This window comes from Taudactylus pleione, unplaced genomic scaffold (assembly GCF_031769625.1).
Source record: "Taudactylus pleione unplaced genomic scaffold, aTauple2 ptg000810l, whole genome shotgun sequence".
Lineage (NCBI taxonomy): Eukaryota > Metazoa > Chordata > Amphibia > Anura > Myobatrachidae > Taudactylus > Taudactylus pleione.
In genome coordinates this window covers 991,725-1,135,903 of record NW_028285212.1, presented here as the reverse complement: position 1 = coordinate 1,135,903, position 144,179 = coordinate 991,725, and the positions used below count along the sequence as shown (strand labels likewise).

The window sequence follows — 144,179 nt, the reverse complement described above, 5'->3', positions numbered from 1 at the left end:
GTGTCGTGACCCTCCAGTGGTAGTAATATAGTGAAAAGGAGAGAGATAGAAAAATGTAATAAACTATTGTAAATATGTCACTGTAAGGGATGCGGGGGGGGGGGATTGTAAGGGCAGAGAGCAAAAAGATCATTAAGAAGTTGGGTATAAAATACACAGAAATAAACATTGAGATAAGAAAAAATAATACACCCACTAAATATACATACTTTAACAAACAATTGGAGTCCCTCACAAGTTCGCTATAAGTGAATCAATAATACACATATGTAAGCTAGGCTAAGCTAAATCACTGAGAAATTATAGAATTGTTTGAATTTACACAAACTTTTGTAAATGTAACTATTCGTTGGAGGTACTTCCTTACAATAAAACATTGAAAATAGCTAATATACATCCAGAAATAAAATGATAATATTATTAAAAAGGATATGAAATGGTCGTTAGTGAAGAAACAAAAATGTGTGTTGTGTGACCATTAAAAAAGGAAAACAGGGTGAGATGATGGCAAGTCTCAGATTTGTAAAGTCCCTGGCAAACATGTATTGGAGTCTGCAGAATAAAGGAACAGTTAACTTCTTCAGGTAGCAGATGATGTGTTGGGAGAAGGGCCGGAGTCCTCCAAATGAGTGAGAAAGTCTTTGCCCTCTCTGGGATCTCTAATGATAACTGTTGTCCCATTGAAGTCGATCAGCAGTTTGAAGGGGAAGCCCCAACGGTAGCGGATACCTTGTGAACGTAGAGCGCTAGTCAGGTCTCGGAGTTCCCGTCGTTTGATGATTGTGAGGGAGGCTAGGTCTTGAAAGAACTGGAGTTTAATGTTGTAGAATAGGATATGAGGTTTATTGCGCGTAGGGGCAAGGACTCTTTCCTTATCCTTAAAACTGAGAAAGCGCATGATGACATCCCGTGGGGGTTCACCATCTCGGGGCTTGGGTCTAAGGGCCCGGTGGGCTCTCTCTAACGGTAGTTGCTGGGGACCCAAATCAGGGATAATAAAGGCGAATATTTTGTGCAGATAGTTCTCCAAATTGTCCGGGGTTACAGATTCTGGTATATTCCGGATACGAAGATTATTTCTTCTTTCCCGGTTCTCTAAATCCTCATTTTTAGTGTGAAGATCAGCAAGGTCTTGAATAATGTGATCGAGATCTCTGTGGGTTTCATTTTGAGATTTTTGGAGAGTATCTTGATATCTTGACGGGACTCGAATTTAGAGGTTCTGGAGGACAATGAGGAAAGATCGGATTTAATGGATGAGACCGCTTTATCTAGTTTGGATTCCAGACAGTCCTTGAGGTCTGTGATAAGGGTTCATAAAGCCATGATGTCTTCTTTAGTGGATAGAGCTGGAGGGGGGAATCATCATCATCTGTCTGGTGAGGGCGCGGTGATGAGGGGTCGGCGGCCGTCAAGGACTTATCCCCTTTGGAGAAATGTTGGACTATGTCACCGCCCACTTGTTTTCTGGAGTTTGCGTTGGACCTATTCATGGTGATATTGTATGAGCAGTAGTAAGAGGGAGGTGGATTAGTGGGGGGAATATTTGGAATGAGTTTGACAGTGACAGGAGACCTGTTGTAATAGTGAGTTGGAAAAAATTGCTGTGTAGAACTATATACTGTAGCCTAATTTAGTACCACCGGAGGGAGCAACAACGGTGCGTTCAGGGACTCATTGTTGTTGTTATAGCAAATAAAGAGAGTTATAAAAGCTATAGGTTGTTGAAGGGGAACAGACAATGCTGGTAGGAGTCCAGGAGGTCACGGACCAGGATACAGTGAGTTTGGACTAAAATTTAGTACTGCTTTGGAAAATGATAATTCCAGGTAAAAGAAACTGTAAGGTAGAGAGTCCTGTAAGGTATACAGTAAATCTTGAGTTAACTTGACATCCCAGCAGGGGGTCACCACCACCCGCAGGGTGGCACCTTTATAGGGTAGTAATTGGGCGTTTCACAGTGTGAGGAAGCCACCCCCTGAACTAGCAAAGATTGCATAGGGGATCACTTGGGTTTTAGGTGTTATGGTGAGGGAAATGATCCAGTCAGCCATTTTTGCAGAATTTTAAAATATCATTTTAGGGACTTGAAAATATGCTTACCCCCATTTTCATGTACCCCAGATTTGATAGGAATAGTTATTTTTACAAATAAAAAATAAGTGCTATTCTTCACCCCTTCTTCATAGCCGCAAATATGCACCTGCCGCGGCTATTAGAAACCCCGACTTCCTTCAGCAGGTAAAATTGGGGGAGCCCATAGTGATCTCCCATGTCTAGACACCTTTAAGGGGGGTCCCTGGAGTATTTCCCAAAAATTCCTGTTTTTTTGGCAATACTTACCTTTCCGCCGGCTCCTGTTTTCGTTGATTTGTAATTGAATACGGGGATAAAGTGGGCACGCGCCCGATACTTTATCCCCGGGAAAACCTGCGATGTGGAGCGAAAAGTCCAGCATACTTTTCACTCCCAAATTGAATACCCCCCTTTATATTTATTTGTCATCTCAGTAAGTCTATCTTCCAGCACTGTCAGTGTGTCTGTCCCTCAGTTCTGCTTGTTTCTGTCTATCCTGTCAGTGTGTCTGTCTCAGTCATGTCTGTGTGTCCTCCAGTCCTGCCAGTAGCCTCTGCAACCATGAAAATGTAAAACAGTAGCATTTTAGTTGCAGTTCAGTTAGTGGCATCGACCACATGGTGGAGCAGCAAGAACACATCACATCTCGATGGTAAATGTGTCTTGCTGCATACTTACTGCATTACTGAAAGCACCTGAAATATACAGGTGTGTCCAGTGTCCTCATACACTGTTGCTCAAGTCGCAGCAAATAGCTCTTCTCAGCACGCCAGATCGCAGTGACTCGGGCATGATGAGTGTCTTACTCGCTGAAAATGTGCAACTTATTTGCATAAGTAAACAACTCGGAGCGACAAAACTACATTGCTAGCTGGCATTGATCAATTTGATGTGCGACATTTGTACATCTGTGTGAATGAGTCTGAATCTGTATACGAATTTCTACGATGCAGCCAAGGCTTATTCTCTCAAAAAGTTTTGCTGTGCTTCATCTGCGATTATTTACGTGTCTAAAACTAATTCCTGTGTGGGTAAAGTCGGAGCCCAGTGTCTCTTTAGTGGTGTTTGCTGTGTCTGTGATGCGAATAAGATGCAAAATGTAAGGAAAACTATGGTACGTTACTCTTTTTGGAGCATGTCTGTAGCGGCAGGTGTCCCATATGGTGTGTAGACGGTATACTTTGAATATGCCAGTGGATGGGATCCCGGGCGTCGATATACCGATGCCGGAATCCCAACGCCCTGCATAATGCCGACGACGATATCCAGAAGTGGATCGGGATACTGACGCCGGCATCCCGACCCCCATCATCCTGAAGGTAAGAAGCCTTTTCTATATAATATATATATATAAAAAAAATGGGGTGCACTCACCAGTCTACATAAAAAGAGTCCTTTATGGAATATACATCATAGCAGGATTACAGCATATCTACGTTTCGGTCCTTCCTGGACCTTTTGTCAAGATATCTTGACAAAGGTCCAGGAAGGACCAAAATGTAGATATGTACTGTGTAAGGCGCTGCGGAACCTTTGTGGCGCAATATAAATAAAGGATAATAATAATAATAATAATAATATATATATATAGGCTTGCTATGTTGTCTCTTTAATTCAGGACACATATAAATCACACCGATTATGTGGCTGGCTAGCTTCAAGTCTCCATTACCTCTGGTTTTAATCAGCCTCAGAACTTGTAATTCACAAGTGTCTCAAATGAAAGGGATCATATGGCGTGGCCATTTCCCCCTTAGGGCCATTTCCCCCTAAGGGAAAAAAAACACTATTTGCAGCATAGCAAGTCCAGGGGAGCACGCGATCAGTGTGTCCCTGCTGTGCTGACAGATAAGAGCAGGGGCGGTCGGCAATGGGCCCCTCCAACAAGCCCGGGTGATTAGTACCTACCCCCCCCCCCTCCCCCCCTCTCTGCGCCTCTGGCTACAGTCTTGCATCAAAGGTAGTAAAGGCTAGGGGCAGGATGTACTAAAGGGGAAAATGCGGTAAAACCCTAAAAATGCAGTTTTGAGGGTTTTACTGCATAGCCCATATGTACTTCGTCCTGGGGGTAATGCCATCTTCAGGTGGCATTACCCAATAGAAGCCTATGGGCTAATTTTCGGGATGCCTCTCCTGAGAGAAATCTAATTGGATCTCTTCCTAAACCCCCCATGGCTTGCAGAAAGACGCCAGATGGACTTCTGGGACTTCCGGGAGTTAAACCCGGAAGTCCCTCTCTCCGGAGTCATTGCAAAGGACAGGACTCTTTTCAGGTGAGCTGTCCTTTGCGATATTCTAGGTACATACCACGGTAATGAACTGCGATATGTACCCGAAGGGCAGGTGAGATGTACATCCCGACCTAAGACAGTAGAACAATTTAAACATGCTATGGATAGGCTTAAGGATATCCAGACAAAAGAACTAAGGATATGTTCTATATGTATCAGCTGTGTAAATTTGTAGATATTAAATCATCATAAGGATAACAATTGTTCATTCAAATTTTTTATTTAAAGGTCAGAGTTAATCATCATGATTATCATTCGGTGGCCTGAAACTCTGCACCTTTGCAGCCTAGTATGATATTGACACTTATGTATATTTTTTAAATCCCCTAAATACTTCACTTTCACTATACATCGATATTCTTCAGTTCAAACTTCTAAACCACAATGCATGTGCTTCCTAGACATAAATAAAGCATATAAATATACATATATATCATAACAACAAATAACTAATTAATCAAGTAACCCAAGAAATAGTCTACAATTGTTTGCTGCAGTACATAAACAGCATGCAATTCAATCTAATTAACAATGCAGATAAAAAGCAATTCCCAGCTACACTCTCATAGGTTTTTATGGCAACTTGATTGACCACATTAGTTAACCTGTCATACACGTGAGATAATCAGTATTCACATCATTTCACATTCTTGCACATTCCTGCGATTGTTTGGGGAAATTTGTCGATCCCCAGGCATTGGGGTTTAGTGTAGCAGTGAAATCCAACATGTTGCATTTCACGGATTTGCTGATCACAATCAAAATATGATCGTGATCAGCAAATTGGGCTTTTTTAACATGTAGAATTTCACTGAGTACCTGATGGAACGGCAACCATCGATGGTTCTGATGCGTCTGCAGTTCCAGTACAATCGGGAGATCGGCAGATAATGGTATGGGGCACTTTAGACATACTTTTCTGGTAAACTCTAGTCTTCCCCCTAAATCACTTCACTTCACTTAACTGGTATTGTGGGCACACACTGTGAGGATGTGATTCACTATAAATTGCATCATTGCAGCTCCACACACCACCCAGTGGCATGATGCTAATATTCAGCTAAACATTGGGGGGGAACATTATGATGCAATTCATCGTGCCACACTCCTGTCCAGACCAGGGCAGTAGGAGACGTAGGGTTGATGTGGACCCTCGCATAAGATAGCAGCTCTAATATGAGCGATCTGTCAGCATTTGAGTGCTGGTATTAAAGTCTGTTGCATAAGTTCTCATAGTATAGCTACAAATATGTGGAGTCACTGCTTCACCCTTTAGCAATCCAAAGCCTCCATTATAAGTGAAGCATAACCCCATTAGCGCTCGCTAAAGGGGTTATGTCATCCAATCTGGATTTAACAAACAGCGGTAATCTAAGATTACAGCTGTTTGTTCCAGCATCGTTCTCACCATCATTAGAGTGAGAAGGAATATGTGTAACAGCAATGCCATGATGCCACTGGATGATGCCACTGGAGGAGTAGTCAGGTCAGGAAACAACCAAAAACATAATAAAAAGAAGGTAACCGTCCAAACTCAGTATATTTGCCCGTAGAATCTGTTGAGGGATAACATACTGTGTGTTCTCTTGTATTAGGCACAATTTAACAAAAACTTATTTTTGTGGATCTGGTAAGCAAAGGAAAAAGGCTAAATGAATTAGCTATCCAAATTAAGCACTTAATATGCCTTTATTAGAGATCCTGCTATTATAGATCTGGTTATGATAATATAAGGAGACCATAGTTCTGACATTTTCATTATGCCTACGGGAATATACTGGGGGTTGCAGTGAATTGCATCATCGTGGCCCCGCCCCCTGCTGCAGGTAATAAAAATTTATACCAGCAGTTTGTATAGCCAAAGATACGAGATTTGCCTTAAATAACTTCATCAAGACCCTGGTCCGCCCACTTCACTGGTGATGTGAGTAGATGCAGGAGTCTGTCCTTTTCTCATAGTACTCTCCCTGGTATTCTGGTGAGTAGACAAGTTTCAAGGAGACTCTGCAATGAAGATATTTTAAGTACATAAACATCAGCTTCATCTGTGGGGCATAGAGGACCAATAACAATACAGGTAGTTAGGGGCCTAAATTTACATTTCTTGCTGAAACAAACAATCACAGTTCATGCCTGTTATACTGGTAACACCTTGATAAGCCTTTAGCCAGAACCAATTGCTTCACCTATAACATCTCCCTTTAATATGCTTGCTGGTACTTAGATGCCACCAGGATTTCTGTACAGTGTCGGACTGGCCAGCAGGATAAGGGAAAATTCCAGATGGGCTTCCCTAACTGAGGACTGCAACCCCTTTACCTAGGGGCCAGGGCCCAGACTGTGCTCCCAGGACCACTGAAGAAATAAAGCAGGGATGGGGAACCTCCTGCCTAGGGGCCGTATAAGGCCCTCGGAATCATTTGGTCTGGCCCTCTGAGCTTTTTTCTGCTAGCCTCATCCGGCTACAGGGTGCCTAGAATGGTTCCCTGCAGCTAGAATCTATGCAGCAGTGCCGTCTGGAGCGTCCTTAGGACGCTTCAGACGGTCACACTGCTGCTCTTACAGCTCCTTGGAGTATACAGGCATTGCTGTAATCACCAGTGACTGTGGCCTCACACCCATGTGATGTTATGTGGAGGAGGCATGGCCTGCACCGAGCCCGCAAATAATGTTATATATATCAAAATGGCCCTCGGCGGAAAAAACGGTCCCCACCCCTGAAATAAAGGATCACAGCCAGCTAAAGATATTAGCTACTGCAACAAAGTCTTTATTAAGTGTTATCTAGTTGAAGGACCACTCTTTTAATATCTAATGAGTGCTTTCTTTTCATTCTAGCACCCTGCACCTGTCACAGCCTGTGCAGTTCCACTTTCCTGCCTGGGGTGTCACTCCCTGCTCTGGTGCTTCTAGCACACTCTGGTCTGTATCTCAGCTGTTTGTTGCATCAGCTGAATATGCCAGAAGCAACAGAGCAGAGAGTGACACCCCAGGCAGGAAAGTGGAACTGCACAGGTTGTGACAGGTGCAGGGTGCTAGAATGAATACTATTTTAGGTAATCCATGAATCAGTGTGAGGTACCTCTGCTCGAAAACATTGCTCTGCTGTCTGGCAGTTTGTATAGTCCCATTTTCCAATTTATTTTGCTAATTTCTTGTAATAGTCAAGAATTCAAATTTATAAAGCAAAAGCAGAACTTCCAGATTTCTTCCCCTTTTTGCACAAGCAGTTATTTGCTTCACCGACTGTGCATAGAGAGGACTCATAATGACAAAACGGAGGAGTGTGGGTAGTTCTGCTGGAAATGTCACTAGTAAGGGTCTTCTGATTGGTGTAAATATAGGTGGAAATGTAAATAAGTAACATGAAAGCCCATAGAGAGAGCTAAAGATAATTCAGTCTGTTCACTGGCTTGAGAAAAGAATAACTGTAAATGACGTTTCGCAATACGTACATTGCCTCATATTGTTGAACTATTCACCCTGATTATTTTACACTGAATGAATGACATTTGCACCTGCATATTGTAAGCTACCCACTGATAGGCGATCAGTACATGCAACACTTCTAGTTGTACTTTCTTCTCTCTTTCTATTCTGTTTAATCTAGATCAAAACATACCTGCATACTGTTAAAGGTATTCCATTAGATGTAATGTAATGTTGGGCCAGGGACATTTTAAAACATGAGGGGGCTCATGTGCAGATTGCTGTGGACCCTCCCCTGGAAATATGGCTACAGTGCCAGAGTCTTTGTTATCTTCTGGGCATGCGCCATGTTTCCATTGATCTCTATGTAAAAATGATGATGGCGCCATATGTACAGTGATTTCTTCATATATTTGTTGCCTGTGCCATATCTCCAAAGGAATCACCAGAATAATGATGCGAGCAGCTTCCAAATGAGTCATAGGTACGGGTGCAGGCAATGCAATGTGGGCACACCCAACACCCATTATAGATACACCACTGTGTTGGGCTCAATTTAAAGATATCTGGTCACTGCAGGACATTCATTATTTAAACCAATCTGAAAGTTTTTGTAGTATCACCCTATGTTGTATGAAAATGTCTATATAGTGACTCTAATTTAAGTGCTAAATGTTATTAATGTTATATGTTATTCATGTTATATGTTATCATTATCCTATACCACAGAGTGTAAGACAGGGCTTTCTCTTTGTGCTGCCAGAACTAAAAACAGGCCAATGCTGGCATTATAAAAGAGGAGCAGACATAAGCATGGCCTTATTCAATTGAATTGTTATCATGGGGGATTTACAGAAAGCATACAAGTGGAAAAAGTGGTGCAGCGCTGGGGAACTACTGTATCATCTTTATAATTCCAAGTATCAAAAGAATAAAAAAGCTGAGCGCAGGTTGGCCACGCTTCTCTGACAGCTGGTTACACCCCTTTGGGAGCTGGTCACACCAGGAGGAGCCGCGCCCTGTGCAGAACGGGACTTAGGCACCTGTTGCGACTGTAAATGGGGTTGTGGCCTAATTACCATAGACCACACCCCTAAATTGCATTATTTGGGGGGGCCCATATGGCACACCTCCAGTTTAATGTCACGCTGGGGGCGAGCTCAGCACTCTGTCAGTAGCTGGGCTGTCCCCAGCCCTCATCCTGCATGGAATGGATGCCGCGCGCATGTGCACGGCATCCATTCTCTTCTCCGGGGTCCGGCATCGCCGCACAGCTGCGGCAGTGGAGGTGCCCAACCTCCCGACCACCCATGGGACACGTCCGCGGGTGGAAAAGCAGGGCAGTGCCCGAAAAACAGGACTGTCTCACTGAAATTGGGAATGGTTGGGAGGAGTGTGTCCTCTATGGTGTAGCAACCCCTGTTCGATTGCACTGGTCGAACGTGCCTCGAGCCAGTCCTGGGTGACACGACTTCAAGCTCTCCTACCATAGCATTCTCCTGGTGAGCCTTTCATGTTCCAGTCTGATACTGCTTCTGCATGGGTACTTGTCATGAATTGGTTCATATGATGCACTTTCTGGGTATAAGTTTCATTCTAGGTAAGACCAGGTCTCTCCTTTGTAAACTCTGGTTAGCTGATCAGCCCAGCCAATGACATTTTCTCACTGTAGCTGGACGGAAATTTACACTTGCTCTGCTGGCAGTCCACTCCCGTGTCTTTGACTCACTATCCTGGGCCTCTCTTGACTACATTGGATAATTTACGCTCCTGTATGCCATGCTCCAGTGTTCTGTATATTACCTTGTGCTCTTCTAGAGTTAATTTCATGCTCATGTATGCCATGCTCCAGTGTTCTGTATATTACCTTGTGCTCTTCTAGAGTTCATCTCACGTTCAGGTATACCATGCTCCAGTGTTCTGTATTTCACCTTGTGTTCTTCTAGAGATCATCTCACACTCATATATACCATGCTCCAGTGTTCTGTATATCACCTTGTGCTCTTCTAGAGTTCATCTCACATTCATGTATACCATGCTCCAGTGTTCTGCATCTCACCTTGTGTTCTTCTAGAGTTCATCTCACACTCATATATACCATGCTCCAGTGTTCTGTATATCACTTTGTGCTCTTCTAGAGTTCATCTCACTTTCATGTATACCATGCTCCAGTGTTCTGTACATCACCTTGTGCTCTTCTAGAGATCATCTCACGCTCCTGTATACCATGCTCCAGTGTTCTGTGTATCACCTTGTGCTCCTCTAGAGATTCATCTCACATTCATGTATACCATGCTCCAGTGTTCTGTATCTCACCTTGTGCTCTTCTAGAGTTCACCTCACGCTCATGTATACCATGCTCCAGTGTTCTGTACATCACCTTGTGCTCTTCTAGAGATCATCTCACGCTCCTGTATACCATGCTCCAGTGTTCTGTATATCACCTTGTGCTCCTCTAGAGTTCACCTCACGCTCATGTATACCATGCTCCAGTGTTCCGTATATCACCTTGTGCTCCTCTAGAGTTCACCTCACGCTCATGTATACCATGCTCCAGTGTTCCGTATATATCACCTTGTGCTCCTCTAGAGTTCACCTCACGCTCATGTATACCATGCTCCAGTGTTCTGTATCTCACCTCGTGCTCCTCTATAAATAAAAACAGCAAACATCCGCGCCTAAGAAATCCAGAGGAATGAAGGGTACATAACTGCAGCAAGTAAAAAGGGGTATTGCCCACCTCACAAATAATCAAGAAATGTAAAAGAACTATGCGCTGTTGTATACCCTTGTATTCTAGTGTATATAACCAGTTACATTTCTCACTCAAGCGCACATAATTGTATAAATAAAATAAATCTCTTTTTATTCTGATTAACATAAAGCACACCTATATAGACATATAAAAAATGGTGTCATATACAACACTTAAATATAAAATTGTGACCAAAATATAAGAATTATAAGAATCACTGTGGTATAAACTTATAATCAATTTTCTCTGTATAAGTTCATAAGCATGTGGAAATATACGTTTTTTGTGTCCTTAATAATGTATCTCTGAAAACAATTGTCCAAGTTTAGAGAACTGAAGCAGATGAGTTAGATTAGCCTCAGTATCTTTGATGCAAAAAGAAACAGTCACTTTTAATGTATCTCCTTTACCTGCTCCTGTTATTAAAAGATGACATCAGCTCCACACAACAAATGTAGCTTGTTTCAAAAGTTGAAAATTACCTTAATCGTAAACTGCACTGAGGGCCTGATTCAGGTTGGTTCGTAAGGCTGCGTTCGCATGCACCCTGCTCGCTGCGAAAATATGCTAATGTATGCAATCGCACGGCAACCGCAGCTCTATACCAAGACGCCCATCACTGTATAAAGCCGCCCACTTCCCATGACATGCATCCGCAAGTCAGCGAAAACATCGTACCATCGAGTAACATCGGAACCATCCGCGCAGTTGTGGTTGACCTGACCCTACCGCACAAACTGCTAAACTTCCTGTCGCCATCTAGACTTCTGCCAGCGTATGCTATCGCAGGGGCTTCATTAGGCACACCCCTGTAACAGCGTTCAAACACCCAGGCACGCCCGCGTTTTTCTGACCGCCCCCCATCACCACCCTCATATGGTCACTTCCTGACAATCACTATGTGAAGACTCTGCATGCTCACTGTGATCGCTTCCTGATCGCTGCGGCCGGTTTGCGCCGTGCATCTTATACGCATGTGCAGAATGCAAACATCGGCTGGCTGCTTGCGAACGCAGCCTTGCGAACCAACCTGAATCAGGCCCTGAGTCCGGATCTCAGCGCAGCCCTACCTGCAGCTGTCAGGATGTTACCTCCAGCACAGCCGAATGTTAGAGTCCAGCGGACCAGGTATCCTGTGTCCTCCGGGAATAGATGACTGCTCCAATCACTTACTGCCTGGGAGATTTTTTGTCTTAACCGCGGCTAATATACCTGGTCCGCTGGACTCTAACATTCAGCTGTGCTGGTGAGAGGTGCCCTAAGAAAATGACAACCTTCTAATACCTGGCAGACATCAGCGGCACTTCATATAGCTACAGCCGCTTAAACAGGGAGCAGACCGCACAACTAAACTAAGCCGCATGCATACCGATAGACGGGGCAGCGATCATCCTGACAGCTGGAGGTAGGGTAGTGCTTAGATCCGGACTCAGTGCAGTCTACAATTAAGGTCATTTTCAACTTTTGAAACAAGATACATTTGTTGTGTGGAGCTGATGTCATCTTTAATCACAGGAGCAGGTAAAAGATACATTAAAAGTGACATTGTTTCTTTTTGCATCAAAGATAAGGAGGCTAATCTAACTCACCTGCTTCAGTTCTCTAAACTTGGACACTTGTTTTCAGAGATACATTATTAAGGATACAAATAACGTATATTTCCACAAGCTTATGAACTTATACAGAGAAAATTGAGTATAAGCTTATACCACAATGATTCTTATAATACTTGTATTTTGGTCACAATTTTATATTTGTTGTGTTGCATATGACACCATTTTTTATATGTCTGCATACTGTAGGTGTGTTTTATTGTGCTCCTCTGGAGTTAATTTTACTTTCCTGTATGAGTGCCATGCTCCAGTGTTCTGTATCTCACCTTGTGCTCTTCTAGAGTTCATCTCACACTCCTATATGCCATGCTCCAGTGTTCTGTATCTCACCTTGTCCTCTTCTAGAGTTCATCTCACGCTCCTATATGCCATGCTCCAGTGTTCTCTATCTCACCTTGTGCTCTTCTAGAGTTCATCTCACGCTCCTATATGCCATGCTCCAGTGTTCTGTATCTCACCTTGTGCTCCTCTAGAGTTCATTTTATGCTCCTGTATGAGTGCCATGCTCCAGTGTTCTGTATCTCACCTTGTGCTCTTCTAGAGTTCATCTCACACTCCTATATGCCATGCTCCAGTGTTCTGTATCTCACCTTGTGCTCCTCTAGAGTTCATTTTATGCTCCTGTATGAGTGCCATGCTCCAGTGTTCTGTATCTCACCTTGTGCTCTTCTAGAGTTCATCTCACACTCCTATATGCCATGCTCCAGTGTTCTGTATCTCACCTTGTCCTCTTCTAGAGTTTATCTCATGCTCCTATAAGCCATGCTCCAGTGTTCTGTATCTCACTTTGTGCTCCTCTAGAGTTCATTTTATGCTCCTGTATGAGTGCCATGCTCCAGTGTTCTGTATATCACCTTGTGCTCTTCTAGAGTTCATCTCACACTCCTATATGCCATGCTCCAGTGTTCTGTATCTCACCTTGTCCTCTTCTAGAGTTCATCTCACGCTCCTATATGCCATGCTCCAGTGTTCTCTATCTCACCTTGTGCTCTTCTAGAGTTCATTTTATGCTCCTGTATGAGTGCCATGCTCCAGTGTTCTGTATCTCACCTTGTGCTCTTCTAGAGTTCATCTCACACTCCTATATGCCATGCTCCAGTGTTCTGTATCTCACCTTGTCCTCTTCTAGAGTTCATCTCATGCTCCTATATGCCATGCTCCAGTGTTCTGTATCTCACTTTGTGCTCCTCTAGAGTTCATTTTACGCTCCTGTATGCAATGCTCGAGTGTTCTGTATCTCATCTTGTGCTGTTTTAGAGTTCATCTAACTCTCATAGAAACAAAGAATTTGATGGCAGATAAGAACCGCTTGGCCCATCTAGTCTGTTCTTTTTTTTACCTTTTGGTAACCTCAACCCTATGTAGTCCTCAGTTCTTTGTAAGGCTTTTGTTATGCCTATCCCAAGCATGTTTAAATTGCTCTACTGACTTAGCCTCTACCACCTCTGATGGGAGGCTATTCCACTTGTCCACTACCCTTTCTGTGATGTCATTTTTCCTCAGATTTCCTTTGAATCTACCTCCCTTCAGTTTCAGTGCATGTCCTCGTGTTTTAGTACTTCTCTTCTTTTGAAAAATGTTTCCCTCCTGCACCTTGTGAAAACCCATGATATATTTAATAGTTTCTATCATGCCCCCCTTTCCCTTTCCCTTCTCTGCTCCAGACTATACATATTAAGATCTTTTAGTCTTTCCTAGTAAGTTTTGTGATGTAGGTCATGCACCATTTTAGTTGCCCTTCTTTGTACAGTCTCTAATGTATTTATATCTTTCTGGACATGTGGCCTCCAGAACTGAACACAGTATTCTAGATGAGGCCGTACCAATTATCTATGGTATTATCACTTCTTTCTTCCTGCTACTGATTCCTCTCTCTATGCAACAAAACATCTGACTTGCCTTTCTCATTGCTTTATTACAATGCTTACATGCCTTTAAGTCACCTGAAATAGTGACTCCTAGATCCCTTTCCTCCTCTGTAGTTTCCATTAGAGTGCCCTTAATACTATATTTAGCTGTTGGGTTCTTGAGACCCAAGTGCATGATTTTGCATTTTTTAGCATTGAACTGTAGTTGCCATGTTCTTGACCATTCCTCTAGTCTACTTATATCCTCCATCATTTTGTCTGACCCCTTCAGATGTGTCTACCCTGTTGCATATTTTTATACAAGGCATACTTTCCCTTTAATACCATTTGCAATGTCACCAACAAAGATATTAAAAAGCACTGGTCCAAGTACAGAACCTTGGGGTACACCACTTGTCACAATTCCTTCCTGAGACTGCACTCCATTTACTACAACTCTCTGTTTCCTATTTTGCAACCACGTTCTTATCCATTTAACCATCTTAGAATCCAGTCCCAAGTTTTCAAGTTTATTTATCAGTCTGCGATATTGGACCGTGTCAAAAGCCTTAATAAGTCTAGATAAGCTACATCTATGGCCCGCCCCCCTTGATCTATTACTTTAGTCACCCAGTCAAAAAAGTCAGTAAGATTTGTTTGGCATGATCTACTGGTCTGTAGTTACCTGCTTTTTCCTATATGCCATGTATCTCACCTTGTGCTCTTCTAGAGTTCATCTCACTCTCCTGTGTGCCATGTTCCAGTGTTCTGTATCTCACTTTGTGCTCCTCTAGAGTTCATTTTATGCTCCTGTATGAGTGCCATGCTCCAGTGTTCTGTATCTCACCTTGTGCTCTTCTAGAGCTCATCTCATACTCTTGTGTGCCTTGCTTGTGTGATCTGTATCCTGTATTACAGTCACTATTATGCGCTGTGCTCCTGGGTCCCAATCAAATAGCTGAGTGTGTGCTCCAGCATTCCTGTTGTGTCTCCATGTTTTACACTTTAGCATTTAAAGTTGCACCATCCTGTGCTGTGCTCCAGGGTCCTAGTTAAACACCTGTGTATTATGCTCCAGCATTCCTTAAGGGTATGCATTCGGGAAGCCGGCGGACCTAATCCCGACAGCCGGCTTCCCGACTGCTTAATCCCGGCAAGGCACTAATGACAGGCGTCGAAATCCCGACGCCTGTCATTAGACCTACGCCGGGAGCACGACACCCGGCTTACCGATCGAAGGTAAGCCAATCGCCGGGCGTGGACAGCCGCGGTGGGGAGGGTTAGGCTTAGGACTCCCAGGGGGAACTTAGGGTTAGGCACCCCCCCAGGTGGTTAGGTTTAGGCTAGGGGAAGGGGGTGTTAGGTTTAGGCACCCCCGTGGGGAGGTTAAGGTTAGTCACCCCCCCTGGGGGACTTAGGTCTAGGCTGCAGGGAAGGGGGGGTTAGGTTTAGGCACTTGGGGGGGAGGTTAGGGTTAGGCACCCCTAAGGGAGGGTTAGGGTTAGGGGAGGGAATTAGGTTAGTTAGTACTTACCTTAGGATGATCGGGATTTCCTCCTGTGTCGAGCAACCGCTGTGGGGATACTGATTCCTCCTTAAGTGCCTCCGTGTATTACACTCCAATTTACACCAGTGAGCAGTGCTTCAGAAACCTGTGCTACCTTTTCAGTCTACTTATCCACTCACCTACCAGGCACCTTTCTTCCACCTTCAATCTTCATAAAGTCAAGTGTTGGGTATTTACGGGGTATCTGGAACAGGGTCCAAGTTTCCATGTGGTGCATCTGCTGACGGCCAGTTAGACTCCAGATCTTCGGGAAAGTAGTCAACCATAGATGACCTAATGAATCCCCATCATTCCATTGTGTTTCTGACAACAGTAATGGCTTATCAAGGATTAGTGTGATTATCAAAGAACATATGGGACACACAAATCAGGTATAATACAGAAAGAAATATAGAGAACCAATGGCAAGGTATAATGTAATTATAGAAAATGAGAATAAAATTCAAAACCTGTAAGAAGAGGTTCTGCTGCAATATCACATACACAATAATGATCACGATACTATGGTGGAGAAACCCCATCACAGTCACTTAATGACAACCACTGAAATAACTGATAAAAATAAACAAAGTAACAGATACTTATAGGAATTCATGGGCTGAGACAGAAGAAGGGTCAAGAACACTCCAGAGTCAGGCAGCACAGATAAAAGTCCAAGAAATAGAAACAGTCTAACACCAGTATATGACAGGGAACTGATCAGGAGCACAGCTAATACCTGATGAGCAGGAACCTAAAACCAGCACATGTGAAATGGCAAGGCAGCTATATAAAGGCTGGGTAACCATTGTAGTGGTATCTGCAATCCTGCCTACTACTATTGCATAATCAGGGGCACTTGAAAGACAGTCCAGGGGACAAGAGAGAGAGCCTGTGTATTCTAGGCAACCTGCATAGGTGTCTGACTGTTTCTAATACCATTTAATATCCGGTAGCTCAGGGGCAGCCAAACAAGAGCCACCCCCTGCTGAAGGGGAGCTCTAGGATGTCATATAAGGGCATGAGGGGGGCGCTGGGCTGGCAAATAAGGGCATGAGAGGAGCAGGCATATCATGCAGTGGGAATCACTTCTCCATTATTTACATTAATACAGCATCTCATCACAGTTAATAAAATCATTAAATATATGATTATTTCAACATATTTGTATTAGTTTTAGTGTGTCATGGAATAAGATTCTGAGCAAAGAACCCTTACCTAATTGCTAAGAGGCAAACTGAGAAAACATATTGTTGCACTTCACTCAAAGTAATCTTCTTAATATGGGGCACCAAGAAAAAATCATGGATGCCCCAGCACGGTGCTGAACACAGAGTTAGGACCATGTGACCACTATAGAGTATAGCTCATCCCATCAACGTCACATAATAAAACTGCAGGTAGAAGACAAAATACGTAAGGAGAGATGTATGAAAACTTGGAGAGATATAAAGTAGTGAGAGATAAAGTTCCAACCAATTAGCTTCTGTAATTTTTCAAACACAGCCAGTAAAATAGAAGTTTGGAGCTGATTGATTGGTACTTTCTCTTTCTCCACTTTATCTCTCCCCAAGGTTTAGTACATTTCCCCCTTGGTGGGGAATGTGCCTAGCTACTACAGGTGAACCCCTCCTTCCTGATGCCCCATTTCTATTCTTGAAAGAGCAGATGGAGGCTCAGAAGGCTAGAGTGGCATAGCTGAGCCCCTACCCATATTTTGCTATTGGGTGCGGACATGCACTGATCCACCCCGGTACACATATTAGAGATTACGCAGTGAACCGTGTTTTAATTTTGGTTCATTGTTGTGTTTTGGCAATACCACCCTCATGTGTTTTGGTTTGGTTTAAGTTTTCTTTAAAAATTGATAACAGCTAAAATCAGCTAACTTGGACCTGTTTTTCTTCCAATAGTATTATTAACATTAATGACATTCATTTCCAGTAATTTTTGACCAACACACAGCACTTGAATCACTTGGGAGGGACATAAATGTAATTCAAAACACACAAGATCTGGTTTTTAGATCTGAGTTTCGAACTTGGTGAGCAGACCCAAGTTGGGTGAGTAAGAACTAATTAAGCCAATTGGAAACTTCCAATTGCTTAATTAGTCATTAGGGTGTGTCCAAAGGGTTCCAGAGCAAGTGCCGATAATTATGGGCGGTCCAAAATTAGCGCTGTCCACAAATCAAGGTATGTATGTCTCCCTTCTGTCGTATATGAAAATATGATATCCTCAATCAGGGACAAAAATATATCAAATATTATTTAAGTAAATACATTTTCTGTAACAACCGATGTTTATTTCCTCAAGGCAACTCACCCCAAAGAAGTGAGATGCATACACATAAAGCTATCTTTATATAATCTTCTCATCACCTAACAATCAGTCACAATCCACTGCATGTTCCCTTCTGGGAATGAACTCACCTGGGAACAGGCATTAGCGTTCCACAAAAGGTTTCTTTTATGCCAATGTAGGTGTACCCAAGATGTTTTCAAGGTGGGACCCAAAGAATAGAATATCAATACTTTCCAACACACATTTATTCGTTGACGGATAAAAGGATAAATTTGTTACCAAACAGGATAAACAAAGAAGTTCTGTCTTCTCATAGGATACCCAACAACTGCATAGATGTCCCAACTGAATAGTAACAACCTCACCCGGAATGAAGTTGGCTATATCAGTTCATCAGATGGAAATAGATGAATAGGTAAGTCCACAATGGTTGAGGGTTCCTTGGAGCACCAACGCATTTCAGACTGTATGAGTCCTTCCTCAGGGTATATACAGACACTCTCAATGTACAAATATTTATACACTCCCCCCCCCATACATCCAAGAAAGGAGAGGCCATAAAGAAATTTCTAAAACATGGCAAAATACATTCTCACATAAACACATCATCTGCATAAAAATATAAACAATAATACAAAAATATCCAATACACATAATGTATCATAGATACACCAATGCATCAATCCAAAACAGAAAAGTACATATTCATAAAACATACACAAGGACCTTCCCCCGATCCTAAATCCAATCCATATTTTGACCCCTGCCATAGTGATGTCAGTGGGGCCGGCTTCAGACGGTAGGCGTTCCCATGGGAACACCTCTGTCTGGCAGGTACGCCCCCGGCACGCCCACCAAAGGGGGCGTGCTGTCAATCAACATCGACGGCACGCCCCCTTTGGTGCGAGACCCGGAGCGATGGAGAGCCTGTCGCTCGCGGGGTCTCGCGCATGCGCACGACGGATCTCCCTCCGTCGTGCACATGCGCAGTGGGGGAACATCGACCCGCTTGCTAGCGTCTTGCGCTCGCGAGCGGGTCTGAATGACCCCCTTAATTTTGATTTTGAGATGAAGTGGTTCCAGTGAATATATATCTTGTTCTATAATTGTTTTTTTTATAATACTTGGAATAATGGTTATTTTTAAATTTTTGATATATAATTTATTATTCCGATTTTATAGTGTATTTATTCTTACAAACACTGTTGCACTTTAACTTTTAAGATTAACATATTATATGATATGTATACTAATATGCTCTTTTTTTTGTTATATAACCCTATGAAATCTGAGATCACTGGACTCTTTAACCACAATCAGCCTACTTATTGGGATATCCACGGCACGGAGCTTTAGACCCCGACAAACTGGCATCCATTGAACACTAGAGCAATCATCGCCATGTGAAGGTATCTTTGTGGGATTTGCGCTCCATAGACAGGAAGCTCCTGGCTGTACCCTCCGGCTATGGGTTTCACAGGCTGGAAATAGCAGAGCCGCATTATAGCCGCTTACCAGATGTTTCCACGCGTGACAACTTCCGGAGCATGTATACACAGGAGCACGTGGACGCCAATGAATATTGGACTGCTCGTGTCAGCCTTATGGCAGGGGTCAAAATATGGATTGGATTTAGGATCGAGGGGAAGGTCCTTGTGTATGTTTTATGAATATGTACTTTTCTGTTATGGATTGAGACATTGGTGTATCTATGATACAATGTGTATTGGATATTTTTGTATTATTTTTTATATTTTTATGCAGATGATGTGTTTATGTGGGAATGTATTTTGCCATGTTTTAGTAATTTCTTTATGACCTCTCCTTTCTTGGATGTATGGGGGGTATAAATATTTGGACATTGAGAGTGTCTGTATACACCCTCAAGAAGGACTGATACAGGCTGAAATGCGTTGGTGCTCCAAGGAACCCTCAACCACTGTGGACTTATCTATTCATCTATTTCCATCTGATGAACTGATATAGCCAACTTCATTCCGGGTGAGGTTGTTACTATTCAATTGGAACATCAATTGTTTATCCTGTTTGGTAATAAATTTATTCTTTTATCGGTCAACGAATAAATGTTTATTGGAAAGTATTCTACTCCATTGATATTCTTTGGGTCCCACCTTAAATTCATTCCCAGAAGGGAACATGCAGTGGATTGTGACTGGTGATTAGATTATATAAAGATACCTTTATGTGTACACATCTCACTTCTTTGGGGTGAGTTGCCTTGAGGAAATAACCATCAGTTGTTACAGAAAATTAATTTACTTAAATAATATTTATTGTTATATTTTTTCCCTGATTGAGGATATCATATCTTCAAATACGACGGAAGGGAGACATACGTACCTTGATTTGTGGACAGTGCTACTTTTGGACCACCCATAATTTTGTTTGTATATTTGGGGGTTTGGTGCTCCTGGGTGTGGACTGAGCTGCAGTCCCGGGGCGCAGGTGGTTTAATTTATTGGCAATATATTTACAAGTGCCGATAATTGTTCCTTAAAATATGGATCTTAGGAAATATTAGACCTGCGCTGGAAGTGCTCAAATAAAACAAAACTCTCACCTAATTGAATACCAAATATCCCGCTCCTGCGGGAAAAACCCTGCAGGTGCAAGATGTGTGGTAAACTCGCACCTACATGGGTTTGCCCCCAAAACTCATCCTCCCTAATAAAAATAATTCAGCAAATTTGCAATCCCCTCTCTCTCATTAAAATGCATAGCCAAAATCTGTCCCTTCACCTTTACTAAAATTCCTACTCCATATTGTATTTACGTTTACCCCACCTCCTCATCAAAGATTATACCCCAAATCTGATTCCCCTCATTCAAAATCATGTGTCATATCTGACTGAAACCCATCCTTTGAAACTCATACTACAAATCTACAACCCCCCTTCCCCCCAAGAAAAATCATGCCCCGTTCACTAACCAAACATTTTAAAAACAGACCTTAGATAAATGACTCGAATAGGATACCTAGAAAACCCCTTGCATGCCCCATTGCCACAGCATGTAAAGGTATCAAAATAGTATCAAATATTCTCTTCCTTTCCTGGCCATGCCCACGTCTCTTAGCTCATGTAATTCCTTTCATTGACTTTCTGTATGCCATTTCCTCTCGGAGGTCCTCACCCTTCAACACAGCTGTCTAGGAAGACTTGTTTCCTCTGACGGCTCTTGAGTCATCATATCCTGTCACTAAGACTTTTGTGAAACAAGATTTAAATGAAGTCACTTCCAGGTCTTTGCCAAGTGCAAGCATAAAGATTTGTAGTAATAGCAAAATCAAAACAAGAGCCACCATACTTTTTCCTGTACCTTATACTGCCACTAAATCATATTGCCTACTCTCCCGGGACTGCCGGGAGCCTCCCGAAAATCGTGTGTCACTCCCAGCACACCGCGAGAGTAGGCAAGTCCCCCGGAATGGCCGCCGCCCCCCCGTGACCCCCTCATGCCCGCCACGAATGTGGGCGGTCCGGGAGTGCGATGACGCAATTCTCCCTGAATTGCATCATCATAGCCCCGCCCCCCAGCTTTAGAATGCCGGTAATATCGGTCTTATAAAGCGGGGGGCTGGGCCGCGATGACGCAATCATGTTGGCACGCCCCTGCTCTGTCTACTTAAACTGCCCCACCCTCCCTGCTGCACCGACCTGGCAGCCAACTCCCGAAGGGGACTACCAGAATGTCGGTAAGTATGCACTAAATGCTATGGGCCACTGGCTATGTGGGCATTCTAAATCCATCGTAAAAATAATATTCTCATTCGTACATTCCTATCATATAAGACAACCAATATTGTTAACCATGCATGATCGTATCTCACCAAAGGAGGCATGTATCAAACCTTTGAGAGAGATAATGTGGAGAAATTGCTCATAGCAACTAATGAGTTTGTAGCTATCATTTATCTAGCACAGTCTATGAAATGACAGCTAGAAGCTGAGTGGCTGTTATTCAGCTTGCTTTATCTCTCTCTAAGGTTTGATACATCTCCCCCTTTCTGGTGCACTTCCTATGATTAAAATGTCAGCGCTTTGCTCAGTAAAGATAGCTACCAGATCCATCCTCCTTTCTTCCGGTTCATCGATTACCGTGTCTCTCTGTCAATCAGAGGCTTCCACTATGATGCAACATCCGGATGACTTTTCTTATCTACTAGTATTCCACAAATACCCCATCAGTCATCACAAGACCTCAATCTATCATTGACTCCTTCACATTCATGTCTCAAGTGCTGTCTTTGCTAATGTCTGGTGGGCTCCAATGAAAACTATGTGCCAGGACCACTTAAAATTATAAAAGGTCGAATTCAGTTCAAGAGGAACAAGCAGGAAATCGAGACTGATCACTGACTTCCAGCAGCAAAAGTAAATGAATTTAGGAAACATCTATAACATCTAGGTATTTCTGTCACTGCTGTGCACTGTGTAAATATAAGCCTGTATGCATTAGTGACTCAAGAAGGAATTTCACTCCTGCTAGACTTCATTCATTGGTATTTGAAGCACTCACATGCGTTAGATAAGTTACTACACTCCTAAATTGCCTCTCCATTCACTTAAATGGGATTTTAAAAAAAAAAGCCTCATAAATGCCTATGGACATTTTTCTTTAGAAAATGCCAGATTCTGGCTGTGAAAATAAAAACAGTTTTCTTTCATCTGCTCTTTGATAAAGTGACAGAAAATAAGTTAATCTGGATGTAGAATCAGCCCTCTGAGAGATTACATTATACACTATGAATAAATTCACTGTTTTAGTTTAGTTGCAAGGATTTGCTTTTTTTATCAGTCTTCTTACAGTTCTTTCCACATCTAGAAGTCCGTGCCACACTGTAGAGGAATCATCAGTGCACCACCAGCTGCTATTTCCCTTGCAGGTGTTATCTGACATATAACCCTTTTTCTAATCAATAGTTTGTCCGTTGAGGGTGTTGTATTACATTTCTGCCCATGTATTACCTTTGCTTTCGGTGACAAATACAGGGCCATAGTGAGCCGGCGCCCAGGCCCCAGTACTATTGAGGGGGCATGGCATAATCACGGGAGGCGCACTCAGGAGGGGGGCGATGTGAGCCCCTCTGCCTTGCGCAAATCCAGGGGGGTGCAATTAGTGCGATCACTCCCCCCTCACAGGCAGAGCAAACTACTGCTGCTGCTAAATGACAGCAGTCTCCCTGCTCCCACTGCAGCCCAGCACACAGCAGTGTGTGCTGGGCTGCTGATAGGTAAGAGGGGGGGCATCGTCGGACCCACGCCCCTCCAACAATTAATTAGTACCCCCCGCCCCCCCTCCCTCGGCGCAATGGATACAGATCCCGTTTCGCTGGGAACTTTATGCAGCCTTGGAACACTAAATTTACTGACTCCAACACAATTAACAATATGATAACAGTCATTGATGTGTGCTTTCTATCTAGTCCAAACATTTAAAAACACAAATCAAAAAAACTTACTTTATTCCAAATCATTTGAACACCACTGCAGATTGGTCAATTGTCTTATCTGGGGACTTAACATGTATTATGTAGCGGATTTTGCTAGTAGCATCAGTATCTTAATCACTTAGTGAAAGACGGAACCCATAGAGAGAGCATTTCTCTGCAGTCAGATATTAAAATGTTTGACCTAGCAAAGTACAGACGACTTTAATACAATTTTATGTATACCGTTGATTTATGAATGAAAATGATTTGTGTGAATTGCTATAATGTATGTATGAAGATGCATATCCAGGAAATCAAGAAGAATTAAATATTTCCTGCATACTAATATCTGACTTCATCATTGAAATGTCCTGCAACATGTTTAATATAATGACAGTCCTTCACCTTTGGGTTTGTCTCATATCTGGTAAGATTAATGGAATTCATTACTGCTGTATTATAATTTCTCATCTTCCCAGTCTAATGTCAGTTATCTATATACATGACATAGAAAAGTGGTGTTCAATCTTTTAGTACCTGGAACCCCAAGTATCTGTGTGCTAGTGGGTACCAAATTGAATGGACCTTATAGTATATCTGCCATTTTATACAATTAGAGGCTGATGTAGAGCTGAATGCAGGAGCGTTCCCAGAAACGGGCCATTTTAGTTCACCTCCCAGTCTCGACCCCGAAACGTTCAGGGATCGCAAGTCCATTCTCAAGCATTAGCGATTCCATACGCAATTTGCGAACGGCATCGTACACGTTGCTTCATGCATGCACAGTAAGGGTTTTAAAGACTTTTCGAGCATGTGCACTACAAAATAAAGTAAATATCGTCACTGTGTACATCTCTGCCTGCAGAGTGAAAAGCATACTGATCATATCTATATTCACAACCAGAGAAGCAGAATGGAAGGGAAGGAGCAGAGTTCAGTGAGGATGGTCCATGTAGACCAGTACGTAAGCACAGGACCAAAGCAGGATGATCACCCGTCCTGTGCTGTCTCCAGACGTGTGCCATCATGGGGAGGGGCCACCAGGATGAATAATTATAGTGGTCCATTTGGAGAGTCTATAGGACACTCGGGCAGTGCAAGGTTTCTAGGCGCCCCGGGCAAAGTTATACAACACCGCCCTTGCTCCCATTCGGGCCCGACATGTTGCTGGAAGAAAGTTGTTATAATCCGTTACTAATAGAATACCTGACTGTGCTGTCATGGGGCCTTATTCATAGGTGACTGCTAAGCCAATGTTTTCACAAATAGAGCTTCCTTTTCTGTTCCACTGTGCATGAGTCTGAGTTGCTTTGCACATGCTGCCAGTCTTTAATCGCAGTGTGATTGACAGGCAGAGAGTGTTTTGGAGCTGGCAGTGGGGAGTGTCAGACAAAAACACAGGTGTGTCTCAACCGTTTTGGGGTTATGTCACATCCTGCTTCTGTGAACCCGTACGCATTTACCATGGTTCCAGCATCTCAGTTACGGCGGCCATTCCAAGTGACCATCTACACCTAATCCTGCCTTCTCTAAATAGGGGCTCCTTAATTAAATAAGTGGCAACCATAAAATACAGTGACCGCCATAGAGCACATTCTGCATACCATACTGCACAGATAGCAACCTAGTACAAATTTTAGATAGATAGATAGATAGATAGATAGATAGATAGATAGATAGATAGATAGATAGATAGATAGATAGATAGATAGATAGATAGACAGGAAATTGACACCCCAGACTTGCAGTATATATCTCCTGACGACGGTCTATACCAAAACAGCTGTCGGGATTATGCACTGGAAGGTGGATCCCAGTCATGCTGATATTATTGGATTTCGTAATGTATGATATGCTGAAGATGCCTAACTTGCTTATATCAGTGCTTCTATGAATCTTATCATTGGAGAATTAAAGTTGTTGGTGATTTGTAATGAGAGTGCTGGCCCCGCCTGTGTTTGAGCCCCTGGTGGAGTGTTCTACAACTGGACGGTTTTCTGTATTTTATATATTGGCCCTGCACCTGTGCTACGCTGCCTGGTGGTGTGCGCTTTCTCTGTATGAACTATATGTGTGTATGTATGTATATATATATATATATATATACACACACACACATGGAGAGGTAGAGGCTGTTAGGGGATAGTGAGCCTTTGCAGCGGTATATTATGCAGCATGAGAGCACAATACCATCTCCCTGGGTTGTGATGATTATTGTCTCTACTCCCTGCTGCTGCACCGTGGCTGCTGCCTCTTTTGTCTCCAGGCTCAGGATGCACAGAGTCCCCGGCTCCATGCGCTGTCACTGCCACCGCTCATTAGCGGGTGCAAGGAGGCCGCTGGCCAGCCACGGCGCAGTCCCTGCTAGAAGGGTGGGCCGGGAGGCTGACAGCCTCCAGGTTTCGTACAACAGTGGAACTCAAGTCCTGGAAGCACGGCCGCCAAGCAGTTGATGACAGGGATAGCGCCGCTGGGTGACATCGATAACGCCACTGGGCGACAGAGATAGTGCAGCTGGGTGACAGGGATAGCGGTGGCGGCTAAGTCCCGCGGGCTACGACTGCTGCCAGCACCAGGTAAAAGAAGGATGTCCCTTTGAGAGACATCCTTCATTTTTTTTTGTTAGGTGGAGGCCTCAAGAGGCCGGAGCTCTAGCCAGCTGCCTAGTGTTAGCGCCGGCCTTGCAGGGTACCGTTCGCCCAACCCTAGTTACTGCACAGTGTAAGCATTATATGCCTGTACTCAGGGCCTGCGCTAGGCTGTGCTGCGCTGCGCCGTCAGGTGTTGCCACCCCTTCCCTCCTCCGCTCCCTCCACCTGAGCTTAAATATATCCCATAGCGCTGGGAGGGAGGTGGGCGTTGCCTGCGCCCTCCGGAAACAGTAGCGCTCCGGGCAACGGACCGGCTTGCCCGTGCCTAGAGCCGCTACTGCCTGTACTCACTGATTACCCCTCGCTGCCAATTTTCTTTTTAGACAGCAAAACTCCCATTTGTAATAGCCTGGTTTTACATTTTAAATTATTGCTACTTTAAAAATACGGCTTAATTATTTTTACTTTCTGGTTCAAAGATCATTTGGTTTTTATAGTCCTGAATAATAATCAGGATTAATTAAATATAATACAATACAGATACTGTATTTGCTGCTTTGGCTTGACACTAAAATTCTGACATGTCTTTTATTCCACTTTCTTTAACTTCCCCACAGTCTTTTCTCATTCCTCCAAACTTTTCTCACTCTCTCAATGGGCCCAAAGGCCTGATTCAGCAAAGATCGCAACTGCTAAAGTGTACGCAGACGGTCGATTGTTGTGTACTGCGCATGTGTATGCAGTGCAGTTCGCGTGTGCAAATGACTCACTCAGTGAGTACGCAGACCCATCGCAGAGTGATTGACAGGAAGTACCATTTGGGGGTTGTGATGGGGGGGTGGTCAGAGAAACACAGGCATGCGTTTGAACTCCGTTGCAGGGGTGAGCATAAATTAGCCACTGCGATAGTATACGCAGCACAAGCTCTCACTGCGTGCAGGAAATTTAGCAATTTAGTGGTAGGGTCAGACCTGCCTTAAATGGGGATGCCAACGGTCGAAATGCCGACGCCTGTCATTATTCCTACGCTGGGAGCCCGACGCCCGGCATACCGATCGAAGGTACAGCCGCGGGGACTTAGGGTTAGGCACCCCCCCCCCCAGCAGGGTTAGGCTAGGGGAAGGGGGGGTTAGTGTTAGGCACCCCCTGGGGTGGCTTAGGGTTAAGCACCCCTAAGGGGGGGTAGGGTTAGTTATACTTACCTAAATCCCCTGTCGGGATCTCCACTGCTGCCGGTCTGCCGGGGTCGGGATTTGAACGGATTCCCTTAAATATGCGAGTGGCTTCGATGTTTTGGCTGGATTGCAAGGTATTATGGATGTGCGAGGAAGTGGGCGCCTGCATGTTGTCCGTGCGAGTGCTTTGCGATTGCACATATTAGCATACTTTTGCAGCAAAACTGCATGTGCGACTGTAGCCGCGATCGCATCAGCGATCCTTGCGGAATCAGGCCCTGAGTCAGAGGTGCGCGCTTACTGCACACAATGCCGATGTTCACATAGCTTAGCGCTAATATTCTGAAAACCCCTACACGCATGCGTTACACAGAGTGTACGCACAAATGCGCTGTTATTATGGGATCGCTGGTATCCGAAATGGCAAAGGTATACAAGGGGCAGGCTGAATCTAGCACTTCCATATTATCGCTGCCGCGGCTCAACACACATACGCACCAGCGGCTACAACTGCGTGCACCTCTGAGCTAGGCCCAATAGCAGCTCACTGGCTGTCTCTCCTGCTCCCTTCTTAAGCTCATTTTAATTTTCCAGAGTGACTCTTCCAATTCTCTAAAGATGATTTCACAGACTCAACAGAAACATTGGTCATGCAGAGAACTAAAGGACGCCCAAATCCTATGGGGCTGCGAACAAAAATCTGCAAGTCTGGAGGTACCGTAAATGCGGCATATGGCCACACTTACTCGAGCCGCTAGGGGACTTGCGTCTAATTGAACTGACCCCTCAGAGTGACACCAGCTAATGTGGCATCACCATTCTGCAGGACCTTCACCTTGCATACAGGCTTCTTCATGGGCATACAGGGGTGAGGCTGCAGTCAGCTCTTTATTAGCTAATATGCAATTCGCCTGCAGAAAAAATAGCTGCAGAAACATTGCAATTAGGCTGTTGGGAGCCGCTTGTTAGTGTATAATGTTGCTTCCAAGGATTCAGTGCTCATTTCGATTCAATTAAATTGATGATTATAGTATAATGTTGCAGCAGATCATTAAGCAGGATGATGGGAATATCAGATAATTCAATTATATAATATGTAACTAGTGAAGTATAATGTCATACATGTGCTTCATCTGCCATGCTACTAATCACAGTGGTAGAAGATAATTGCTTCGTAGTTTCCATGGAGTTAAAATCCCCATTGCTGTAGTAATCAGCTTATTTTCACAGTAAAGTAAAAATGTTCAACTTCTTAAGGCAACCAGCGATCTGCTCTGTGGGCAGAGGGGAGAACACCAGCATCTATCCTATCCAAGGCAGCGGAGGAGAACACCAGCATCTATTCTATCCAAGGCAGCAGAGGAGAACACCAGCATCTATTCTATCCAAGGCAGCAGAGGAGAACACCAGCATCTATCCTATCCAAGACAGCAGAGAACACCAGCATCTATCCTATCCAAGACAGCAGAGAACACCAGCATCTATCCTATCCAAGACAGCAGAGAACACCAGCATCTATCCTATCCAAGGCAGCGGAGGAGAACACCTGCGCCCTAATCTTACTGAGGTTGAACGTCAGAGGCGCCGGGAACTACATCTGTGTTTATATTGCGGTTATGACGATCACTTTCTTAAAGACTGTACTCTGCGCCCACTGAGAAGTGGTGGCAAGTGTGTAAACTCCCAACATCTGCGCTTTTAGTTGTTCCCATCAGCCATCAGTGATATCAGTTTCTTCAGTTACAGATAAGGAGGTGATGTCCACTAAGCAAAAGAAAGTTAAAGTTTTCGATTGGCGCCCTGTTACAAGATGCTTCAACCCTCGTCTAAGAAATGTTGGGGGGATATTTCAACCTCCTAAAGTTAGGGACACTACTCATTCCGTTTCTACTGGTTACAGCCCAGATTCCATTTCTACCGGTCACAGCCCAAATATTGCCTGTTCTGGTCCCAGCCCGGATTCTGCCTGTTCCGGTCCCAGCCCGGATTCTGCCTGTTCCGGTCCCAGCCCGGATTCAGCCTGTTCCGGTCCCAGCCCGGATTCTACCTGTCTCGGCCCCAGCCCGGATTCTACCTGTCTCGGCCCCAGCCCGGATTCTGCCTGTTCCGGCCCCAGCCCGGATTCTGCCTGTTCTGGTCCTAGCCCGGATTCTGCCTGTTCCGGTCCCAGCCCGGATTCTTTTTCCCAGTATGGGACTCCAGTCAGTAGCCCCAGGAGGGATCTCGACTTCCTTACCGCAAGAGGGGCTTTCAAGTCCCATTCCCCAGGAGGGGATCTCAAGTCTCGCACCCCTGAAGGGGGTCTCAAGTTTCATTCCCCAGAAGGGGATTTCTAGTTTTGCACCCCAGGAAGGGGCTTCAAGTCTCGCAGCCCAGGAAGGGGTCTCAAGTCTAGCACCCCAGGAGGGGGGTTTACAGTTCTGTTCCCCAGGAGCAGATTTCAAGTTCCACACTCCTGGTGGAGGATTCCATTGTCATGTCTGAGAAAGAACATCAATCAAGTTTGGTTGAATCATCCAATCATTGCGTTAAAGAATCTCTAAGTGGTTTCTACTCAGTTCCTGAAAAGAATGCTGTAACTCAGGACCCATCGGATGCTTTAGTGTCCAGGACCTTTGATGAAGACGTGTCCCAGTACACCTTAAGCAAGACGTATTGCTTAAGCATTATGATGCCCTAATGAGAGCAGATCGATCTTGTGGTATTACTCCCACCAACCTCGTCATGTTTCTTTTTATGCACTTTAGAGGTAAAGCCTTGGAGTGGGCTAACCCACTCATTGAGTCCAAGGATCCAATTCTACAAGATGTAATAGCCTTCAGTGCAGCTCTGCTTAAAGAATTTGCTCCTACGTGTCCATCTTCAGATACCTTTTCTGACATGAATTCTAGGTTGACTTCACCACCTTCAGACATTAAACTCAGATACACCGCTTTACTCCCTTTACAAGATTATACAGTACAGGATCAATCAGTCCAGAAGAAGAAGACTCAAATAACTATACCCCAGGAGGAGTCTTCAAGTGTTATACTTCAGAAGAAGTCTTCAGGTGTTTTACCCCAACAGAGGGTTTCCAGTGTTATGTCTGAGAAGGTAGCTTCAAGTGACTTGTCCATTCCAGTCTGTTTGACTACTACATCTGAGGTTCCAACATTGGAGAAAGGAAAAGATTCCAAGTTAAAGACCAAGGAATTTTCATGTTCACAATCAGATCTTTCACCTGCTTCTATAGATAAGACCAGTTCTTCACCTAAAGTTCTTAGCACTAAGCAAAGTATCCTGGGAACAGATAATTGCTTGAAGGGCTTAACCTTTGTAATCGCAGGATTCTTGGAGTCCATTGAGAATGATGAAGCCAAGTTGTTAATTGACCGTTATGGAGGCAAGGTTTCTGGGAGGATCTGCAGTAAGGTCAATTATCTTGTTATGGGCCGTTACCGTGACAGTAATTCCAAGCGAGTGAAAGCAAAGAATTTCGGGGTCAAGATTATTAATGAGGATGGCTTGTTTGAATTGATTGACATTTTGTTCAGCAAGGAATTGTTTTTTGAGCAAATCACCTCAGGAGACAATGTTTTAGCACCGTCTGGAGTTCTTGAAGTTTCGAGTTATTGAAGATATCTGACAGGCTCGGTCAAGATTTAGAAAGTTTTTTCTTGTGTTTCAAGTTTCAAGGTTTTTGGAAGCTTTCTTGTATTTCTGGAAGGAAATTTTTATGCACATTTTTGGTGTCCGGAGTCCACCCCAAAAGGGGGGGTACTGTCAGGATGCGGCCTGGGATCGGCCGATACTCACCTCTGCACTGGCGTCCTTGGGCTTAGGTGTCCAGATGCTGGGAGTGGAGGTGAGTGGTGACTATGTATTCCCCCTGGGGTCCGCTAGGGCTTCTGTGCGTGCGTCCTGGTTTCCGGGCATGGGCACAGCCATGTTGGTTCATATCACCTGAATAATCTCTCCCAATGGTAGTCCTGTGGTCACTCAGTTGATCCTCGGATCCAATGATCAGCTACCCAGGGGTATTTAAGTCTGACTCCAGGAACAGGAAACTGCTGTTCAACTTCGCTGTTCCAGTGCCTGTGATTCTCACCAGTGTTGCTCTGTGGTTTTTCCTTCAGAGTGTTGCTTCAGCCCACTTACAGTTCTCTAGAATTTCCTGCATTAGCTTCCATGCTATTTTCAGTCTGAGACTTAGGACCTCATTCAGAGGCGGTCGCAAGAAGCGATCGCTCTCTCTGAATGAGGGCGGCCGCTTTTTTTTTGGTGCGGCCTCCTGGTCACTAGCTAAGCTGTGGGTTACCACCCACAGCTTAGCTAGCGACCAGGGTGATGGTCACGATGGTGATCTCCATCGCGACCATCGGGGCTTGCGACCAGACCCTAAGGTTCAGTTTTGGAAAGCACCCCCCCGGCCCGCCTACAAAAAGGGGCGAGCTGTCGATCAACATCGACAGCCACCCCTTTTGTAGCGAGCTCTGGAGCGAGAGTTTCTCTCTCGCTCTGGGACTTGCGCACGTGCAGTGCGGCCACTGCACGTGCGCAGGGCTACCCATCGGCCCTTTTGCGAGCACATCGGTGCTTGCGACCGGGTCTGAATGACCCCCTTAGCAGGGGTGTATCTAGGGGTCCAAGCGCCCATGGCAAAGTAATGGAAAGGTGCTCCCTCCCCCCCATATTTTCTGTATACACACTCTGTACTTAAAACCAATCCCTAGCCAGCCCCCATGTCTCACCTGCCAGTTACAGTAACACTACAACCTACAGCCTATCACCTGTAGCACTACACCGTCACATACAGTACTCACACTCACCCTGTCATCTGTAACACTATACCCTTTCACACACTCACTAAACCCTGTCACATACTCACACTCAGCCTGTCACCTGTAACGCTACACTGTCACATACCTCTGGGGTCCCGGCCCGGGTGTCCCGCTGTCAGCCTGCACAGGAGCAGGAGCAGCCAGCAGGTACCCTCCCACATCATCCGCTCCCCGGTGCCCAGCAGCATGTGAGACAGGGAGTCAGAGAGTCAGCCGCTGGCCCGGGTGTCCCACTGTCAGCCCATACAGGAGCAGTCGGTAGGTACCATCCCACATCCTCCGCCCCCCAGTGCCCGACGGCATGTGAGACGGAGAGTCAGCTGAGGCTGCCGGGGAGGCCGAGCCAGGAGGATCCGGGGACAGGGAGGAGGAGGATGGGCAGGGAGGTGCTGGGGCAGGTGAGGAGGAGGTGCCAGGAAGTAGGGGGTGGGGGATTCCCTCTCACTCACCAGCGGCTGCCAGGCCCTGGACGGACATTATAGGGGTGTACCTGGGACTCCCCGGCATTCCTGTTTTTATTCTACACCCTGACCATGGGAGGCACTGCCGGCCGGCGCCCCCCTTCGGCCGGCACCCCTGGCGAGTGCCATCCTGGCCAATGGGTAGATACGCCCCTGCCCTTTAGTTCTCTCCCAGTACTCCTATCTTTTATTTTCTATTCCTGTGTGTCTTGTAATGTGCTTCTAGTTCTGTTTCTCTATTGTTACTAAAGTATCAGGTTTCCTGCTAATCACTATTAGCTCCCAACTGGACATCTAGCAATCCCCAGTATATGCTTGTTTTTTTCTGTGCAAATCAGCACCTGCAGATCTAGAAATCCCGTTTATGCCTGTGTCCACATTTCTCTGTGCATACCAGCACCTGGATTTCTCAGCGATTCCCAGTACATTTTTCAGTATTCTCATGCAAGCCTGTGATTAGGATCTCCACAGAGGCCCTGATTCAGAGCCGGACGCTCTGATAGAGCGCTCGCTCTGAATCAGGGCCGGCCTTCTTCTTTTTTAGAGCGGCCTCCTGGCCGCTCGCATAGCTGTGGGTGACCACCCACAGCTATAGCAAGCGACCAGGAAGATGGTCGCGATGGTCAAGACCATCGGGCTTGGGACGAGACCCTTGTGGTAGGGTCTCGTTGCCGCAAACCCCAGAGAGGTTAGAGCCGAAATCTCTCCCACTGACATCACTCGTGATGTCAGTGTGGCCGCCCCCAAATGGAGGCGTTCACATGGGAACGCCTCTGTTTGGGCAGCCACTCCCCCAGCCCGCCCACCAAAGGGGGCGTGCTGTCACTCAACATCGACAGCACGCCCCCTTTGGTACGAGACCCGGAGCGACGGATTGCCCGTCGCTATCCGGGTCTCGCGCATGCGCACGACGGAGCCGGCTCCATCGTGCACATGTGCACTGGGCCACCATCGACCTGCTTGCGAGCGCATAGCCCTCACGAGCGGGTCTGAATCAGGCCCAGAGTTCTAGCATTTACTTCATTTAATATAGTTCCGGTCTTCTGCCATTACCAGGTACCTGTCCAGTGGGCTGCAACCTGCTCACTTGGTGTGGCGAAAACCAAATCCCAATTGGAGGGGTCACTGGAAGAAACCACCAAGTGAGTTAGACTGTCTGGGCAGGTCTAGCCAAACCTGGGTTCGGCCGCAACTAGGAGACCTAGTTATAGTCATTTCCCTAGTCACCCGAACCCCCCGGCTCACCGTCCTCCACAGAGGGATACTTGTGACAACACCAAGGTGCAGACTCCCCCTCAGTGACAGGAGCCGGGTGCTGCATTGTATAATTAATTGCAGCACTCGGCTCCTGACACTGTGAGGCAGCCAGTCGGCACTGCACTCACCTCTGGCACCCCCCCCCCCGCCTCCCAGTGATAACGGGACCACGGGGTTCAGCTGTGAGGCCACACCCCCTTTTGGCGTCCCTCCCCGCACCTGGAGACACCGTGGGGAGGGACGCCACTGCCCTAACCCACCCTCGGGTGTGTCTAACCCTAACCTCCCACTCCCAGCAGCCTAACTCTAAGCCCCGTGGTGCCTAAACCTAACCCTCCCCTCCGTGGCTGATAACACGGACCACTATACTTACGATTGGGATGTCGGCTGTTGGGATTCCAGCATCAGCATCTCCCCTGATGTCAGGATTCCGGTGCCGGTGTTGTGGCCGGCGGCATCCCGATCGTAGGTAAACTGACTACATCCCGGTTGACCAACACTGAGTAATAGCAATAGCACCGAACCACCATTATTTATTACTAGATGCAAGTCATTGGGTGGGAACTTTGGCCCTGATTCAGAGCCGGACGCTCTGAAAGAGCGCTCGCTCTGAATCTGGGCATTTTTTTTTTTGTGCGGCCTCCTGGCTGCTCGCATAGCTGTGGGTGACCACCCACAGCTATTGCGGGCGGCCAGGATGATGGTCGCGATGGTCAAGACCATCGGGCTTGCGACGAGACCCTTGTGGTAGGGTCTCGTGGCTGCAAGCCCCAGAGAGCTTCTGGCTCTAATAGAGCCGGAAGCTCTCCCACTGACATCACTTGTGATGTCAGTGGGGCCGCCCACAAACGGCAGGCGTTCGCTTGGGAACGCCTCCGTTTGTGAAGCCACCCCCCAGCCACGCCTACCAAATGGGGCGAGCTGTCAATCACCATCGACAGCTCGCCCCCTTTGCTGCGAGACCCGGAGCGACGGCGCACCCGTCGCTAGCCGGGTCTCACGCATGCACGCGACGGAGCCGGCTCCGTCGTGCGCATGCCCAGTGGGCAAACATCGACCCGGTTGCGAGCGCTTGCGACCGGGTCTGAATCAGGCCCTTTATTCATTAGACCTAGTTCTTTGCTCAGCTTACCGAACATAGTGATATTATTGTTATCTTATATTCATGTTACTCATCCATTTTGGCAAATGGGTAATCACTGAGATTTACATGTTATATAATAAACATCCCAGTTGTAAAGTTCAACGGAATATGTTAGCGCTGTATAAACGTTAATAATGCAGAACTGATTACTTTAATATTTTTTTTTAATTGTGTTCCTCCTGCCTGGGTAAGAAAACTTTGTGGATTGTGCTGTGAAAAAACCCAGCAAAATATAATTAGAGTGCAATGGCGGGTGTGGCGGGTGGTGGAATGAAAGAGGTTATAATTATTGTAGCATGACATTAAATACTTAATATATACGCTATGATTTATCTTTAAAGTTTGGTATAAAATTTTTTTTGCACATTAGACATTAGTGTCAATTAAATACAGCCCAGTATAGCACACATAGAAACTCAGGGCCTGATTCAGAGCAGAGCCCTAGCAAGGACTCTGAGCGCCCTGTGCCGAACTCGACCAACTGCACATGACGTCGCACATAAGGGGGCGAGGCCGCTGGCACCCAGAACTACTGCACTTCCTGGAACGTCTTCAAGATGCTCTGGGCAGCTGTAATTATGGCAGGTGCCTGTATAGTCACTGGACGCTACAGGCAGCACTGCCGCAGCGATACTGGCTGCAGGACGCGGTTCCAGGCACCCTGCAGTCAAAAGCGGGGGCCGTGGGGTGGCTATGATGCCAACCTCAGCCCACCTGTCGCACACCTCTAGTTACGGCCCCAATTCAGAGATTTACCTACATTTGATACTTACATAAATCTCCAATGTTATTTTATTTGAAATGAGCAGTAGGTGCACTGCGCATGTGCAGATCAGGTCCTGCGATGTATGTCGCAGTGCCCCGAAAGTTGCAGCTACTCAGATGTCCAATGGACACATAATTGATCCGATACCAGGGTCTTCGGACACAGCAGCGGATCAGAGAAGCATAATGTGGTGTTCATTGATTCTGCACAAAAATGTTTGCAGAAACTTATCTACTTCTTCATGGGTCCACAATGTAGTTGTCAACTGGCCTGAGTGGTAAAAATAGCAAATTGTGGCAATGCTATTAATGGGGCAGAATAATGGGTAAAACCTGGACCAGTGGTTCCTAAACTTTCTTGAATCACTGCATCCTATAGTATCAGCATTTCCTTACCTAGGCTAAAAGTTTCTCATTGAGGGATTCAGAAATGAACATTAAATTAAGTACATCCTTAGGTTCAGTTATGTGGTGGTAGACAGAGTTGGGCTTCTGGCCCTGATTCAGAGCAGGACGCTCTGACAGAGCGCTCACTCTGAATCAGGGCCGTCCTTCCTGATTTTAGAGCGGCCTCCTGGCCGCTCACATAGCTGTGGGTGACCGCGGCCAAAAAGATGGTCGCGATGGTCAAGACCATCGGGCTTGTGACGAGACCCTTGTGGTAGGGTCTCGTTGCTGCAAGCCCTGGAGTGCTTTCGGCTCTATCAGAGCCGAGAGCACTCCCACTGACATCACTTGTGATTTCAGTGGGGCCGGCCCCAGACGGTAGGCGTTCCCATGGGAACGCCTCCGTCTGGGCAGCAACGCCCCCGGCACGCCCACCAAAGGGGGCGTGCTGTCACTCACCATCGACAGCACGCCCCCTTTGTAGCGAGACCCATAGCGACGGCTAGGCATTCACTATCCGGGTCTCGCGCATGCGCACTGGGCCAACATCGACCTGCTTGCGAGCGGGTCTCAATTAGGCCCTCTGTTTGTCCACATATTTGATAATTGGCAGCCACTATCACTTGTTTTGTCTATCACACAGACCATAAATAAACTGATTTGGTCCTGGAACATCAACCCTTGGCACCACTGCAAGTGCCCCATGGCACCCAGTTTGGGAACCACTGGTCTAGATAAATACTGTTTCCCAGGCAAGGTCACAATCACAGTCTACAGGCCTGGGTTTTAAGAAAGACATCTTAGATAATGGCCTAGGTTGGAAGAAAATTAGAGGGGTGATGGTTTCTGATGCCTACAGTAATACCCTCAAGGTGTGATAAGGGGATGGTCATCTTGATAGCCACCTTGTTCAATTTCTATGTTTGGTTCCTGAAAACTCATTGATATCTCCAGTGCCACAGTACCTGGGCTCCACAAACTTTTCAATAACCATGGTTTTAATACTGAGTAAACTGTGGCTCCTGTGCATGAGCTGGTACAGATGCATCAACATACATCTTACTTCCTTATAGGTTAAACAGCCCTTCTAGTTGCGCCATGCCGTGGAGTGACTCATTTCGGGCAACTTATCTTGAAGTGCATCTTATTCACAAAGTGATGATAGGCAGCACAAGCACGTTCTGCTGATCACAATGATAGGCAGCATGCTTATATTCTGTGTGTGACTGCAGGTGTGTCACAGCCGCTGACACTGTAACGTATCATCGCGCATGCAGAAATGAGCGCGGTCGCACACAGAATATATACATGCCGCATATATTACTCAGCAGAAGCTGCTTGTGCGTCCTATTTGCATCAGTTTGCAAATAAGAATAAGGGGCATTTGAAGGTAAAAAGTTTCACGAAAAGACGCTCTGTGCTACCGAGTCACACGGCGCTCACACGTTATGTTTAACGCGACTTGTAGTGCACAGAGGTAAGATGTATGTGGACACATCTGTACAGTGGAAATAGACTAATATGTGGCATTACATAGATGATTTTATTATATATACATAGGCTTAGCGTGTATAGAAGATTGCATAAAGATACCCGCGGCAGCCATTCAGCTTCCCCGGCACTGCTCCTCTCTGCTTAGCAGAGCTGCAAACATAAAATGGAAGCTGCTCAAATCAATTTGGCAATACTCTTCAGGTGCATAAAAGGTAGGGGTCATACTAAACAAAAAAACAGAAAGGGGAGTATCCCCTAGATATCCCCCAGTTCACTAAATTGTACCTGCAACAATACATTAAAACTATATGGTAATAGAAATTCAGAGAAATTTGTTGCATGCATTTATAAGTACATGGTAAGCTGTCAGGTCACTTCACGGCTTCTCTGATACTGGCAGTCCCTACTCTGCATGTTAACAGTGCCCACTCTGGGCCATGTAATTATCTGTTGTAAGGCCTCATGATAAAGGCACATACAGAAATACATCCAAATTGAGAGCCAGCTTACCTGGGAGTCACCCCTGGGAACTCCAACTAGCACTACAAGAGCCAGCATGCCTACTCCCCTTTTTGTTTTTCTGCAAAGCAGCGCTGCGGCGGTGTGTCCCCAACCACCCGCGGGACACTTCAGCTGGTGGGTAGAACATCGGACAGTGCCAGAAAAACTGGAAATCGGGGCAGTTGGGAGGACTGCGCCTCTATGGGGTGGCGGCCCCGTTCGACCGCACTTGTCGAACAGCCGTAGACCCGGCCTGAGTTGAGCGACTACACATGTGCGAAAAATTCTGATAACCCCTACAGCGCATGGGTTACACAGAATATATAAGCACAAAGGTGCTGTTGCGTTCGGTACAGACGGTATAAGAAATGGGACGGGAAAGTGATGGGTGTTACTCAGTGGTGACTGGGAGGTGGTTTAAAAAAAGTCAGTGTTATTAGAGTTTTGCGGATGCATCAGTTAAGTGGCTACGTTCCGAAACACACGGCCACTGCCACAGAGGCCATTATCTGACAGAGAAACAACATCTGCCATAGGTCTGGCGCAAGTGCTGATGGCACACATGATGGTGGCATGTCAGGAATCACTGACAGTGTTACAGTGAGCAGAGATGCTGAAAGTGGGCGTCTCAGTGCTTGCATAGTCAGACGCAGGTATCTTCTCCAGGTGCAGGCTGTAACTAGCAGTTGCATATTATTGTAGCCGCGACTCCGGCAACAGACGCAAGAGGGGACGCAGCAGTGTCCACCTCTGAATCGAGCCCTAAGTGTGCACGCCTATGGTTGCAATACAGTTCTGGGGTATAATTTATACATCAAGAGAGATTAGGGAGGGAGTAGTGAAAGTGAGGTTTAGCTCCATCCCTGGGGTCACAATTCTTTTGATTAGCAACTGGTGTCCTGGTGCCACAAACTTCAATAAAGATCTTAGACAGACTGTTCTCAAGTTTGTTTGTGGCAACAGCCTATATACAAGCAGACACGGCCCTAAGCAATTTCATGCCCAAGGCATGATTTTTGTTGGTGCCCCCTAGCAGATAATCCCACCACCAGGAATAACACAGTGGTTTATGGCTTATTTTTTATTAAAGAAACACTTGCTAAACGCACAAAATATACAATTATCCAGGCATCCTCTTTTGTTACGGCCCGCGGCGCAGAGGTGAACGGCGTAAAATGAGTCAGTCAGAATCATTATACTGCTGCGGGCCCCTTCATTGCGGCGAGCCCAGGTCGGTGCAATGTACCAGCTGCACCGGTCACAGCACACCTCTCCCTGTCTCGCAGCACAGCACCCATTAACCAGCAGCACAGATGATAGGGGCAGCCAGCAACTAAATGTAATTAAGAAACCGGCAGCCTCGCGGCTATCCCGATGCTGGAGTCCCAACAAGGGAGTTAAGATAGGCATCGAAATACTGACGCCTATCTTAATCCTGACGCCGGAATCCAGGAGGACGCGTGCCAAAACGAAGGTACGCGTGCCCAAACGGGGAGCGCGTACTGTTAGCGTTAGGTTTTTGGGGGAGGTAGGCACACTCAGGGGGGAGGGTTAGGGTCAGGCACCACTGAGGGGGGACATTAAAGGGGGAGGGTTAGGCACGAAGGAGGGAGACTTAGGTCTAGGCACTAACGGGGAGGGTTACAGTTCGTGGTGGGGAGGGTTAAGCTACAAGAAGGGAGGGTTAGGGGGAGATGGGGGAGGGTAAGTATACTTACCCGACCCCTGTCGGGATACCAACCGTCGGGATCCCGCTGTCGGTACTGTGACAGGAGGCATCCAGACAGCCAGCATTACATACCCATTCCGCCAGCAACACCCATCACCCCTCTCCCACACAGCAATCCTCATCCAGCACAACACCCATCATACAGAACCCCTTTGTCCTCTCCCAGCACATCACCCCTCATCCAGCAGCACAGACAGCCATACCCATCAGCCTGCCAGCACACAGCACCCCCTCACAGCAATCAGTTCAGCATCCCTCACTACATACTGTGCTGACTTTAATCAAAACATTTTTATAACAGTTACTTATTTTTTAAAACTGGCTGGCTGTGCGTCCTCCCCTGCTGTTTTGCAGGTCCTGCTGAATCCTCCTCACTGCGCTTTATGGGGGTGGCGCTGGCAGGATGCAGGTAATTAGAGCAAGCTCAGCCTAAAGGACAACGCAAGGGCCCCTGGGAGGAGGAACTGCTGCGGCTGGGCATGCGCAGCAGCCCTCCTTCAGAGACCAGTGGCCATTTTTGTTGATGCCCAATGCCCACTGTCCCCACTATACAGACTCTGCAACTCTGATACAGCCTCACTGGACCTGCTAGCTCCTGCAGCAGAAGCAAGCTGTTGTTGGCTGTGAGCTGCATGGTGCGGCTGCTACTTGATCAGAGCTGAGAGTTCCGATCGTGGCCACGAGCAGAGCCCCACCGCCCAGGTGCCCCGTCCCCGCAACCACCGCCAGGTGTTTAGACGCTGCCTGCATGCCCACCGTTTGCTGCTGGCAGGCCCGAATGGAGTTCAGCTTACAGCTCCGATTGGGCCCGGCAACAGCAAACAGTGGATGCTGCTCATTGGCAGTAGAAACTGCCCCAGCCAGCAGCAGGTGCTCCATGCCTCAGTGCCTGCATCAAAGCTTCACCAACTGCCTGCCCTAGCCGGCTTGGCTGCTCCTAAGCATTCCAAATGCCCTAGTTGTTTGTTTAGTTTGCCTATACCTAGGGCCGGCTCTGTATACAAGAATAAATAGTCAGGGGCCTAACTCCTGCAGGTTTTGCACTAATAGAGCATACGTATTGGACAGTTTTACGCAAAACGTGAACTTAGCAAAAGCTACATAAAAAAGTACCCTGAATATTTTTTTCAAACCCATCTGCCAATTCAGGGCCATAGTAGGCAGTGTAGGATAGCCGGCTAATAATGAATAACTGGGGTGCACAATTGCTGTTATAGGGAGCTACAGGAAGCAGATACAGCTGTTACCAGAAAAATAATTTTATCTATACTAGTACAGAACCAATTCGAGATTTCTACTAGAATTACTATAACAGTATTATTTGTATTTTTATTACAACATAATACAACATACTGGGGCTGAACATGCATTTCTCACTGACCCCACACTCCTCCTCCAGCCCCCCACAATGTCTCCCTGTCTGTGACACCACTGAGTCCACTCCAGGGACTTTCTGTGAAGTTTCCCAGACACAGTTCCCCTTCCTCCCCCCATCATTATTTACTGGGATCTATTCTACACCCCCATAAAGCATGATGAACCCCCCTGTATATAATTATACCGTACACATGGTGACCCTATTCCCACGCAGTAAGACAGGGACGCTGCCCCCCCTGGCTCTGTGTGAGGGTGGCTCGGGGTGGGCAGAAGGGGTGGCACCGAGCAGCAGACACACAGCATGGGGAGGAGGAGGGGGAGGTCTGGGCTGCCTCTGCTCCCTCCTCCTCCTCATCCACCACTCACTCATCTCTGATCCGCTTTGCAGCCCGAATAACGGAACGTGGAGCTGTCGCCATGGGGGTAGAAGGATGCAGCAAATGCATTAAGTACATGTTGTTCGTCTTCAATTTCATCTTCTGGGTGAGTGCGCCGCTGTGTGTAATGGCTGCAGTGAGGGGGATGTATGAGCATACGGTGCAGGCTGACTGGGGAGGGGGCTCCTGGGCTCGTTGTTTTCTTCCCTCCCGCCTATGTGTTAGCAGCCGTATACGGGATTACATATTATACATACATCAGCACTGGAAGATAGTTACATGATACCACCCGTGCAGCCAGCCCCCGGGCTCAGTCTATGCAGGTCGTCTCATTGCAACAAGGATGTTTTATTATTATTATCATCATCATCATCATCATCCCCTATATATGCTGCTATGTGCCCGCCTCATTCAGGGGGACATCAGCCCTCTGCGGGGCCCCCAGCACCACGTGGTGCAGGGGATTGTGGCTAGGGAGCCCACCTGCCCATCTCCCTGTAATCACTGCAGGGCCAACCAGCTGCCCGACCAACAAGTGCAGAGAGAGTCACTATAGGCTGAAATCCCTATACTGAGTGTGAGGGGTGATCCCCATAGTGAGAGTGCCCATTACTGCTACTCAGGTGCTTAGGGGCCCATTTTAAAAGGGAATTTGAGGTAAAACAGGTGTTTTTGGGGGTTTACCTCAAATACTAAGTATCCCCTGGATGTATGAAGGAGGGACCGCAGCAGGTATCAGAGATACTTGCTGCGATCCCTCCATTGGCGCTGGCAGCCTCCTCCCCCATGGGTTTCTATGGGGGATGCGATGCTGTCAAATGTATCAACATCGGGAATGCGAAGCCATCTGAAGATAGCGTTAGCCGCTGTAGCCTATGGGGACTTACCGCATGTCAGCCGGCGGAGGGATCTCTCAGATTCCTCCGGCGGAGGGATCTCTCAGATTCCTCCGCCGGCAATGGGCGCCGCTCATGTGCAGGTCGCGGGACTGCGCATGTGTAGCAATCTCCGGCCACATCGCAGGAACGAGCTCCTTTCAGAGCCCGTCACCTGCATGTGCCGGATCATACATTCGGCCGCTATGATCGCATTTTGCAATGCGATCATGGGCAGTACTGCATGCCCTGATCGCATTGCAAAATGCGATCATTAATAAATGGGCCCCTTAATGTCTCTGGTAACACAGGACCTGATTCGCGTGCAGGTCCGTTGCGGCTGAATTTATTGAAACTTAACTGCACATCCTTGTGTATCACCGGCCGATACAAAGTCGGACACGCCTTGGTCACTTCTCTCAGTATGGTAAAAACTTAAATTTTCACCTACTTTTATAGAAATGAAGGATCAGGGCTATTCATTATAAAGGTGATGCAGGAGATATCACTGATATTTCCTGCTTACCTTGCAGCCCCGATTTGTCATGCTGTTTCCATACACTAGCGTGGGGTCCTAAATTCATCAAGCTCCGAAATATATATTATTTTCAGAGCTTGACTGAGGGAGCATACGCCATCTTCAGATGGTGTCTGCTCCCACACCACTGCTCCTTCCCTACGGGAAGAAGTCTAAGTTGCGAAGAGGGATCTTTTCGGATGCTTCCGCCCTTGAGATTGGGGTTTCTGGGGGACTAACTGTGTGGTTGCACAGAAGAGAAATGTCTCTTGGGAGTGTCGTGGGCACGTAGCCGGGGTTGTGTCCTGTTCTGAATTGTGCGAGGTGGCACCTATTTCCGATGGATCTCTTGCACTAAGCATAGAGTAGGTGTAAGTGGTGATACTAGCTATGACGATGGTGCGATGCGTGCACATGAAGTCGTGCGCATAGTGGCATTAGCATCCCATTAGCAAAATATCTGTATTCCAAGTGCAGTCCCATATGGAGCTGAGACTCAGATGCAGGTCTATAATTGGCAGGTTTTGTAGTTAAGTGTTTATTATATGTATGTGTATATATAACGTGTGTTTCTGTCTTTTTTTTCTATTACGGGGCCATCTAATACATATTAGTACATATAATGCAAGCAAGGACTATTAAGCTCTTCAAATTACATCACAGCGGAAGTTATGTAGGGTCTGAACACAGAAAGAGAAACAACATATGGTTTTAATCAGTACGTTTTGAGTGCTGGGAAGCCTGTGCATTTCACAAGGATTTTGTCCAACATTACATATCTGTGGGAATTCCTTTATATAGTTTAAAATTTGTTACAGAATGCTGTGACTTGTAGTTGTCAGGGAGCCACAGACTGCCTATCAATGCTTTAAATCAGTGGTTCTCAGCCCTTAAGGTGCCTACACACTAGACAATATTTTACACAATTCGCCCGATTTTCGATGCATCGGAACGACAAATCATGAGTGTCCACTCGCTATCACGATGTGCGTACCTGCTGGTTGTACCTCGCATTTTCAGATCTTTCCTACTACAGGCAAGATTTGCCAATCTCATACACGATTTTGTATAATAGATTTTGTGCACGATACATCTTAAGTCAGATTGGACACTTTTTAGCACCATATCGTGTCCTGGAGTGCCGGGGAGAGTTCAAGGGAAATAGCGCACAATATCGCATCGTGATCACATCATCTAGTGTGTACGCACCTTTAAAGTTTGTAAGGGCCCCTATGTACCATCCAATGGTGAAAAATGTATATAACACATGTAACTTTGACAAGGAAGATGGGTCCCCTAGCAGATGCACCCTTTGCACCTACATCCATGGTACAGATGATATGTCTGTGAGCGACACTGTTCACAGACATATCACATCTGCCCTGCAGCACAGCCGATGATGAAATAATTTGCAGATATAGTATAGTGGCATGTCTGGCGGTGTGTACAGGCAATTCACTGACCACCCGTACACTTGTTGCAGGGACCTGGCTGTGATTTACATCTCATCTGGGCGGGTAAATTCAAATGCCTGCCCAGTTGTGATGTCAGCGCAGGCACATTGGCAGAACGACTGGTAAATGCGTATGCACTTACCAATCGTAAGAATGGTCGTGAATCCCGTCGGCCAAGTGTGTACCCAGCGTAAGTTTTCCTAACAGGTCATTTTTTGAGGATTTCAGTTGGTGGAATCAGGTGGGATAATTACTGACCCTGCAAAATAGACTAATGGCCACCATACATCTGTGATGGATCGCCACATTCCTGCAACCCGGCATCGCAGGATCGGTGAAATACAACATGTTGGATTTCACAGATTTGCCAATCACAGTCAAAATATGATCAGGGCTTCACCGATCCTCCGACGGATCGCGGAACATCGATGGCCGGCATTTCCAACTGGCGGATCCGTTTGTAGGATCGTGCAATCCGCCGTTAGATGTATGGGGGCCTTAACTCATCTGTGCTTGATTAAAGAAATCCACAAAAGCTGTTGGTACTTGAGGACTGCAGTTGAGAACCCTTGCTCTAAATATTTGTATTTTGTGTTTATTTCTTTAATTTGAACAAGCACTGTCGGCTATATTTCAAGAATGTCTTACGTTTGTTTAACTAAAGCAATCTAAAGCTCTTCTGTGCAATACCCTTTAAGTGTTAGTTATTGCACTGAATGGCATTTCTGAGTGATGGGCCGTTTAGAGATTGTTTTCTGGGAAATATTCACCTCGTTCTGCATTTGGCCTTGTAACACAACAACATGTTTCCTCTGCATAATTTTGTTTTATAATTGTTTATTATTGTTGCTGATTTGTCAGAGACCACAATGCTCTGCAGTGCGGAATTCAAAGCATTAATCAGGGACATATAAGATGGAAAATAAATATAGACATGAAAGCAATTAGGGGGCTACTTTATTCATTCATTCTTAAGTCTGCGCATTCCTGCCCCAACCAAATCACACTGCAAAAACCATAGTCAGCTCTATTCCACAAATTGCATATTTACAAATATGGGAAAGATTCCTGGACTGCACAACCTGACTATATATAATGGGAGGTGCTACCTGATGAGACTAATTGCAGGCACAGAAACAGACAAATCTCAGTTGCACAACTCCAAATTATTAATAATATATAAATGCAATAAAATTTTGCAATCAATAGAGGTTTTTAGCATAATCATGGCCAAGGTTATGGGCCTACCCACTATATCCAGGTTACCTCTGTAGGGTAGGTCCCTAACATACTACGATTCAAATCCAGAGCGCAGGACACCCCCAAACTAGCCCAGCTAAGCTTCCCCAGGGCACCGCCATAGTAAGAAAAGTGCACTGTGAAAGAGATAGTTAAGAGCAGCCACAGCTGCATATAAAGTACTTCATTTAATGTGCTTTATTGCACATCTGAGGGAAAGGAGACGCCCTCAGTCTGGATTAGCACCCTTCCTTATTGGTTTCTAAGTATGGAGTCTGGTATTGTTTATGCACACTGGTATTAGGCACAATTCTAGGTAAGTCCTACAAGTTATATACTGTAGTGCAACTTTGGTTCATTTTTGGGGCGTGGGTCCCCCTGGATTGCTTTGGTTGATCTGTCTCAGGGCACCGCATTGTAACACATTTTTCTTTTATAACACATTTTAACCCTTCACTGTGTGCTTAATATACATGTATTTCACTTTTTTATTTTCATTCTTTATATGCAGCTGGGCTGCTCTTAACTATCTCTTTTTACACTGCACTTTTCTTACTATGGCGGTGCCCTGGGGCAGCTTAGCTGGGCCAGTTTGGGGGGGTCCTGTGCTCTGGATTTGAACTCTAGTATGTTAGGGACCTACCCGAAAGAGGTTACCTGGATATGGTGGGTAGGCCCGTAACCTTGGCCATGATTATGCTAAAAACCTCTATTGATTGCAAAATTTTATTGCATATATATATTATCAATAATTTGGAGTTGTGCACCTGGGATTTGTCTGTTTCTGTGCCATGTTTACAAATAGACTGTAGAACAGTGACCCAAATGCATAAGCCCGAAGACTATCACTGGAATGTTGCAGTACTGCAAAATAGCGCGTTCTGCTGCAAAACTCGATTCAGCGACATTCTCAGCTTTGCTCAACTATAAAGTCAACATCTAGACCACTTACAGCAGTAGTGCAGGATGTGTATATTTATAGGGGGGGGTATATTTGTATATTGCGTGTGAGAAAGTTTACTCAAGTAAAGAACAGCGTTTCCTGCAACCACCAGATGAGGAAACCACTATATTGAAAATATTTTTGCATTAATGTTGAAGCATCTAGATCTGCCCTTTAGGCGTAGAAAGTGGATTATTTTTCTGTTTTGTTTTAGAGAACTCTATCAGAAAATTGCATTATGGGATACAATACTCATTTCAACACATTTGTCCACTTTTATAGGGGCCTATTTATTAAGATTATTTTTACTAAAATAAAATGAAAAGGGGTGTTTTCACACACTTTTCACATTGTTTTAGTATCACATGAATTTCCTAAAGGGCAATTGGAGTAGGATTCGTAAAATTGTACTCCAAATCCTAATTATCACATATATTTTAGTAAGCAGAGCACATTTCCCATAATTGTAATGGGAAATGTGATTTGGCCAGATTTTCTAATAACCTGGAGATAGCGTTATCCAGGGTTTCCCCTGGTTCCCTGACTCCTGCTTTGCTCTATCGGGCATCGCAGAGCCGAGAGCAGAGCTGTGTGGTGTAAATAGACCACAAGCTGTTCACTGAAAAAAAAAATTTTAAATTAAAAATCTTGCCTTCATCCATGGACCAGAGATCAGTGCTCCGGTGAGGTTCTCTGGGGCTTCGGTCAGTTGGTCTCCTGGCTCCTGCACTGTGACCCTGGTCAGCTGCTGCATAGAACTGCTGATGGGGGTCACAGTACAGGAGCCAGGAGACCAGCTGACCGGAGCACCAATCACCGGAGGTGAGTGGAAGCTAAGAAGGGGGGGGTGCGGTAGCAGACGGCAGAGCGTTTGCAGAAACATTCTCACTGTATTTTTTTCTGAAAAATACAGGGAGAAGTGTGCGAAGGGGATTCGCAGGGTCAAAGCATTATTGCAAGCTCTGTCCCTGCAAGGGATTCTTGATAAATTCCTGTGATATTTCCTAAGGGCCTAATTCGGCAGTGCACGTTCTGCGCATGTGCAGAACGGGTCTGCGAGCCCACATGTAAGCTGGCAGCAGATTGTCAGTGATTGACAGTCTGCTGCCGTTTGGAGGAGGGGTCAGGTGATGGCCTCCGTTTTCTGAAACTGAGGCGTGTCGCCGCCGTTGGGGGGAGGGAAGAGGCCAGGATCTCCGTTGGCTGACGGAGATTTCCTGGCTTCTTCCTTGCAGCTGCGACGGCCGGCTGCGTGACCCCATAGGTCGTAAGCCGGCCGATGGTCCGCGGAGTATCTGATGCTGCGTTGGACAACGAAGCTCGATACGTAATGCAGAAGGAGGCGCGATGCGTCCTGCTGCATTACCATATCGGCACAGACGGAATTGCAAAGCTGCTTGCGAGCAACTTAGCTATTCCGTCTGAAGCTGAATCAGGCCCTTAGTCAGAACTATCACACATTACAACCACATTTTAAATGCGGATTGTAGTAAATGGGGCCCTAAAACACAAAAACTAGGGTGAAAATAGTTTTTGCTATACCAGTTCAAGATGTGTGTTGCCATAGGTATAATGGGCAACCAGTGGCACAAACAATTGAATATCACCCGTCGCTTTAGAAGGGAGCTGCGGGTCTGAGTAAACCACTGAATTCCCCCCAAAGAGTTTATTCACATGACACCCCCTCTCCACGTAGCAAATAGGCCAGATTAGCAGAGTTATGGATGAAATAGATTCATGCTGTTCTACAGCATTTCATAATGAAAGGGATATAAAATCCCATTAATTGAAGTTGCATGCCGCCATGTGCTGACAAATCCAGCGATTTGGTAAGGGATTTGCACAAACGATACTTACCAATACGCCGCCCGTCTGACCACAGGAACCGGTAGTGACGTCATTGTCGGCAGTTCCTGGAGCAGCATATGGTTTGGTCAGCGGGCCGACCATACAGCCAGCTGGATGTACTGATTTATCTGCAAGATGCATCCACGTCGGCTGTGCTGCAGGGCCAACGCAATATCTTCTGTACACACAAACAGATGTGACATCTCATTCATTGGCTGATTGAACAACATATCGCATAGTGTGCACCCAGCTTACTAGTAATCCTAAACTCAATGCAAATGTCGTCATTCAAATGTCAGCATTCTGTCAATTTCCCGGTGTTGACATTAATGATGTAGATATTTTAATCATGTTGACATTAGGAATGTTGATATTGTCAACATAGTGGCTGCATACCCTATAGAACAAGTTACATGTCGCTAACAAGGCGTCATATGTCTAGTTGATATTGCTAAACCTCTGTTCTGCACTTGTAGTGAGTCCTGTAAGTTGTTACATGGTACCTTTAATGCACTCACCTGCCACCTATAGCTCAGTATAAAGGCCCCGCATACACGGTGCGATATAGCATCCGATCCGATGGATTGGTACGATATCGCTGCTATATCGTACAGTGTGTGGGCATGATATCGGCCAATGCATGCTCCCGTGGAATCGTACCTTCAGATCTTACTGCATGTTCACTTGATCTGGGGATGCGATGTACGATCCCATGCAGCACTATGTGGGTGGGGGAGGGGGGTACCGGCATATCACACGGTCAGCCCCCCGATCACTTCGTGTGTGGGGACCGCCCGATATGTCGGCCGTCTGATCGCAAGTCGCATCGCAAAGTGCATATAAACTGAACAATAATAACATAGCTGGGAGTGGAGAACCAGGAAGCTGCAACCCAGGATCCATAGCCCCGTCTAGTCGCACTTGTTGAGTCATCAAAATCTTACAAGTAGGCATTACAAAGTACTGAAAGCCATCACGCTGCAACTAAAACAAAGAGATAAGGATAGACTTCACAAAAAATAATTCTTAATGAGGCTATGCATGAAAAGCAGTCATTTTATTCACTGTGAAGTGAATGCAGCATTAGCACTTGTCATAGTGATCAATACAGCATAGTGGATGAAACTAAAATGTGGATGTATCCAGAGTTTTTCCCAGGGCCTTTTTGACGGGCAGCGGAGTTGCTTATTGGATCATCCCGGCCCATCACTTCACCTCTTCCCGGCCCATCCTGCACTGGGGGCGGGCTGCAGGCTTTGCAAACTCGCAGACTACCCCTCTATGCCATGTGGGATGGAAGGGGGGTGCGTGGTGGGCTGCTGCTTGCCTTCTGTTATGGGGTATGGTCCGCACTCTCTTACCAGAGCATAATATTGGGACTAAGGGGTATATTTACTAAAGTGCTGGTTTTTAGAAGTGCAGATGTTACCCATAGCAACCAATCAGATTCTACTTACATTTTATCTAGCACCTAGAAGATAATAGCTAGAATCAGATTGGTTGCTGTGGGCAACATCTCCACTTTTAAAAACCTGCACTTTAGTAAATATACCCATAAGACTTTAAAGGCCATTTCTAATATTGCAAAAATATTGATTGATGCAAAAAATAGGTTATCTACTAAGAAGGAACATTTTTCTTTTTCATGAATAATGCTTTGAAAAAGATTTCACTACAGATCTGCCCAGCTACATTGTCCATAGCACAGCAAATCCCGCTCTGCGTGGTGCAAGACGGACCCCCGCGATTGGAGACGCACATCCGCGTCTCTATAGGTTATAATGGGAGACGCACTCCTGCAATTTGGGGATGCTTTTTTGCTTCTCCATAGGATTGAAAGGAGACGCACTCCCGCGATTGGGGACGCGCTGTAGCATGGCACAAATCGTGGGCACGTTTGCCGTGATCAGCCACAATGAATGTGCATCTGTAGTTGTAAACTTGTAGGGCCCACAGTGTGCCTTAACAACTAGGCATATGCAAGTATGGGCAATGTAGAGTTATACATATTGCCACTTGTGACTGAAAGAACGTAACTGGGATGCACTTGGGTGTTGTCATGTAGGACGGAATTGTGGGATATAGAGAGTTGGATAGATGTGTAATATGACTGCTAGTATACAGGTAGGGGCCTTAGTTTTTGATCTAGGTTATGAGAAGAACTTGAGTAATCTCAGGGGGAACAAGGAGCAGTAGCCGGGTCTCCGACTAAGGTATTGAGACGGTTAACAAAATGTATTTGGTTATACCTCCTTAACTGTCCTGATTTTGATGGTACAGTATTACTTTCGGGCACTATCCCGTTTTCCACCCGCGGGCAGCAGTATATAGATGCCGTGCACATGGTCACAGTGCCTATTCACTAGAGACGGATTGGGGGCATACCCCCATTGTACCAAAAACGGGGGGCATGGCATTTCCACCAAGGTCCCTTTATCCGAACCCGCTCCTCTGTGAAACCTAGGTGGAGCGTGCAATCGCCGGTACACACTGAGCGATGTAGGCGATAGGTCGTTACAAAATGGCATATCGACCCGACATCGCTCCAGTGTGTACCCGGCTTTAGGAGTTATGATTTAGTAGATGGTAGTGCAGCTATAACATCATTTTGACACCGGTGGTTAAGGAGCTTTTCGGTTCATCTTTTCTCTATATGCAACACTGGACAGCTGCTTTTCACAATAATCAACCTCTTGACTTTACTGGAGGAGGGTGGTACAGCTTGTCGTCTTTCATTCTAATCCAAGCCATGCAGCTGTATGAAGCATATGACAAGTGTATTTCCATGAATACCACCAGCCTTTGTCCCTTCATTTGGCATTTTTTTAACTATTTAAAATCTGTTTCCCCAAGTGAATTTATTTTGTCTCTTGTTCTTGCAATTCTGCTGCCATCTTTACATACAGACTTTAGCTACAATGTGCCTGCCACTTGTTCTATGAAAGGAACATGATAAAAATATTTAGATAACAATGAAAGTTTTGTTTGGCGCTAACTGCTTAGCAAAGCATATGTAGAAGAGGGGCCCTTAGCTAAGCAGTCTGCTGATAAATCTCTTGTGTAGAAGTTACTTGGAATCTTCAAGTAAACATTTTGTAATTTTTAAATAACTAATGCCGGGCATACACTGCCTGATAAAATGCCCGTCAGACCGACAGACATTTTATCTGGCAGCCTGTCACCCTGCAGATTTCACGGGCATACACTGTGAGATCTCACATTCCATGAGAAGGAACAGGGGGAATGTCTGTCTGTCGGCCACAGCTGGGCATACACTGCCCGATGCGGCCGACATTTAACATAAAAAATATTTCATCAGATGGGCATGCTGGACAATCAGGCATGCCCGACCGATCAATATTTTACCCTCGGTCGCTTGCACACACAGTGCAATTTATGGGGGCTGATCCGCTGATATCAGGCGGATCGCACCGATAATGTATAGTGTATGCCCGCCATTAGCCATTAAGGGAAACTGTTAGGGCAGCTAACAGTGTGACTGGATGGGCTTACTCCACAAGCCAGTTCAGGTTGGTTGTTACAGCATCTACTGGATGGTGGCAGCCAGTGGAGGCTCCAGAGGTGGGGCAGCACAGTCCAAAATTCAAAATAGGGGAGCCACACCAACTGCCCTGCCAAACATCACCAGCCGGAACTAACTGGCAGTTATGATTCCCCTATTTGAATTTTGGGCTACTACTACCCCATTGGCCACTTACTGTGCACCAGTTCTCTTTTTGGTAGTGAGCAAAGAGCGAGTTCAGAGACACTGGGCTCCATCTCAGTACAGCTAGGGAACGAATAAGCCTATTGCATTTAACTGATAGTCACACATACAAGCAGATTAAAGCATATTGGGAGCAGGTAGATGTTTATTAGCTCTAATTAAATGTCCTGAAGAACACATAATTCCCAGTTATAGGTACCAGGAATAAATAGCATAAGCAAGGGTTTCCCAAACACTGTCCTCAAGGCACTCTGATAGTCCAGGTTATAAGGATATCCATGCTTATGAACATATGATATAATCATACTGGCCGAGATACGAATTAAGTCACCTGTGCTTAAGCATGGATCTCCTTTAAACCTGGACTGTTAGGGTGCCTTGAGGCCCGAGTTTGGGAACCACTGGCCTAGTTCTTCAGAAGTTCAGATGCAATACAATGGGCTCACAGAGCCTTCTTTCATTCAGTTCAAACACACTACAGCAGAGGACTTTACTGCCTCTGTCTCTTTAAACCAATCCATGTGGATGCATGCACTGTGTACGTGCATCTACTTGGGGTTTCAGAATTTAATACATTGTATCCAGTGGAGGGAGGGTGTTCATTCCGCCTGTCCACGAGCTGACAGGGAGAAAAGGTTCATTCCCTTTTCACTCTCTGGCATCTGGAATTTTAGGCAGGGGATCTTATCTGTAGATCTCCCACCTAAAAATACTTCCAAGAGATCTGTTCCGGAGTCAGGTTGCTCTTTGTTACCAAAAATGGGCTCCAGAGGGTGGATGGCCAAGCATCCGGGTTCTAGTTTACCAAAGAGTTGGTTGGAACTCCCATGAGGCACTGCACCTCCTAAGTAAATTCAAACTCGGGAGCCAAAATAGGAAGACCCTCCAGCAGCTGGAGTCAGTTTTTGGGGTGGCTTCAACCACCCTTTCATCAAGGACAACCAGGCATGGGGGATACTCCAGGAGGGAAGATAAACGCTCCGGGTTACAGGGATTGGGACCGGAGCAACCAAAAAAGCCCTGAGGTCTTCAGATCACCAGGGATATATGGTGCATGTTTTTATTATTAAATGCATTATGTATAAAAACCATTTATTTAAGTAGGCATTTTAAATACACTAGTTCTGGTACCTAGCACGAGCTAACACCTTCAGCGCCGCAGCCATTGTACTAAGTCTGGTTCTTTGGTGCAATACATTTTATTTTATTGTAGTACACAATGGGCCATATCCTATTAGCGGTGATAACGATACGTTTGTGCCGATGTAAACTTATTGCTCTGATTGCCCAAATATGTCACTTATCACATGTTTGCATGCTCCCGTTTATCGGGAAATCCGATTACAAAGCCGGCGGCAACGCATTTGCAGGGATGGCAGGTGGGAAAATCAGCCTGATCCCCCCCCCCCCCCCCTAAAAAAAGGTAAACTAGTATTGAGTAGTGGTCATAATCAAAGTTTTTGGGGTTCTTAAATTGTGTCAAATGGCTGTTTATATGAATTATTCTCTAACCGTGAAAAATTATAGAAAGCAATATTTTTTGGGCAAAATAAATGCTGTGGTTAAATTAGGGGTACAGTAAAATGGGTGTTTATTTTATAAGTATATGTTTGTGTCATAGGGCATTTTTTTTTTTAACTTAAAAATACACCTGTCACTTGCACCTGCAATTCTAAAAACACTTGTCCCATTCATACAGCCCCCCCCATATACCTGTCCCACAACACTTTTTACTTTCTCACCCCAAAAATGACGTAATTATTGGCCAAATTGAGCTAATTAAAAAATTATTTTCCCCTAATTAGTCAGTAGGGAGGGTGTCCCGACATTTTTAGCCGAAAATAGGGGTTTTGCACAACTTATCAACTGCTCCAGGGTCCCGAATACAGAATCGCAAGGACTCCAATGAAGATTTTGCACCCGCGAAAACTGTGGCTAATGTGGTTGCCCGATAACCATTGTTGTCAAAGATTTCGCAAATGAAAACTTATCAAGGAAAAACGGGTTATCGCAGCTAATAGGCTATGGCCCAATATCTGTACTAGTCTCTTATGCTAGGTACGCACTTACACAACGCATCTGTCAGCAGACCGGTCTGTCTGCCAATTGGTAAGCTATACACACACCTAACCACTTACCAGTTGGCCACTTGATATGTCTGTGAATGACGACGTTCCCAGACATATCTGGTGCACACACCCGCCAATGCTCTTGTGATATGCTGGGTGCACGCTTGTCAATATATTGTTCATAAGTGTAGCACCGGGACCTAACCTTGTTGGCAATGTAGCCCAGGACTGACTTTCCCTGCTACAGTGCCTCAATTTTGCAGTGCCAAAGCTGCTGGACCAGAAGCTATTCTGTGCAACCATTTTACCCCCTCTACTCCTCCATTCCTTTTATAGTCCTAAACAAATACTGGTGAGGGGGAATGGTGTGTGACTGGGTGGACCAATCAGAAACCACAGTCTAAAAATTGCTGCGTGTGACTGGTCCTTGTGCTCACACACCCTTTCCACCACCATTTAAAACTGCTCTACTTAATTGGTTTGCAGGTTCTGTATTACAGAGCCCCGGGAAAAACATCGGCATGTAGCGGATATTAGGTGGGCACCTTAGTGGTAGTGTGCCTTTAAGTAAATAATACAATAAGTTATTTTCAGAATGTGTTATGCTTATTTGTGTCAGAAATAACATGCAAACATGGTTTCCTTCTGAAAAGGGATATAATGCCATGGTAGGTTTCTACTCCTTATGAGAGTATACAAAATAGACCCTAGTTGTAAACCGTTACATTAAAATAGATATATTGGAGAATATGTGCATACAGGCAGCACAATGCTGCTTTCTTCTCCTTGTATAATGTTTTCTGCACATATCTGCCATTTTGTAAATGGATGGATTAGTGGGGGTCATTCAGACCCACTCGCGAGCAAAGGACGCTCGCAAGCGGGTCCATGTTGCCCCACTGCGCATACGCCCGACGGAGGGAGCTCCGTCGTGCGCATGCGCGAGACCCGGATAGCGACGGGCTCTCCGTCGCTTCGGGTCTCGCACCAAAGGGGGCGTGCTGTCGATGTTGATTGACAGCACGCCCCCTTTGGTGGGCGTGCCGGGGGCGTGGCTGCCAGACGGAGGCGTTCCCATGGGAACGCCTACCGTCTGAAGCCGGCCCCACTGACATCACTAGTGATGTCAGTGGGAGTGATTTTGGCTGTGATGGAGCCAAAATCACTCCAGGGCTTGCGGGAGCGAGACCCTACCGCAGGGTCTCTGTCGCAAGCCCGATGGTCAAGACCATCGCGGCCATCATCATGGACGCTCGCATATGCTCACCTACAGCTATGCGAGCGGCCAGGAGGCCGCTCCATTTTCATGGAGGAGGGCCCTGATTCAGAGCGTGCGCTCTGGTCAGAGCGTTCGGCTCTGAAGCAGTGCCCAGTGTCCCAAGATGGCTCTCCCTCCTGGGTTGATCTGACACTCCATGCAGAATTCAGTATAGCTGCAGCCCATGGACAGTCACCTCATTTGGTTTCTGACTGAGGTTTGAGGGCATTTTACCTCATTTAAAAGCAAAGCAATTTTCCAAATTTTACATCATATATTTAGTAATTATTTACCGGAAGACATCGTACTTATTCATAGGGTCAGAGAGGAAACTGCTTGCTCAGTGCATTGGCTGCCAGAGTCCACGGTCTAAGCAGCTTCCACATGCTGACACTATTAACAAGTCCTAATGCTTTAATCTGCCTGCTGGCCGGTACTTACCACTTGCACTGGCTCTTCCCCCTAGCGAGCAACAGGGTTATGGTAGACATTGGTTCCCCTCCTATCGCTGATTCCCTTCTCTTCTATGGTGTTTAATAGAGAATTCCAATCAAGAGAATGCCTTAAAGCAAAACCAGATATAATTCAATATACAGGACTGAGGATCATTTATTGAAATGGGCAGACATGTTATTGTAGATGCTGTTGTTTTCTGATAAAAAGATATCCCAAAACACAGTAGTATTGTTGAGATATTTCCTAACATCTCTGCTGTGACCTATGATACTGCTTCCAGAACTCTGCAAGCTGTGACATGCTGGGTAACACTATGCAGGACACTTCCCTGGATCTAATAGCGCTTTCTCAGGACGTGCTTGAAATTTAGATTCAGCTTTATAGGCACAATGCAGAGATGAAGATTTGCCTATTTGCGTGTTTTCATTTTGTGTATGCTCAGGATCCAAATGTAAGAAAGAACAGGCCATGCAGAGTTGCAACTGGGCTGTACTGGGACGTTCTGGTGAAGGCAATGCTAAGTGAAGGTGTGTTGACGCAGAGTTATGTGAGCATGTAAATAGGCCTGTTTTCAGATGGATCTTTTGCACCAAGGATAGTGCTTGTGCAAATGCACACTCATGCTGATAATGAAACCAAGCATAGGGGCAGGGCCGGCCCAGCCGCAGAGCTGCGTACAACTCTTCCAACGGGCATATAGGCCAGGCCTGACCAACCTGTGGCTCTCCAGCTTTTGTGAAACTACAAGTCCCATCATTCCCTGCTACTGTTTTAGTATTTCCTAACCGCAAAATTGTGGCAAGGCATGCTGGGACTTGTAGTTTCTGAACAGCTGGAGAGCCACAGGTTGGCATGACCTGATATAGGCGCATGTAGGTCTGTGCATGCAATGTGGGTGCTATTACGGTGAAGATTTGTTTAACTCTGCCTCAGCCCCTATGTACTTACTTGGTTGAGTGTGGTGGTGGGGAGGGGGCGATTTCTAAAATTTTGTCTATATTTAAATATTTAATTGTCATTCTTTCTCAGATCTCCGTTTTACTGTTGCCTTTCTCTTTATTGTCCATTTTTAGCACTGAATATATTCCTTATTGCATGTAAATGAAATCCACTGGTCATGTAATTTGTAAGTACATTATCTGTATTCCATACACTATAAAGTTTAATTTTTGGTATTGCCCTAAGGCAGGGGTGGGGAACCTATTTTCTGCCGAGGGCCATTTTGATATATATAACATTATTCACGGACCTGGTACAGGCCACCCCCCCTCCATGTGATGCCACACAGGGTGGATACCACAATCACCGGTGATTACAGCAATGCCCGGAGCATCCAGAGGGTTCACCGGGAGCTGTAAGGGCAGCGGTGTGACTGTCTGAAGCATCTCAAGGACGCTCCTGGTGGCATTGCTGCATAGATTCTGTGCTATTACAGGCACCCTGCTAGCCAGATGAGGTTAGCAGAAAAAAGCTCAGATGGCCAGACCAAATATTCCAGGGGCCTTATACGGCCCCCGGGCCTGAGGTTCCCCATCCCTGCCCTAAGGCAAGCAGCTGATGCCGATGTCGGACACACTGCCGATGTTAGACGTAGAGCGATCTGTTCTGTGCAGGGTCAGTGCGCACAGAGTTGCAGTTGTGATTGAAAATGTATTGGCCGGTGACAAGGAGGTGGCTAAGGGTACTCGCAGAGATGGTGCTTCTTACGGAGGTGTCAATGATGGAGGTTGTGTACAGACACAACGCTATCGTTCACACAGAGAATCTGCACCTGCCATAAAGCTAGGGAACATTTTGATGGTGCAGCCGATGGTTGCACCATCAAGCGGTATTTGAGCGTCTAAGGACGCTGAAAGTGGGCGTCTCAGTCCACATATTTATGCCGGAAATAGAGCTTTTATTAGCATATAGTCGCAGATGCAACTACAGCTGCTAAGGACACAAACGTGGTCGCAGCAGCGTGCTGCAGCCTTTAATGTCTACCCAGCATTCCGTATACATACTTTGTGTCCATTGGGGGCCGCACCCTTCCGTTCACAACTGTGAGGGTCTCCGTCAAAGACATTCTTTCTGTCGCTCAGTCTTTTTATAGACACAGGGAAGACGCCGGGTTAGTAAGTTGCTGCTGTTGGCTGAATGTGCTAGGCCTGCCCTTGGCAGGAAGGAGATGCAGATGACTGCTGCTAGGAGAACCTGCATAACAGTATTAGCAATTTAGCATCTGTATTAAAGCCTTGGCAGTGGCTTCAGCAGATTTAAATTAGCAACACTGTGCCGATTAGCAGTTCAAACTATTCTACCTCCACCCTAATTTGCTTCATTTTCACGTATACTGATCTGTACGGGAAAGCGCTGCCCCTGCTGTGGGGACAGGGCGGCACAAGATTGTAGCTGTCGATAGTGTCAGCTACTGCGGGCTGAACGGTCAGGCTATAAGACCGTTCATACATGGCCCAGGCTAATGGTAGAAGCGCTGATAATGCCATGCGCCCCTGCCATTTACCGCCAAACCCCCGATCATACATCGGGTAGAAGCGGTATCGGCGCACATAACGTGCGCTGATACCGCTTCTGAGCTTCTTACATCTCACCCCTTGTTTCCTATAGAAGCTTTTGGGTTTCTTTTTGTGAGGCATACCTAAAGAGGACTCCTTCCCCCCACAGCTTGCGCATGCCCATTAGGACACCTTTAAGTCAGTCGGGCGTTTCTAGAGATGAGGGGGCCCGTGTGCAGTCTGCGACACGGACCCCTTCCTCTCCGCCCGGTGGCCGGCAGCGCACTGAGCTATGCGCGGCAAGCGCCGGAGTTAGACTCTGAGCACTAGCGTGTGCCCAGAGTCTATAGTGTATGCACAGGGCACCGGGAAAATGGCTCGGCGGCCATTTTCCCTGTACTGCGCATGCGCAAATGGCGGGAAAATGGCCGCCGTGGCCATTTTCCAGTCGTTTTACAGCGCTGGACCCCCACGCTGACGTGGGACTCCGGAGAGGTAAGTAATAATATGGGTGCAGGGTGTGCGGTGTGGGGGCCCCCTGGACCCAGGAGTCCGTGTTCCCCGTACACCCTGTACCCATTGCAGATACGCCTCTGAAGTCAGTACTTCGCTGGGACAGCTCTACATCGGAACAACTGCCCTGGCGGGTAAGCATGCATGCTGAGATTACAGGGAAGATTAACAACTTCTGTTCAACAACAAAAGTCAGACCATATGCTTGTTTTATGTGCATTATCAGATGTTCATATTATATACATTGATAGGACTATTTAATGTTCCCCTATATAAGTGGCAGGTAGCGCAGGGGATGTCCCTGGGTATCATTCACCTTGCTGTTGTTTGGCATCACTGACTATGAGCAGTTTCCCCTGGTGACATCACTGCTCTGCACATCTGCACAGCCTGTCAATGATGTAGCCTGGCTGGTGTGTGACTCTTGGGGACAATCCAGAATTGTCCTGACTGCAGGGACTGTAGCTGTGTCTGTAATTACATACAGCAGAGGACTAGGGGGGAGAAATCTATTACAAGGAAAGGGGTAGTGGAGAAGAATGAAATGACGAGTGGTTGGAAGTGAATAGATGGAGAGGGGAGGCTGGTGGAGTAGAAATTAATTACAGGGTAGGAATACAGATGCTGGGGGAGATATCAAGTACAGAGAATGTGAGTTACAGTATATATGGATATGAAATGGCTAAATAAATACATTTTAAGGGGAAATTTATTTCAAAGCAAGGGTAGGTGTGAGGGGGCATAGTTTGTGTTAGAAAAGGTGGAAGTAGGGTTGGTGTAAAGTCGCATTAGTGTGCTTTGTGTAGGAGTGAGGCTGCATTAGTGTGGGTAGTATACAGTAGGTGGGATAAGGGTTAGTGTGAGGGGGCATAGTTTGGGTAATATAGGTGAGAGTATAGACTAAACCTGTTCTAACAGGATGGGGGAGGATGAGGATGGAGATTTGATCACCCTACACTCCTTGCTCTTCCCCCCGGCTACGTCATACTACCGCCCGGCATTAAAACATTTATAGGGAGAACACTGGTATAGATGGGGGAAGGGTTGACGTGAAGTTGAGTATGGATGGTGTGAGGGTGCATTAGCCTGTAGGGTAGTGTGAGAGTGCATTAGTGTAGGTAGTACTGGTGGGAGTAGGGTATGTGTGAAGACATTAGTGTGGGTTGTAGAGTAGGTGTGAGGTGGCATTAGTGTGTGTAATGTGGGTAGATGGGGGCATTAGTGTAGGTGGGTGTAGGGTAGATGTGAAGACATTAGTGTGGGTTGTAGAGTAGGTGTGAGGTGGCATTAGTGTGTGTAATGTGGGTAGATGGGGGCATTAGTGTAGGTGGGTGTAGGGTAGGTGTGAAGACATTAGTGTGGGTTGTAGAGTAGGTGTGAGGCGGCATTAGTGTGTGTAATGTAGGTGGATGGGGGCATTAGTGTAGGTAGTACAGGTGGGAGTAGCGTAGGTGTGAAGACATTAGTGTGGGTTGTAGAGTAGGTGTGAGGTGGCATTAGTGTGTGTAATGTGGGTAGATGGGGGCATTAGTGTAGGTAGTACAGGTGGGAGTAGGGTAGGTGTGGAGTAAGGGAACCACTATTTAGTAGAAGGGAGCAGTGGCAACATCGGGGTCAGTGATACCCAGTGCGGTAAACAGCCCCCCTACCTTTCCTGTGCTTCCGAAAAAGGGTCATGACCTTGCGGAAAGGGAGCACGATCTCATGGAAAGGCCATGTCTCCTTCAATCCGGGAGCGTGGCTTTGTGGGAGGACCCCATTTACATCACTCCGGGGGATGCCCAGTATTCATGGAGATGCTGGGCTGCCCCCGTAGACTGTGCCTGCACTGACGGCTCCTCCCCAGTGACAGAAGCAGTCTACTGCACGATAATACCACAGTGCAGCATTTGGCTCCCTGTCACTGCGGAGAAGGCCACCCCCATTGTGTGACGTCTCTGGATGGGAGTTCAGTGGCTGTGGAAGTCTTGTAGATTGGGGGGGGGGGGTCACCACATGAGATGAGGAGCAAGTCAGAGGCAGATCTAGGAAGGTGTGTGGAAGAGTATTTTAAGATGAGGTTTGAAGTATCGGGTAATGCTGAAGGCTCTGTAGGTGAGAGGGAATATGTGCCTGATTCAGCACGCAATCGGACGTTTGTGGTGTATTGCGTATGTATCGCAATGCGTGTGCGTGAACTTGCTACTGTGATCGGGACTGCGATCGCAGAGGCTACACAGAACCGTGGCAGAGTGATTGACCGGAAGTGCCGTATGCAGGCGGTGACGGGGAGGTGGTCGGGCGAACGCAGGCGTGCTAGTGCATTAGAACACTGTTGCAGGGGCGTGCATAAATTAGCCACTGCAATACCATACGCAACCTGAGGCCTGACAGCATGCGTTGATGTTAGTAATTCCTGAGTGAGGTCTGACCTGCCTTAACGGTGCATATGGGTCTGATCTTACCGATTGTTTAGATATGTTGCCAAAGTATACGGATTTGAGTAAGGGGAAGTGGGCGTCCTCATGTTAGGCTGCGATTGTAAACATTTACATATCACCGCTGAAATTAGCAAATGCGTTGCATGCTTATAAGCAGAATAGCGATCAGTAGTGAACCAGGCCCCAGGGGCGTATCTACCCATTGGCCAGGATGGCACTCGCCAGGGGCGCCGACCAAAGGGGGGGTGCCGCCCATCAGTGCCACCAGTAGCCAAGGGGTGGACAAGTCCCTCGGCCCCACAAGTGTAGGGCAGACCGCAGTGAGAGCGGTCTGCCCTACACAGTTTACAAACAGACAGCCACCAGCATCAGCTGTGCGTTTGTAACAGCAGCCAACTAATGAGAGTCAGACAGACTCATGAGCTCCATGTTCCGGCTCCCCCCGCAACATGTGACGGGAGAGACGTCATACGTCATGACATCTCCCCCATGCAGTAGAAGACCGGGCCGAGACTCGGACATCGGCGGTCGTGTCAGGAGCTGGGACCAGGTAAGTAGAATTTTTTTTTGTTCTGTGTGTGTGTGTGTGGATAAGCCTGGCACTACGGGGGGGGGGGGGGGGCACTGAAATAGGGGGTGGCCGCTACTGGGGCACTTTATGGGGGGTGCCCGCTACTGTATTGGGGTGTCCACTACTGGGAGCACTGTATAGGGGTGGCCACCACTGGGAGCACTGTATAGGGGGTCTACAACTGGGGGCACTGTTTAGGGGGGGCTACTACTGGGGGCAATGTATAGGGGGGACTACTACTGGGGGCACTGTATAGGGGGGACTACTACTGGGTACTGTTACTGGAGGCACTGTATAGGGGGGACTACTGCTGGGTACTATTACTGGGGGCACTGTATAGGGACCTACTACTGGGGTCTACTATGTTGGCACTGTATAGGGGGGACTACTACTTGGGGCAATGCAGCATAGGGGGGATTACTACTGGGGGCACTGTATAGGGGGGCTACTACTGGGGGGCAATGCAGCATAGGTGGGATTACTACTGCTTGCACTGTATAGGGGAGGCTACTACTGGGGGCAATGCAGCATAGGGGGGATTACTACTGGGGGCACTGTATAGGGGAGGCTACTACTGGGGGCAATGCAGCATAGGTGGGATTACTACTGCGTGCACTGTATGGGGGGGGCTACTACTGGGGGCAATGCGGCATAGGGGGGATTACTACTGGGGGCACTGCATAAGGGGGGTAGGGGGGCGCCAGTACATTACATTGCCAGGGGCGCTTGGATCCCTAGATACACCCCTGCCAGGCCCACAGCGATATAGGGGAGGGGTTACTTGCACTTGGTGAAGAATATGAAGTGGCTCATTTGTGTTTGACAGTATTTGTGTTAGAAGTAAAATGTGTACCACAAACAGCATCAGGTTGATTTAGAGTTGCACATATCATATGAAGAAAAGACTTCAGAATGAACACATAATCCCATTTCCCTGAAGATACTTTAAAAGATCATCAAAATACTTTGTAAGCATATTCTAATGTGCGTACTTCAGACTGTTCATCATCACCAACCTAATAATAATAATAATAATAATAAATGGCATTTTAGTTTAAAAAAAAAATCCTATTGTGGGATTTAAGTGATTAATAAATCCTGCTTTTAATCCATAAGGGAAAAAAAAGCCTAAAATGATAAGAAAAAAAACACTATAGATGCCCCATTATGAATGACAGGGCTTTGCTGCTTGTCACAGCTACTAACCAAGCCGTGTAACTTTGCTGCCAGAGGGTGAGAAAGATGCTGTCATTGGCTAATAAGGGTTATAACGAATTACACCATATAGTGTTGTTTACTGCACTTGACTAGACCACAGGTTGTCAAACTCGGTCCTCAGGAGCCCAAACAATGCATGTTTTCCAGGTATCCTCACAGAATCACAAGTGAAATAATTAGCTCCACCTGTTGCTCTTTTAAAATGTGTCAGTGAGTCATGAGTACACCTGTGCTCCTGCTTGGTGATCTGGATAATGTGACCTGTGTGGGGTCCTGAGGACCGAGTTTGAGAACCACAGGACTAGACTAACACTTGCACGTCCCTACACTGTTCCGCCTCTCCAGATGCAAAGAAGCGCAAGTCTGATATATACAAGAAGCATTGTTGATGTGCTGTATGAAATAGGGGTTTGTATCCTAAAAACAAAAAGAGGCCTGTGTCCAACTTAAAGTGACCTTTAAATTTTAGAAGACCAAAAAATAGTTTGGAGGCCAAATATAAACTTGCCTGACTGTACTGTATGAAGGTAAAAGGAGCACAAACAGACAGATGAATAAACATATTGTTGAGATATGAAACCCAGAACTACTTGCAAATACAGAAGTAAATGTTATATCATGGCTGGTGATAGTGGATTCCTTATTGTCAGCTGAAGTAAACACTGGCAGAACCGATCCTAAGTATTCACCAAGAACTCCTGCAAGGTGGTTCTGGCTTTGCCGCAGGTGGCAGCCCTCTGGTTTGACAATCTGGTAACTGCAGGCTTTGCAATAACCAAATCGGTATGGAGAAGATAGGTCAGACAAACCAAAGTGCACAAGTGGATTATGTAGTGCAAAACCTGAAGAGAAGTCCTGACAAGCCACTGACGGGAATGTGGAGAGTCAGTAGTCCTTGTCACTTTCCACCATAGCAGACGATCACGTGTATGCACTAACAGCTGTCTTCCCTTGCACTTACATGGTCCTTAGAAATGTGTGATTAAAGGTGCATACACACACAATGATGTAAGTAATGAACGACTTTTGTTGAACGATTTTCGTTCAGTTTTTCCCTTGAAAAAGTGAACGAAAATCGTTTTACAAAGTAGTTGGTTTAATTTTACATAATAAACAATTTTCTGTTAGTTGAAGGAAAAATGTTGCCACTTCTATTGAAAATTGTTCAGTTGGCCAGTCTGACTGAACTACAATCGACAAACGTGAACGCGCATGAACGATGATTGTTCATCGTTTATCGTTTTACACTGAATGATTTTTTGAACGATTAATCAATAAAGACGTCGTTATAGTTAAATCGTTCAAAAAATCGTTGTGTGTGTACGCACCTTTTAGAGTAGATACTAACTTGTCATCCAGCGGAGGATTCTTACAGAGAGCAGTTGTTGGCCTTAGTTAGGGAAAAAGGATTTTGTAGTCACGTCAGACCTTTCCTGTGTTGAATGGAGCTCAGTCCCAGTTTAAAATAGGGATCATTGGTCACAATGTATACACAGGAGACCGTGCATGAAGCGCACCCAGTGTGCACAGCACATCACTAGAACTTTGTACCTGTGCACCTAGGTAGTCCCTAGTCTTCACTTTAAGGTACACACCTTCTGTACACTTTCCAGAGATGCTTTTACAAGGTACAAGTGCTCCTAGGTGTGTGGGAACATTTGAACAGGCAAAAGCCTAAACCTACATCAACAGTCCACTGTCCTGCCAGTTTAGAACCTCCACTCTTAAACCCTTCCGCATTTCACCTTAAATAGTGTTGTGTGGGTTTTATTACATATGTATTTGAAGTGGTTTTTATTACATTGGACAAAATGTGCTGCTTTGTTGAAAAGTATAGAACAAAACTTAATCTGCCCAGAGCTGGGTTTTGTACAGTATAAATGTTAACGTGACCTACCATATAGCATACAAATCCTGAAACAATGCGCCCTTTCACCCTCAATTTTAATAATCTTACTCCACAAAAGTAAATAAGTTTTCACTGCAAAACTATGTTCCCTGGTGCCCCTACTCTACTGTGCAAGGGACGCCATCCAACTTCTTCCATAGGCTGCAAACTACGGCTCCTCTGCAGATGTGTCACCTTGCTCAGTAAGCATATAAGCTTTAACAAAAATTGAGCCATACTTGTACAGATTGAAGTGCATGGCACCCTCAAAGAGAGGTGGCATAGCTAGGTTTAACGCCACACATGACAAATAAAAAACATTGTTTACTCAAACTAGTTACGGTTATTGTAATAAAAAAAACATAACAATATCATCCCTAAAATTTGGCAACAGGGCACGTGCCCCACCATACTTATGCCACTGCTAAAGAAGGTCTTGTGCTGTACCTATACCATTTTCAGTGTTTTCCCCAGAATCAATGTCATGGGTGCTCCACTAGGTTTTTTTTTTTTTTTACATGCCACCCTGCTCCATGGCAAATTCAAAGTCATGCTAAACTTCCATTACTGTGACAGAGATTCCTCCCACGCCTTTAACCTGCCACTAATTCATGGGAAGTGACCACAGCCAGCTGGGCTTCAGCTTGCATGGTCACATTCCATGCCGTCCCGCTGTGATACCCAGTCTGTTATGGAGGAAGAGCCTCATTCAAAGATGGACGGATTTACACAGCCGCACACAGTGCTGCATTTGTGATCCCAGCACTGCGACCAACGTCGTAGGCTGGGATCACCATCGCGACCGATGGTTGCACTTTTGGCCAGACTGCAGGAGCTGAAGCTTTCCACAGCCTGGCTGGTGCCTGGTCACGCAAGAGGCCAGGATTCTGCGTCCGCTGAAGCAGACCCTGGCCTTGTTCCTGCATAAAAACGGAGGTGAAATGCCTCTGTTTCCGGGAACAGTGCCCAGGTAAGCTCCCGTTCCGCCCCCCAAATGCCGCAGCTTCTCAATCGTTCTGTAGGTCAGGGGGTTCTGTGAGTGAGATCGCAGGACCCTTCAACATCGGAGATTTGCATTCATTCTCGGATGAACGTGCATCTCTGAATCTGGCCTAAAATCCGTTCTGCACATGTGCAGAATGGATCTCCTGCTCCAGACCCCTGGCAGTGATGTCTCAGTCTGTGCCCGCTGACACTCCCGAAATTACGCCCCAGAATAATGTGCAAATGGCTATTTCTGACAGTGTTTGTTTATTTTTTTTTAAATTAGTTAAATATATTAAATATTTAAACTTGCGTTTAAATCAATATAAGGATTTCAACATTTTTCATTATAGTGAAGAACTACACTGCCCCCAACCAGCTACTACTCAGTGCCACCTGGCTGGCAACATTTTCTGGGGAGACCACTGCAGTTTGCTCTTTGTGGATCAGGCTCCCAGATTTTAGAGGAAGTGTATGACAGAATAAGGACAGACTAGGTGTAGCATTGTACATTCGGGAACATTCTACAATATGGTGGACTAATAGTAATACTTAATGGGTTTAATTATTTGTATTTGCTTTTCACTTGCATTCATATTGCCAGACTGAGTGAGGCTTCTCGAGATCCTGTGCTGGAATGGGTCTTACTCAGCAAGGAATCTGTCATCGCTGTAAGCTCTTTACTATTGAGATGCATGGACTATTGTTGGACTTGTTATGGGGTGATACTAATAAAATGTGTCAAGATATATAATATACAGTATATCCTGACGAAAGAACCTCAGCTAAAGTTCTGAAACGTTGTTTAACAACTAGCTGGTCTGTCTACTCATTTCTAAGACGCCTTGAGTGCCACCTGAAATAGAGAGAGAGATATATATATATATATTTGTGTGTGTACACACTACAGTCAGGTCCATAAATATTGGGACATTGACAGAATTTTCAGATTTTGGCCTCTATTCACCACCACAATGGTTTTGAAATGAAACAAACAAGATGTGCTTTAACTTCAGACTTTCAGATTTAATTTGAGGATAATTACATCCAAATCAGGTGAATGGTGTAGGAATTACAACGGTTTCTATATGTGCCTCCCACTTTTTAAGGGGCCAAAAGTAATGGGACAAACTAAACAATCCTAAATCTAACTTTCACTTTTTAATACTTTGTTGCAAATCCTTTGCAGGCAATTACAGCCTGAAGTCTGGAACGCATAGACATCACCAGACGCTGGGTTTCATCCCTGGTGATGCTCTGCCAGGCCTCTACTGCAAATGTCTTCAGTTCCTGCTTGTTCTTGGGGCATTTTCCCTTCAGTTTTGTCTTCATCAAGTGAAATGCATGCTCAATCTGATTCAGGTCAGGGGATTGACTTGGCCATTGCATAACATTCCACTTTTGAGCCTTAAAAAACTCTTTGGTTGCTTTTGCAGTATGCTTCGGGTCATTGTCCATCTACACTGTGAAGCGCTGTCCAATGAGTTGTTGAATTTGTAAATAAACCTTTTAATACATTCCTGCCTATAAACCTCTAAGATTCACCTGCCTAGAACCTCTAAGACAAAACCTGCCTATAAACCTCTAAGATTCACCTGCCTAGAACCTCTAAGACAAAACCTGCCTATAAACCTCTAAACACAACGCTAATTGCGTACGCAGTATGACCGCAAATAAAGACAGGAGTGGAATCTGTGGTTCCAACGCACAAGTATTATTCAGGTAAAAGTACAGTCAGTTACACGCAATCTATACATACATAATTTAGGCGTAAAAAGAAATAATACAGACCAAGTACGGTTATACATACGCTGCGCCTCTGGACCCAGAGATAGACATCTGACTAGATATCCTCAGTTCACCCAAAATTCAGCATGAACTCGCAAACCAGTGTTCGGACACATGTATTTATCCCCCCCCAGACTGAAACAGGACAAAGGGAGAACTTCCTGCTGATCTCATTGGTTCCCAGAGGAGAAGCATATGTAACGACACATTTAACAGGTTGTTTCAAATAGACTTTCCCTGCCTCTAACAGCCGGAGTCTTTCTGGTAACGCCTCCTTTAGCATCCTAACAGTTGAATCTAAAATATACATTTTGGTTGCTTGTAGGTTCTGCGGTCCATAACTCGAGAATGCATAATGCGATCTCCTCACCGATAACACCGGGAAACTGTGGAAAGAGTATGCATCAGAACAACTCCAAGAATGACATGTTTATCTTGTATAATTCCTTAGTTAACAAATATCTTTATTTCTTAGCATTTAAACTAACTGAACCTTCTTGAATCATACATTTTGATGCTTATGGAACCTTATGTGCGAATATGTAGTGTGTGGGTATTCGGGGTTTGGTATAAGGACGCTAGTTATTAATGGGTGAGATTTAAGTGCATAATCTCTCATACACGAAGTGAACATCCAGCAGTGTGGATGGCTGAGGGTTGTAATTCTACATGCCATCTGTCAGCAGGCCCCCCCCCCCTGTTGTGTGTTCAAAGGAAAACAAAACCTCTTTTGTTCTCACAGACTCTTGTGTGAAATGCAAATGTATTATCACCTCAAACTGTGGGATTTGGGGCCATCCTGTCTAGGATTCAGGCAAATCCAATTGTGTAGATATATATTACAATTGCCACAACTATACTTTATCTGCATCCAGGGATTCCCAATTTGTATGTAAAAATACCCATTGTCTCTTCTTATTTACTTTTACTCAGAAAACTGGTTTTTCCCGTTGCCCTTGGTAGGTTAACAAAAACATTGCCATCTGTTCTTAGCTCCTGAGTTATAACTTGAATTGGCTGACCACAAAAATGGTGTCTTGCGATCTCATTTCCAAAATGGAGTCTTGCGGCCATTCGCAAGATGGCGTCGCTGCGATTAAATTTTAAACTGAACTTGTCTCACTCAATTATTCAGCTTCGACAGAGTTCTGAAGCATTTGACTGAATATGAGCATATAATATTGCCCGAAACACTTCAGAATTCATTCTGCTGCTTTTGTCAGCAGTCACATCATCAATAAATACAAGGGAACCAGTTCCATTGGCAGCCATACATGCCCATGCCATGACACTACCACCACCATGCTTCACTTATGAGGTGGTATGTTTTGGATCATGAGCAGTTCCTTTCCTTCTCTTCTCTTCCCATCACTCTGGTACAAGTTGATCTTTGTCTCATCTGTCAATAGGATATTGTTCCAGAACTGTAATGGCTTTTTTAGATGTTGTTTGGCAAACACTAATCTGGTCTTCCTGTTTTTGTGGCTCACCAATGGTTTACATCTTGTGGTGAACCCTCTATATTCACTCTTGTGAAGTCTTCTCTTGATTGTTGACTTTGACACATATGCATCTACCTCCTGGAGAGTGTTCTTGATTTGGCCAACTGTTGTGAAGGGGTTTTTCTTCACCAGGGAAATAATTCTCTTGTCATCCACCACAGTTGTTTTCCGTGGTCTTCTGGGTCTTTTGGTGTTGCTGAGCTCTCCGGTGCGTTCTTTCTTTTTAAGAATGTTCCAAACAGTTGATTTGGCCACACCTAATGTTTATGTAATCTCTCTGATGGATTTGTTTTCATTTTTCAGCCTAATGATGGCTTGCTTCACTGATAGTGACAGCTCTTTGGATCTCATATTGAGAGTTGACAGAAACTGATTCCAAATGCACATGTCACGCCTAGAATCAACTCCAGACCTTTTACCTGCTTAATTGATAATGAAATAACGAGGGAATAGCCCACACCTGTCCATGAAATAGCTTTTGAGTTGATAGTCCCATTACTTTTGGCCCCTTAAAAAGTGGGAGGCACATATTGAAACTGTTGTAATTCCTACACCGTTCATCCCATTTGGATGTAATTACCCTCAAATTAAATCTGAAAGTCTGCAGTTAAAGCACATCTTGTTTGTTTAATTTCAAAACCATTGTGGTGGTGAATAGAGGCCAAAATCTGAAAATTCTGTCAATGTCCCAATATTTATGGACCTGACTGCGTGTGTGTGTGTGTGTGTGTATATATATATAGTGTGTGTGTGTGTGTGTGTGTGTGTGTGTGTGTGTGTGTATATACACACACAGTATGTATATATATATATATATATATATATATATATATATATTAGAAAACATTTTTTTGTTCTGAAGCTTAACACAGATGCTTTGTTTCTGTTCATATTTGCTCTTTGCTGACATGTGTCCATCTGCACCCAGATCACAATTTTTTTATTTATTTAGCACAAAGGAAAAGACTGGACAGTTAGGTTGTAACATGTAGTATTTATAACTAATAGCTGCATTTGTGCCTATAATGGCAAAAAAAACACGTAAATCCAATACGTCACCTATGATGGCAAAATAAACAAGAAAGCAGAATAGCTGCTTACACAACCTAGCAATGTAGTATAAAGACTTAAAAAGAATTGTCTGACACATTAATGATACACAACTCTTCTGTCCCTTAAATAACTCAAATATTAAAAATAATATTCATGTTTTGTGACTGTGGTTGCCGTGGTTTTATCATGCCACATAGCATACTGTAAATATGAACTTGAATCAAAACCTTAAGGGAAAACATTTTCAGGTTGTTTTATTTAAAAACACAGCACAATTTTAAAGGGGATTGCAGTTTAAATGAACAATTTTACATTTAGAAATAAAAAAAATAATGTAAATATTTAATTTTAAAGTTTTTATTTTTTTACATAAAAATGCTATATAACAGACAACAATATTTGATTTAAAAAATAATCTGTGTAATTCAAATAACCCATTCTGAATCTGGGAAACCTGTGTCCAGTACTACATCATCTACTCCCTTGTTGCTGATTTAACTTGATAGCATTACAATAGCTGGAAGCCTAAAATTACCTAGTTAAACAAAACAAGGTAATTTTAGGAAGCTGTTATTGGCTTAAATGTAATAGAGCCCAAAAAAAAACAAAACTGTTTGTTGTAAGCATAATACTGTATGTTGGTGCCATGCATACAGTATATATGGGTTAATATTTGATCGTGTTTTGTGTATAGGGACAAAGTGATGTAAAACAATTGACCAACTCATTCATAAGCTTGATTAGGCAATCATATTTTTGTTTCACCCATTAGAATCAAAACCATCATTTCTGCTCATGCTCATGCTGGGGCTGGACGTGGATATTGTCGCATGTGTGGAACAATTTAATAGTTTGCTATCAGCCTGTTAATTGCTTAACAATCAAACCTTTAACAACTTTAGTTGCCCTGTGTGTGGTGAAATTGGTCACAGATCTGGAGAGTGGTCAAAAGTGCCATTTGATAATAAACAAATAATTTTAAGTTTGTTTAGATGTAGGGTATTAACCAATTAATATTTGTGGTTTTGCGGTTTTATAACTGACAAAGTATAATTGTTTGTAGCTGACCTTGGGGCCTGATTCAGACCCGCTCGCAAGCGCATAGGGTCGATGTTTGGCCACTGCGCACCCCGGAGCCATCTCCGACGTGCACATGCGCGAGACCCGGCTAGCGACGGGCGCTCTGTCGCTACGGGTCTCGCACCAAAGCGGGGCAGCTGTCGATTTTTATTGACAGCTTGCCCCATTTTGGAGGCGGGCAGGGGGGGTGGCTGGCCAAACGGAGGTGTTCCCGAAGGAATGCCTGCCATTTGGGGGCGGCCCAACTGACATCACGAGTGATATCAGTGGGTGAGCTTTCGGCTCTAATAGAGGCGAAAGCTCACTGGGGCTTGCGGGAATGAGACCCTACCACAACGGTCTCATCGCAAGCCCGATGGTCGAGACCATCGCGACCATCACCTGGCCGCTCGCAATAGCTGTGGGTGGTCATCCACAGCTAAGCAAGCGGCCAGGAGGCCTTACAAAAAAAATAAAAACGCCCTGATGCAGAGTGAGCACTCTTTCAGAGCGTCCGGCTCTGAATCAGGCCTTTGGTTCTTATTATTAAGGTGCCCCTTTATTAATTATTGGATTTTAGACCCAATCATTAAAATTATTTATTGTCGCTTATTGTGGCAATAAGGAATTCTATACCACCAGCAATAGTGGTCTGCATATTCAATATAGCTAGAGTTAAAGATTTTAAATTGTATATTCTGTTGGTGGAAACTATCAATTATTAGTCAGAGGGGATTGCATGTGAGTGAGTGTGTGTATATATTATATATACATACATACACAGTCGGGTGCATAAATATTGGGACATTGACAGAGTTTTCATATTTTGGCCTCTATTCACCACCACAATGACTTTGAAATGAAACAAACAAGATGAGCTTTAACTGCAGACTTTCAGGTTTAATTTGAGGGTAATTACATCCAAATCAGGTGAACGGTGTAGGAATTACAATGGTTTCTATATCTGCCTCCCACTTTTTTGGATGTAATTACCCTCAAATTAAATCTGAAAGTCTGCAGTTAAAGCACATCTTGTTTGTTTCATTTCAAAGTCATTGTGGTGGTGAATAGAAGCCAAAATATGAAAATTCTGACAATGTCCATATATTTATGCACCTGACTGTGTGTGTGTGTGTGTGTGTGTGTGTGTGTGTGTGTGTGTGTGTGTGTATATATATGTATGTATATATATATATATATATATATATATATATAATATATATTATTCACAGCACATATAATATATATGTTAGTGTGTCAGTAGAAGCCGCACTCACAATCCTCAAATATCCTCCACACAACTGGGGTGTCCTCCCATTAACAAGGATCTGTGCTGGGTCCAATTTATAGAAATATGAAAAAATTGGGGCACTCACCACGACTTGTGGTATCTGGTGATCACTGTCCTTGCTGTATTTCTGCTGTGCCGATGATTGTCTTGAGAATGGTCTAACATTAGACCGAAACATCGACATATGGATATGTATGTAATTAATTAAAGGACTCTTTCTACTTTTTCATAATCCTGGTGAGTGCCCAAATGTTTTCATCTCCCCCTCTCCCTCCCTCTCTCCCTCTCCCTCTCTGTCCCTCCCCCTCCCAATCCCTCCTAGAATCTATCCAATAATGCAGGCAGCACTCCACAGAAAAAATGACAGACTTCAACGTATATAGCAACGTTTCAGATGCTTTACTGCATCTTTCATCAAGGCATGATTCTGTGGAGTGCTGCCTGTACTATTGGATAATTTGGGTGGTGTTAACCTCCTGGGAACTTTGCACCCCGGATGTTGGACTTTCTATATGGAGTTCCGATACAGCAGATTGTATATGTGTGTGTGTGTGTGTGTGTATGTATATATATATATATATATATATATATATCAAATTTTTAGAGTCTGGCACTCAGACCACCATATAACAACCTGTCCTGGTGCACATTCGATAGGGTGGAACCTGTCTCCAATAGTGATGGCACGACTAGCAGAAGAGCCACTGGAAGACACGAACTACTATGAGCGAGAGCAATACCGAGCTATATGGCCAATGAGTAGGTGAAGGCTGTCATTGAAGTGCTGTAGAAGAAGGCTGTGAGAACAGGACTGAGGAGGACCCTGCTCCTAGGAGCTTACAATCTAGGGGAGAGGGTAGACAGATGACATGAGGCGTGAGCGTGTGGATAGGGTAGAAGGGTGGGGTGAGCAACCTTGTGACAAGGTTATGTGGTGGAAGGGTACGCTTTGATGAACAGTCTGGTTGTCAGTGCACGTTTGAAGCTATGCAAGGTCAGGCAGAGCCTGATAGAGCGAGGGAGCTCATTCCAGTGAAGGGGGCCGCATGGGCAAAATCTTAGACATAAAGCATATGAATAAAACTTAACGTCTAAAAATAAAAAAAACGGACCCAGTGCTGGCATTTAAATAGTTTGTCAAATATTATTGACCATTATTCTGCCTCACAACCACTCTAAACCTAAAACTCCAATCTCAACTTAACTATATGGGCTGCTTAACAAACTGAACCACAATTAAAGACAAACCAACAGCACGTTTATAAGTGGCAATAAACCCCCCCCCCCAAAAAAAAAAAAGAAGTTGTGGTTTAAAAGACAAACCCTTGTGGTTTAATGTCCCTCAAACTTAATTTCACAGCCTTCGGATAAACTTCCAGTCCACTTTGCATCCATTATTCCATTCAGACTGGTAAATTTATGAAGGTGGATTTTAGTATGTATTTGTAAACTGCCGCATGTCTGTGCTGTTTTCAGAAACAAACCGCAGGATTGAGGGAGTGTGACTGGTATGGAACACCTGTCAAACCGTAACGTAGGTATCCTAAGGTGAGATTAGGGGGTACATACACTCTTTGTAGAACAGAAAGGTTATCCTGTGATTTTGTGGCTGATGTGGGTCAGTTTGCAAACTTCCAAACGTGATTCAAGCTACAACACATTGTGAAACTGGATGCAGAATATCTGGTTTATATTGGCTATGAGAAGTGCCGGGTGAGGTGTACTGTGCCCAGATTCACAGGATGGCACAAGCCACACCACCATGTTCACTCTTATTAGTGTTAAACACAAAGAAGCTGCCCACTCCCCTCAATATTCAAAATATTCAGGCTTCTTCGCATCAGGACTGGTACTCTGGAAAACTTCAGAAAAAAGAAGATTCCCTCCAGCACACTGCAGCAATATTAGCAAAAATACTTGAATCCTACAAGATAATAGAAATTCAGAGGTATTGGTTACATACATTTGCAATATATGATTAAGCACCGGGCCAGCGTCAAGGCTACTCTATACCGGCGTCCCTAATATTAAGGGGTTCATGTCCGAGGCGCAGAGCAGCCCAAAAGAACCCAGCCAAGGACCACTCCCAGGGCATCACACGAAAAATGGAAGAAAGGTGATAGTGAAGTGTAAAGTATAGATGTGTCAAGATAATCAGTAAGTGTTAATGTAATAAGAAATAATTAAAATTACATAAATAATAAACAAACGAATATTGCTGCAGTGTGCTGGAGGGAATCTTCTTTTTTCTTTGGTTCAGTATAAACCCCTTCCTTTACAAGCACCTGAGCAATATCATTAAGCTGATGTGAGCGACCACCATACTTTCTATTTGCAACTCTGGAAAACTTGTCTGGTTCTCAGCTCCTAGTTAGCACAGGCCCAATGTGGGGTAGCACTGGTACCCCCGGCGTAGTGTAACAGGGTAAGAGTGTCAAAATCTCTTGTGGAACTACCAGAATTTTTCACTGACATCCACTGGCTGTTTTTGCATGCCGGCAAATGCATACCTGCACTTGTAGAGCCACAAGTATAGTACCACTGTAACTGATGCCCTCATGAAACCATAACTGTTGCCCCCATCAGAATTAAATTCTTATTGGCCCTGTAATAATTGCAAAATCAGTGTCCCTGGTAGAAGTGAAAGCAGTAGTGGTTCCCCTAGTAGAACTAAATGTAGTCGTGGTGCCCTTAGTAGAAAATAATAAAGTATAGTAATTCAGTGGCATAGCTAAGTAAGTGGTATAGCTGAGACCCACCATGGCACAAATGAACAGATCCATAACCTGTGACTGATGATTGTAGCGGATATATTGCTGAAAGCTTTATTGACCAGATGGTGAAGCCATACCTAGCCACATGAAAACCCAGGTACTGGAAGAAATAACTATTAATCTTACTGATACATACAAGTCATACATAATCTTTAAATTGGCAGGAAATAGGGATTCATTCCTCAGATACCAAGTAAAAAAGAATAACATCACTCATTTATCCAGCAGATAGAATCTCTGAGCTCCAGGTCAGCTAGTCCGCACACTGCATGGCAAGCAGCCCTTACAGGAAGATCAGCTTAGACTGCGACAGTCATAGGACGATGGAGCTGGCCTGCTAGGATGCTGAATCCTCAGCTGGCAAAGGAACAGAGCTGCTTTTACATCAAGCATGACTCTGTGTAGACTTGGCTCCCCAATATTGTATGGGCTCTATACCTTATGTCTGTAAACCAACTCGAGCCTTAGGGGTATATTTACTAAAGTGAGAGTTTTTAGAAGTGGAGATGTTGCCCATAGCAACCAATCAGATTCTAGATATTATCTTCTATAAGGTGAGAGATAAATGTTAAGTAGAATCTGATTTGTTCCTATAGGCAACATGTACATTTTTAAAAACCCGCACTTTAGTAAATATACCCTGTAGTGTAAGTAAATTGTGCATTCCATGCAGATTCTGTTGTCATATTTACATCTCAGTGTATTGAAATAATAATATTGCGCCTTGAAAGTTAAAATGAGCTTCATGATTTCTGGACCAGGTGCATAGACTTAGCTGATAGCAAAACCTCCCAGTAACAAGGCTGCATATTGCTGTGTTCTTTTGCAAACCGCATACATCACATCCTATATTTGCTACTTAGAGCACCTACAAGCGATACTGACTTGTATACATCTTAGTTGCTACTCATCGACCGCTTAATTGGCGTTACATGGTGACAACTGTGCAGCGGCGGAGCTTTCGTATGTAGGAGTAGCATCCCCTGGGTGTGTAGACAGAGTTGCAACCTATTCTGCGTTAGGTATATGTAGAGCTCACAGCATTTTCAGCTGGATCTTTTACAGCAAGCATGGGGTAGGTGTAAGCGACATTACTAGTGATGATGGTTGCTCTGTCGATATTGCAAACGCATAGCGTGTGACTTAGCATCAGATCCATACCCCTGTATTAGCTAAAAAGGAGCACAAATTAGTCTTAATTATTTAAGTAACCCTGGTACCAATTATCCATGAGTATATGATAAACTGGCAGTTGATAATTTTCCCCCACCAATAGTATTGTTAGCTGCAGAATGAGTCATTGTTGCTCCACTTGCTAATATACAAGATGAATGTTCTCATTTTATTATCATTAGTTTATAAAGTGCCAACATATTCCAATTGTAAAGCACAATGGAATATGCTGCGCTATATAAGAAACTGTATAAATAAATAATAATAAACATACTATACAGCTCTGTACATTGGATCATTTTACAAATACAGATCACGCAATGGTAAAATAAGAAAATAGAAGGTAAAGACGGCCCTGCCCAATCTCAGAGGTGTGCGGAACATACGATATATAAGGCAGAATAAAAATTGTAGCTGGCAGTAAGGAAAGTGCACTTGTTGCTTGGTCAGCCATCAGTATTAAAACAGCCATTGGCAACTTTGTTTTTATTGTTACAGCAGCTGTGGTGTAATCTGGAATAAGGCAAATCAGTGCAAGGTGGATACATGAACGACAGACCAGCCATTGCTGACATCTTAAGATGCTGGCAACCACACTGTCCTTCCCCATTCATATTAACCAAACCAAACCCTTTCATGTGTAATGGGCACTCTATTAGGCATCTGGTTAGTGGCATCAAAGCCAGGAACCCTCCCTGCACCTGAATACCTCTTGAATTAGTAGCCAAATAGTGAGTGATTGTACTGCACCAAAAATACCCTCACCTTGTTATCCCGCCAGTTTAGAGTAGCTATCTAACTGGGGTTTCCATTGGCGCTCTGCTGGGCATAGAGACAAGTAGCCCGGGCACTTGTTGCTACTGTTTACATTGTTAGGGGGGAATTCAATTGTTCTATCACGGCCGCGGCTCCCATCTTAAGTGACGGGAGCTACTGAAATGTTTTTGGGTGCCCATCACTTATCGTGGATGTTTATTTATTAACAGTTTCTTATATAGTGCAGCATATTCCGTTGCGCTTCACAATTGTTGCGCCCACAATGCAGAGGAATGGCCGCATACAACGGCTTCTACCATCTAAAGTGACAGTTACGGTGCCATATAGCCCTACTCAGGAGGGTGCGAGCAGAAATCCGCTTTAAGTGAAAACGCTTGAATAGCTTCTGGTCACTTTACAACTGAGCTACGGGCAATGCAAACATTTGAATTTCCCCCTTAGCTGTCATATATTTGTCAGATGAATGCTATGTAGGCGGCAGGCACAGAGCTGATCTAGAACTTATTAGCAGACAAATGTGCGCCTGTCATCTCCCATCTCGGTCTCGGACACTTTTCCTGTTTACATAAGTTGTTTCCTGTTCTTTTTTTCACACATACTCAAGTATTGAGCTTGGCGCTGAGTAGTGTCACAGCGAGTGTGTGGAGCCTGATTACACACGTTACCAATATACAGAGAGCATGATGTATTATTACTGTCCCTCGACAGTAAGCAGCCATGTCAAATTATTTGCCACTTCCCATATTAGATTGCAAGCCTCTTTACACCTAATGAGTGCAGCGTGCAATGATACAAGCACATATCCATTGTTAGTATTTTTTATTATTACAAGTCATTTATATAGCTCACACATATTCCGCAGTACTTGTACAGAGACTTTGGCCATTCACATTAGTCCCTGCCCTAGTGGAGCTTACAATCTACTCCCTACCACACTCACACCTACACTAGGGAGAATTTTGTCTGTAGCCAATTAACTTGCCGGTATATATTTTTGGGTTGTGGGAGGAAACCGGAGAACCCAGGAGAAACCTACACAAGCACGGGGAGAATATACAAGCGTCACACACTAAAGTCTGTGGTGGGAATTGAACCCAAGACCTCAGTGCTGTGAGGCAGTAATACTAACCATTACAACGTCCATAGTGCACATTGCGGTTCTATAGTCTTGTATTTTCCGACCTAAATTAGCTGATGATCAATTTAACATTTCAGTCCTACAGGAAACGAAATAGCATTGTATAAAAAAATATATATTTATTTATTTTCTAAATTTGGGTAATACTTGTCCCGGAGATTTACTGTTCAGAGCTCTCCTGCTTCCTGCTATCAGCGCCACCTCCTGTCTAACCCTATGACCCCCTCTCCCTGTACTGCAAGACAGGACCCGGCATTTCTTAAAAACAAATCCAAATAGAAGCTTCCTTCCCGAGGAAGAGGATCTGAGTCAGAGAAGCTGACCTTGTGCATTAAGTGGTCACTGTTCCATTATAAACTCCCACAACATCCACAACTCTCCTGACACCTCCCATAGGAAGCCTTTCCACGATACGATCTAATTAAAAAATGACAGAAATGTGCTGCATTGTATTATATTTGTGATGTCACGCCTGGAATATATAGCACATGTTACGTAAGCAGCTTGTTACCAATTGAAGGGTGTATATTATAAGGAATAATATAGAGTCAGTTCTTTGAGCGAGGTTTTCATTACTATTCCTCTAATGTTTATGAAAATGTTTAAATCCTTAAATTGTTATAAAGTTCTTTTTATTACTTATTATATACAGCAATGTCAGCATTATATATAGATATATAATACTCCCTACTGTAAAATATAAAGGATAATAGAAGGTACATGGAGGGCATTGTTACTCCACTGCAAGCGGAGATCCATCTTTTTTCAATACAGTACACAATATTTCACATTATAGGTGGTATGTACTAAACTAAAAACTGCGGTAAAACCCCCGAAAATACAGTTTTCCGGGGTTTTACCGCATTTCCCATATGTACGAAGCACTGGAAAGTCCCGGGGGGTAACGTATTCTTCAGGTGGCGCTAATAGAAGCTTATGGGCTTCTTTTCGGGACACCCCCTCAGAGTGAACCCTCTCATCTCCCCTCTATCGTGCGCGTCCTGCGCATGTGCAGAAAGTCGCCAGAGACACTTCTGGGTGTTAAACCCGGAAATCCCTCTATCCGAGGGTATCGCAAAGGATGGCTCTTAACGGGAGAACTGTCCTTTGCAATTTAAATCTTATTTCTAAGTACATATCGGGGTATGTTTGTATCCATTAAGAGGTGCATGAGATGCTTAGTACATCCCACCCAATGTAAACCTGTCCTAAAGAGCATGCAATCTAATAATATCAATGGAAAGGGCAGGTTTGAAAAGTCAACTTTCAGAATGCCGACTTAGACTTCATTAAAAAAATTGCGACATTCAGGGTTTATATTTGCTTATTTTAGCCTAAACCTAACTCTAAACTGTGTGACGACATGTTAAATGTCAACATTTTAAACATGACGACATATTGCTTGTCAACCTAAAATTAATGTCTGACTGGATCCCCGATGGAAATACACAATCAAACACAGCAGATAGAATAAATGCTTACTTAGGGCGTGATTTAGACTTGGGAGTAAATCCATTTGCATCATATAAAAACGGGACTTGCGTAAAGTTTATTGCACAGTGCAACTTTTGCATTGAGCATATCTTATACCTGCACTGGGAAGGGTGAGTCAGGGGGGTTCCTGTGTAATACCAGTACAGTACGGGTGTGGAGGAGCATGGCATCCATGCCTGTCAGCAGCACGTCTCATTTTGATCTATATATATCTTCAAAAAGCGCCTTTTGTGCCTGGTGCCCAGTTCTCAGTTGATGATGACGATGGTCTCCTTTTTGTGCTGTGTGTAGCTATAAACTATATTTAAAGTTGCAGATATCTTAGGATACTTGCAAATCAAATTATTATGCTGTTTTAATCTGCTGAAAACATTTATGGCATTGCAGGCAATATAACACTGCTGTCAGGTAGCTAAATGTGTTAATTGCTATTAACAGCTCCGTGGTGTTTTGCAAAGCTTTATATAGGCACAATGATCATACCGTCATTTAACCTACTTATGTATTTCCTCTATACTCTTCTAATCCATTTCACGTTCTCTCTTTAGTTGGCAGGAGGCGTTATTCTCGGAGTAGCCCTATGGCTTCGACATGAGCCTAAGACATCCAACCTTTTGATCCAGCAGATTGGGGACAAGCAAGTCCCAGCGACTTTTTACATCGGTGAGTGATGTCTGCTGTAATGGCTTTGTTCCGCTCTCCACCATGTCACATGTCTCACAGTAGTTCCTACTTCGAGCCATTTCATTGGCCAGGTACCGCCACGGTCACCTGATTGCCTATAAAATGTGGGCTATTCTTCAAGACCTGTACCTTCCTTGTATCCCATTCTATAAAATTGTAAAAAAAAAATTCCCACCCCGTTTTTAGCTACGTGAGTAATGAGTGGTCGTGGTTTAGTAACTGCATGGTAGATTGCGGTTATCGTAGAATACACATTATGTGGTTTTCTTACATATATTTGTCTAACCGAATCCGCACCACACATTATAGAGATCGGGAATCTGCTTAAAAAGGAGAATTTCCTAACAACTCTAAAAATGTATTTTTTCCTGAGAAAAAAAATTACATTTAAAAGATTAGAAAATGGGGATGGCGGCACTTAGAATGCTGGCGCCTGAATCCTGACACCAGTAAGAAAACTGGCGCCAGCATACCGACTGCTGACAGCCCAACGTTAAGCATTTGGGTTTAGGGGGAGGGTTAGGCACTAGTGGGAGATTAGGCTGCAGGGGGGTGTAGGTTAGGATACTTACCTGCAGGTGTCGGCACTCTCACCTAGTTGGGATTCAGACGTCAGAATCCTGAGTGCTGGCATCCCATACCCAACGCGAAAATAGATATTTTTTACATACTGAATTATTATTATTATTATTGATTGGTAAGGTGCCACAGTACTCTACAGCACCAGACAGTGGAGAGCACAGGGCATACATTTGGGGGCTTATTCAATTGCAAGCGCAATTTTGAAAAAGCCCGGGTGGTTCTCGCAGCCACAAGGCTTTTTCTTTTCAATTGCCAGGAAGAAAATCATTTGTGGTAATTTTTATAGGAGTACCGCAGGTTATTTCTCGCAGCCCCAGAGCAGGCGCAAAGTCAAATTCCTGTTTTAAGTTAAAAACATATCGGGACTTGCTTCAGAACCCCTTGGACACCAACCTCCCCCCAATGACTAATTAGGCAATTGAAATTGAAAGATGGCTCAGTTAGTCCAATAACATGTCATTATTGATTGTTAAAAAGGAATAGGCCTCAAATTACCCCAAAATAAACTTTTTTTGTTAATTTATGCACCCCAAATTTAATTACACTATTTATTTATAATTGCTTTTTATAATTAAACTTTTTTTTTAAATTGATCTAAAAATTAACCAAAAAATATAATTTTTTTTTCTGTTTGTAATTAATCAAAAAAGTTTGGTTTTTATATATCTTTTTACTTTAGGGGGTACAGGCTGTTATACAAAAACAATTTGAAACTACCCGTGAGTTTTTGTGGTAAAACTTACTGCAACCTTTTTTTTTTTTTTTTTTTTTCCATCAATAAATTTTTATTGAGTATGATGCTAAATATTTGTGGGGGTACAGAAAAAAGGGAAACATACATAAAATAAATTATAGGGAGGTGACAGTACATTCAAAGACATTAAACAAAAACTAAAAACCACAATTACCAGAATAGATAATTAAATTAAATGTGTTGGTCCCCCTGTGGAATCTCATTCAGATCAAAAGGAGAGGCACTTTGAGGGATTGGAGAGGGCAGGGACAGGGGCGCCACTCCTCCATCTGTAATATAAAGATGCCAAGGATGCCATTTCACAATAGGGGATGAAGTAGCCGTAGAGTAATCAACCTCCCTCGTCTCCATTTCAAAATGGGATTGTGTTTTAGTTATAACTTTGGCAAATGGGGGAGGGGAAGGGGACTTCCTTTGCTGAGCTATAGTGGCTTTGGCAGATATCAGAATGTGGCCGAGAACGTACCGGTCAGATTTGGGAACGGAGATTGGATACCAGTAGAGAAGGGCGAGGGAGGGATCTAGAGTTAAAGTGAGACCAAGGACATCTTTAATAAGAATGAATACTTCTTCCCAGAAGGGGCATAATAAAGGGCAATCCCAGAAGACATGGAAAATAGAGCCTTCAGAGTGACAGAGACGCCAACAGAACTTTGAGACTGTAGGCCAGATTTTGTGTAATCTAGAGGGTGTCAAACATAATCTATTTAAAAGTTTTACATACATTTCAATGTGATTAGTACATTTAGATATAGAGAAGGTAGTGAGATAAATAGTCTACCATTGTGAGAAGGTGAAAGTACGTTGAAGATCTGTTTCCCACCGGAGTTGAGCAGTGGATTTAACTGTCGGAGCTATGGGAGATAGTAGGGAATACCAGAAAGATATAGCCCCACTAGAGGAGGGGTTATTAAATGTACTCAGAATTTGGTGTGGTGGAGTCTGGAATACGGTAGGGCCGGTGTTCATCAAAGCATACCAATGTGTAAGTTGGTGATAGTAAAACCAGGCTGGGGGTCCCAATGGATACTTAGTGCAGAGGTCTAAATACGATAGAATAGAGGACGAGGAAAAAAAGTCTGCTAAGGACACAATACCCAAAGTCATCCAGTAGGACATATTAAGACTAGGTAAAACCTTGTTCAACGCGTGAAGGGAAATATTTCTGGTAGGCAGGGTAAAATCAAAATGGGCCGGGAGATTATAATCCCAAACTTTTAAAGTATCCAAGATTGTTTTAGGGAATAAGGGGAATTGTGGTCGCAGTCTGTGGGGGGTATCCATAAAAGGTCAGGAAGGGGAAATTGCCGGAGGAGAGCATGTTCCAGATCTACCCAAGGTTTAACAGAAGGGGGGAGAAACCAGTCGCATATTTGAGAGAGAAGGGCCTCTTCATGATATCTGGTCAGGTCAGGGAGATTAAGGCCTCCCTGAGGTTTAGGACGAAACCATACGACTATAAGCCATTCTATGGACTTTACCCTTCCATACATAAGAAATCATCAAGCGGCGCATCTGTTGCAATAATTTACCTGGAATAGCCTACGGAATAGATACATCAATTTTGGTAATAGCATCATTTTGAACGCCACTATACGGCCCAACCAGGAGATCTCGTGGCTCATCCAAGCAGTAGCTAGAGAAGACAATTGCATCAAAAGGGGAACATAATTTTCAGTAAAAACATCATTAATAGAGGATGGTATATTAATTCCCAGATAGGATAGGGAAGACTTCTTCCAAATAAAAGGGAAACGACTCTTTAATGAATGTAGAGAGAAAGGTGGAATATTAATGGGTAAAGCTTCAGTTTTTGTAACATTCAATTTATAGTAGGAAGCTGCACTATAGTTATCTAAAATGCTGTGGAGCGATGGCAACGAAATCTCCGGGTCGGTGACAAACAACAAAACATCATCTGCAAACAGACATAATTTATGAGAGGTGTCATAGACAGAGAGCCCTGGAAACTCAGATGATTGGTGGATTTTTTGAGCAAGGGGTTCTATGGCCAGCACATATATTAGTGGGGTAAGGGGGCACCCCTGTCTGGTACCATTGGAAATTGAGAAGGGTGAGGAGAGAAACCCGTTATTAAAAACACGAGCAGAGGGATCAGAATAAAGGGCATTAATGGACCGGAGAATGTCACCCCGAAATCCATACCTATATAAAACCTGATGCATATATTCCCAGTGGAGCCGGTCGAATGCATTCTCAGCGTCAAGAGATAAAAGGAGGCATTGTAATTTATTGAACGACACCTATTCAACCAAATCTAAAACCCTCCGGTTGTTATCGGGAGCCTGGCGTCCATGAACAAAACCCACCTGATCAGGGTGTATCAGCCGGGGAAGTAATGGGTTTAAGCGGTTAGCTGTCAATTTAGCAAAAATTTTCACATCCGTATTAAGGAGCGCAATGGGTCTATGATTTTTACTCTCAGAGGGATTTTTACCAGGTTTCAGAATGGTGACTATTTGTGCTTCTACCATTTCGGGTGGGAAAGATCCGATATCAGAAGCTTCTGTAAACAAGTTTAAAAGAATTGGGGAAAGGGCTTCAGTAAATACAGAATAAAAAGAGTTTGAAAAACCGTCAGGGCCGGGAGCTTTGCCCTTGGGTAATTTCTGAATTACTTCCTGAATTTCCTTCAAAGACCAAGGGGCATTCAGGGACGCCAGGCCATCCGCATCTAGAGAAGGAAAAGATAAATTGTCTAAAAAAGAGGAGATAACATTAGCCGAAGGTTGGGGGATTGAAGGGTCCTCACGTAAATTATATAATTTTGCATAATAGTCTGAAAATAGATTAGCAATGTCAAGAGGATTAAAGCATTTCGAACCAGAGGGGGTTAAAAGACATTTAATTCTATTGCATGCTTGATGACCACGCAGCTTATGTGCTAAAAGACGGGAGGCTTTGTTACCGGCCGTATAAAATTTATGTCGAAGACGAGTAAAAGCCGCTTGCATACATGACATAAAAAGTTTTTTAAGCTGCGCTCTCACTTCTTCAAGTTGTTTGCGCAATACTCTAGTGGGGCGGATTTGATTCTGGGACTCTAAAGACCGTAGGGTAGATTCCAGACTTTTCTGTAGTTCACGAGAGCGAGCCTTAAATTGAGCTCCTTTCTGGATGGAGGTACCACGGAGTACTGCTTTTAAGGCACACCAATGTGTGAAAACAGAAGTATCAGTAGGAGAATTAGTCTGTATATATAATTTAAGAGAATCAGTCAGGGCCTGCAGAGTCTCAGGATCTTTTAGTTGGTACTCAGGAAGACGCCAGGGACGCCTGGTAGAAATTTGATGGCCTATATCCCAAATCCATAAGACAGGCGCATGATCAGACCAAGTAATAGGGAGGATCTTAACCCTTTTAGTAGATTATAGAATTCTTTTATCCAAAAGGACAAAATCAATTCTAGAGTAACTATTATGGACTGAGGAAAAAAAGGTATAATCTCTCTCATCTGGTAGGTAAGTACGCCAAGCGTCATACAAATCGTACTCTGCCAATAATTTCTTAAAGGCCAATTACGGACCCATATCACGAGGGGAAGAAGAATGGCCCTGGGGAGAGAATCTATCTAGTTTAGGGTCGAGAACTAAATTAAAGTCACCCAGCAAAATAAGTGTTCCTTGCCGAACTTTAGATATTTCCTCAAAAGTGTCTCGTAAAAAGGGGACCTGTCGGGAATTAGAGGCATAGAGAGAAACCAAAGTGACAAGAGTCTCCTCAACCTTCCCAATAAGAATGAGAAACCTGCCGTTCCCATCCTCTATTTTTCTATGTAACTCAAATGGGGTATTGGCATGAAACAGTATAGCAACTCCATTACGTTTGAGAGGGCTATTAGCAGTATAGCATACAGGGTATCTATGGTCCTTAAATATGGGGGGTGCTGAGGATGAGAAATGCGTCTCCTGGAGAGCTACAATATTAGCCTTATGATGATGGAAAGTAGAAAGAGCCAAGCGTCTCTTTTGTGGGGAGTTAAGTCCCTTGACATTTAGCGAAAGGACTTTAACCATTGGATGATTTTAAACAGTGGAAAATTGAGAATGTTTTAAATGTACGTGTCACACAACAACAAAAAAAGGAAAAAAGGTTACACATGTAAATAGGGAAAAGGGGAAAAAATAAAAACTAAAGGCAAAAAAGGGAAATCGATAACCGGGCCACAGCAGTTGCCGTGAAAAAACAGTACGGCAAAATGGTTAACATGTGGGGCGGGCTGTGTCATTCCCCATCCCTGAGACCTATTATGAAACATATTATAAACATATAGTAATATATCACATTTACCATCCTGCCTCAAACTTAACAGAGAAATAATCTCAATACATACTGTGGTGAGAAAGAAGGCAGGAGAAGGGGAAAAAATTATTGTAATCAAACAGTAAACCACTTACTTTAAATGGAACAATAAACAGAAATTGCAAGGATACAACAGACCTTACATCGGAAGTGCTCGTATTTAAGAGGTACAGCATGGAGCGTCCACAAAAGAAGTCCAGATCTATAGATATGGAAGAAACAAAGTTCCTAAAGAAGGACCTTGGTTGTGGCGAATAGCTGAAGAATATTGAGATGTTTCGCAATAGTCCGTTGCTGAACAAATCTAGATGTATCCAATAGAAGACCAGGAGACCTCGAAAAATTCCAAAAAGGCAGCATAAATCGGCTTCATCCCACTCGAGACCACTCCGATTGGAGAAGAGGAGCTTGTGAAGATGTGGGAATCGAGACAGAAATCTCCCATTCTGCTAACAATTTGACGCCAGCTTCCAGTGAAGAGATAATAAACGTTGAACCATCTTTTCGCACCAGAAGCTTCACCGGGAAACCCCATCTGTATTGGTTTCCCGAAGCGCTTTCGTGAGAGGTTGGAATGTTCTCCATGTATTAATGGCGTGGATCGAGAAGTCGGGAAACAACTGGATATTATTAAGAACTTCCGCATCCCCCGAATCTCGTGCCGCCCTTAATATCTCTTCTTTGATATGGAAGAAGTGAAGTCGCAGGAGGATATCTCTGGGAGAGCCTGCCGGAGCTGAGCGGGGCTTAGGTAGACGGTGGATGCGATCGATCAACAAGTCGCGAACCTCTGCAGATGGCAAAGTCCTGGAGTTCTGCGTTTGATACGGATTCCGGGACGCCTCTGATTTTAACGTTGTTCCTCCTGGATCTATCTTACAAATCCGCCAATTTGTTTTTGACAGCAACCAACTCCGTGAGGACCGAGTTGTTATGAGAGGTTAGAAGATCATTATGCGAGGAAACTAATTCTTGCATCTTAGTCTCCAAGTTGTTCGTACGGTCCCCAATACCAGTCAATTCACTGGTGAGTTGTTTAATAGACACTTGGAAGTCAGATGTAAGGTCCGTGCGGAATGTCTGAAGCATTTGATGGAGAGTGCGGACAGTAAGCGGAGCATCAGCAGAAAGATCAAGGTTGACATCAGGGCTAGGAGAAGGGACAACCTTGGTTGTCAGCAGAGATTTCCCAACAGAGGATGAATCGGTGGTTTTCCCTGCTACAAATTTGATGGGAGGTGCGAGAGTAGACAACTTGCTTCTTTTGTTAGACATACTGTCTTCTTCATATAACATATATAAACGGATATGAAAAGTCAAATGGTTTCTGTTGCGGTCAATGCAATATTGTAAATATAGGCTGTGGAGGTCTCATAGGGATGAGTGATGGATATCACTGAAAAAACATGGCAGCAATGGATGCTACTACCCTGCTATTAGGGAGATGTTGAGCGGTGAAATATTCATCCAGTAGCAGGAGTGTAATATTGAGATAGATAGTGCATGTATATTGTATAGCAGGGTGTTAGGAGCAGAGCAAGCTGTAAGGAGATATGTTGTGGGTATGGGGCCCTGGTCCAAGATGGCGCCTGTGGCTTCCCCAGAGGTGTTTGTAGCAAACCTGGTGGTCAGCAGCCCGGTAGAGGTCCGGCTCAGCAGGGGGAAGCAGGAGGCAGGATCGATGTGTCCAGGTGCGCCGAGCGGTACCCGCGGCAGTGACGTCACGCGGGTCCCAAGGACACAAAATGAAGATATTGGATATGTGGCAGAGGTAATGAACAGTGTAGTTGTAGGGAACTGCCACAAGGTGGAGCTTGGATATAAGAAATGGTAGTATTAGCAGAAACAGGGTACTGGGTATAGTAAGTGATAGTAGAGTTGAATCACTCTGGTATATTGATATAATTATTTCCCTAAGTGCTGGTTGGTTAGTAGTGGCATGTGATCTGAGTTTAAGCAGGAATGGCACTTGGCAGAGGTTTTCTGAATTATATTCTCACTGCTTCCTCTCACTGCAGCATGGCATGGAGTGATATCAGATGATACAGAGGCCCCTCTGGTACTCTCGTAGGGTCACCAGTGTGCAGAGCAGCTATTCAGCCCGGGTTATATCCCCTGCGATGACGCCAACTGTCGTGGTCCCGCGACTTAATCCTTGGCTCCCTAGTGAGGGGGGAGCTGTGGTCCGCAGGATCAGTATTAGAACGTCGGGGGCCCGAGTGGGTGGTGAGTAGATGTTGGAGAGGACCCGGTGCTCTCCGGTAATGATCCTGAGGGTCCCGATGGGAAGGGGATTCCTGCAGTGTGCGCGCAACACTCCGTCACAAGCACTGCCTTCCGAAATTGAGGTCCCGGCTTCCGTTCGGGTGGTAGGCCACAACCTGCGGCGATATGATTTCACACCGCCCGGCTCCGTGAACCTCACAACCCGTTAGGGGCAAGTATCAGGCAGGTAGCAGGGGGATAATACCTTCCCTATGTGGTTAAATACCCGTTATTCGGTAGTCTCAGTGGGATCTCAGGGCAAACGCATCCAGCTTTGGCTGCTACTAGGCTATGCCCCCCCCCCCCCCCCTGCAACCTTTTTTTTTCAATTGGATAACGTGGGTATTGGGAGCGCACATACCCTCAGTCATGAAAAAAATGGTACAATAACCACAGTAATTTGTAGAGATGTGCGGTTCAGTTTTACTCTGATATGTTGGGATCTCAAAAACGACATCATATTGGCTACCCGGCTGTCACGTATTTTGGATAGCCAATAAGAGAAATCCGAACTTGCAATAATTTGGCGATAAAAACTGAAGCTGCACATCTCTAGTAATTTGTACTTCAGAATTCTTGCGCCATATTGAATATGCATATTAGTTAGTGTGGCTCAGGGTGCAGATTGGAACAGTTGTGATGGTGCATTGGTATGGGTAGTGTAGGTCGGTGTAGGGTAAGTTCTAATAGAGAGATGAGTTTTCAGAGATCATTTAAAGATTTGAAGGCTGTGGGAGAGTGATCGTACATTGTAGGGAATTCCATAAGTGAGAAGGAACACGGTAGAAGTCTTGTATGTGGGAGTGAGGGTATTATCAGAAGCGAGGCTCAGGTCAGAGGTTGACATAAGAGGGTGGTCAGGAGACTGGTTTAAAACGAAGGGATGGTGTTGTTGAGGACTTTGTAGGTGAGTTTTTTGAATTGTATTCTGGAGGACGCTGGCAGACAATATAAGGATTTGCAGATGTGGAGTGGCAAGAGAAGATGTCTTTATACCACTTTCAGACATGCAACCCGGGAATTTCCCAGCTCAGACCCGGGTTTTTGCTTGAGAACCCGGGTCAACCCCATTCGGACATAAGCCGGGTCTACACTGGCATTTTAACAGCCAAGGCTGCCGGGCTGCTCTCATATCACGTTCATACATACACATACATGCCATACACACACAATTGTCACACATACACAATCACACACCCCTTCTCCAGGCATCAGATCTCACAACATCGGGCAGCGTCTCTGTAGCTAGTGTGCGCTGGCTGCTTCTACAGACTGCAGCACGGATTGGACACCTCTTTCCAATCCATTAGGTTCTTGGTCTTCACCCCTTGTTATAAGGGCTGTAAACCAAAGATTCTCTACACAGATCCAGTGCCGATAGTTTTCTCCCTATTGTAGGAGGACATCTCACCCTCTCCAAGCAGCCCCGTCCCCTCCAGACAGCCTTGTCCCCTCCAGGCATGTCTGAAAAGGGTATAACTGTGGCATCATGGATTGAAGCAGGGATACATGGCTAAAGGAATACCTAATATATAATAAATACATTTTTAATAAACTGTAGTGTAAAATGGTATACTCCATTCCATAAAAGACATGTTTAAGAATATTGGGGCTTATCTAGTAGCATTGTCCAAAGAACAATGATGTAGGAAACCCATAGCAACCAGATTCTATCTTTACTGTGTCATAAACCTAAACAACCAGATTATCTTTACTGTAAATCTTAGCAACCAGATTTCATCTCTACTGTGGAGTAACCCTTAGCAATAGAATTACATCTTTACCCTGGTGCAACCATAGCAACTGAGGGCCTGATTCAGAGCCGGACGCTATTTGCGAACGGTCCTTCAGAATAAGGGGCCGGCTATTTAAATTGAGCGCTCGCTCTTTGCGGTCTGTTGACGCCTCTATGTCTGCGCGAGAGAACGAAACATGCGCTCGCTATTTTGTAAAGACGCCCCCTGGCCGTTCGCATCATACGTCATCTCCGCTATTTATTAGATTAATCGAGTACATCGAAAGGCGTATGAACTGCTCGCAGTGCTTGTGGTAGGTTTTACTTCCCGCAATCACTGCGAGCAGTTCAGGCTAAAAGACAACCAAGTGACGTGGTCGATGACGCTGCTTTGTTAATTATGCACACCCATTAAACGCCCGTTTTGACCGTTTGGCACGCCTCTGTTCTGATCTCCACTCCCCGTTTTCAAGCACCTTCCCCTGTTACCACCCACAAACGCCTCATTCTGTCACTCAAATTAGCAGGCCCTCGCTGTTTTGCGAGCGCACGATTTCCGACCGCAATGACTGGTTGGCACATGCGCATTACGACCCATGCGCAGATGTGCGAACATCGCTCGGAGCGAGCGTGCGGCCGCTTACAAGCGGCTCTGAATCAGGCCCTGAATTCCATCTTTGCTGTTGTATACTGTAATGGCCCCCATACATCAGAGATTGATTGCAGCAATCGTGCAATTTGCAATCAATTGTGTATAAAAATCTTTCCCTTTTTCAATCGATTGTGGCAATTCTGCAATCAATTGAAAAAGGGAAAGATTTTTATACACAATCGATTGCAAATTGCACGATTGCTGCAATCAATCTCAGATGTATGGGGGCCTTAACTCTTAGCAACCCAATTCTATTTTTTACTGTGGTGTAACCAAGCTCATTAAGGAGGAGGGAAGGGGGCGGGGAGTACATATCCCAGGCCCTCCTCTCCCAGGGGGTCCCTGGACCTGGTGTTCCAGAGCGCTGCTTCCGTTCGTTAGTGCAAATTTTCCTGTACCCTCTCAGCAGCAGTAGAAGAGCTGGAGTCTCCACACCTGACCACACCATATGATGTTGAAATCACTGATATAATGTGAGTGTGCCGCGCGGTCAAACTCTCAGCCTATCAGTGACTCCAATATGCAACATGATCCAGTTCAAGGCTCTAGCTCCTCTACTGCAGCTACGATAGGACTGGAGAAGAGGGACTGTGCAAGAAAAGCAACAGTGAAGATGAGCTCCCCCAGGTGTGTTTAAGGTAATTGAAAGCCCTCCTTAGTTTTAAATGGAACTAGTTCATGAGGAGCCGCTTGATACATTCTAATAGACAGTGTATCAAGCCAAGTACAATCCAAGGAGTAGGTAATAGTTTTACATATTTAACCCATACAGGTCCTTTAAGGTATATTGTAAAAAGAGCAATTATTTCACAGGGTTCCAACTGAGCTGAGACCAGTTTTATAAAAAAAGATAAAAAGTCCATTTAAGTTTAGGTAATCATAGATAATTTGTGAACTAGTTCCATCCATACAATATAAGAATTGTACCCCTGTAGCAGCAGAATAACAGCAGTAGCAGGCAACCAGAGGGTGAGAAGCAAGAGGCAGTGGGCAGGAAAAGAATATGCATGTCTGAAATTGTTAGGGCTGCAGCGCCATAGTAGGGATGAGGGCAGGGGTAAGATGTGCAGAGGGAGCAGGATGGGCTAATGACCATGGCACTCCTGGATAATATGCAAAATTCCTTTACTGGGTTCTTAATTCATTTTAAAGATTCCAAAAGGGTCTTATGAGGCTTGAAACTCCTTGCCAGCTGTTTTCTTTGATGACACTATGGTCTTTATTTTAGACCAGAGGTTCCCAAACTCGGTCCTCAAGGCACACTAACAGTCCAGATTTTAAGGATATCCATGCTTGATGACATGTGACTTGATTAGCGCCTCAGGGCCTGATTCACTACAGAACGCAACTATGAATGCAATAGCAATTATATACGCAGTTCAACTGTGATACTATACTAATTCATTGTGATCGCAATGCCATACGCAGCACAACATAAAGACGCCCACCTTACCTTACACATCCGTAATGTTTAGCAAGACTGCAAAAACATCGGTACAATAGAGTACCATCGCAGCCTCACGCACACTTGCACAAGCCCTGACCTCGCAGCCTCACGCACACTTGCACAAGCCCTGACCTCGCAGCCTCATGCACACTTACACAAGCCCTGAACTCGCAGCCTCACGCACACTTGCACAAGCCCTGACCTCGCAGCCTCACACACTTGCACAAGCCCTGACCTTACTCAGAAATTGCTAACAACCACGCACGCTATCAAGCCTCAGACTGTGTAGGGCATCGCAGTGGATAATTTTATGCATGCCCCTGCAACGGTGTTGAAACGCATACACAATCGCCCAATTGTGTGCGTAATCGCAGTTGCATACAGTAGTGAATCAGGCCCTCAGTCAATTTGATTTAACCCCCTGTGCTCAACCAGGGATATTTCTAAAACCTGGACTTTTGGGGTGCTTTGAGGACCGCATTTGGGAACCTTTGTTTTAGACCATGGGAGACTTCTCTATCTTATGTGCTCCGGGCCTCACAAAGCCTTAATCTAGCTCTGGGTATAACCCTTAGCAACCAGATTCCAGCTTTACTGTGGAGTAACCGTTAGCAACCAGGTTTAGCGATCTATCAAAATTAAACTAAGCAATAGTGATATCTTAATGTCGCTACAGCAATTATTTAAATGCTTTATATCAAATATGAGCTTGTCCGCTGGGAATTGTCAGCTATCACTTGAGAGCCACAACCTTCGCTGTGCTACCATATACCATAACCATCTGTTGTTGTTTTGTTCCAGGCATCTATATTATCATTGCTGTTGGTGCGGTCATGATGTTTGTGGGTTTCTTGGGATGTTATGGAGCCATTCAGGAATCGCAGTGTCTACTGGGAACAGTAAGTAACAGAGACCATTCACCATTCACTAATCTTTCTCCATGCCACCAGAATAAATATATGAAATAGTCAATCTACTCTGCATTAGACGTGTTCCGGCAGTGTTGCTGGATAGGAGCCGGCATTGGCATTGCTGCGTCTGCATTTTCCGACTCTGCAGAGCACTTACTGCCAGCAGGCCAGTTATAAAGGTTATAAATCACCAGAAGAATTGTAAACATACTGAGAATATTTTTGTACAAACAACAAGAGAACTAGGAGTCTGTGTGTACGGATGTGACTGGCTTTGTGGAGCAGTGTGAAAATAAGGCTGCTCGGCAAGACCACCGAAATGAGATAGAGGGCTGAGAGATTTCATTTGTCGGAGCGTTTCTTGCTGCCAGGGCCGGTGCAAGGTTTCCAGGTGCCCCAGGCAAGGCTAAACAAAATCGCCTTCCCCCCCTAACATCTGCGCCCAGACCCTCATATACACATACGTGCCCACTCCAGCCCTGTAGTCATACACGGTCGCAAGTCAGACTTGCAGCTGTGTAAAGATGTGCAATGAGAAAAGACGCACATGTTCACTAAAGAAAATGCAAGTTGCAGCCCAAAAAAAGCCTGTCTGATTCTAAGGTCCTTAATGTTTAACAATAATTATAAATCAGACATGTCCATGTTCTATAACAACAAATACATTTGATTAACAAGAGCTGTCATCTACGTTGGGTATATCACTAGAAGCCAGGTATGCATGTGGCATGTATCATACCTCCCAACATGACCCTCTCCAGGAGGGACACAATGCTCTGGTCCTGGACTTCCCTGGTAATTTATGATTGGTGGAGGCTCCAGGGGTGGGGCTGCAGTACAGTCCAAAATTCAAATAGGGGAGTCACACCAACTGCCAGTGAGTCCCAGCCAGTGATGTTTGGCAGTGTGTGAAATGACAGTTGGTGTGACTCCCCTATTTGAATTTTGAACTGTGCTGCAGCCCCACCTCTTACCAGGGAAGTCCAGGACCAGAGCATTGTGTCCCTCCTGGAGAAGGTCATGTTGGGAGGTATGCATGTATAGTGCTGTGTTGCTAGGCAACCTGGGGTGTGACAATAGCCATGGTCGACTGGTCCAATATGGGGAGTGGAATACTAATGATCATATAACTGTGTTATAATACAGTCTATAGCAGAGGTTCCCAAACGCAGACAACAGCAGGACAACGACCCTAAGCACACAGCAAAGATATCAAAGGAGTGGCTTCAGGACAACTCTGTGAATGTCCTTGAGTGGCCCAGCCAGAGCCCAGACTTGAGTGCAATTGAACATCTCTGGAGAGATCTGAAAATGGCTGTGCACCGACGCTTCCCATCCAACCTGATAGAGCTTGAGAGGTGCTGCAAAGAGGAATGGGCAAAACTGCCCAAACATAGGTGTGCCAAGCTTGTGGCATCATATTCAAAAATACTTGAGGCTGTAATTGCTGCCAAAGGTGCATCAACAAAGTATTGAGCAAAGGCTGTGAATACTTATGTACTTGTGCTTAGGTTTTGGTTTTGTTTTTTAAATTAAATTTGCAAAAATCTAAAAAAAACGTTTTACACGTTGTCATTATGGGGTATTGTGTGTAGAATTTTGAGGACGAAAATGAATTTATTCCATTTTGGAATAAGGCTGTAACATAACAAAATGTGGAAAAAGTGAAGCGCTGTGAATACTTTCCGGATGCACTGTACATATGATCTCACTTTCTCCTGTCCACTGGAAATTGTTAGTATATTGTGCCCACTGTATAGCTTGGGCAACAATAGGTGACCGTCAATGCTGCTTATTTCAGACACTGTCCTGTGTCTCATGCTCGGAGTGCTGGCCTAGAGTCCTCCGCTGTATTTACCTGCGGGCACTGCAGCGCTGGCTCCTGAAATGCACAATGGAGCCAGCAGAGGAAAAAGAGTGTCTATGTTCACCGCAGCCGCTACAGGTGGCATCTCGCCTGCGGGTACTGCTGCACTGGCTCCCATAACTGCAATTGCCCCGGCAGAGGAGATGCTCGCGGCAAATGGCAGCTCCCGACTCCCCGCTGTGAATGGCCGCTGCATGTGGTATCACGTCTAGAAGAGCTGCTCATTGGGAAGCGTAAAGCACAGTGGCAGGCAAAAGTACTACTGCTGTGGCACTATAAGTCCCAGCACATTCAGCTGACAAAGTATGCTATGACTTGTTCCAGTACTGCTGGACAGACACAGGTAGACTCCCCCAGAGAGTGGGTAGTAGACGTGGGCTGTGATGTGCACAAGGCATTCCCATCCAATCGCATCGATGTAAAACTCAATCCAGGGTGTGGAAAATGAGAGCCACAGTACAACAACAGCTATGGCATGGAGACACACAGGGTGATTCCTGCCACTGTCCACTTACTATGGTAATATTTGTGCAAGTTTAATGCTTGCAGGAGAACATACATTTTTGCATCAATACAGATCAGTAGTAAAGTGGAAGATGCATTTAACATGTTTCAATTATTTAACAAGCCAGCCATGTATCACGCTATGCCTTTGCAGCAAATGTACTTCAGTGATATGAGAATTGAGAACCCTTCTTACACCACTGTCCAGTCTCCTCACCTCTACTGTACTTCATATCTCTGCAGTTCTTCGCCTGCTTAGTGATCCTTTTTGCATGTGAAGTTGCCGCCGGTATCTGGGGTTTCGTAAACAGGGAGCAGGTAAGAGCTCTACACAGTGATGTCAGAGTGCTTGTGATGTATTATACTGGTGTGAGAAATATTATTCACTATTGATAAGTCAGCCATTCAATCCACTATGGACATCTGTGAACTCTCAGATTTTGGATAATGGCTTCCGCTACTTTGTACGGGTAACAGGTGTGGTATAATATGCCCAGCACCACTTATAGGGTGGGATGTACTATGGGCAAAAATGCTGTTTAACCCCCGAAAATGCACTTTTTGGAGGATTGACTTAACATAAGGTGTGGCAGTAGGACAAATATGCAACTTCAACCTTTTATGAGATTTTATATTTTTTATCTATTTAGTTATTCAGCACAGCCATATTATGTAGCAGTTTACAGAGACTATTTAGTCATTCACATCTCTGCCCAAGAAGTGCCTACAATCTATTTTCTCTACTTGTACACACACACAAACACTATTTTGATAGAATCTACTTATTGTCTTTTTATGTTGGGAATTGAACTCATGACCTCAGTCCTGTGAGGCGGCAATGCTACCACTGTGCTGTGTGTGATTTTATTTTAGATTTTAGTTTCAGATGAGTTTGTTGTAAATTTCACAAAGGCACAAATCAAAGAACCTCAGTTATCAACGCGTTTATCATTCACAACGAGTCCTAAAACTCTGTGTATGATAATGGTGCTCCAGCCAATCAGCTCCCAACTGTAATCTGTTTGAAAATTGACAGTTGGGAGCTGATTGGCTGGAGCACCATTATTATACACAATCGGCTCCCAACTGTCATCTGTTTGAAAAATGACAGTTGGGAGCTGATTGGCCGGAGCACCATTTATCATACGCACTAGTTTTATCACTCGTTGTGAATGATAAAACTCATTGATAAATGAGGCCCAAAGTAAGGTTTGCTTAAATAGTGAGGAAATAAAGGTGCGATTTTACTGCGCGATTGCACTATTACGACATTGTAATCGTGCAGTCGCTCAGTAATCGTGCACAAATCGTGCACTTTTATGTCGGAAACGACCAGCGATGCGCTTTCCCACTGGTCATTTTCGACATTGTCCATCACCTGAACATGCAGCACAATCTGCCGATAACGACAGATTGGCATGTTCAGGAATGATGGACTGTGCCTGTACTGAAGAACTGATCGCTCAGTGCAGACACTACAGGGGATCAGGAACGACGGTACGATTACGATGTCGTAATCGTACAGTCTTTCCTGATCGCCCAGTGTGTACGCACCTTTAGACCACCTGCCTCATCAAATCCGCAGTCTATTACCTTTTGAGCCCAATGTAGAAATTAGTTTTGTTTAGAAGCAGATCTGAGTTCAGTGCTTATTAGAAAAAAAATAGTTTATAGCCAGGCAGAATGGTCAACTGATAGCAAAGATCCACAGGAACTGATAAGCATACTCTTCCCTTTTTTGTGTATGTGTGGTTCTCACCATTTAAGATCTAAATGAAGTAGTGTTTGTTTTTATCTTATATACTACACTATTGAACAACTTCTGTTTATAAGTTGCTTCCCAGAAGGTGGCGCCATGGCAGAATGTTTTATGTTTTTCATTTAATTAGTTGCTAGAACTTGGGCAAACAGTTGTAAACACAGGCATTGTAATACCTTTCTGAGTAGCTGCTGATCTCCTGACAAGAATGGTTTGTACCAAACTGGAACGGGTACTAGGAATATAAATATGCACCTTCCACTTATTTTAACATACGTGCATTATGTCTCTTGGTCTGGTTATCACCAGAGAAATGAGCCACCTTGGCTGTCTGTGCCCACATGAATTTTGGAAATATAGGTGCGGAGGGGCACACATTACGTTCCTAAAATAGCCACCTCACTTAAAAAAAAAAAAAAGCATGGGGAATGATTGTTCTAGTTAATTATTTCTTAAATTAAAAAAAAGAAAACAAATGTTATTAAACAAATATAATTTGGGGCTACATACAGAGGCTTGCAGTCATGGGTTAATGGGTTAAAGCAGGGATGGGGAACCTTTTTTCTGCCGAGGGCCATTTTGATATATATAACATTATTTGCAGGCCACGTCCCCTCCGTGTGATGTCACACGGGGCAGGGCCACAATTGGCGGTCATTACAGCAATGCCCTGAGCATCCTGAGGATGCTCCGGGGAGCTTTAAGGGCAGCGGTGTGACTGTCTGAAGCATCCTAAGGACGCTCTAGATGGCACTGCTGCATAGATTCTGGCTGCTGAGTGCCATTCTTGGGGCAAGCAATCGGGAAGCCGACTGCCTAAATACCGTCAGCCGGCTTCCCGACTATCATTTCCCGGTAAGGGTGAAATGCCGGGCGTCTAGAAGTAGACGCCCGCATTTCCCCGACGCCGGGAGTGGGTGCCCGGCATCCCGATCGTAGCAATGCCGGGCGCAGCGGTGGGGGGAGGGTTAGGTTTAGGGCTCCTGGGGGGGATTTAGGGTTAGGCACCCACCTGGGAGGATTAGGGTTAGGCTAGGGGGAGGGAGGGTTAGGGTTAGGCACCCCAGGGGGAGACTTAGGGTTAGGCAGCGGGGAAGGGGGTGGTTACGGTTAGGCACTTGGGGGGGAAGTTAGGGTTAGGCACCCCTAAGGAGGGTTAGGGGGGTTAGGTTAGTATATACTAACCTATCCACGATCGGGTTTCCAGCGCTGTCGGGCTTCCGCTGCTTCTAACTCTGCTTTTGACGGGCTGCCGCTGACGGGAAACGAACCGCTGGCCGTGCAGCTGGCGGTATTTCATACCCATTCCATTCTAGGCACCCTGCTAGCCAGATGAGGCTAGCAGAAAAAAGCTCGGAGGGCCAGACCAAATGATTCCGAGGGCCTTATACGGCCCCCGGGCCTGAGGTTCCCCATCCCTGGGTTAAAGGAATCCATTTCTATTCTGGCCTAAAATGTGGTCATTTCCTGGCCCACTAATCCTTAAAGACACTGTAACCTCAAACATGTTCTTTAATTGTTTCAGCCACATGGGGCAGCTAATACAAAAGATAAGATGAACAACATAAAACTATTAGCCATATCAGGGTTATATTTTATGGTTGCCCATACTTTGCTGGCTTTCTGTCACATTTTCCAAGTTTCTCCTAAGTGCCTTACCCCAGTTAATGTCATACAATGCTTACAGTAACATAATACCCACCTACTACTGGGCAACATCCAAAGCTGTTGTAATTTGTGTGGAACAACATATGGTCTGCTTTCAGACCAGGCAAATGAGACAGAGACACTGATAATGGCACTCTACTGTCAGAACTAATAACACATGGCAGCCACACAAAATACTGTAACAATGATATGTTATGCGTTTATCGCCTAGTTTTTGCATTAGCAGCATACAGAGAGACCATAAAGCAAGTTGAGCGCATGACCTTTGGCTCATATTCAAGTACATTTGACCCCACTGCTCCTTTTGCACTGGCTAATGCTTGCTATGTGGTTTCCTGCTTGCATCCACTCTCCTAATCACATAAGACTATGCACTGTAACATGTCGTACTGCCGTGGCTAATGTCATTAAGAGGACAGGTCACTGCTTCCACAAGATAAGAACTCTTCTCTCATGAAATATTATGTGCTGCTGTGAACACTCTGATGATCTAATTCACTATAGTGTGAATTTTCTGATTATCTAATTTGCTAATACAATAACGTGTTTTGTATATGACATAACTACTAAAATAGGCTAAATATGTGCGACCATGATCATCTTGATAGGAATTTCTTCAGAGCAGTTCTTGAAGGCTGTATAAATGAATATCTTCTTTCTTTATCAGGTGTCGAAAGAGATTAAACAGTTTTATGATGAAGCTTATGAGCAAGCCAAAAATGGAAAACCGGAGGAGAGAGAAAAGGCCAAACCGGTGATCAAAGTTTTCCATGAGACTGTAAGTCATATATTTCCTTTATACTGTTCTCAATTGTACTGTGTTACAAATTGTAGGAATCAGAGAGGGTTTATTGAATACTTACCTACTGTACTGGAAGGTGCGTTTTTATTCGGTAGTTTCAAGCACAGCCGGAAGAGTGGCTGGATCTTCCGCATCCTACCTACTTCCTAGCGAAGTGGGCAGGATGGGGAGATAATTACTAGGAATCGTGGATTCGTATGGAGGGGGCGGGGCTAAAATGGCACGGAAATTACGTTAGAGCCCGGCCCTGAACCTCAGAGTGGTCCGCTGCATCTCCTCCGACCATTTCCTGGAGAATAGCACTTCATAGACTGCAAGTATGGTTTATCTTTGCTCAAGACATGTGCCATTGCAGTAAGGATGTGCAGGCTCGGATAGGTTCAAATTTTCCCGCCAAAAATCAGGTCTCAGGAAGAGGCAAAACGTCTTCTTTCATGGACAAACATCATCTTCCATTTACTTTTGTCCAGGAATGATGATGATTGTCCATGAAAGATGACGTTTTACCTCTTTCTGAGACCCGATTTTTGGCGGGAAAAATCCGAACTTGGCGGGAAAATTCGAACCTATCCGAGCCTGCACATCCCTACATTGTAGTAATGGCATTTACTGTATATGAAACAGCTTTGAGTGCTTTCATACTACTAGAAAACAAATGTTACTGTTGTGGGTTTTTTAAGTAGTGTTTCTATTGTTTTTACTTTGGTTTTATTCATTTTGTGAGACTTTTACTAATATACTTTTTTTTGTCATATTTTGCTCCTTATAGCTGCAGTGCTGTAAAGATGACTCCAAATTGTTGTTTATCTCGGGAGATAACCTATGTCCGGCTGGAATAAAAGATGTGGTGAGTAGATGATGCAGTACAATGATAACAATGCCTGTAGTCTTGGTATGCGGATAAGGGGGTTTTATTCTCAGTAGAAGCTTTAATCTATTTCTTCACTTCCATTTTATTGTAGGATTGCCATGACCGAATTGATGCTTTATTCCAATCTAAACTGCACTTGGTTGGCATTGCGGCTGCAGTGGTGGCTGTTATTATGGTAAGACCAGCGAACATACGTTCTTCTCTCTATTTCTCTTCTCCGCTGCTGTTATATGTGCAGTGACATAATTATCTGCCTCTGACTAGGACCATGCTGTATTTCAGCGTTTGCAATCTTTAAACGTTACATCTGCTTTCACTAGTTCTGGTAGCTGTTCTAGATTAACACTTCAAAAGAGTAAAAAGACACCTCCACTTTGGGAGAAATAAGTGTGCAGCAAGGCAGCGGCACATTGTCCTGCAGAAAGGAAAAGTTTGGTGATACAAAGTCGTTACCTGCAAAGTATAGAGTAGGCTCACCGGTGCCAACTAGTGGAGAGAGATCACATTTACAGGGGAAAGGATGACTTCTGCGCTATGTCAGAGCTGGCGGAGTTCGGGCCTAATCTTACACTATAATGAGAGCCTGCATTTTGCAGTTTGTCGGAGAAGCTAATTTTCCATACAGACTCCGAGTGATAGACATTGGTAATAACAATAGCCTACTTGCTGGAGCACTACTTACATAAAGTAACAAAAAAACATATGCAATGTGCACAAAATTCCTGGCCATTCACTATATGTCAGTGCCGATGGTTGGAGCTGTAGCTCTTTGCTTTGCTGAATTCAATAGGTCTGGGCGTTCTAGGTTAATGTATATCGCATATATCAGTATTTATTCATTGCCAAACATCTACCTATTATTTTACTCTTCCACACTGTCTGGGGGAGGAAACTTTGAAATTATACAGGTTTGTCTTGGGTTTATTTTTACTATCAGTAACCTGCCATTACTGACCACTTGTACTGGTTATACTCAACCACCAGACACTCAGTAACTGTAAGTGTCAACTTCACTTCACCCTGGAGCCCCCAGTTATAGGAGCATAGTCACTGCCACCCCAGATTCCTCCCTAACACCTGGAACTTCTTACTTGTGGGTGCTGTGTACAGCTGCTGCGTCTGGTGCCTCCTGACTGCTTCATTTGGATGAATACAGGAGGATAGCAGCAGAGCATTGTCTCAGGTCAGCCAGGGGACAGATTATTATTATTAATAATAATAATACCATTTACTTATGTGGTGCCAGCATATTTCTTTGCGCTTTAGAGGGTTAGCTCCTCTGTACAGTATGGGTTACAGGAATTCAGCAGGTATAGAGAAGGTGCTTTAGGAAGAGTAGTGTATATTATTGTAGGTCTTAAAAGAATGACTGCACACCACTAAAATTAGTAATGACTCATTAGGATCGGCATTTATTCCTGTGCTTGCAATGCGGCCGTGCTTAGAACCCATTTGTGTGTCCATTAACTTCAACTAGAAGAACAACAACACACGATCATAAAAGTCAGTCCCTAAATACTGTGACGTTTGTTTTTGCCACTGAAAATATTGTTCGTGGTCCTGAATGCAGGATTTTTCTGACAGTATTCAGGACCCGAGTGTAATAACAGCACTAACTGGTTCCATCAATATTAGGTGGAGTTATGCACTCCCTACTGAGAGCTATATGTGTGTTATGTTATGTCGGCATTCTAATTGTCATCATAAACTAAACATGTAGTTGACGACACTGTGACTGTTGACTTTCAAAAATGTCGTCATAGTGACCATGTGGACATTTTTTCCATACCGACATAATTACTACATACCATATGGATTATATATAATACAGTTGCACTAGGGCTAGGCTGTTATTTGCAGTATGGTGCTTTATGCCTTTTGATACACAAGCTGATCACATATAGAAATATAATTTGTTTATTACACAATGACCATAGTCTGTTATCTACCAGTGGTGTCATTCCCTATTTCCCTTGTACTGTGCTGCTGTGTATTCCTGATGACTGTAATCTGCTCTTTGATAACACAGTTCTATTTGACCTATGAATGGATAAATGTCCGTATGTTGACTATTTAATTTTAGAGATCATTTGAATAGTTATATGAATTGAGTAACAAAATCCAACAGACAGATGTGCAAAATAAGCTAATGCCGCCTCCGAGAACTGAGAGCTAAACAACTGAGATCCCCACTTCCAGCATCTTGTGTTCGCACCATGGAATCCTGCACTCTCCCTATGGCCCCCGTGTGAGCGGCTGTGCGTCGGCTATACATTCGATTGTGAGAGCAGCTGTTATTGAGATCAGCATGACTCTGCACCCCATCCTCTGTGCAAACGATCAAACTTAAATCACCAGATCTTTGCATACGCTCATTCTGAATAGCCGGCAATTCTCTTGTGCCTATGGTAAGCTTATTCTAATTGCTAGCACCCCATTGCCGACCAGCTACACCCATTTAGCCACTACAGGAGATCCAGCTGATTTCTGTGCGACTCTGCTAACTCTGGAGAGAGGCAGACGTTAGGCTGGACAGGTGCATGCGCAGTACAACAGATCTCAACTGCGGCTGTTTTGTGTGCGGTTCTGAATTGGGCCCTAAATTGCTGCATATGGTCACAAAACAGTATTTGGCCTGCTCTGTAAATGCCAATTACTACATTGCTTTAGGTGTAATATTATACTGCAGTGCAAGATATGCTGGTTATGTCACTTGCATTTATTTTATTTATTCATTGATTTCTCCTCTCTTTATTTTTTAGATTATCGAGATGATATTTAGTATGGTTCTGTGCTGCGGTATTCGGATCTATTCTGTGTACTGAGGGCCGTGCGGCTTCCCCTGTGTAAATAACACCACATCTTCTATTCTCCTTCTCCCTCCCCTGTCTGTGTCTTTTTATTAACACTTGTTACCCACTGTTATGGAGCCTGTGCAGAGGTTTAGCAAACCCAGAAGAGAAGCTGAAGTTTACTTACAGAAGGGGATGTCTTTACTCTATACTGCCCTGGCCCGGAGGTACTCAGGAGTTTGGGTCCTGGAGAATGTACTTGGTTTTAGGGCTCTCACTTCTAGCACTGCCTTTGTGTGATGACCTGTCTACTGCCATGAAATAGGGCCCTGGGGAGTTGACTTAATTTTCATATGGCGTGGATGGTCATTCTGTACAGTAATTCAACTCCATTACCCTTTTTTCTCTTAAGTTCATAATCTCTGCCCGCTCCTGTGTAAAATATGTTGTGTTAGTACTGTTGGGGGAAGGACCAATCCCAACGAATTCCCTTTCCCTGCACGATCCCTCCACACAGTCTGTCATCAAATAGAACAATGAATATATATATAAACATGTATAAATATTCTCATTAAAGTACTTTATGGGGCCTTTTTTCCCCCCAACACCAGTCTTCTGTGTTTGTTCTTTGGTGTGTTTGGGAAAGTATGACACCTGTAGTCAGGCAGAGGAATTACATGGGTGTCAGACTCTTGCTAGTACATACTAGTAGTATTCTTAAGGATTAATTTAATAAAGCTTCTAAAACAGACAGATTAAGGTGTTGACCATAGCAGCCAATCAGATATAATTTTCTAGATTGCAACAGGAGAATGATCCTGTAGCTATAATCTGATTGGTTGCTATAGGCAACACCCTCTCTTTTTATTTTTAGAAGCTTTAGTAAATCTACCATTAGATTGGAGTTGGCCCCTGTAATTCACTGTACATGGTGCTTTGCTATACTTCATTTTGTTAACCCTTTATACTGGTAAGAACATCCTGCTATTGGTGGGAGACACCTCTTCCAGAAGCCATACAAACTATGTTTTGCAGTCATTGATTGCATGAATGCTGTGCAGCACCACATCACTGTATATAGATATAGTTACATATTTCTGCTTTCTCTGCCCACCGATGACCATATACACAACATGATGTTATGTACCTGTAGACAGTGCTTCCCTAACTCAAGGCACACTAACAGTCCGGGTTTTAAGTATATCATGTTTGAGCACAGAGATCTTAATTAGTAACTCAGTCATTTTGATTTAAATATCTGGGCTCAAGCATGGATATACGTAAAACCTGGACTGTTTAGTACCTTGTGGACTGAGTACATAGTAACAGGCAGCATCTATAGTTTAGAGAGGAAATGTCTGTTCTATACTGTGTTGAAGAAGCACAGAAGAGCAAGAAAAAGGGGGAAAGATAGGACTCTTTTTAGGGACACTCAATGTATAATGTATAAATGTAAAATATAACTTTTATTATAATAAAATTAAAATAGAAAGACAGGCCTATGTTTTGTAGGCTCGTTATAAAAACTACAGCACACTTAGATATAGTGAATCGCTTAAATAAAATGTTATTAAATCAAATAGGTGTGGTATGGAGACATTTACATGAGCATAAATTGATCATGTGTTCCATCCATTAATGATATAGGGTGAAAATATAGATCTCCTTATTGTTACCAGAACCACATTTATGAGAGAGAATGCAAATTATGTGTATTAGGTTTATGTCTCATATATGTATAGATAGGAGTATTCTGTTTGATATTAATCTCATTAAGAATCAATTACCAATTAAACATTAAGATTTGTAGCAAAAAGGGACACACACAAAAGAGACTTCTATCAATCTGCATAATGTTTATCCTTATATCCTGTTCTGTTCCACACTAGACAATGCTTTAGCATCTGGTAGGATATATATAAAACAAAAGTATAGAGCTTGCTTATCAACAAACCAAATGTATAGAACAGCACTCTATTTGTGAATCACTAATACCACTTTTACACCGAAATTCCGGGTCTGACCTGGAATTGGAACAGAGTTCCAACCCGGATCAGGCCCGGAATTTCCCCAGCACTGACCCAGGATATTTCTGAGTTGGCGCCGTTCACACCAGAGCCGGGTCTGCATTGACCCAGCTTTTCCGGCGTTGAAGTGGACGCTTGGAGATGACGTCATCTCCAAACGCCACTGAAGCTGGACCAATGGGCCGGCATGCGGCACGCTCCAGGTCATCATGACCCGGAATGTGCCGTTCACACTGCAGGGTTTCACGGGTTATTCCCGTGGTAAACCCTGCAAGTTACCTGGGTTGGATTGCCTCTCACTCGACCCAGCAATCCAACCCTCAGGGCTGGATTAAGGCTTGTGGGGCCCCGGGGCAACCAAGTTGTGGGGGCCCCATCAATAAAATGACTACGGCCCCACACAACGACTACTATGCCCCTTGTTCTCCGGACTCTCCCCTGACCGGCAAGGATCGCAGTATACTACTTCATGTCCGCAACACTGCTGGGAACTGACTCCCAGCAGCATAGCGTACATGATCTAGTACACTGATAGGAGCAAATGCAGGTTTTCGAGTGGGGGGTTTAGATGGGGGGAGGCAGACAGAGCTAGGGGAGGTAGTGAGATATAGGTACATTAAGCTGTCTTTGGGTACATACCGCAGTTGATTACCGCGATATGTACCTAGAATATTGCAAATAACAGTTATTCCGATAAGAGCTGTCTTTTGCGATGGCTCCGAACAGAGGAGCTTCTGGGTTTAACACCCAGAAGTCCCTCTGGCATCTTTCTGCACATGCGCAGAAGGCCGCAGTGGGTGATGGCAGGGATCCGATTGGATCCCTCCCAAGGGGGAGCGTCCCGATAAGAAACCCATAAGCTTCTATGGGGTAATGCCACCTGAATATGGCGTTACCTCATTTTCCCCTTTAGTACATGCCAGTTCATGAGAGGGAGAGGGAAGAGAGAGGGAGGGAGTTAGAGATCAAGATAGATCGATAGATATGAGATAGATAGAGGGATAGGGATGTAGCTAGAGAGAGAAGTCATGAGCGAGTTAGAAAGAGAGGGGGGAGGGAGGAATGGACAGTCAGGAGCACATACATATTTCCCTACCTCCATTTACAGCAACAGGCAGCAGGGTAGGCTTCTAATGGGGGCAGGCACTTCACTGTGATAGGCCCCGCCCCCTGCCAATACACCTGCGAATCACGGTATTATGTCAGTTTGGGGGCGGGGCTTCCATCCTCTGCTGCTGTCACACTGTGTGATGGAGTGTGCGGTCACTGCAGTGCAGTGCTTTATGCTGCCGGCTGTGATCGGGAGTCGGCCATGGAGGGTCCAGAGTGGCCAGGAATGTTTTTGGCAGTGTGGGGGCCCCTCGACGACCGCCCCGCCTATAATCCATCCCTGCCAACCCTCACCCCTTTTACACCAAGGAGCTACCCGGGTTAACCCTGCAATAACCTGGGTTTTAGCTCTGGTGTAAAAGGGGAATAAGATTACAGAATTCTTAGTGATTCACAAATAGAGTGCTGTTCTATACATTTGGTTTGTTGATAAGCAAGCATTATACTTTTGTTTTATATATATCCTACCAGATGCTAAAGCATTGTCTAGCGTGGAACATAACAGGATATAAGGATAAACATTATGCAGACTGATAGAAGTCTCTCTTCTTTCATGTGTGTCCCTTTTTGCTACAAATCTTAATATGTTTAATTGGTAATTGATTCTTAATGCGATTCATCTCAACAGGATAGGCCTATCTATACATAAATGTGGTCCTGGTAACATTAAGGAGATCTATATTTTCACCCTATATCATTAATGGATGGAACACATGATCAATTTATGCTCATGTAAAGGTCTCCATTCCACACCTATTTGATGTAATAACATATTATTAAACGATTCATTATATCTGTATGCTGTAGTTTTTATAACGAGCCTACAAAACATAGGCCTGTCTTTCTATTTTAATTTTATTATAATAAAAGTTATATTTTAAAATTGTACATTAAGAGTGCCCCTAAAAAAAAGAGTCCTATCTTTCCCCCTTGTTTGCTCTTCTGTGCTTCTTTAACACAATATAGAACAGAAATTTCCTCTCTACAATATAATTTTGGACTCAGGGGAGCACCACCAACAAAATTCATTTTCACAATCGTGTAGGCAATACCTGCCTGGAATGTCTATTTACGGTTGGTTTTTGATGACGTCATACTTATATTTCATATCATATTACACTTTCCATGTTTTGAAAAGCTCCAGTGCGGGATCACCCCAAAATATATTTAGCATCTATAGTTTGGGATGTTAGCTGCATACGGGTGACTGACGGTCATCCTCATGATGAACAAATTGGTCTATGTAGTTGGCCTGGTCCCTTTCAGGCTCAGTCACTCAGCTGCCTGTAAGTGCAGGTGACAGTACACACAGGTTATAGCGGTCATCTACCAACCAGATTTTGGAGAATGATAAAAACTATACAGTTAATTCCTTTATCATCCATCTGGGGGGATGTCATTACTTCTGGGTTATGCATAGTGAGAGGTGTGGAGTCGGACACTAGCTAATTGAAAACTGGCTCCCACCCCCCTATATAATCCCTCCCCTTCCACCCTAAGCTCAGTCTTTTTTTTTGTAGTGCCTTGGAGTGAGACATTGGCTAGGTCCTAGGTTTTAGTTAAGTTTTATTTCTTTATTTTAATGTTTGATTTGGGTGCTTAGGTCCTGGCGACAGGTAGCAACTCATACTCTGCTAGTGCTTATCTGGATAGAGGTTTGGTTGAATCCTGTGTCCCACTCTAAAGACGGCCCCTGAGATAGTCACCAAACTACTCTCCATGCCAGACACACATCTGGGGGGCTGCAGGCAACAAGAAGGTAAGCTTTTACAGTTATGTATAAAATTCCTGGTTGCCTTTATGTACTGCTTCCCGGCACACTGCTAGTGAGCAGATTGACTGACTGGGTTTTGTTGCTTTGTAAAGCCAGCATGTCTCACACCTCCCTAGGGCTTTAACAGCACCATGCCGCTTTCATTTCCTGAGCCTTACCGCTGGAAGGACTTGCAGAGCTGCTACGCTTTTGAGGAGAGAGGGGCTTGATGGGTTCCAGGAAGCGGAGCACCGCTGATGACGTCATCATTTCAGGATGCAGTAGTTTTCGGGGATTGCCGGAGGCTATGATTGTAGCAGGTGTCCTGAGTGAAGCAGGACGCCGCGCCCGGCCAAGCCTCCCCCACGTATTTCTAAGGCAGCTGATCAGTATAGCTGCAAAGCCATACAACATCCACATCAGTGTGGAGGAGTTCAACAGAGTACAGGGGGATGGCTGTCCCACTATGGTAAAGAGGAATGAGGTTCTTGATCGTTTTGGAAAGAAACATCAGATCAGACAATATATAAACTGCAATACTAATGCAGTAATATACTGTCTTGAATGTACTTGCAAAAAACATTATATTGGTATGACAACAAGGCCACTAAAACAAAGAATATTAGAGCATATAGGAAATATCAAACATGCCTCAACTGATTTACAAAAATTCAAGAAAATTACTTCCGTAGCTCGACACTTTTATTCACAACACCATGGATCACCTAAGGATCTGAAAGCATTTGGCCTTGAAAAAATATCAATGAATATTAGAAAAGGAGATCTTACTAGAGAATTATTAAAAAAAGAATGTGAATGGACTTTTCGTATGGGCTCAGTCAATCCCTTCGGGATGAATGAAACCATCAACTATAGCCCCTTTCTTGATATTTAAGCAAATCTTTTACACAATTGATATCTTTTTTACTGATCTTGATATTTATAGATACTAATAACTATGGTCTATTTCGAGTATATTTATTGAACAAAGGGTTTTTAATCATAAAAAACCAGAAGACCATCTTAGATACAGGGTATAAAATATCCAATATGTTATTATCACTATTCAGCACTTAGGTTCAGGGTATTAACACTAGTATCATATTCACTACTAATAATAAAAAATGTATAAATGATCATTTTACATTTCAATTTCAATAACTAATTCACGTTTTCACGTCTAGTATAATGCTTGTTTTACAGTGTTTTGTGGTTTGTTTTCTGTTTATCTTAGATTTTGATTTTGTTTCACATTCTTTATATACGTCACAGATTTGGACATCACTTTTTGCTTTCCCTTTAATTTTAATAATCTCATTTTCATAATATTATCATATTAAAACACCACACAATGAATATCACTTTATATAAATATATGTCCGGTAGCAAACTTATACACTTATATTAATACCCCAGCACATATAGGTTATATTTTTCATTTCACTTATTATCACACATTCGGCACCACAAAAAATACACATGGGAAGATATCCCGCTGGACTTTTACAACGTGATATCAATATGCACATATGCCTGTTTTTTTAGGAATAATATTATATAACCAAAAATTAAAAACAAATTATAAAATAAAATGGGGTAAATTACACTTTTTCTAGAATAGTGGGGTATACATATCTCTATCAGCATCAATCGATTCTCCTCATATTCAAGGATCACCATTGTTGTAAAATCAGAATGGGCTGATAGTTTATTCATGTCTATTTCTATTTTATTTTATGCCTATTTTTTATTTTTTTATATTAATCGATGTAATTTACAGGTGGATATTTTTATATATGATTAACATAAATGAGGTGTAATTAAATTCTTTTAGTTATATCTTAGTCCAATATAGAATTAAAACCCTATAAGGTGGATGAGGTTTATTATAAATATAGTGTAACAATAATGATACTCTAAAATCGGATCAAACTTATCGATTGAAAAAATCGATTGCTATATGCACATGTCTTATATGTATCTACACAGACCTGGACTTGTTTCATTATAGAGTATGTATTATGCAAACCAATTAAGATTAGGTAGACCATGATAACAAATAAATGATAGATTTTAAGAAAATATATCATAAAGAGCCAATGTTTTCAAAATCTTTAAAAACAGCATGTTACAGCTGGGCAATCTGCAAACATAGCAGACAAGTTTGACTAGCTCTGTGATTAGACACAGATGAGATCAGCCGGACTGTGTATTTGGATCTCCACCCCCTCATATAATGCTATAAGCCTATTGGTGGATTCTTCTGTCAATTTAAAGTATTAGCCTATTAACACTAAGCGGGCGCTATATATATCCGGCAGATACGAGACAGCTTTGTGCTTCCTTTGAAAAAGCCCCGGCGAAACGCGCGTCGGACAGCTTGCTGGTGGGCTCCAAAGTGCGCACTTTGGACCCCTACACCACGGATCAATATACAAGAGGGAGAGACTTATGACAGGTACTTTCTTCTACTCTTTCCTGCTCTCTCATTGCAACCAGCTGTCTGGTTTCTCTGCGCTGCCACAAGGTAACAGGGATACAGATGAGACTGGGTTGCAAAAGCAGAAGCAGCTTTCTATTTTCAAAGTGCCAGTACCAGGGACTCTCATTCCCTGTCCTCTATACATCTAAGATGGGCAATAGCAGATCCAGGGTATATAAGCGCACAACTCTACATCTGGATCTATACCAGGAAATTGTTTAGTACTGTACGTACTCTCCCTATTAGGAATTGAGGGACGCCTCTACAAGCCACCATCTTATAGATAGAAATGGTATCCGTGGTGTTCAGCATTGTAATTGAGGTATTTTATACCTCTGTTCATGTTTGTTGTATATGTTTGTTATTATTTTGCCTTTTGTTTTTGTGCATTTATATGCAATTGTGTGATACATGTGTTTTCAATATGTGTCAATTATATACTTCACATAGGTGGTTCCACTAATCATTAGAACATCGTAAGACCAATAAAATTTTCAAGGCAAAACTGTACTAGAGCATAGGGACAATCCCAATCTTATTATAATAGTCTACTGGTCCCAGTAGGATAATGAGGGATTGTCTTACTATACACCATTAGGTGTTATGCCAACTAAGATATTGTATTTGGGCACATTTACCATTTACATTGTTTGATCCATGGACTGTGAGCACAGCATTTCATCCTTATAGTTTTAGAGTGTGTATACAGAACCAGTAGTACTGGCACTACTTAACATTTATTCCTTGATATATACAAATAAAATGTATCAATGTTTAATAGGATCTAGATGTATGGTGGTATTATGATGTAATGACTGACTCTAGATGCATGCATATGATTGCTATAAATGTTCACATCCGTTCCTCTAACATCATTAATAAATGAAATAGTGGACCACTTACAATAGATACATTTATTATCCATGTGATACACTATATGTTTTGTGCTGTCATGTATATGTAGGAGAAACTGTATTTTCACTTATTTTTAATAATCAATAAAATTTAGTTTGAATTTATTACCTAACTTAGAGTCAACTGGACTATACAACCAAAATAACGCCAATCTCCAGCCACTAGAGGTAGAGAATTGCAACCAGATATATGGTAGCAATGTCCTCATAGGCGGTATCAGTTTGCTAACCGTTTAGTCAAAGAGATAACAATAGGAGTGTGCCCCTATAGGAGTCTTTTTCTCTTCCCTTTTTGTACTAATAAATACTCCTGGGATGCACCTCCTATTTTGAGAAGAATACCATAAGTGTATATTATAATATCTACGCCTTCTCACCATTGGACATTCCTGTGCAACCATTTTTCCTACATTTCCCTTTTCCCCTTATTATATTACCTAAGATAAGCAGTGTACTAGGTTTATACTCGTGTGTGTTAACCTGGTGATTTCTGGGCTTATAATATCCTATATATAAGCATCTTTGTTTTACTGCACTTTTTCTCAGGAATTTAGTCAGTAACATATAAGGTTATATAAGATTTATTTACCTTTTGGTTGCGCAAGAAATGTAGGTTTTTTTTGCATTCAACAGATGGGTGAATTAGTTTGATCATTCCTGTGCATCGTTCTTACTTCGGGGCCACATAACGTCCCAATATCACTCAGGGTCACAGCATAAAGCCAGAAGGAAAGAGATGTGCAGAAGGCACTCCAGTGCTTTTAAGTACAACTGCAGATTTTAATAAGAATGGTTGAACTTTCTCAAGGGTGTACATGATGTAATATATTTCCAAAAATATTAGTAACTTCTTTCCGTACAGTTGACAGAACATGAGGTATTAATAGAGACATTTCAGATAAAGGGGACAATGTCCTTGTACAGACTGATGATGGTATTGCTGTACTCAGGCCCTGGATGATTAAACATGCAGCCTGTGTTTATACAGTAGCTCTTTCTACTTCAGGGTCCATAGGGGGTCCACAGGGTTGACCTTGGGGTATAGCTGGATCTGGATCCACGGGCACCACACAGTTAAAGCCTTGCTGCTCCCAGGATGCACTTGGGTCCATCCTCCTCTATACCCCGCCCCGAGCCACAGCACCTCAGTTTTAGTTGGTGCCCGGCCGGAGTCGGGTCACCCTGCGCAGTGGGGCTGCATAAGCAGCCCCTAAGCTTTTTTTTTTTTTTAAAAGATTTTATTATTTTATTTTTACTATCTTCAGAGCGGCAGCATCAGACTGTCCATCTGGACATCCACGCTGCCGCTCCAACAGCCCCGCTGGCGCTGCGATGCCGGTACTGATCCGGGGATCGGAGCGGAACCCCGGAGTCAGTGCTAGCGTGGCTCCGGGAGCTCCCACTGACTGCTGCCGGACTCAAGGGGCCAGGTAAGCCGCTTCGTGCTGCGCGCGGGGAAAGCATAATGCAGTCTTCATGCCGCCAGTCTCTGGGGGACAGACCGGCGGCGCTAGTAGCGGCGACGGGCTCCCCCACTATGTGGCATACCCCGCGTGTCTGCTGACCTCCAGGGTGTAAGACCGGCGGGGAACGGCTTCCCTGGGGGTTTTCATACTAGCAGGGGAGGCAGCCTTCCCTGCTTCAGTGCTCCTCCCCTCAGTCCAGCGCGCCTTCTCTCAAGCGTGCTGGCGTCGCTGGGCTGTTATCTTCTGGCCACTCCTCCTCAGTGCTCTCCGGCGGCCATCTTCAGGCAGCATCGCAGAGCTCCCAGGCAGGCTTCCAGTGGACCAGTCCCCCTGCATACCTCTCCCCTGATCAGGACAGTGTTCGCAGCACTATAGCCCTCCCAGACACTGAATCTGGGAGGTTGATTGTAGCGGAAGGAGCAGTGAGTAATATCTCTGCATGGTATGTGACTTTTGCTAGTGCTGCTGTCTGTGCTTTTTTTCTACTTACTGTCAGCTTTTTACTTATCCCTTTCCTTCTCCTACGGCCCGCAGGTGCGTGGGGGAGGGGTGTTCTTTCTGTGTAACCTCACTTATATAAATGTACGTATTTGTGAGGTCCGTCACATACTGCGGTGTGCTCCTCAGTACCAGTTTGTGGGCTGTTCGGGTTGCTTACTTGGGAGTGCGTGGGTGTTATATGCCTTACCTCGTTTCGGTGAGACACTTTTATTGCAAAAAAGTTTGTGTCATGTCTGATGAGGAGAATGAGCGCTCCGTGGCTCCTGTGTTGGTTTCCTGCCGACGCTGTTCGGCAGGAGTTGACGGGGCGGATTTGTCTCAGGACTGTCTGTGTGGGCGGTGCCAGTTGGTACCTGGACCTTCTAAACCCCCGGTGGCGCAGGATCCTCCGTGAGCGATGTTTACGCAAGTGCTGGCGTCGTTCGCGGACCGACTTGCGGTCCCGACTGCGGCCCCTTCTACGGCGTTGCCCCAGCCTACCATCCCCCGTTCCCCGGGTGTGACGCGTCTGGTACAGTCTCCTCCCGGGTCTCAGACTGTGGGTCCTTATGCGGGTTTGCCGGTATACGTGCAATCCCCCACGGTGCCGCAGCAGTCGATGGTACCTTTTCAGGGCTATCCTCAGGCAGTACCCCCACCTTGGGTGGACGTCCTCTCCAGCTCTGTTAAGAGCCTGGCGGCTTCGTCATCGGCTTTTCAATCTATGTTGCACAGTGATTTGCCCCCTCGGGCGTCCAAGCGTTCCGTTCCGGCTTCACTGGCGGCTCAGTTCACGGACACGGACGTGTCTTCGGATGACTGGGAGATCCATGAAGACTCTGACTCGGATGCCGGGGCCCAGGAGGTGGAGGCTAAGTCTTCCATTAATGTGCTGGCATTGGTTAGGGCGGTGCGGGCCATCCTTCACATTGATTAGGATGTGCCGGCCCCCAGGTCAAAGTACCCAAATTTTAAAAAGGCCAAAGTAGCTTCGACGGTTTTTCCCCTGTCCGATCAGTTGACAGATCATATGGCAGGGGCCTGGCAGTTGCCCAGCAAGAGGTTCCAACCGCAGAAGCGGTTGGCTTCGAACTATCCGTTTCCGGAGGCTCATTGCAGGAAGTGGGAAACTCCTCCCGCGGTGGATTCCCACGTTACCCGCTTAATTAAAAGCGCTACGCTGCCTTTGCCGTCAATCTCCTCCCTGAAAGATCCCACGGACAGGAAGGTGGAGACTTGTTTGAAGTCTATCTACTCTCTCTCGGGGGCGGTGGCCCGTCCGTCCATGGCCATCTCTTGGGTGGCTAAGGCCATCGAGAGCTGGGCCAATGCTTTGGAGGATACCTTTCCGGAAGATGCTCCGGAGATCCAGAGAGCGTTGATAGGTCAAATGAGGGATGCGGCTTCCTACATTGGGGAAGCATCGTTAGATGCAAGCCTGCTGACCTCTCGGGTGTCGACTGCAGCTGTGACGGCACGTCGGTCCTTGTGGCTGAGGTCTTGGAGAGCTGACGCTGACTCCAAAAAGGGGCTGGAGGCCTTACCTTTTAATGGGGTTGCTTTTTGGTCCAGACTTGGACAAAATTGTGGACACTCTGGCTAAATCTAAATCAGCCTTCCTCCCTTCGGCTTCTGCACCTACCAAGGTTCGGAGCTCTGCTTTTCGGTCCTTTCGGGTTCAGGGCAAGGCCAAAGGTCAGTCCTTCCCGAGGCAGTCGACGATCAAGGCCGCTTCTAAGCCCAAGAAACAGGCCTGGAGTGCCAGGCGCCCTTCTTCCAAGCAGGAAGATAAACCTTCTGCCTGATGGGATGGGCCTCCCTCTGGGGGACCCCAGAGTGGGAGGCCGACTTCTTCTATTTGCCCAGTGCTGGCACAATACCACCACGGATGCCTGGGTTCGAGAAGTGGTCTCCCAGGGGTACGCCCTGTCTTTTCGGCACAGACCGCACCAACAGTTTTTCTGCACGAGTCCTTCTCAGGATACGACCAAGTCCTTACAGATTCAGGAAGCTATAGAGTCCTTGCTGACAGCAGGGGTCATTGTTCCCGTTCCTCAATTACAACGAGGGACGGGGTACTATTCTTCTCTGCTTCTGGTGCGGAAACCCAATGGTTCTCAGCGCCCTATCCTCAACTTGAAGTCTCTGAACAGATTCCTCAGAGTTACCAAGTTCAGGATGGAAATGTTACGTTCCATCATTCTGGCAATGGAACCGGGGGATTATATGGTGTCCCTTTATATCCAGGACGCCTACCTCCATGTTCCGATAGCACCTTCGCACCAGCGGTATCTGAGGTTCGCTATCCTTCAACACCATTATCAGTTCCGGGCGCTACCCTTTGGTCTCTCCACGGCACCGAGGGTGTTCACAAAGATTATGGCGGTCATGGCCGCACATCTTCGGAACCAGAATGTACGGCTGCTACCGTATCTGGACGACCTGTTACTGGCGAGCTCCCCGGAGGTACTGCTTCAACATCTCCACCTGACGATAGCTTGTCTGCAAGCGCACGGGTGGCTGATAAATTGGAAAAAGTCCTCCCTGATTCCATCTCAGCAGATGGTTCATTTGGGAGCCCTGCTGGATTCTCGTCAGCAAAGGATCTTCCTGACCCCGGAGAAGGTCTCCTCCCTGCAGCTGAGGATACACAGTTGCCTGAGCAGTTGCCGCCTGTCGGTCCATTCTGCTATGAGAGTTCTGAGCTTCATGGTGTCAACATTCGGCATGGTGGAATTTGCCCAGTTCCATTCCCGGCCCCTGCAGGGGCTGATTCTATCGGAATGGAACGGGTTACCTCACCGGATCCGCTCTCAGTTGCTGGTGTTGTCCCCGGAGGTTCGGCAGTCTTTGGCTTGGTGGCTTCAAACAGCTCATCTGGTCGAGGGGCGCCCCTTTTGGATCCGGACTGGGTCCTGCTCACGACGGATGCCAGTCTTCGGGGTTGGGGGGCAGTGACCGGCTCGTTGTCACTTCAGGGTCGTTGGTCTGCGGAAGAAGCTCTTCTCCCCATCAGCATTCTGGAACTGCGGGCAGTATACCGGGCCCTGCAATCATCCGGTCCCGCTCTTCACGGAAGGGCGGTTCAGGTGCAGTCCGACAATGCCACCACGGTGGCGTATATCAACCACCAGGGAGGAACTCGCAGTCGGGCAGTGATGTCGGAGGTGTCTCGCATCCTTGCTTGGGCGGAGTGTCACATTCCAGCGATCTCGGCAGTCTTCATTCCCGGAGTCCTCAATTGGGAGGCGGACTTCCTCAGCCGTCACGACGTGCATCCCGGGGAATGGTCGCTTCACCCAGAGGTGTTTCAGCTACTCGTGGACAGGTGGGGGCTGCCGGAGCTGGACTTGTTGGCCTCCCGTCACAATCACAAGTTGCCCGTTTACGGGTCAAGGACAAGAGACGCAGGCGCCAGTCTGGTAGACGCGCTGTCGGTGAAATGGACGTTTCACCTGGCGTATCTGTTTCCTCCGATATCCTTACCTCCTCGGGTTCTGCGGAAATTCAAGCAGGACGTCGGCACGCTCGTGCTGGTGGCTCCGGCGTGGCCCAGACGTCCTTGGTACTCCGATCTGAGGTGTCTCTCCATCGACGCTCCGTACCTTATTCCTCAGCGTCGGGACCTGTTGTCTCAAGGGCCCTGCCTTTACCCGGATCTGGGTCGGCTGTCTTTGACGGCGTGGCTCTTGAGACAGCCGTCTTGAGGTCTCGGGGCTTCTCCAGTTCGGTTATTGGTACCATGCTCAGGGCACGCAAGCCTGCTTCAGCACGGATTTATCACAGGGTGTGGCACACTTACTTTCAGTGGTGTGAGTCCAGACATTATGATCCTCAGGTGTTCCGAGTTTCTAGGATCTTGGAATTTCTTCAATCAGGATTGGACCTCGGCTTACGCCTTGCATCTCTGAAGGTTCATGTGTCCGCCTTGTCCGTGTGGTTTCAACGGTGGATTGCAATACTGCCGGATGTTCACACCTTTTTCCAAGGTGTTCTCAGGATCCAGCCTCCCTTTGCGCCTCCTGTGGCTCCTTGGGTCTTGGCGGTGGTTCTGCGGGTCCTGCAGGGTCCTCCGTTTGAGCCTCTTGAGTCGGTGGAGCTCAAGTGGCTGACGTTCAAGACCGTTTTTCTCCTGGCAATTGCTTCTGCCAGGAGGGTGTCAGAGTTGGGGGCACTTTCCTGTCACCCCCCTTTTCTGATTTTTCACCAGGACAGAGCGGTGCTCCGCACTCGTCCTGAGTTTTTGCCCAAAGTGGTTTCCAAGTTCCACATTAATCAGGAGCTTGTGCCAGCTTTTCAGTCACCTGATCTTTCCGCTGGTGAGGCTTCCTTAGATGTAGTCTGGGCACTTAGAATCTACTTGGACCGGACTGCTTCGGTTAGGAAGTCGGATTCTTTGTTTGTCCTCTTCGGTTTTCACAAGAGGGGTTGGCCTGCCAACAAGCAGACGTTAGCCCGTTGGCTTTGTTCAGTTATTTGTGAGGCTTATGCACAGGAGAGTTTACCTGTGCCAGCCTCTGTTAAGGCTCATTCCACTTGTTCTGTGGGTCCCTCTTGGGCTGCTAGACGTGGCGCCTCCGCTGTTCAGCTGTGTAAGGCGGCCACTTGGTCTTCCATTCAAAAGTTTTTGAGGTTCTATGCGTTTGACATCTTCGCCTCTCAGGATGCATCCTTCGGGCGCCGGGTACTCCTTTCAGCACAGGAGCGTCCCCGCCCTTAGTTGAACTGCTTTGGGACATCCCCAAGGTTAACCCTGTGGACCCCCTATGGACCCTGAAGTAGAAAACAAGAGATATGGTAAGAACTTACCTTTGTTATCTCTGTTTCTACGAAGTCCATAAGGTCCACAGGGCGCCCGCCCTGACGCACCTGGCTTCATATGGGCTGTGTGGCTGGTCACCGGTTTTCCATCTCCCATTTCTGTGAGTATGGTTTCTTGTGTGTTCCAGTCTTCCTTCTCTCTGTTTAGTCTCCTCCTCCGGCCTTGGCTGCTTACCAACTGAGGTGCTGTGGCTCGGGGGCGGGGTATAGAGGAGGACGGACCCAAGTGCATCCTGGGAGCAGCAAAGCTTTAACTGTGTGATGCCCGTGGATCCAGATCCAGCTATACCCCAAGGTCAACCCTGTGGACCCTATGGACTTCGTAGAAACAGAGATAACAAAGGTAAGTTCTTACCATATCTTTCGTTTTTGTGCAATTGTGGAATTTGTGTAGCATTTTGAAAGTCCCCATTTGTTTCCACTTTTTCTTTTTATTACTTATTTATTAGCATCTGCAAATGACTAGAATAAAATGACTGTAGTACACTAGAATAAAATGACTAGAATACTAGAATAAAATGACTGTAGTACACTAGAATAAAATGACTGTAGTACACTAGAATAAAATGACTGTAGTACACTAGAATAAAATGATTGTAGAACACTAGAATAAAATGATTGTAGAACACTAGATTAAAATGACTGTAGTACACTAGAATAAAATTACTGTACTAACTAGAATAAAATGTAGTACACTAGAATAAAATTACTGTACTAACTAGAATAAAATGTAGTACACTAGAATAAAATTACTGTAGAACACTACAATAAAATGACTAATACACTAGAATAAAATGACTGTAGTACACTAGAATAAAATAACTGTAGAACACTAGAATAAAATTACTGTAATACACTAGAATAAAATAGCTAATACACTAGAATAAAATAGCTAATACACTAGAATAAAATAAATGTAGTACACTAGAATAAAATTACTGTAATACACTAGAATAAAATAACTAATACACTAGAATAAAATGACTAATACACTAGAATAAAATAAATGTAGTACACTAGAATAAAATTACTGTAATACACTAGAATAAAATGACTGCAGAACACTAGAATAAAATGACTAATACACTGGAATAAAATAACTAGTACACTAGAATAAAATGACTGTAGTAACTAGAATAAAATGACTTTAATACACTAGATTAAAATGACTGTAGTAACTAGAATAAAATGACTGTAGAACACTAGAATAAAATGACTGTAGTACACAAGAATAAAATGACTAGTAACTAGAATAAAATGACTAGTAACTAGAATAAAATAACTAGTACACTAGAATAAAATAACTGTAGTATACTAGAATAAAATGACTGTAATACACGAATAAAATAACTAATACACTAGAATAAAATTACTGTAATACACTACAATAAAATGACTGCAGAACACTAGAATAAAATGACTAATACACTAGAATAAAATAACTAGTACACTAGAATAAAATGACTAGTACACTAGAATAAAATAACTGTAGTACACTAGAATAAGATGACTGTAGAACACTAGAATAAAATGACTGTAGTACACAAGAATAAAATGACTAGTAACTAGAATAAAATAACTAGTACACTAGAATAAAATAACTGTAGTACACTAGAATAAAATGACTAATACACGAATAAAATAACTAATACACTAGAATAAAATTACTGTAATACACTACAATAAAATGACTGCAGAACACTAGAATAAAATGACTAATACACTAGAATAAAATAACTAGTACACTAGAATAAAATAACTGTAGTACACTAGAATAAAATAACTAGTACACTAGAATAAAATGACTGCAGAACACTAGAATAAAATTACTAATACACTAGAATAAAATAACTGTAGTACACTAGAATAAAATAACTGTAGTACACTAGAATAAAATGACTGTAGAACACTAGAATAAAATGACTGTAGTACACAAGAATAAAATGACTAGTAACTAGAATAAAATAACTAGTACACTAGAATAAAATAACTGTAGTACACTAGAATAAAATGACTAATACAGGAATAAAATAACTAATACACTAGAATAAAATTACTGTAATACACTAGAATAAAATGACTGCAGAACACTAGAATAAAATGACTAATACACTACAATAAAATAACTAGTACACTAGAATAAAATAACTGTAGTACACTAGAATAAAATAACTGTAGTACACTAGAATAAAATGACTGCAGAACACTAGAATAAAATGACTAATACACTAGAATAAAATAACTGTAGTACACTAGAATAAAATAACTGTAGTACACTAGAATAAAATAACTGTAGTAACTAGAATAAAATGACTAATACACTAGAATAAAATGACTGCAGAACACTAGATTAAAATGACTAGAACACTAGATTAAAATGACTGTAGAACACTAGAATAAAATGACTGTAGAACACTAGATTAAAATGACTGTAGAACACTAGAATAAAATGACTGTAGTACAGTAGAATAAAATGACTGTAGTACACTAGAATAAAATGACTTTAATATACAATTAAAATGACTGTAGTAACTAGAATAAAATGACTGTAGAACACTAGAATAAAATGACTGTAGTACACAAGAATAAAATGACTAGTAACTAGAATAAATTGACTGCAGAACACTAGAATAAAATGACTAATACACTAGAATAAAATAACTGTAGTACACTAGAATAAAATGACTAGTACACTAGAATAAAATAACTGTAGTAACTAGAATAAAATGACTAATACACTAGAATAAAATGACTGTAGAACACTAGAATAAAATGACTGTAGAACACAAGAATAAAATGACTGCAGAACACTAGAATAAAATGACTAGTACACTAGAATAAAATAACTGTACTAACTAGAATAAAATGTAGTACACTAGAATAAAATTACTGTACTAACTAGAATAAAATGTAGTACACTAGAATAAAATGACTGATACACTAGAATAAAATGACTGTAGTACACTAGAATAAAATAACTGTAGAACACTAGAATACAATTACTGTAATACACTAGAATAAAATAGCTAATACACTAGAATAAAATAGCTAATTCACTAGAATAAAATAAATGTAGTACACTAGAATAAAATTACTGTAATACACTATAATAAAATAACTAATACACTAGAATAAAATGACTAATACACTATAATAAAATAAATGTAGTACACTAGAATAAAATTACTGTAATACACTAGATAAAAATGACTGCAGAACACTAGAATAAAATGACTAATACACTAGAATAAAATAACTAGTACACTAGAATAAAATGACTGTACTAACTAGAATAAAATGACTTTAATACACTAGATTAAAATGACTAGTAACTAGAATAAAATGTAGTACACTAGAATAAAATGACTAATACACTAGAATAAAATAACTGTAGTACACTAGAATAAAATAACTAGTACACTAGAATAAAATGACTGCAGAACACTAGAATAAAATGACTAATACACTAGAATAAAATAACTAGTACACTAGAATAAAATAACTGTAGTAACTAGAATAAAATGACTAATACACTAGAATAAAATGACTGCAGAACACTAGATTAAAATGACTGTAGAACACTAGAATAAAATGACTGTAGAACACTAGATTAAAATGACTGTAGAACACTAGAATAAAATGACTGTAGTTCACTAGAATAAAATGACTGTAGTACACTAGAATAAAATGACTTTAATACACAATTAAAATGACTGTAGTAACTAGAATAAAATGACTGTAGAACACTAGAATAAAATGACTGTAGTACACAAGAATAAAATGACTAGTAACTAGAATAAAATGACTGCAGAACACTAGAATAAAATGACTAATACACTAGAATAAAATAACTGTAGTACACTAGAATAAAATGACTAGTACACTAGAATAAAATAACTGTAGTAACTAGAATAAAATTACTAATACACTAGAATAAAATGACTGCAGAACACTAGATTAAAATGACTGTAGAACACTAGATTAAAATGACTGTAGAATACTAGAATAAAATGACTGTAGTACTCTAGAATAAAATGACTAGTACACTAGAATAAAATTACTTTAATACACGATTAAAATGACTAGTAACTAGACTCAAATGACTGTAGTGCACTAGAATAAAATAACTAGTACACTAGAATAAAATAACTGTAGTACACTAGAATAAAATAACTGTAGTAACTAGAATAAAATGAATGTAGAACACTAGAATAAAATGACTGTAGTACACTGGAATAAAATTACTTTAATACACGATTAAAATGACTGTAGTAGCTAGACTAAAATGACTAGTACACTAGAATAAAATGACTGTAGAACACTAGAATAAAATGACTAGAATAAAATGACTGTAGTACACTAGAATAAAATTACTGTAGAACACTAGAACAAAATGACTGAGATGTAGTTAGGAAGCCGACGCCCAGCATATCGAACGAAGGTAAGCCGGCGCATGAACAGCGGCAGGGGGGAGGGTTAGGTTAGGGGCTCCCGGGGGGGCTTAGGGTTTGGCAGCCCCCAGGAGACTTAGGTTTAGGCTGCGGGGAAGGCTGGAATTGTGTTTACGTACTAAGAGGGGGGTTAGGGTTAACACTTGGGGGGGAGATTAGGCTTAGGCACCCCTAAGGGAGGGTTAGGGTAGGGAATTTGGTTAGCGGTACTTACCTGAATTAGCGATCAGGATCTTCACCCCTGCCGGGCTTCCGCTGTAACTAGAATAAAATGACTGTAGTAACTAGAATAAAATGATTGTAGTAACTAAAATAAACTGACTATAGTACACTAGAATAAAATGACTGTAGTACACTAGAATCATAGGCATCTTTATAATGGGTGCAAGGTGTGCGGTGCACATGGGCCCCTGGGTCCAGGAGGGCCCACACCGCACACCCTGCACCCATAGGTAATTATACTTGCCTCTCTGCCGATCCCGATGTGGTGCTCCGCAGCGCCGGACCGGTGCTGCAGAGCAGCAAACTCTCACTGAGAAAATGGCGGCAGACATTTTCCCAGTGATCTGCGCATGTGCAGAAAAGATGTCCCTGGGAAAGTAGGCACGGGCGCCATTTTCCCAGAGACCCGCGCATACGCAGTAGATTCTGGCATGAAGCCAGAATCTACAGCGCTCCCTGCCGCTGAGCTGCTGACAGAGAGGAGGGGGCCCACACACGGAGGCTGAACACGGGACCCCTCCTCTCTTAAAACGCCCCTGACTAGAACAAAATGACTGTAGTAACTAGAATAAAATTACTGTAATACACTAGAATAAAATTACTAGTATACTAGAATAAAATGACTAATACAGTAGAATAAAGTGACTGTAGAACACTAGAATAACATGACTGTAGTACACTAGAATATAATGACTAGTACTTAGAATAAAATTACTATAGTACACTGGAATAAAATGTTACAATATAATTACTAGTAACTAGAATAAAATGACTGTAGAAAACTAGAATAAAATGACTAGTACACTAGAATAAAATGATTGTAGTACACTAGAATAAAATGACTGTAGAAAACTAGAATAAAATGACTAGTACACTAGAATAAAATGATTGTAGTACACTAGAATAAAATGACTGTAGAAAACTAGAATAAAATGACTAAATCACTAGAATAAAATGACTAGTATGCTAGAATACAATGACTGTAGTAACTAGAATAAAAATGACTAATACACTAGAATAAAATGACTAATACACTAGACTAAAATGACTGTAGAACACTAGAATAAAATGACTGCAGTACACATGCGGGGGGGGTGTTAGGTTAGGGCTCCTGCGGGGTTAGGCACCCCCCCCCCAGGAGGGTTAGGCTAGGGTAAGGGAGGGTTAGGCTTAGTGTTAGGTTTAGGCACTTACAGGGGGGGTTAGGGTTAGGCGCTTACCAGGGGGGGTTAGGGTTAGGCACTTGGGGGGGAGGTGAGGGTTAGGGGGTTAGGTTAGTCAATACATAAAATACTTACCTGCCTGTCTACCAGCGTCGGGATTTGAACTGGCGGTATTTCATCACCAGTTTCGTTGGTGCCCGGCTGGAGTTGGTCACCATTAACACAGGGGGCTGCTTAGGCAGTCCTAAGGCTTTTTATTTTATTATTTTACCCCTCCGGCTCCGCGACGCCTGTACAGATCTGGGTATCTCGGCAGGCATCCCGGGGTCAGTGCTAGCCAATGACCCGTAGAAGGACCCAGACTGCAGCCGGACCCTAATGATCCGCACGGGCAGTCATACCTCCGGTTTCGGGACAGACCGGAGGTGCCGAATGTGGACGCAAGCTCCAGCCACCGTGATCCACTAAACCACCAGGGTACACATGGTGCGGAAACCAGCGTCCCAGTGGGTAAAAAATTCGGCAAGGGGAGGTCAGCTTCCCTGTTATAGCAGCCCTTCCCCTCAGCTCAGGGTGCCATTCCACAGAGGTCTCACTTCCCTGAGGTGCTCCCCTCCACAGACTACAGCCGGACGCTAATGACCTGCATGGGCAGTCATATCTCCGGTCTCAGGACAGACCAGAGGTACCGAATGTGGACGAAAGCTCCAGCCACCATGATCCACTAGATCACCAGGGTCAGATGGTGCGGGAACCAGCGTCCCGGTGTGGTTAAAAATTGGCAAGGGGAGGTCATCTTCCCGGTTATAGCGGACCCTCCCCTCAGCTCAGGTTGCCATTCCACAGAGGTCTCGCTTCCCTGAGCTGCTTCCCTCCACGGATCACGCCCCCTCTGAGGTCCACGGCGGCCATTTTCTTAAGGCACAGCCACAGCTCTCAGGGATATGCAGGGTCCGGTCCCCCTACATACCTCTCCCTGGAGTCTGTGTATGTAGCGCTATAGCCTACCAGACACTGAGTCTGTGTAGTTGATTTTAGTGCAAGTTTGCAGTTATATGTCATTTCTGCATTGTATGTGACTAATGCTAGTGCTGCCTGTTTTCTATTCTACTGTCAGCATATATCTTTCCCTTTTTTTCTGACTTTGCCCTAACATACAGGTGTATTCAGGAGTTTTCCTGTACCTCACATATATAGAACTAAGGACCTGATTCAGACCCGCTCGCTAGATGTGGCCGCTCGCTCCCAGCGTATGGAAATTCAGCTAAGTGACGTCAAGGCATCCGCTCGCACAGCAAGACATAAGCACGCCCACTATGTCTTGGCAAGCGATCACTTTGTGTTTATAGACGCCCACCAGCCTGTCTTTAGCCTCCTACTTGCATACGTCATCTCCAGGAAGTATATACAAGCACCGGAACATCGGGAACCATTGAATCTGACCGCAGCGCTTGCGGTTGACTGTGCCCAACCGCAAGCACTGCGAGCAGTTCAGTGTAAAAATCAACCAGGTGACGTGTACTATGACACTGCCTGTTAATTATGCACGCCTCTGAAACGGCGCTGAAGCACTCTGGCACGCCTGTGTCCGCAACTCCACTCCCCCGTTACTACTGCCCTGCCCCTGTTACCACCCACAAACGGCCTCTCCTGTCACTCATTCCACTGGGCTGTCTTGGCAGGGCGAGCGAGCACATTACGATTACTCGTACTAGTTTGCGCACGCGCACTGCGAACTACACGCATGCACACATTAGCAAACATCATCTGCAATGAGCGTCCGCTTGCTAGCGAGAGACTCTGAATCAGGCCCTAAGTATTTTTGAGGTTTGTCACATACAGTTGGTCGTTGCACTGTGCCATATTTGGGCTGTGTGCTCCTGCAGCTTACCAAAGTATTAGACAGGACCAGTATATTGCATTCCTACTAATATCCTACATTTACGGTGGTTGCATTATACCCAGTGCCATATTGTGTGCCATATTACTCTGCAGCTATGTCTAGCAAAGGCAAGAGAAACATACAGTCATCTGCACACATTCTACTCTCATGCAAATTATGTGCTGCAGGCTTAAGTGAGAAGGATTTGATACAAGATGGGTTATGTAGTAAGCGTTATACTCCACAGGCCCATCAGACAATCCAGCGCCTGTACAAAAGAGCCCCCTATGGCTTCATTATCTCAGGTTCTGGTGGTTCCGCCTGGTGGTTCCGGCTGTCATTCCCCCCTATTGGGTTATCAGAGCAGGCCATAATTCCCCCTTTGGGATGGCCACAACAGGTTCAGGCGATACAGGTACCTCCTGTGCCCCCACCATGGGTATACATACTCTCTAACCTGTGCAGCGTCTTATGGTTACATCGAATGTCTTTCAAACTATGTTGCAAGGTGAGAAGCCCTTACCCAGCAAGCCCTCTAAGCATCCTGTGTTACTGTCACAGTCCACGCAACTCTCAAATTATCATCTGAGGAGGCAGTAGTTGCTCATCTCTGTAACCCTGACTCCCCCTGGAGGAGGACGAGAGTCGGTCAAAAATTTATATTCCTGCCTTGGTACGAGCTGTCAGATCCATCTTATTAATAGAAGATGAAGAGACAGCCCCTAAATCCAAGCACCCTCTGTTTAAACGACAGAAAGTGGCTTCAGCAGAATTCCCTCTATCGGATCATCTAGCTGAACACATGGCTGCAGCCTGGCAATCACCTGGTAAGAGGTTTCAACCACAAAAACGTCTGACCTCATGTTACCCTTTTCCAGTGGCTCATTGTGCAAACTGGGAAACAACCCCTGCGGTGGAATCACATGTTACACGTTTAATTAAAAGTACTATGTTACCTATTCCTACAGTTACTTCCTTGAAGGATCCTACGGATAGAAAAGTGGGAGTTTGCCTGAAATCGATATACTCTCTTTCAGGTGACCTTGCCCGTCCAACCATGGCTATTGCATGGGTAGCTAAAGCTTTAGAGTAGCTCTTGGCTGATGCACTTGAAGACTCTTTTCCCTCAGATGCTTCTAGGTATCAGATGTCTTTTGTTGCTCACATTCGGGATGCAGCTTCCTATATTGGAGAAGTGACATTGGATGCCAGTCTCCTAACCTCCAGAGTCTCGGCCGCTACTGTGTCTGCCCGCCGTAGCCTGTGGCTACGCTTATGGAAGGCAGATGCAGATTCCAAGAAAGGTCTAGAAGGGTTACCCTACAATGGGTAGATCTTGTTTGGCCCAGACCGTGACAAGTTTGTATCCATGTTGGTAGCATCAAAAACTGCATTTCTGCCTTCAGCAACTACTTCTAATAGGCCACAGAAAAAAAGACGATTCCCTCCAGCACACTGCAGCAATATTAGCACAGATACTTGAATCCTACATGATAATAGAAATTCAGAGGTATTGGTTGCATACATTTGCAAATATATGATTAAGCGCCGGGCCAGCATCAAGGCTCCTCTATACCAGCATCACTAACATTAAGAGGTTCACGTCTGAGGCGCAGAGCAGCCCAAAAGAACCCAGCTAAGGACCACTCCCAAAGCATCACATGAAAAATGTACACTTCACTATTACCTTTCTTCCATTTTCGTGTGATGCCTTGGGAGTGGTCCTTAGCTTGGTTCTTTTGGGCTGCTCTGCACCTCGAAAGTGAACCCCTTAATGTTAGGGACGCCAGTATAGAGGAGCCTTGACTCTGGCCCGGCGCTTAATCATATATTTGCAAATGTATGCAACCAATACATATGAATTTCTATTATCATGTAGGATTCAAGTATTTTTGCTAATATTACTGCAGTGTGCTGGAGGGAATCTTCTTTTTTCTGTGGTTCAGTATAAACCCCGCCCTTTACAAGCACCTGTGCAATATCATTAAGCTGATATGAGCGACCACCATACTTTCGTTTTGCAGTTCTGAGAGGCATGAAGGGAGCCAGCATTGGGAGGATATGCTGGTCCGTATAGTGCCATTTGGAGGTTTTTGGGGTACCTCCTAGGTGAGTCAGCTCTCAGCTTATACATGTGCTGTTATCATGCAGTACATTAATTGTAATTATATGACCCAGAGTGGGTGCTACTATTTTGTAGCAATAATTATTTTGGGGTGAGCGTTTGGCGTGGAGCCCCCGGAGTGGCTCTGGCTGGGACTTTTTCAGGGCATCACCACTTAATTCACATAGATATATTTTCATTATTTATATTAACACTTATTGATTATCTTGACACATCTATACTTTACACTTTGCTCTGTGCCTCGGACGAGAACCCCTTAATGTTAAGGACGCTGGTATAGAGGAGCCTTGGCGCTGGCCCAGCACTTAATCATATATTTGCAAATGTATGCAACCAATACCTCTGAATTTCTATTATCATGTAGGATTCAAGTATTTTTGCTAATATTGCTGCAGTGTGCTGGAGGGAATCTTCTTTTTTCTGTGGTTCAGTATAAACCCCGCCCTTTGCAAACACCTGAGCAATATCATTAAGCTGATGTGAGCGACCACCATACTTTCTTTTTGTACTTCTACTAGACCTCGGACTACATCATTTAAGTCCCTTCATCCTCAGGGAAAGCCTAAAGGTTAGTTCTTTCCTAGGCAGTTGGCTTCCACTAGGGACGCCAAACTCAGGACGAAGCAGACCTGGTACACCAGATGTCCTGCTTCAAAACCCGAGGATAAACCCTCAACCTGACAGGACGAGCCTCCCTCTTGGAAATCCCAGAGTGGGAGGCCGACTTCTTCAATTCGCCCAGTGCTGGTGTCAAACCACCACGGATGCTTGGGTAAGAGAAGTGGTCTCACGGGTACGCCCTCTCATTTCTCAGATGGCCTCCCACCAGTTTTTCTACACAGGCCCTCCATCAGACCTGAACAAGGCCTTACAATACAGTTCTTGCTGCAAGCAGGGGGAATTGTGTCAGTCCCACTATCTCAGCGAGGGACTGGTTATTCTACTCTCTTTCTAGTTTAGAAGCCAAATGTGTCTCATCGGCCTATCCTCAACCTCAAATCCTTGAACAAATTCCTCAGGGTACCCAGGTTCAGGAAGGAAACTCTACGCTCCATCATCTGGGGACTTCATGGTATGTCTGGATAGTCAGGAGGCGTACCTACAGGTACCTGTAGCACCCTCACATCAGCGATATCTCCGGTTAGCTATACAGCAACACTTCCAATTCAGACTCTGCCCTTTGGACTAACCACAGCTCCATGGGTGTTTGCCAAAATTATGGCTATCATGGCGGACCACCTACATGGTCAGGGGGTCCGACTTTTACCATATCTGGACGACCTCCTGCTCCTAGCAGGAACCCCAGAAGTGCTTCACCTCCATCTGCAATTAACCATTGCTTTCCTGCACAAGCACGGATGACTAATCAACTGATAAAAGTCCTCCCTGAATCCCTCACAGAGAATGATTCATCTGGGAGTCCTGCTGGATTCTCAGGATCAGAGAATCTTTCTGACATCAGACAGGATCTCCACACTTCAATTGCGAGTGCGCAGATGTGTCCACAGTTGCCGAGTGTCAATCCACTCAGCAGTGTAGGTTCTGGGGTCCATGGTGTCCACCTTCGACATGGTGGAATATGCTCTGTTCCATTCCAGGCCTTTGCAAAGGCTTATCCTCTCCAGGTGGAATGGGTTACCCCATCGGATCACAGCTCAGGCGATGGTGCTCTCTCCAGAGGTGCATCTGTCTCTATATTGGTGGCTACAGACATCTCATGTAACCAAGGGTCACGCCTTTTGGATCCCGGACTGGGTAATCCTAACAATGAACGCCAGTCTCCGGGGCTGGGGCTCAGTGTCCGGTCCGCATTCCATTTAGGACTGTTTGACATTGGTCGAATCAACCCTGACAATCAACATATTGGAACTTCGAGTTGTCTACAGGGCCCTCAACCTAGCTCAGCACATACTTAACGGAAAACCTGTACAGGTTCAGTCCGACAATGCCACAACAATGGCTTACATCAACCATCAAGGAGGTACTCAAAGTCAAGCAGCAATGACAGAGGTGTCCCGCATTCTGACATGGGCAGAGGGTCACATCCCGGCCATTTCGGCAGTATTCATTCCGGGAGTTCTCAATTGGCAAGCAGACTTCCTCATCCATCACGACATGCATCCCAGGGAATGGTTGCTTCACCAAGAGGTGTTTCAACTCCTAGTGAACAGATGGGGTCTCCCAGAGGTATTCAATCGGGAAACTGGCTGACGTAAGCCCGACAGCCGGCTTCCCGATTGCTTTATCCCGGTGAGGGTTAAATGACAGGCATCTAAATCTAGACGCCTGTCATTTTTCCGACGCGGGGAGACCGGCGCTTGGCATCCCAATCGAAGGGATGCCGGGTGCCGCGAGCGGACAGCTGTGGGGGGGGAGGATTAGGTTTAGAGCACCCGAGGGGGACATAGGGTTAGGCACCCCCCGGGAGGGTTAGGATTAGGCCAGGGGAAGGGGGGGAGTTAGGGTTAGGCACCCCCCAGGGGACTCAGGTTTAGGCAGTGGGGAAGTGGGGGGTTAGGTTTAGGCACGCACTTAGAGGGGGGATTAGGGTTAGGCACAGGGGGGGAGGTTAGGGTTAGGCACCCCTAAGGAGGGTTAGGGGGGTTAGGTTAGTTTGTACTAACCTAGTGACGATCGGGTTTTCCAGCACTGTCGGGCTGCCGCTGCCGGGATCTCTGCATCTGTCAGACTGACGCTGCCAAGAATCGAACTGCCGGCCATGCGTCAGCCGATATTTCATACCGATTCCCTCCCAGAGGTGGACCTCATGGCCTACCGATACAATCACAAACTGCCTGTGTACAGGTCCAGAACAAGAGATGCCGAGGCAACCTTTGTAGATGCATTGTCAGTTAAATGGACTTTCCAGTTTATGTACCTCTTCCCTCCAGTCTCCCTTCTTCCTCAAGTTCTTCGGAAGTTCAAAACAAGATGGAGGCACTGTCCTCCTGGTGGCTCCAGGTTGGCCCATAGTCATTGGTACTCAGATCTTGACACTCCGTTCCTGCTGCCGCAACAACTGCACCTGTTGTCTCAGGGTCCTTGCCTTTACCCATTCTGGGTCATCTGTCTTTGACGGTGTGGTTCTTGAGACATCCCTCCTGAGGTCCAAAGGTTTCTCTAGCACTGTAGTCAAAACTATGCTCAGAGCACGAAGCCGGCCTCTGCTCGGATCTACCACATAGTGTGGCATACATTTTTCCATTGGTGTAGTACCAGAAGCTATGACCACCATGTGTTTAGGATTTCCGGAGTCCTGGCCTTCCTTCAAACTGGATTGGACCTAGGCCTCACTGAACGTGCATGTCTCTGCTCTGTCCATTTGGTTCCAGCGTAGACTTGCTCCACTAATGGATATTCACACCATCCTCCAGGGTGTCCTCCAGATTCAACCTCCCTTTGTCCCTTCAGTGGATCCTTGGGATTTGTCAGTAGTTCTTTGTGCCCTCCAGGGACCTCCATTTGAACCCCTTGGATTCTGTGGAATTCAAGTGGTTAAGAGTGAAGACTCTCCTTCTTCTGGCTATACGTCAGCTAGAAGAGTGTCAGATTTAGAGGCACTCTCCTGTCGCTCCCCATTTCTACTTTTCCACCAGGACAGGGCAGTACTTACGACTTGCCCTGGGTTTCTTCCAAAAGTTGTTACTAGTTTTCACATTAATGAGGAAATTGTAGTCCCGGCCTTTCAATCACCAGACCTCTCGGCAGGTGAGGCCTCGTTGGATGTGGTCCGTGCCCTCAGGATATATGTGGAATATGCAGAAGGGCCCTAGACTGCACACCCTGAATATATATAATGGGAGGTGCTACCTGCTGAGACTATTGTTGCAGACACAGAAAGAAAAAGTACAAGTGCATAACTCCAACATTACAAGTTATATACATTACACTTTGCAATAAAATTTTGCAATAAAATGAGGTTTTAGCATAATCATGGCCATGGTTATGGGCCTACCTACTGCATCCAACTGAAGTTTTATACATGTGAATACATATATCGCTGATACAATATATCTGTGGATGCAATCTATTTTTTATAGTATAAGTTCACATCTCGCAAAAGAGATTTTATTGCCACTGTGCTTGTGTAGTCAGCTATAATCATAACTGGACATTATTTGTATCTAAAGCAAAATCTTGCACCTTAGAAGGATCCAATTGTCACTGTGTCTGTATATTCAGCCATAAACAGAACTGTTTGCTGTGTACTTAGTGATACTGCAGAACGGACATTCTTTTTCACAAATCTATACAAATTGCAGTATAAAAGGAAACATATGGTGTTAGCTGGAACTAAAAAACTCAATATACAATATTCCATAAAAGGATAATATCAAGGGATGATAATAAAAGCCTTAAGTGGATACACATTATAGGCTAAAAAGTGAAAAAGCTACAACTGTTTTTGTTTATCCTAAATGAGATCTGCTGTTGTTTATAGACCTGTGATCTTTTTATCTGTGCTTTAAATGCAACTGGTTACTATAACAGATATTAGTGGAAAATATTTTTTTTAGTAGTAACATTGGAGGTGTATGTTCTAATTTGGTTCATCAGTGTATTACATGTGAACGTTTAATAGGTATTCTTGTTGGGAAAGTGTTTTTGTATATTGAGAATTTTTGAATGTGAAGGAATGTGTGTATGTCATTAAGCTGGTTTAATAAGGAAACTAGATAAAGTTTAAAAAAAAAATATATAAAACGGTCTGTCAGCGCTCTCAATTTTGTCATTTTTTTTATTACATTTACTGCTCTGGCTGCATACCCGCATTTCGGGGCAATGTGCTTGGATTATCCCATTTTAGCAAAAGGGTCTTTTGGACATCCTTTAAAATCGCAGCAGGTGAGGTTCTTACTGCCCCTGGTTTCTGGCTCATTTGCATTCCAAAGTCTCAATTTCAGTGTATGAAAAATCACCTTTTTTTTTATTTAACATGTTTTCTTTATTGGAATAGAACAACACAAATCAGGAATACCAAGTATACAGAAAGGTTCAACACCTGGAAAATAGTACAAGCAACAGACTAAGGGCCTGATTCAGAGATGTACGGTAACCCAATGGTTAGCGCTCATCTCCGATGGTGAGAGGATTGTACATGTGCAGGATGTGTACTGCGCATGTGCAGCCCTCCATTTACGATTTGCTCGCAGTGCCTCCCAGCCACAGCCTGATTGACAGGCTGCAGCGTTTGGGAGGAGGAGTGAGGGCGTTCCTGGGCTGCGTTCCCGGAAGCGGGGGGTGTCACCCCTGTTTTCTGGGAGGGATGAGGCCAGGGTCAGCGTCGGTGGACACAGATTTCCTGGCCTTGCAGCTGCCATGACCCGGTCAGGCTGCAGTAGGTTTCAGCTACCGCGGTCTGGCCGGAGGGGCAACCATCGTGACTCGGTCACAGTGCTGGGATCACGCAGATGCAGCAAGGAGGTGTCTGTTCCCTACACACACCTCCTGCTACATAGGAATGTTAGATGGACGGAATTGCACAGCTGCTTTTGTAGCGTTCTGCAATTCCGTCCATCTCTGAATCGGGCCCTAAGTTGTAGCAAAACATTTGTAACAGACAAATTTACAAATGCAATAAAAATAAAAGGCATAGCATCCCGGACGCGGGTGCACATCCACAGGGGACAACACACACACAGAAATATTGGAAGCTCCCTAAGGTGGACCAGTCAAAACAATAGGAGGGTTTAGCATCAATTTTCTGGTCTTGTACCACAAACAATTAACAGAGTCACATGCATTAATAAGGATCAGGGGTTTAATACATGTAATATCCTAATCCCACACCCGTCCCACACACCTCTTTCCACCCCCTGCCTACACACACCCGTCCCACACACCTCCTTCCACCCCCAGCCTACACACACCCGTCCCACACACCTCCTTCCACCCCCAGACTACACACACCCGTCCCACACACCTCTTTCCACCCCCTGCCTACACACACCCGTCCCACACACCTCCTTCCACCCCCAGCCTACACACACCCGTCCCACACACCTCCTTCCACCCCCAGACTACACACACCACCTTCCACCCCCAGACTACACACACCCGTCCCACACACCACCTTCCACCCCCAGACTACACACACCCGTCCCATACACCACCTTCCACCCCCAGACTACACACACCCGTCCCACACACCACATTCCACCCCCAGACTACACACACCCGTCCCACACACCACTTTCCACCCCCAGACTACACACACCCGTCCCATACACCACCTTCCACCCGCAGACTACACACTCCCGTCCCACACACCACCTTCCACCCCCAGACTACACACACCCATCCCACACACCACCTTCCACCCCCAGACTACACACCCATCCCACACACCACCTTCCCCCCCCAGACTACACACACCTGTTTTCGTAAATTTGTACAAAGGTGGATTCAGTCTAAAAACGTATTATTGTAAAAATGGCGACAAAGGACATATTGTAGTGTAAACAATAAAACAAAATCTAAACATACTTTAAGACATTGTTATATGTGAAACAAATACGTAATTTGACACTTATGCTATAATCTGTTATGTTCTGCAAAACATACAGTATTGTGATCTTATTGGGGATTTTTCCAGGTTAGTGGATCTGTAATACAAATGGAACAGCCATGCAGGTGTAAGAATTGTCACTTGCATTAAATGAAAACAGTAATAATGTTGGCGCCTCTTTCAGCTATCACAGAGGTGCTCTAGGGACGTCAGTCTTTTGTCATGTTCTGCAGAATTAAAGCCACTTGAAACTCATGTTCTAAACTGAGAGGTTATGGACACTCTTCCCCATGGCATGCCAACACTGAAAGAAATACAAACACATGTAAAATAGATCAGTGCTGTCCAGCATTTCCGAGACGTGTACTGCATGTGTTTATTATTGGCCGAGTACTATTAAAAAATAATTGCTGGTACATTTACAGTGGCGGGCTGGGCCGGGGGGCAGGGTGCCATGTGCCCCCCGGGCCGCAACGTCATGCGGGCTGCGGTGCAGACTGTGTCACTGTGACACAGCTGCACCGCGTGTGTAGCGCTGACCGGACGGAGTTCGGTCAGCGCTACACAGCAGAAACACACAGCCGCCGGCGCCGGCAGCTGTGTGTTTGCTTTATCAGCTGATGAGAGTCAGACAGACTCTCATCGGCTGCTGCTCTCACTGCCAGAGCCGGACATCTTCCGGCTCCCGCAGTGGCGAGTCACTCCCATAATGCAAAGCGGTGGACGGAGGAGCTGATCTCGGTGGCGGGAGCAGGAGCAGGAGCGGGTGTCAGGTAAGTGTGTTTTTAAAAAAAAAATGTATTATGTCTCTACTGCGGGGGGGGGGGACTACTGGGGGCACTACAAGGGGGGGACTACTGGGAGCACTACAGGGGGGGGACTACTGGGAGCACTACAGGGGGGGGACTACTACTGGGGGCACTACAAGGGGGGGACTCCTGGGAGCACTATAGGGGGGGAATACTACTGGGGGCATTACAAGGGGGGGAATACTACTGGGCGCACTACAAGGGGGAACTCCTGGGGGCACTACAGGGGGGGAATACTACTGGGGGCACTACAAGGGGGGAATACTACTGGGGGCACTACAAGGGGGGGACTACTACTACTGGGGGCAGGGACAGTGTGGCCATATAGAAGCGTGAAGCTCTGCATGCCAGCGAATATCCTTTTTTTTAATTTACATGCAGTGGCGATGAATCAGAATCAGGCCCACTGCGCTAAAACACAATACAAGATTTTGGGTTGCAGGAAATATATTTCAATGAGCTTTAAGACATTAGGGAGGGGATCCTGCTTTGGGTGCCTGAAAAATCTCTCTACCCCCATAAGATGAACTGATATTTTCACATACTTAGTACCATTGGATGGGTATTGGCCATCATGTGTGTGGTCTATGGGGTCAATCCTATTAGCAGCGATGATCTCACCGGTGCGAGTTGTCGCGGCAGTGGCCGCACTTTACGGCAGCTCAGATTTGCCTAATATTGCTCGCAGCCTCATAGGGCTCTGAACAAAATTATGCAAATCCAGGCTCGGGTAGGGTAGCGAAGGGTGCGACATGCGGTACCGTTGCCTGCGTTTAAACGCCGTTGAAACGGCACATTGCACCCTTCGCAGCTAATAGGATTGACCCCTATGCATCACCTGAAAACACATTATACGTGCACAAATGTGTAATGAAAATATTAAATTCACTAAATAAAACACATGAAATACAGATCCAGTATCCCATTGCTATTAGACATAATGAGTGTTTATTTATAGCCATATATTGCTCAATCATAGACATATCAATGTTCTCTGTAAATGTTTATAGACGTAACAGGTGCTTGTTGAACATTAAATAGGCAATGACAGTGTTTTGTAAGCTTATACTGCATACACATCCGTTGAATATTGAAATCCCAGCATGTTCTTTTTTTTTTTTGAGAAAAGTTTTTATTACATTTTCTACGGATACATAATATAAAAGTAGAGATGAGCGGTTCGGATTCTGTGGAATCCGAACCGCTCCGAACATTGGGGATCCGAGTCCACCCGAACCCTGTTCGGGTGTTCACTGCCTGACTCGGATCCCCGTTCGGGGCCGAACGGCGGCCGCCTGATGTCGGATTCTCACTAGAGAATCCGACATCAGGTCTCCTCGCGTGTAGGGCAGAGCGCAGTGATAGCGCTCTGCCCTACACAGACACACAGCCGCCAGCGGCAGCTGTGTGTTTGTTACAGCAGCCAATGAGAGTCACACAGACTCTCATTGGCTGCTGCACGGAGGGAGTCGGCTGGAGCTCACACATGAGCTCCGTCTTCCGGCTCCCTCCTCAGCGTGTGACAGAGCGGACGGCGCGGGAGCGGGGATACAGGTAAGTTTTTATTTTTTATTTTTTTATTTGTGCAAGGGCCGGGGGCACTACTGGGGGGGGTCTGCTACTGGGGGGGGCTATACTACAGAGGGGCCTGCTACTGGGGGGGCTATACTACTGGGGGGGGTCTGCTACTGGGGGGGCCATACTACTGGGGGGGATCTGCACTACTGGGGGGGGTCTGCTACTGGGGGGGCTATACTACTGGGGGGGCCATACTACTGGGGGGAATCTGCACTACTGGGGGGGTCTGCTACTGGGGGGGCTATACTACAGGGGGGGCCATACTACAGGGGGCCTACTACTGGGGCAGCCTACTACTGGGGGGGCCTGCTACTGGGGCAGCCTACTACTGGGGGGGCATACTACTGGGTGGCATGCTAATGGGGGGCATACTACTGGGGGGGCCTGCTAATGGGGGGCATACTACTGGGTGGCATGCTAATGGGGGGCATACTACTGGGGGGGCCTGCTAATGGGGGGCATACTACTGGGGGGCATTCTACTGGGGGCACTGCATAGTGGACCCTACTACTAAGGGGACTGCATAGGGGGCACCACTGCTGGGGGACATTGTGTAAGGGACACCGCTACTGTGGGCATTGTGTAAAAGGGTCACTACTGTGGGCATTGTGTAAAAGGGGCACTACTGTGTGTCGTAACATAAATAAGAGACACTACTTTATGGTGTAATGTGAATCAGGCCCTATGTGCGGTGTAATGCTAATAAGATTGTGCACTGTGACTCCTAGGGCCGTAGCCCACTTTGTAAACAAGTACTGTGACTCTGCTGGCCGTACCCCACTGGGTGGGTGCACTACTTTTCATTTCTGCCACTGCTGTGTGGCAATGTGTCATAGATGTGCTTTATACTGTGGTGTCTGTGTCGTTGTGCCGCTGCTTTGTCGCTTAGTAACCAGTCAGCTCACTGCTACCTTTGGCCAATAATGTTGAAAACAATATTATAAGCTGTGATATGGTCTAAATTGACTGGAAATTAATGTTATTGAGGTTAATAATACTCTAGGAAGAAAAAAAAGACCAATTTATGTGATTTTAGCTTTTTTTGTCAATTTTTGTAAAAAAATCCCAATCCAAAGCCAGTCACCGCAGTTTGGCAAATCCAAATCCAAAACCGGACGACGAATTAGAACCAAATCCAAATCCGGCAAAAATGGTCCGGCGCACATCCCTATATAAAAGGTACGTCTTTGGACATATATAGATGAATCCATATAAATTGGCATAAAACCAAAACTACAGATAATATAAACATTGAACGACTTAACCTCTGTTTAGAAAGGCAGCTAATACCCGGTAATTTTTATGAGGGTTGGAAAAAGGCTACGCAACTAGAAATGAAAGAAGATCCACAATAGGCGGGAAATTGGGGAATGTTAGTAAGTGGAGAATGGCAAGGAGGGGGGCAAAGAAGGGAAGGGTGGCGAAAAGAGCGTCTACCGAGAGGCCAATCAAATTCAAGAGTGCGTTTCATGGTAGGTCAACCAAGGGGACCAAATCTCAGAAAGTTTATTAGGGCTTTCATGTATTTGACTAGTAATATATTCCAAACTGTGTACATGCCAAGTGGAATTAATCAGAGCAGTGTGAGAGGGAGGGAGGGAGGGAGGGAGGGGGGGGGGGGGGGGGCAGTTTTCTTCCAAGAGGCCGCGATTGCACAGTTAGCTGCATTAGTAATATGTCTTATGAGCGTTTGGGTATATTTGTCACAATTATGGATAGGTCCCGGGAGTAAATAATAAGACATGCAAGAGGGGAGAGAGAAATTTGTGATATCTAGAATGAGTCGATGAACTGTTGTCCAGAATATCTTAATCCTGGGACAGTGCCACCAAATGTGTGCAAAGGTGCCCTCCTCTCCACAGCCCCTCCAACATGCACTGGAGACCTGCAGAAAAATGGCTCGGATATGCGTAGGAACTAGATACCATCTATATAGTCTCTTATAAGTATTTTCTTTTATTCTGACACATATTGAAGCCTTCGCTGCCAGCTCGCGAATCTTGGACCACTCCCTAGGTTCCAGGGACTTCCCCAAATCCTTCTCCCAAGCTAGTTCATGTGGGTCTTTAAGAGAACGATTGTGAACAATTAGTAAATTATAAAGGGTGGAAATAAGGCCTTTAGAAGTAGATCTAAGTAAACAGAGGGACTCCAAGGGAGAGTATGATGGATGAGACTTAGAGCCAACAGTTGAAGAAAAGAGATGGCATATTTGAAGATACTTGTGAAAGCATCTCCTCGGTAAGTTAAATCTGTCTTGTAACTCAGAAAATTCTGGGAATGGACAAAGGGGGGAAATGTCTCTTAGAAACTTAATGTTATGGGAAATCCAAGGATCAAAGGTCCCATGATCTAAGCCAAGTAAAAAACCCTTGTTGTTCCAGAGAGGGGTCATAGGAAGTTGATTTTGAATTAGGGAGAAGTTTCTTTTGCAATAATCCCATATAGACAGGGAGAATCGGAGTGTGGGTGGGATGCAGGAGTAATGCGGTCTGTGTTTATGTTCCATCCAAAAAAGGGAGTATGGAGAAAGAAAATAAAGAAGTGGAGCTTCTAGATCTACCCAATCTCTAGTATGTGCAGCAGCGTGTGCAAGAACAGCATGGGATAAATGGACCACTAAGTAATATTTATGGAAATTAGGCAAACCTAAACCTCCCTCTTTGACATTATAGCTGTCACGACCAGGGTTTCCCGGCATAGGGGACGACGGGTATTACCTGTGAGAGCGCTGTGGCGTGGTCCTTCTGGCGGAGGGGCTGGTGTCTGGCGGCGGGCATTGGCTGTGCGAAGTGTTCCCGCCGGAACTGTGTCATTCTGGCCGGGGTAGGCCTGGTGGTGTTTCCATTCCACTCTGGTATGGGCGCCACCATCTTGCCTCTGGTCACGTGACTTAGCTGCTCCAGTCCTGGCATGTCACATGCTCTCTCTGACCTATCACAATTCTGCACTGGGTAGTTAAGGGAGTTCAGAGCTTCCCATAGTTGCCAGTGCAACATGTTTCACAGCGTAGCTGTGAGAGAGTCTATGTACCTTGAATATCTGTCTGTTTGAGTGCTCGCCTGTGCTCCTGCTGGATCCCAGCTTCCAAGTAGCCTGCACCGCTCTGCCTGCTCCCAGTCTCCTGCCAGAACCATCCTGCACCTGCTATTTACCCTTTCCCTGCCAGAGGACCTGTGTCTACAGTTAACCCTGAACCTACCCTGTCTCCATTTACCTAGCTCTCTGATTCCACTCTGAGCCATCACAGTTCTACTCTCCACTTAATTCCATCAGCTGCTACTATTCTAATTACTCCATAGCCCAGTGTTGGCTAACCTTGACACTCCAGCTGTTGTGGAACTATATATCCCAGCATTCCCTGCCACAGTTTTAGCATGCCCTAATAGCAAAACTGTAGCAGTGCATGCTGGTTTATGTAGTTCCATAACAGCTGGAGTGTCAAGGTTAGCCAACACTGCCATAGCCCCTCTGGATTTTACCTTACCAGTATCAATCAGTGACTGTTATCCTGTCTGCAGCCCTGCAGTTACCATTTGGATTACAAAGACTTTTATTATTTCTGCCACTACCTGGACATTACCTACACATACTACACAACAGCTTCCAGTCATCACCTTCCTCGTTATACTCTGGACTTTATTTTATCTGTATACATGTCTGCAACTTCAATTATTAAAAAACCCACTTTCCAATTTAAATCCGTTCAGGTGTCTGCTCTTATTTCCACCCCGTGTCCACAACAAACCCAGGTTCTAACAGTAGCAAAGAGTACGAAATCTAACTCTGGGTTTGCGGCTCGCCCTGATAAATCTGGAAACCAGCCGCTGAAGAGAAGTTAAAAAGTTGGAAGGAACTCTGACTGGGAGGGTTTAAAAAAGATATAGAAATCTCGGGAGTACGTACATTTTGACAGTGTTTACACCTCCTACCCAACAAATAAAATGTGTCCCCCACGAGTTAAGATCACGGTGTATCTTATCAAAGAGAGATGGAAAATTTGCAGAAAAATTTATCATAAGAGTTAGCTGGATCCCTAGGTATTTCAAGGAACGGGAGCACCAGCGAAAATCATAGGAACTACGCAGTTGAGATATTGTATTAGGATCCAGAAGTAAAGGTAGAATTTCAGTTTTGTCGCTGTTAATTTTAAAGTTCGATAAATGGCCGTAAATTTGGATTTCATCAAAGACAGCAGGGAGAGAAGATAAGGGATGAGTCAATGTAAGCAGAACATCGTCTGCATACAAGGCTACGGTGTGATTTGTGTGATCTACTTGGATTCCTGTAATAGCAGGATTACCTCAGAGTTTGGCTGATAATGGTTCCATAATTAAAGCGAAGAGGAGTGGTAATAAGGGGCATCCTTGTTGAGTGCCATTTTGGATATTGAAGGAGGAGGAACCAAACCCATTGGCTAAGACTAAGGCAGAGGGATTATAATATAAAGAATCCACTCCATTCAGAAAATTTCCATGAAAGCCGAATGCATGTAAAGTAGACCTCAAGAAAGTCCAATCGCCCCTGTCAAAGGCCTTCTCCGCATCCAAGGCCACCAACAGGGCGGGGAGTGACTTAGTGTTAACAAAATTGATGAGATCAATTATTTTACATGTATTATCGGAGGCCTGTTGACCCGGTATAAAACCCACTTGATTTAAATGAACCAAGGAAGGGATAACTAGGGCCAGATGGGAGGCAAGAATTTTAGCGAAAATTTTTAAATCCACATTTAGAAGGGAGATCGGCCGGTAACTAGAGCACGAACTAGGTTCTCTGCCTTCTTTGTGTATGACCACTATTTCCACCCTGGAGGTGGCTTTATCAAATTTCTGGCCAGACATAATCGAATTGAAAAGGTTTAGTAACAATGGAGAAATACATTTCTTATAGAAGGCTGCAGGAAAGCCATCTGGACCGGGGGCAGAAGAGGATTTCATGGACTTCACAGCACTTTCAAGCTCCTCGGCAGTAACAGCTTTGTTAAGAGCGGATAGTTGTGAGGAAGAGAGATGGGGCAAATTACAGGAGGAAAGATATTTCCGTGTAGCATCCAAAAGGGAGGAAGGTGATAGCTCACGAATCTGAAGTCCGTAGAGTGAGGAGTGAAAATCTTTAAAGCTATTGGCTATGGATTTCGGATCACAGTGAGCACCAGATGAATCTTTAATATGCAGAATTCTATTTTTAGTTTGTCTGGTTTGAAGTTTTCATGCAAGAATGGCATCAGCTTTGTCTCCCCGTTCATAAAATCTTTGCTGCAGCCATTTAAGGGTACGAGAGGCTTTGGATGAAAGAAGTTGATTTAGTTGACCTCTATATAAACGTAGTTGTCTAAAAATTTTGTCTTTAGGGAATCGACACTTTTCTAATCCTCTAATTTTGATATCTCTTCCCTCTCAGTTTTTCTACGGGCGGAGGAGATCTGAAGAAAGTGGCTGCAAAGCAAGGCTTTAAGAGCCTCCCAATTTATCGCATGAGAGATATGATCAGGGATGTTGTGCAGGTTGAAGTCGGAAATTGCGTGTAGAATTTGGTTGCGTACTTCTTCGTGCAAAAGAAGGAAGTCATGTATCTATTTAAATCGATGAGGGCTGATAGTGGGGAAAACCAGGTCCAGTAGGACCGCAGAATGATCGGACCAAGACACAGGGAAGATCTCCGAGGACCAGAGGATGGGGGTGGAGATATGGTCAACTAAGAAGAAGTCTATTCTGGAGAAAACTCTGTGTGAATGGGAGTAATGGTAGTACTTGCAAGCTGACGGGTACAAGGTCCTCCACGCGTCATATCAATTTTACAGTTTTAATAAAGAGGTGAATTTAATAGATTCACGTACCTGAGTAGGAGAAAACCTGGCAGGGCCAGTACGATCCATGCTTATGGAGGGAATCACATTGAAGTCTCCTCCGATTATAATTTTACCTTTAGCGATCTTAGACAATTTAGAAAAGACCATAGAGAGAAAAGCACCCTGAGACATTAGGAGCGTATATATTAGCAATTGTCACCGGGACACTACCAATGTAAGAAAGATGTAACGACCCAAAGGATCAACATGAGAGGAGTCAACTACAAACGGGGAGGACTGATGTAGGAGGATTGCAACTCTTTAGATTTATGGTCAGTTGAAGCATAATAAGCATGGGGGAATGTTTTGTTGGTCAAATTTGGATGATTTTTAAGAAAGTGAGTCTCTTGCAGTAATGCTATGTGTATTTGTCGTCGCTTAAGGTATTGGAGAGTCATGGTTCATTTTTGGGGGGAGTTGAGACCATTTACATTAAGGGACATCAGTTTCAGCAACATCGAGAATTTGTTAGGGGAGCTCCTAAACCTGGATAGCAATCACAATAAACGCTCAACGCCAGCGGGGAAATAAGGTGAGAAAGGAGTGGAAGACGAAGGGTTGTTAGTATGGGATAGGGAAAAGAGATAGTAGGAACTGCGTCTGTTCCACAGAACGCAGCAATAATACAATAGAAACAGCACATCCTGTGCACTTGGGTCTCGGGGGTGGTAGCGCAAAGCACACAAAACATGAGTAAAATCATGTGACAAACAGAACTAGCGTGGGGAACTTAGAAGATTCAAATAGCAATTATCAAATTGAGATTATAAAAATCTCACGTTCTAGCACATCAGTGAAAGAAAAAGGAAAAAGAAATATCTAGCCTAGGGGCTAAGAGAAAGAAAACAGAGAGAGAGTTGAAACATTTAAAGAGGGACAGGTTTGAGATAAAAGGCAAGAGAGGACCATGTACATAATAAGTGCTTCATAGGTAACACCAGAATAGGTGCAGCATGGCTCAATCCTGATCAATCTCCAGGAACAAGGCTCACTATTAGAAAAACAT

The 144,179-nt window shown here is 44.6% G+C and overlaps 1 protein-coding gene across 1 annotated transcript; it reads left to right on the top strand.

The window, feature by feature from the left end:
* The first annotated feature begins 41,327 nt into the window (after positions 1–41,327).
* CD81 (CD81 molecule) lies at positions 41,328–104,136 on the top strand. The gene is made up of 8 exons (XM_088458153.1): positions 41,328–41,497; positions 80,464–80,578; positions 93,159–93,256; positions 95,883–95,957; positions 99,734–99,844; positions 100,638–100,715; positions 100,831–100,914; positions 103,502–104,136. Exons 1-8 carry the CDS (start codon positions 41,432–41,434, stop codon positions 103,562–103,564), a joined length of 690 nt encoding a protein of 229 aa, XP_088314279.1. The 5' UTR covers positions 41,328–41,431; the 3' UTR covers positions 103,565–104,136.
* The last annotated feature ends 40,043 nt before the right edge of the window (positions 104,137–144,179 follow it).

What these genes read in the sequence shown, in the direction of transcription:
- CD81 (XM_088458153.1), top strand. Translation starts at nt 41,432, where the DNA reads ATGGGGGTAGAAGGATGCAGCAAATGCATTAAGTACATGTTGTTCGTC. An exon ending in CCCAGCGACTTTTTACATCG is followed by an intron (nt 80,579 to 93,158) that starts GTGAGTGATGTC and finishes GTTTTGTTCCAG; the next exon opens with GCATCTATATTATCATTGCT. An exon ending in CGCAGTGTCTACTGGGAACA is followed by an intron (nt 93,257 to 95,882) that starts GTAAGTAACAGA and finishes ATATCTCTGCAG; the next exon opens with TTCTTCGCCTGCTTAGTGAT.